At 41.4% G+C, this 124,386-nt stretch overlaps 1 protein-coding gene and 1 long non-coding RNA gene across 2 annotated transcripts; both read right to left on the bottom strand.

Moving 5' to 3' along the window:
- Positions 1-43,573: 43,573 nt before the first annotated feature.
- LOC121490099 lies at positions 43,574-48,611 on the bottom strand. Its single transcript, XR_005987500.1, has 3 exons — positions 47,996-48,611; positions 46,603-46,743; positions 43,574-43,904 (listed from the first exon to the last, which is right to left on the bottom strand). It is a non-coding gene; the product is annotated as an uncharacterized LOC121490099 (long non-coding RNA).
- Positions 48,612-64,300: 15,689 nt separating this feature from the next.
- Positions 64,301-98,131, bottom strand: BPGM (bisphosphoglycerate mutase). Its single transcript, XM_041752665.1, has 4 exons — positions 97,928-98,131; positions 97,428-97,781; positions 84,503-85,165; positions 64,301-66,347 (listed from the first exon to the last, which is right to left on the bottom strand). The coding sequence occupies exons 3-4, from the start codon at positions 85,101-85,103 to the stop codon at positions 66,166-66,168; spliced, it is 783 nt and encodes a 260-aa protein (XP_041608599.1). The 5' UTR covers positions 85,104-85,165; positions 97,428-97,781; positions 97,928-98,131; the 3' UTR covers positions 64,301-66,165.
- Between the last annotated feature and the right edge of the window lie 26,255 nt (positions 98,132-124,386).

The following is a 124,386-nucleotide window of genomic DNA, read 5'->3' as shown; positions in this document are numbered from 1 at the left end:
TAGTTAAATTTCAGAAGCAGGTGTAAGTGCCTATTGAGGTCAGGACACATGGTAAGATTTGGGGTGAAGTAGGAATTAATCCAACCCACACTAAAACAGATAAAAATACTTGTCCTATAGTTGAGGATCCATCTGATAGTTTTATATACCATATAGAACTTACCTAATTTTTTAAAAAGTACACTGAACTGTTCAACAGAGAAAAATCAAAAACATTACTAAAGCCAGTAGAAAATATATTTAATTAGAGGCTGGATTATAGATGACCTTAAATGCAAGGACAGAGAATTTAAACTTTATTCCACAGGGAACAGGGAGGCTATGAACAGTCACTAAGCCAGAAAATCACATGGTCAAAGTCGTATGTTAGAAAGATGTATCTGAGAGATGGTATCCTAGACAACTCAGAGGAAAATGCAAGAAAGGGCTAAAACAGGAGTCTTTGCATAAGTCATAGGGGCTGTAGCAGGGGGAAAAAATAAAGCATAAATGAAAGGACTTCTAATTCTGATAATATGGCATGCTAACATAACTTGAAAACTGTCCCTTCAAATATGCTGGATATTCGCAACAAAAAAAAATGTTAAGATTTTACTTATTTATTCAAGTAAATGGCAGGATAAAATGCAACAAAAAAAATGTTAAGATTTTACTTATTTATTCGAGAGAGAGAGAATGGGGACACACACACACACACACACACACACACACACACACAAACGAGTGAGGGGAGGGGCAGTGGGAAAGGGAGAGGGAAAGAATCTCAAGCAGTCTCTGCACTGAGTGTGAAGCCCGATGTGGAGCTCAATCTCATGACGCTGAGATCATGACCTCAGCCAAAACCAAGAATCAGACACTTCATCGACTGTACCACCCAGGTGCCCCAACAAAAAAATATTTTAAAAGCAAATTCAAGATCATAGGAAAGAAAGGAAAATCACAGAAGGACAAAGACTGAAACCAAGTAAGTCAACATGTAAAGTGATGTTCCATTTGCCCTCAGAATTGGAGTGAGTCACACATCTTCGTAACCCTTAGGACTTGGATTTTAATGACCACAGGAGATCAGGCCTTGATCCTTCACAAAATGGGGGTAGGGATGAGACTATTATACGAAGCCAAGACCCTTGTAGGCCCGAACCCATTGGGGAAAATACTGACCCCTCCCTGCCACCATCCCTCTAAATTCCCCAACCAGCACAGTAAGAGGACACAGAAATTCATTTGTCTCTCTTTGTGGAAAAAAGTCTTTCCTGAGAATATGAAACCCTGGACCCGGTCTACACATGAATTTGGTTTTTAAAATTTCCCTATTGGAATGGCCCAGAAACTTTCAAGCCAAGAAATTAATGTAAAAACTGGTCCCTGGCTAGTAATATTTTGGGAGTGCCTGGCAGAAGCAATTGCAAAAACACTCTAGAGAGACATTCCATGGTCCAGAATACAGTTAGTTTCACAAAAATAAGCAAGCCCCACACGAGATGAGCTCACAATAAAAGAAATGGCACAATACTGAAGGGACAAATCCATCATGGGCAAGAATCAGTAGGAATTCACCACTATCACTCCCACCACCAAGAGAATGGAGCTACTACAACAATCTAAAAGAATATTTAAAAAGGCATGTTTAGAATAAAAACACTTCAAAAAGAAAGAAAACCACAGGGTGCCATGACAAAAAAAAAAAGTTTTTTTTTTGAAGATGAAATAGCAATTTTAGAAATAGTTACTGAAATTGAAAACTCAGTGGGCAGACTAAACAGTAGATTAGACATGTCTGAAGAAAAATTTGTGAACGAGGATCCCAGAGAAATAACAAGATAGAAAATTTGGAAGGGAGATTAAGATAGAAAAGCTAGCATGAGAAGGTTCAATTAAGTCTAAAAGGATTTCTAGACATGAAGGAGAAAGAATGGGGCTGAGGCAATACTGGAAAAAGTAATGGTGAGAATTTTCTAATTTGATGAAAAAATAAATCCTCACAATGAAGCAACATATATATATATATATATATAAAATATACTTATATACAAATGCATTTATATATTTTAAAACATATATTATTTAAAATATATATTATAACATATTTATATTATTTATAATATAGTTTATTTATATTATATATTTGTTATTTATAACATACTTATATGTATATAAGTTATATTATATATAATTTATAATTATTTGTAATTACAATTTATCTATAATCTTTCAATGTTACATATTTATTTATATTTTGTATATATTTTATACATTTATAATATATACTTAAAATATATTTATGCTTTATTAGGATATATTTATAAACAAAAGATATTTATTTATAGTGTAATTATTATAGTTATTGTAATTTGATGAAAAAATCCTCAAGATGTGGTGTGTGTATATATATATGTATAAAGATATACAACATAGTTATATATATATAAATATATATAAATATTTATATTTATATATTTATAAAAGTGTATAAATATTATGTATGTATAAATGAATCCTGGGTAACATATATAAAAATTTGCCAAGGGCCATCTTTTTTGGTGGTGATGTAGTGTACCATCGAACACCACCAGTGGTAGTTCTCTAAGGAGTTAAGGCCATCTTGACACAGTCGTCATTAGCTGAATCAGTCGCCACAGGCTAGACAATGTATCGTTTAGCTTTGTTCTCTAAGGGATGGTGAGTGGCACTCACTTGGTCCCTGTTTGAGATAGAAATTGCTCTTTGAAGAGTGATGAATGAAACGCAAGGGAGGGATCCTGTTTCTTAGTGGCTCCACCCTGCAAGGATCCGTCTGGGAGTAGACAGGACGTGGAGTAGCATGAGGGCAGTGGCAGGAGCCGGGGTGTGCACCCAGGGGTGTGCATTCATCTATAGCTCTACCTCCACATGTACATGCATATCTGTACAAAGAGCTCTAAGTACATAAATGCTCTATCTTCTTTGGCTGGGTCACATTCTAAACCAGAATTTGAGACTCCCTTCATAGGTTGTCACTGATCTTCTGCCCTCCATTAAGAGATTTGGGGACCTCATCTATCTGCTCCAGATATAATCCAGTTATTATTCTCTCCATTTAAGGGAGATATTTGGTTTGGGCTTTTGATGTTGGTGGAGATGGTTATTTTTTATTTTTTTAACCTGAATTTCTTTTTAAAAAATTTTTTTTATTGGAGTTTGATTTGCCAACATATAGCATAACACCCAGTGTTCATCCCGCCAAGTGCCCCCCTCAGTGCCCATCACCCAGTCACCCCCAACTCCCCGCCCACCTCCCTTTCCACTACCCCTTGTTCATTTCCCTTGTTAGGTGTCTCCCATGTTTTATCACCCTCACTGATATTTTCACTCATTTTCTCTCCTTTCTCCTTTATTCCTTTTCACTGATTTTTATATTGCCCAAATCAATGAGACCATATAATGTTTGTCCTTTGGTGGAGATGGTACTTAGAGCAGAAAGTGTCCTCTGCCTTCACTCCTTTTCTTCCACGAGGCACAGAGAGGACAAAAACTTACATTACATTTCCCGTGGAAAGCACTATATCCAGGAGGCCAAAAGCCCCTCAAAAAGGACTGTTTTAAAAAAAAAATATGACACTGTATCTGGTCATTCCTCTCCTTCCTAGGTTTTGAGGTATGAGTAGCTTTTCTAGATTTCTAGTCAGTGTCTTTGTGGATTTTTTTCCTTTTAGTAGCATTCTCACCAGCTTCCCCTAGGGCACTCATCAGTGTCCCCGAGATATTTCTCCTAGGTTACTCTCCAGGACTCTATCAGACCCCTTATAACATGGACCTCAGCTGTGATCTCAGAAGCCACCAGGGCACTGAGCTTTTTCAGAAGACTACAGTGAGCTTCCAGGTCTGCAGGCAGCACTCTCCCAGCTAGAGGTTCACTCTCCCCCAGGTACCACACACTGCCAGACTAGGGAAGCAGCACAATGTCCACAAATGCTGCCTTGTCTCAACTGACATCCCTTTTTATTCAGTGGTTTCCTCTGAGGGGCTTGTTATATATCTCTACTTCCCGTAACTATCTCAGATAGCCACAATATTTTACAAAAAATTTCAAATTCAACTTTCAAGTCCCTTATGGTTATAGGATAACGTGTTAAACTAAGTCCCAGGAGCAATCATAGAGACCCCATAGTACTTAGAATAAGTGTATATATTTATTTCCCCTAAGAGCACAAAGCTCCTCCTACACACACACACACACACACACACACACACACAGAGAGAGAAATACCATTCCTTTAGGAGTGTTTGACAGTTATCCAAATAAGTGTCCTGCATGATACACACACACACTCACCAGATAATATTCATATATGGTATTACTATCCAAGTTCAAGTTCTAAGGTTTATGTCAATATTTCACTCACCTAAACTCAGTTATTCAAATATCCTGAATGGAGTTTATTATATATTTTTCTAGCAAGACCCCTCCAAATGAACTAATGTGTATAAATTTTGAATTACGTGCTATGAGGAGGTGATACATCAATACTAAGGCACTTCAAAGAGAAACACTTGTGCTGCATCTACTAGACACCAAATATCTTAATGAAAATTGAAAACAGTGACTCTCAAACACTAATTTTCTATGTGTCCAGATGGCTGGCATCATCTGAAGTGTCTGGGTGGTACAAAATGATTCACTCTTGAAGAACAAAATGAGTAAGTTTTCTCATGAATTTTTAAAAAGAAATTAAAATCTAGCAGCTTTGATATGGCTTTTAGAAATAATTATTTATAGGAAACAATGTTTCATTTGGTCATTACCCCTGGATATACAAAGGAACTAGAAGTGTGTTCATTTTCTGTATGTGCCTCTCCTCAGGCTTTGCAGGCCCAAGAATTATTTGTTTTCCTGTGTATTAACCAGCTTCCCCTCTATAAGTCTCTGGTAATGTCACTGTTGCAGATCAGCAGCCTCTTAAATTTTAATACTTGTTAATATAAATAACTGCATAATATGTTCTAAATCCATGGTATAACACTGTATCCGATTTATTATATAATAATGTATGGATTCAATGATATATAATAATTACATAGCTTGTATGTCATAATTATGGTATATAATTTAATTACCTGACATATTAAGCATCCAGTATGTCACCTACAACATGTATACAAAATATAGTCATTGATGTCAAGAAATTCACAGTTTTATCAGAGAGCATTTTGACTCCCTGCATGGCATAGAAGAGTCCTTGGAAGGGAGCCAGTTGCCCGGATGGACCTTACAAAGCTGACAAGTATGTGTGTGTGCTGCTGTCCCGCCCACTGCAGGAGCCTGGGATCCTCTAACCCTACCCCTGACTGCAGAGGAGTCTGTCAAATTCTTGTGTTTCATGTCTTAGGAAGCCTATTGTTGGAGCACAACAAGGCACCTTTCTTCAGAACCAGTTTTTTCAATAATAAAGTATTGTTTTGATCTTATCTGCCACTTGTCCCTCTCAAGTGGGGAGAAGGGTGTAATTTATTGGGGCCTCGCCAATCCCAGCAGGGATAAGACAGGTACCAGGTAATTATAATACAAAGCACACTGTGATCAGTGCGGTGTGAGTTCCAAAGTAGAGATCCTTAGCAAAGGAGAACTCATGTCCCTCAAGAGAATTACAAAGTAGCAGAATCACAGTGGAGACCTTTTGGGGGGCATCCTACTTCAGAGCTTGTTATAATTTTTTATACACAGTATATAATCCAATCAATGAATTAGTTATCAACTAAATCATCAATAAATAAGGACATTAAATCATTTTTGAGTTAGAGTTTTTGTCTCTTGCTGTTGGGTGTTGGGTGTAAAACTACCGCATGTGATTGTATACTGGTGGATAAAGTAAAAAAAAAAAAAAAAAAAAACTGGTTGAAGGGTAAAAAACTCATGGGAAATAAAAGTGGAGAGGTAGTTTGAAGTTAGAGGTAGAGGATCCTATATGTATTATGTGCATTTGAGTCTTTATGCTTTAGGCCTTAGGCAACCCCTGAGTGGTTGAGCAGAGAAATAACCAGCTTAGCTGTGTGCTTCAGGGATCTCTATGGTAGTGGTGTGTGGGGGCATAAGGTTCAGCTCAGGAGGGGAAGACAGGAAGCAGGAGGAAGTCAGATTTTGAACTAGAGGGTATTAGCAGGAATAAAAAGGAAAGGATGAACACAAAAGATCTGTGTTTCTAACAAAATTAATAGAACCTGACTACTCATCAGATGTGGGACAAAAGAAAGGGGGAGAATTAAAGATTCTATCAAGGTTTTGAGCTGGTGCAATGAGAAAGATCTTAACAGAAATGGGAGGAATAAATGTTCAGGAAAGAAAATAACGATTGAGATTTGAGTGTTAAAAGCAACACATAGGTAGAACACACGTGTAGAGCTTCCAGCGAGGAGGTGGCCAGGATGAAGACGCGGTTTCAGAAATGAGTCACAATCAAGGAAGAATTAAAGCCATGACTGAACGGGTTCACCAAGAGGCCTTCCAGAAGTGAGGGTGGAGGGGGATGGGGTAACTGGGTGACGGGCACTAAGGAGGGCCCTTGATGGGATGAACACTGGGTATTAGGCAATATGCTGGCAAATTGAATTTAGACAAAATATTTTTTAAAAAATGAAAATAACAGTTAAAAAAAAGAAAGAAGTGAGAATGAAGTAGAGGGCCAAGGGCAGGTTCTGAGGGGAAACCTACATTTCAAGCTGGAAAAGAAGATGAGACACAGGGATAAAAGGAGACATGAGAAATTATTCTCTGGGAAGCCTAAGGAGGTGAGACTTTCACAGGCATGGGGAGGTGAGTAGGGTGCGCCATAGGGTCAATCACATAAAACCATTAGGCAAAAACACTGCATTTGGTGTCCAGCTAGTGACCTTTAAAGAAATCATTATGGAGTGGCAGGCCACTGCCCAGGTGGCCATGGCCAAAGCAGACGTGTGACCTCGGCGTGCAGCGACATCAGCTCGCAGTCTGAGTGCCCAGCCACCGGGTCAGGGGACGAGTGCACAGGTCCAAGTTTGCCGAGCTGGCGGGCAGCAGCGTGGGGCTGAGGGCACGCGTGGGGCCGGCCGGGATGGGGAGGGGTCTCGGGAACGCCAATGCCCCCCGTGCCCCTGGCCTCGGGGTTGAGGTAGCCGCCTGTGGGAAACCGCTGGGAGGCAGCGTGCGCGGCTCAGCACCGTGGCTTCGGCATTGCGGGTCTGAATCCGCTTCCCAGGCCAGCTTATCTGTGCCCGCCTGGAATGCTCAGGTCTGCAGCCCCCAAAGCCTCGTCCCCTGGCCTGTTCGGAGGAGGAGAAGGAGGAGGCTTCTAAGAAAGCCTCTAAGGAAACCTCCCAGGTAGGGGGAAGTTTTGAAAGACTGTTGGATCCACTTCTGGATGCTCTCTTCTGTTCCATTGACCTATGTGTCTGTTTTTGTGCCAGTACCACACTGTCTTGATGAGCACAGCTTTGTAGTACAACCTGAAATCTGGCATTGTGCTGCCCCCATCTGAAGAAAGTCCATGGTATTTTGATAGGGATTGCATTAAACATGTAAATTGCCCTGGGTAGCATTGACATTTTCACAATATTAATTCTTCCAATCCATGAGCATGGAATATTTTTCCATCTCTTTGTGTCCTCCTCAATTTCTTTCAGAAGTGTTCTATAGTTTTTAGGGTATAGATCATTTACCTCTTTGGTTAGGTTTATGGTCAACTAATATTCGATAAAGGAGGAAAGACTATCCATTGGAAGAAAGACAGTCTCTTCAATAAATGGTGCTGGGCAAATTGGACATCCACATGCAGAAGAATGAAACTAGACCACTCTCTTGCACCAGACACAAAGATAAACTCAAAATGGATGGAAGATCTAAATCTGAGACAAGAGTCCATCAAAATCCTAGAGGAGAACACAGGCAACACCCTTTTTGAACGCTGCCACAGAAACTTCTTGCAAGATCCATCCACAAAGGCAAAAGAAACAAAAGCAAAAATGAACTATTGGGACTTCATCAAGATAAGAACTTTTGCACAGCAAGGGATACAGTCAACAAAACTAAAAGACAACCTACAGAATGGGAGAAGATATTTGCAAAGGACGTATCAGATAAAGGGCTAGTGTCCAAGATCTATAAAGAACTTCTTAAACTCAACACCAAAGAAACAAACAATCCAATCATGAAATGGGCAAAAGACATGAAGAGAAATCTCACAGAGGAAGACATGGACATGGCCAACAAGCACATGAGAAAATGCTCTGCATCACTTGCCATCAGGGAAATACAAATCAAAACCACAATGAGATCCCACCTCACACCAGTGAGAATGGGGAAAATTAACAAGGCAGGAAACCACAAATGTTGGAGAGGATGCGGAGAAAAGGGAACCCTCTTACACTGCTGGTGGGAATGTGAACTGGTGCAGCCACTCTGGAAAACTGTGTGGAGGTTCCTCAAAGAGTTAAAAATAGACCTGCCCTACGACCCAGCAATTGCACTGCTGGGGATTTACCCCAAAGATTCAGATGCAGTGAAACACTGGGAGGCCTGCACCCGATGTTTATAGCAGCAATGTCCACAATAGCCGAACTGTGGAAGGAGCCTCGGTGTCCATCGAAAGATGATGGATAAAGAAGATGTGGTCTATGTATACAATGGAATATTAGCCATTTGAAATGACAAATACTCACCATTTGCTTCGACGTGGATGGAACTGGAGGGTATTATGCTGAGTGAAATAAGTCAATCGGAGAAGGACAAACATTATATGGTCTCATTCATTTGGGGAATATAAATAATAGTGAAAGGGAATAAAAGGGAAAAGAGAAAAAATAAGTGGGAAATAGCAGAAAGGGAGACAGAACATGGAAGACTCCTAACTCTGGGAAACGAACTAGGGGTGGTGGAAGGGGAGGTGGGCGGGGGGTGGGGGTGATTGGGTGACAGGCACTGAAGGGGGGCACTTGACGGGATGAGCACTGGGTGTTATGCTATATGTTGGCAAATTGAACACCAATAAAAAATAAATTTATTATTAAAAAAATAAAAGTTCATATGATTCTGAAAAAAAAAAAGAAAAACAAAGACTGTTAGAGGAGACAGTAATATTTACTGAGAAAACTGAGAAATCAAGTATAGAAGGAAGCACTATTTCAAGCCAAAAAAATAAAATTCTGTTGCTTAAAAAAGAAAAAAAGTAATGCTTAGGGTCCCCGGGGTGGCTCAGTTGGTTAAGTGTCTGCCTTTGGCTCAGGTATGATCCAGGAACCTCTGGATGGAGCCCGCATCCAGCTCTCTGCTCAGCCGGGAGTCTGTTCCTCCCTGTGCTCCTCACCCTGTTCATGCTCTCTCTCTCCTCTTTCTCTCAAATAAATAAATAAAAATAAAAATAAAATTTTAATGTAATGCTTAAAAGGGGATAATGTCCAGCGGCACTGGGCTAGCTCAGTTGGTAGAGCTTGCAACTCTTGGTCTCCAGGTTGTGAGTTCAAGCCCTACCTTGGGTGTAGAGACTCCTTAAAAAAATAGTCTTTAAAAGGTGTCTGGGGATAGCCCGGGGCTCAGCAGTTTAGCCTTAGGCCTGGGACCTAATCCTGGAGGCCCGGGATCAAGTCCCACGTCAGGCTCCCTGCATGGAGCCCGCTTCTCCCTCTGCCTGTGTCTCTGCCTCTGTCTCTCTCTCTGTGTCTCTCATGAATAAATAAATAAAAATCTTTTTAAAAAGTTTTAAAGGGTGTCTGTGTGTGTAAGGGGGAGGGGATATGCATTTGACATGTTAAAGAGCTTATTCCTGAACCAAAACACTTACCACCACTGTAAAATGTTTTCAGGGCTTCAGTCTCCTATCTAGCATTGAGTATTTTCTCTACTAAGAAAACCACTTAGGTAGGGAGCAAGCTGTAGCCCTTGAGTAATCACAAAGGAGATATCGAAGAATCCAGCTTCCTCACCTAAAGCTGAAGCTTCACGCAGTGGATGATTCAGGTACCGAGGATGTAGAAACTAAAATGCTGACTCTGTGATCATTGTTACTTGCTGTGAATTGACATGAAAATCTATACCCACTCTCTCTACCTAGCCATTACCCAGCTATATAATCTCACTCTGGGTACCTGAAACATGAGATCACTGCCAAAGATAAACCAGTGATCCATGCCACCACTCTGGCACAGCTGCTACGCAAATGGTAGGTGTTTGTTTTAAGGACACTCTCCTTCCCATCCTGTTCAATTCCTGTATCTTTTTATTTTTTTTTTCAATTCGGGGGGCGGGGGGAAGGCTGATGTAGTATTCTTCACTTTAAACATATTCGATTCTTCTTAAAAGAACTTATCCCCTTTTAGCTGTCTTTGCTCAATGGATGAAATTAGATAAATGTTGATATTTCTATGATTCATGTAATAACTTCTCCCTACCCATTTCAAACCCTACAATTTTGTAAGTTAAAAAAAATGGCAGTAAAAGTTTTAAGAGTTGCTGGCAATAAATAAAATAATGAAAAGAGTCCCGAAATTTTAGGCTTTTGGTTTATTCAAATCCATTTAATTAGGGGGGAAAAAACTATTAAGAATGTAGCTTTTCACTTTAATTGTGGAAACACTATAATAGTATCCCAAGCTGTAATTAAACTGACCTTAGATTTCACAGTAATAAGCTAGGAAAGGTGAATTTGTGTGTGAATGGAAAAGGCCCAGGTCCCCTTCATCTGTGGCAGGTCATTTGTGGGTTTAGAATTAGCTCTCTTGTACCCTTACCCTTAGACAGAATCCACATATTAACCTTCCTACTAGTCTCGGTCCTAAAGAGACCGTATTTTCACTCTCCAATGCCTTTTAAGAGTGTTGAGTGTAAAGTATGTTATCACCAGGACACAATGCTACTGCCCCAAAGTCAAAGAAGTCACTTCTAATCAATCACCACTGGCAAATATAAAAAAGCAATCTTTCTTTTTTCTAAGAGTCTTGCCCAACAGCGTCACCATTGCTGCATGGTTTGTAGGGTCTCCCTTCCCTACTAAAGAGGAAGAGACACATACCAGAGAAGGGGCATGCAAGTTCCAACGCATGTGCCAGGAAGTACATTCTGGAGAGTCCATTTTTCATCTGCCCAACTGTGTAGCAGCTGCATGGCACAGTCTTCCACGTGTGCCAAGCATGATGTAGGATTGATTCTCTGTCCACAATCACTTCCGCCAGTCCTAAAGAGCTGCCGGGTCCCTATCACATATCTCTCCTGAGCACTCTGTGGTAATCGGGACATGATGACATTTACTGAACTTTCTTATTCTAGGACATTCTCCAGTAGTTCAAGGAGCTTGAAAGATACGTCTCTTCCTTTCCCTTACTCCATCCTTGTCTTTACTTCCCACACTTACTGTAAAATGTTAATAAAATAAATTTAAATCACGTAAATCCCATCAACAGAGAGAGAGAGAATGAGAGAGAGAGAGAGAGAGAGAGAGAGAGAGAAAGGCTTTCCTTTGGGTCTCTGCACTCTAAATCCAGAAATCTCACCACCCCCCCACCCTCACTCCCTCCCCTCCCACCCCCACACAAATGCCAGCCTGTCTGACATACAAAATCTGATGACTCATGAAAGCCAAAAGTCTATTTTAATCCTAAAATTACCGTCTCCATTGCTATTTTGTAACTTGTGTTATTCCTAATTATGGTATTAACCAGTCAATGTTTTAATTTTTTTCTAATGCTAGAAGATGAATAAGGCCAAAAACTTATAAATAGACCAACCCACATTACTAGTTTCTGCGTTTCTTCAAAACACAGGATGCCAGATAGGAGACATCTTTTGAGATATAATCTGTTATCAGTCTAAGTGCCCTAAGTCTGAGTTTTTTAAGAGGCTTAAATCACGGCGCAATGCTTGCATTACTACTCGTAAAGCCTGTTTCTGCTGATAGTACCTGACTGACTCTCTTCTGATGATGAAAAAATTGGGAAGTTAGAGTCATGGCATGATGCATTTGACAGAAGCATTTCTGTCTTTCTCCACCATTGTCTGCTCTGTTGGGAAGGATTACTTGATGCTCTTTTGTTTTACTTCTCCTTATGGATCTTCTAATGTTTCTGGTGTTTGAGTTATATTTAGAATCAGACACTGTGGGTGCTGGAGAAAGAGAGAGAGAGACAAAGAGGGAGAACAGAAAGAGAATCAGGATGAGATTTAAATCCTGGTTTGGATTCTGGCCTTTTCTGGGAAAGGGTGGTCCCCCAGAACTAAAACTCACCCTTTACTTCAGGGCTAGTAAATTCCCCAGCAGAAACAGCCCCTGGTAACCTCCTGGCTTCATGTCAGTGACTATTCAGGCTTAGGTGGAGCTTTGTGAATCCCTCTCTCCAGCAAGAAGGCTCTGGGGCTTACAATCTACAGAGCCCGCCTTCCAGAGGCTCCCATCCACCTGTTGGATCCTTCACCCAGACATCTAGATGTAGCAATGGCACCAATAGCTTTCATTTCCTCTCATCTGGAGCTTGCCTCACTGTGGTACATATTGCTGACTTTGCTTCCCATAGGCAGCAAATAATTTTCCATATCTCCTTAAGGGTCACTCACATATCCCTTAATACTGTCCCCTCTTCCTCCACTTTATCCTTGGCTCTCAAGGTGGCAGACAGAGGCTGCCAGGTTTATTAGGTATGAAGGTAATTGGTAAGTCCCTCAGAGCCCTAAAGTCAGAACCAGTCTGCACACAAGGATTAAGGTCCACCAGCCAAGAAGAAGGAGGCCCTTGGCCAAGGGGTGATTTATGCTGCACCAGCCTTCCAAATCCTTCCTACGTGTCCCTTTAGAAGAGTTCCTACCTGGACTCAGGACTGCCCTCCATGGGCTGTGTGCCATGCACTGGACCTGGGCTCCTTCCTCCCTTGCGTCAGCATTTACCTGCCGTGTCCTGTTTCTGTCGCTCCTCCCTAGGTGAGAGGCAGCAAAGGACACAGGCTAAACAGGTGGGCATTGGAGACCAATTCTGAGGGTTTGAATCCCAGCTATGCCACTTAGCAACTGTGCAACCTTGGGCAAGTTATTTGACTTCTCTGTCCCTCACTTTACTCATCTGTAGAAAAGGAATAATAATAATAATACCCTATGACAGGGCTTTTATGAGGAATGATGAGTTAAACTGTGCATGAAGCACTCTGTAGTACCAAAGAAGTCTGAGTTACTACTTGAAAAACTCACTCCTCAAAGGTGTTAAAAGTGATAATTGTTTTATGCCTTCTCACTTACACGGTTTTTGTATTTTAATGAGAGCTTTGTGGAAAAGGTCCAAGGAATTAATTTCAAAGAATAAAACAATAGAGACAATGCAGAGATCTTCCATTACTCTTAAATCATACTAATGCAGCTGTCCAAAACACTGGCCTTTCCAGCCAGATATTCTCTAATCTAATACTTCCTTTCAATCAAGGAGAATGAGGGTGCCTGCTTAAAAATCATCACAGATCAAAGACTTAATTAATCCAGGAAGCAAGCTGGTCAGGACTCAAACAGGGTCAAAGTCATTCCCTACACTAGGAGTACATATAACTACCTTTCAATCCCTTTTTAGATTTTATTTTTCCTCATCCTGGACACAAAAATTGGTAGCCAATAGGATGTCCATAAAGGAAAAAAGTGTTAGTAAAGAAAATCACCAGAAATAGGAAGTTAATAACACAGACGATTTATTCCCAAATGACCTCATAATTCTCAAATATGTCTGACTACAAGGTATTTCTTAGGAATAAAAGGAAAGAAGAGCTTAGCTGCGTGCCAAAACTAGGTCCTGAAGAGTACAAGATGGGTCACTAATGCTAAGATCTCCCCTTCGCCCTGCCCTCATGACTCCCTAACTTTGGTAGATCTGAAGTCATGGAATGGACCCTTGTCAATTACTATCATCATCATCATCATCATCATCATCATCATCATCATGCTGTTCACATTCTGCACTTCCTAGTTTGGAGATTTCTTTCCCTATACATCTTAATGCAAAGCAAAACTTGCTTCCCATCACAAAGCTGAAGCCACTCTCCCAACATCTCTTGCACTCAGAGCTCAGACCTTGACCAAGACTGTCAGTTGGACGCATGCGACACAGCCGTTAGCTAGTGGTACAAAGAGGCAGAGGTGAGGAGTATCCTTGCTGGGAGTTGGCAGCAGCAGTGTCAACAAAGCTGACTTCCTAGGGGCAGCAGAGGCTGAGAAGCAGCAGTTCCACCTGGGACAGGACTTCAGAGCACAGGCTGTGGCCTCCAACATTATCCTCGCGAGATGGGCTCTGGAGCAAGATGTTGGCTGTGGTCCTGACTGCTGCCAGGCCTCATTTGTTCCTGCTCGATTTCTAAGACAGGTTCTGTAGTCTGTGAAATACACAATATCCTTTTATTAAATGCTTTTTTCTGCTTAAATCGACCACATCTGTTTCAGTTGTTTGCAACTATAAAACCCTGACTAATACAACTGGTGAGGCAAGATTTTTACTATGATGGCTGGGACTGCCAGCTGTCTGCCAATGCTCTCCATTTCATCTTTTGGTAATAGAACTTGGAAGTTAGCTGTATCCTCAGCAGCACTAGGCCCTGATTTAAAAAGAAAGAGTGGATGCTAGTTGTTTCATTTGTGTCTCTTCTGGGTCAGTTGAATTGATGGATTTTTCTTCTCATTATGTGTTGGGTTTTTTTTTTTTTTCCAACTTTTTTGCATGCCTGGTCATTTTTTGATTGGATGTTAAACATTGTGAAGTTATCTTGTTGGGTGCTGAATAATTTTGTATTCCTATAAATGTTCTTGAGTTTTGTTCTGGGATATGGTTAAGCCACTTGGTATATTAATCTCCTGATGCCACTGTAACAAATTATCTCAAATTTAGTTGCTTAAACCGTAGGAATTTATTCCTTCACAGTTGTGGGGGCCAAAAGTCTGAAGCCAAAGTGTCAGCAAGTTATCTCCAGGGGGTCTAGAACAGAATCCTTTTCTTGCCTTTTCAGCTTCTGATGGCGGTGGCGCCTGACATTCCATGGCTGGATCAGTCCAATTGTAGACTCTGTCTTCTTTCCATTGCTCTCTCCACTTTGTGAATCTAATCTCTCTTTGCCTCCTCCTTCTTCTTTTTTTAATTTTTATTTTTGTTTTCTTTTTTTAAAGATTTTATTTATTTATTCATGAGAGACACACACAGAGAGAGAGAGAGAGAGGCAGAGACACAGGCAGAGGGAGAAGCAGGCTCCATGTAGGGAGCCTGATGTGGGACTCGATCCCGGGGATCCAGGATTGTGCCCTGAGCCAAAGGCAGGCGCTAAACCACTGAGCCATCCCGGGATCCCCGTCTTCTTTTTTTTTTTTAGATATTTATTTATTTAAGAGAGAGAGAGAGAAAAAGAGAGAAAGCAAGCACACAAGTAGGGAAAGGGGCAGGGGGAGAGAATCCTCAAGCAGACTCCTCACTAAACGTTGAGCCAGATGCAGGACTTGATCTAATGACCCTGAGATCGTGACCTGAGCCAAAACCAAGAGTTGGGTGCTTAACCAACTGAGCCACCCAGGCACCCTCTTTGCCACCTTCTTACAAGGACACTGAGATGATATTTAGGGCCCACTTGGAGAATCCAGGTTGATCTCTTTATCTCAAGATTCTTAATGTTACCACATCTGTAAAGATCTTTTTTAGAAATCAGGTAACATTGATAGGCCCCAGGGATCAGGACTTGGTATCCTTGGGCCATCATTCACCCCTTTACACTTAGAAACAATGTGATCCTTTTAGGTCTTATTTTAAGCTGTGGTGGCACCTGAGCAGTGTTTAATCGAGGGCTCATTTTGCCTCACTTCTGATGCAAAAGCCCATGAGGAGTCTACCTATATCCCATGAATTTTTTTTTATTTACTTATGATAGTCACACACACACACACACACACACACACACAGAGGCAGGACACAGGTAGAGGGAGAAGCAGGCTCCATGCACCGGGAGCTTGATGTGGGATTCGATCCCGGGTCTCCAGGATCGCGCCCTGGGCCAAAGGCAGGCGCCAAACCGCTGCGCCACCCAGGGATCCTGATATACCCCATGAATTATAAGGTTTTCTGCTCTGGCTAATGAGTAGAGGAGCTGTTCCTGACTGTGAGCTCTAGAGAATTATCCTTCTAAAACGCTTAGGTGATTCTTTCCCGGCACTTGGCTGGTTTCTCACACATGTGAAGTAATCAGGGTTCAGATGAGACCTGGGCAGGGGTGGGGTGGGGTGGGGTGGGGAGGGGTGGACCCAACCCAGATCTCCAGAGTTGTCCCCATGAGGCATCCTCCTCTCCCATACTCTACCTTCTGCATCCTAACTTCTGGGGACTCCCAGCCCAATCCTCAACTCTGGATCCTCCCCATCCAGCGCCACTGTAGGGCTCACCTCACTTGTTTCCTGTCTCTCAGGGATCCCTGTACTTTGTCACCTGATGTTCACTATCTTGAAAACCATCACTTAGAACGTTTTGGTTTTTTGTTGTTTTCTGATGAGAGATTATAAATCTAGTCTGTTACTCCATCTTGGCTGGAAATCAAAGCATGTTTTTTAAAACTAAAAACTATAACCGAAGGTGCCTTCCCTTCCACTTTCTCCCCTCTGGCTGGCTAGGATGTGGATGTGATTCTGTGAGGTGGAGGGGCCATCGTGGGCTAAGAGGTAAGAGCCAAGGTCAATAGAGAAACAAGGTAGAAGGGACCTGAGTACCAGCCCCTCACTGTCCATACAATGCTTGCAAGGAGAGAGACGCATTTCTCCCTTGTTCAAGCCATCATAGTTTCAGATGTCTTTGAGCCTGTAGTTCAGTACCTATTCAATAGAAGTGATTTATGAAATGTCATAGTGTCCTCTAGTTTTGCCCTTTCTGGTAGAATGATTTGAAAATTGATACAGTTTTCTTTTTTAAAGCTTTTATTTATTTATTCATGAAAGACACAGAGAGCAAGGCAGAGACATAGGCAGAGGGAGAAGCAGGCTCCCTGTGGGGGCTCAACCACTGAGCCACCCAGGTGGCCCTGGTACAGATTTTCACTGAATGATGCCAGTAGACCACAAGAGCAGTATGTAGTCACATCCACAATCTCCCATGGGAATAAATGTGTGTGGTGCGCGTGTGCACGCATGTGTGTTGCATAAATCAACAAGCACTGTAATTTATTTTTACTTCTAACAAAATTTTTGAGCACAATAAATAACACTTACTTAGTGGCATTTTACGACTTCTAACTCCTAGTTCGGGGGCCTTGAAGCTCTGACCCGTGGGCTAAATGCAGCCGGTCGGTCGCCTGGTTTTGTACAGCTCACAGCTAGGAGTGATTTTTACCTTTTTACATAGTAGAAAAACATCAAGAGTATTTTTTTGACAAGTGAAAATGATACAAAATTCAAATGTGAGTGTCCATCTGTACAGGTTTATTAGAACACAGCTACTTTCCCTCATATGTGGATTGTCTGTGGCTGCTTCCACGCCTTAGTGGCCGAGATGAACGGCTGTGACAGAGGTCATGTGGCACCCAAAGTCCAATGCATTTACTGTTACCCTTGCAGAGAACGTAGACCAATCCCAAAACTCAAGCTCTAGCACTTCATAGGCATTGTGCCGTGACATAAAGAGGATCTTCACTTACAGCCCCCAGGAAAGATAAAAGGGAGACTGAACCCAGAGCCATAGACACCAAGCTCACTCACGGTTCTGGAGCTTGTGAACAGGAGTGTTCACACACTACAGTCACAGCTGGTGGGCACGGCTATCCTCCAGGGATTCCAAACCACCATGGAGCACACAGCCCAACCAGGGTTTTGTACTCACTTAGCCCACCAGGTTTAGAACTAGAATATTCTTGAGGTTCCCCCTCAAATCTTCAAAATTGACCAACAACACTACCGCACTATAATGATGAATGTGCCCCTCCCTTTTCACATAGAGAATTATCTTCCTTCTGTCTCATGCTTTATTCCACTGGCCAAAACTTTTGGAGAGCTGTTAACTAGGGAGAGTACTGTTCACTTTAGTACCTGTTCCAGTGGGATCCTAAGTTTTAAAAAAAAACAAAACAAAAAACCCTCAATGATACAATCTCTCAGGCTCTGTTCATGACGAAGGGAGGGGTAACATTTGTCAAGCACCAACTTTTAGCAATAGGAGTACCACGGAATTAAGGGACTGATGTTAATGCCATATTTGGTCTAGAAACTGAGGAATAGCTGAATCCTGCCCTAAATCATCCACTTTTGAAAGCCTTCCTGAGAGAGATAAGTGTACAAATCATGGAACCAGACAAAGTAATGCTGTTCCCAGCAGAGTTTCAATCCCACAGGCAACGTGGAATCCAGGGAGCTAGGGTAAACCGGTGGAAGCCTCCATTTGTTCCATAGAAGAGAACCCTGAGGAGGTCTATCTCCATCAATATCTGCAGTGAGGTCCGAAAAGTGTTGGATTAAGGAAAGGCTCCACCCAGTGGAAAGAAATGAGGCCTTTGCTTTGAGGCCTACAAAGGGAGCTAACCTGGGCTTTCCACACAGGCGCCTGGGCCAGGCTGAGGAATGAGAAAGGGGTCTTCCCAGTTCTGAGGAGCAAGCCCTATGCCACCTAACTCCATCATCCCCAGAAGTGGAAGAGAAAAGGGAGGGAGTTGAAGGTACCCACCTCTGAGACTCCCTAGGCAAAGGGAGTTGATTGACTGTGGTCTTGCAAAGAGATCTGGAAGCAGAAGCCTGTCCCCCGGTTGGGCACAGCACCTTTATCTCAGCATACTGATGTCTCCAACAGGTGCAATGGCCATTCAATGGCTTAAATGTCCTTGAAGCACCAACCACAGAAGATGAGAGGGAAGTGGACAGGAGGCAAGTTGAGGTCCCCCTTAGGCCAGGGCCAACTACCTGCCAGAGGCATCAAAGATTATTCCATTCCTTTCAGGTGGTCTGACTGCGTCCATTTAACAAGCCAAGAAACCAAGGGTCAAAGAGGCTTTGAGGATTTGAGTGTGTTATGGTGGAAAAAACATGGGCTTTGCAGTCAAACAAATCTAGGGTGATTCAGCCAGCCAATGACTATGTATGATTTAGCCAAGCTGCTCCAAAGTGTTAAATGTAAAAATACAGTGGAATCATACTGCGCATGTGAGACTAGCATTAAGTCTGGCATATGGTAGGTGGGTGGTAACTTTAATTATTTTCTTTTCTCCTCCAGCAAAAGGAGGTGGAGTTGGGAGCCTGGTCTTCCTGACCAGAATCCAGGTGCTCTCCCCTCCCTGACAGCTTCTTCTCAGCTTCCCCTGAACATAAAACCCAGGTTCCCACTGTAGAGGCTTTTCAGAGTTAAGCTGGTTGATCTTCATATTTTAGGAACAGAGGATGGTTCCCAAACAAACCCTTTTTAGGTCTCTCACCCACAGCCTCAGGGAGGGCTGGAACTAGAAGGCTGGCCAGTCTTGCCCTTTCCCAGTGATTTTTCAGGCTTGCAAGGGAAACCCTTGAAGGGAATCCCTCTGGGCAGCAAAGTCCATCCCTTTTATGGACAGATTCTCCTGCCCTGCATAGCAAACCTGGAGCACATTTTTTTGGCACGTAAAAGGCTACAGATCTTTTTTGTCCAAAAGGCAAACATGCTTCTGTGATTCATAACAGCGGCTCAGTTTAAAGGTTTTCAAATCCCATTGAATGCCTCCTTGATTTAGATGTTTCTCAGGCTTAATAAATAGTAAGATACTAAAGCCAAAAGGATCCCCCTATTTACAAAATGATTTTGTGTAACTGGCTACCTCTACACTAGGGTTTCTCGACTCTGGCACTATGACATTTTGATTAGGGCAATTCTTTGCATTGTGGAATGTTCAGCAGCCTCCTTGGCCTCTACCTGATACATGCCAGTAGCAATGCCCCACACCACTCCCAAGTTGTGACAAATAAAAATATCTCCAGACATTATCAGATATCTCCTGGGAGGCAAAATCACCCCCACTGGAGAACTACTGCTCTAAACAGATCCGGTATGAGATTTAAAATGAACTAGAGTCTGCAATTTTTATTTATTTTTAAATTTTTTTTTTAGAGAGAGAGAGAGAGAGAGAGCAGTTGCCCACAAGAAGGGGGGAGGGGCAGAGGGAGAAGGAGAGAGAGAATCTTAAGCAGGCTCCACACCCAGCACAGAGCCTAATGCAGGGCTCAATCTGAGGACCCTGAGATCATGACCTGAGCTCATATCAAGAGTTGGACACTTAATGGACTGAGCCACCCATGTGCCTTTGAAGAATATTTTTGATCATGCAAGTAAAATTTTACAGTAGTGGGGCCACGTGTTTAGTATGATTTATGGAAAGCAGCCTCAGGACCTTGTGATGGGGATTCCATTTGGCACTAAGTATGTGAATCTATACTGGAGATCCACCATGGGGGTTTTTCTTTTGACTTTTTAACAGCAGCTTTTTACTCTGATTATTTCCATTTTTCTCTGAAAAATGGAGTACAGCTGAACAATTTTGGTTAATGTAGTGCTGTTTTACCACTTTTTATTCCATCTCCACCCTCTTTTTCTTTTTCTTTTCCTGGGCATGGAACTCTCTCTCCCTCTCCCTTCCCAACCCCCCTCACACTCTCTCTCTCTCTGTCTCACTCTCTCAAATAAACGAATAAATAATACTCTTCAAACAACTGATCCAAAATCCATAAAAATATAATAGTTGCCATTTATTGATCATTTATAATTGTTCCTATAGCAATGCTATAAGATGAGACTCATTAACCCCATTAGGGATGGAGACATGGTCAAGAAAGGTTGAGTAACTTACCCAAGCCCACACAGCTAGTCACTGGGATTGGCTCAAGACCTCACCTTCCCTTTGCCATACACACACACACACACACACACACACACACACACACACACAATCACACAGTCATGCACTGCCATCTGGTTGTATTCAATGCACAGTTTTTGCTACAGTAGCTCAGTAAACCCAGAAATTCTAAGTTTTTATCCACAGAAGCTGAAACAAATCATGCTTTGTGCTCAATTCATAGAATTACAGAATTCCAGGGCTGGCAGGGACATCAGGGTCATAAAGTCCCCCCTCTCTCTCTCTCTATTTTTTTTTTTTTTTTGCAGATGCCCTATACCAGGCTCAGTGAGTCGAAAGGAACAAAATCACAGCGTTAGTTGTTACAGTTAACTAGAATATTAAATTAACTCAGAACCCTCATTCTTGAAAATACCCTGTTCCTGTGGGTTTTGTTGTGCCCCTGAGGGCACATTCTTCTCTCTCAGAGGGCTGCTTTGCCACTTTCACACCAATCATGGGGCCTCCAGAGCCTCTCCAGGGCACCATTTTGCCCCCCTCCAGTGGTGGGTGGGGGCACACGGTGAGCAGCTCCCTGGTGTTGAGGGGCAGGTCCCCTGTTGAGAAGACCCAGGAGGTCTATTTGGCAGACCCCAGCTTTGCTAGGAAGCTCTGCGGCAAAAACGAAAGGAACCAGCACTTCCCAACTCTTTGCTCGATACTATTACTTTTATAATCTATGGCTCCCTTTAAATACCGTGTAGCATAACAGGCTTATAATTCAAAACACATTTGGACAAAATGTAAAATCCATACTGTACAAGCCCATGAATGTAAGAAGCAATGTTCCCTTCAGGCCTCCTATTGAAAGCAGACAACACTTCTTCAAACAACCTGACATTTTTTGTCTGCTTGTTTTCACGCTCTGCAATATCCACTCACTGTTGCTCTCCTATCGATCAACTGCTAAGTTTCACATGGGTCCTCTTGCTGGTATGTGAGTGCACATTAAGAACTTGTTTTGTTTTGTTTTGTTTTGTTTTGTTTTGTTTTTCAGGACAGACATTCCCTGCTGTGCTTTTCCTGGATTTGGACTATTTTTATTATTTACTTTATGTTGCCATGGAAATGGGGAGATCACAGATGTTAAGAGTTGGAATCTAGGGCCACAGGAGACATTTATCATTGTACTTTGTATGAAGTGGGCTCTTGTTCCTTGTTTCTTCAGAGCCTAGTGTTTATTTTATAAAAGAGTTACTAATGAGGACTCAAACCTAATGAAAAATATGAAACTCTGCTTCACCTCTAGGGCACACATTTTCCACAACGGTAAATTATCCTATGAGAGAGCAAGGTGCGGCTCATGAAAACACAGAGATTAGCAGCTGTCAATTTATTCCCATGTAGGAGACAGAATGATGCATCAGAACAAGGGAGCCATTCATCATTCTCTCCCATCCCCCTGAAGAAGAGAAACTTTCCCAAATTATTTCAACCATGCCCTGCGAGGAAACAAAGAACCAGGGGGCTCACCAGCATGTCGCCATCATCACTGATAAATGTTTGCAGAGTGTCAGTGAGCAAAGTGTAGGTCTGAACAAAACAAAGTATGGATGCAATGCTTACAAGGCTACATGCTAACACCATGTTTTTAGTTACTACCCAAAGTGGGGGTAAAAAGAAGCAGCAACCTTTATTATTTTCAAGGTTCTTTGTGGCTCAAAGCACAACTGAATTGAAACAGATCAATAGAAGGGCACAACAACTCACTGCAGGTACCTTTGAGGATCGACTCTAAACATTTTGACTTTTGAACAAGTGTCTTATAGAGTCCACTCCCCTAAGGGCCAGCCAAGGCAAATGGTGGTTGCTGTTCTTTTGTCCAAATCAGATTGGGGTCCTCCATGGTTTCCTTCTGCACACAAGTAAGGCTGTTGGTGTCCAAACAAAACAAAGCAGACAGACACCCAATAGTGACAAAAGATTGCCCCCATCACAGTGATCCGGTGCCTTGAGAAATCTCTCCTATCTGCTCTCTCCAGTGACCAACAACTTGATCTCCTTCTCTGTCTCTGGTGAATGCCCCATTAGCTTGCTTACTTGACTGTTGGCTCCTTCCAGGCCCTACTCTCAGTGCTAGGTTTGAGATTCTCCACTGATCAACACCAATTCCTCTGAGTCAGACCCATAATGTAAGTCAGACCCTTACAATGTAAGATTTGTACATTCCTAACCCCAACCCTTGTTTTAGGGACCTCACTCCACCATTTGCACTAAAAGGTATCTGAACATAATTTTCATCCTTTCTGTCTCTCTTCTTTCTACTTTCTTTCATGCTCACTTTTTCTTCTCCTCTCCCTTTCCTTCTAGTTTAAAGCTCATATTTTTCTCTTTCAACAATCATTTTTCCTTTCCCAGTGGCCTTTATACTTTATTTTGAAAATTAACATTTCTATAGCTAAAATGTTTCAAGAGGCAATAGTGGCAGCAAGAATATTGGACTCATTTCAAGCTCAGTTCCAACATTTACTAGTTGTAAGAGGAAATATTTAATGTTCCTACATGTCAATTTCCTCATTTGAAAAATGAAGATAATAGTCTATACTGTATGGAGCTGTTGTGAGGCTAGCACAAGGGAAAGCCTCTGGTAGGTTCTCGCTAAAAAGTGATTCATTTGTTCAGCTTAACTCAAAGATCCAGTTGACAAGTGTTATTGATCTAGGTAATGGTGATGGCATCTTCATAATGTAAAAAATCTAGATATAGGTGTCAATAACTATGAAAGGTCTGAGGTTTTACCCTAGCAAGTTAGCATGGTGGAGTTGCACGAATGCTGGGTGAAGACACAAGTCTCCTGGATCAGAGACAAGGGACTTCGTTATTCACAGAAATACCAGTAGTCAACATGTTTTGGCATTTTTCTTGTATCAGTTTCCTAAATCACAGTCCCCATAGAGTGACATGGAGAGGGCCAGAGGACACCTACACACAGTCAGGCTACAGGAGGGGAACTCTGAGCTTAGGGAACCCAAACTTTTTACAGTGGTCAGTAAAGTGTGCCTTCTGTTGGCTCCAGGAGAAAACACCATCTCTGTCTTCCAAGGCCATATGAACATCCTTGAATAGATAATCTAGAAGAAAGTCAGTGCCTTTTCTTGCAGGACATCCGGAAATGTAGGAGACCTGGAGACCTGGAGAATTGTCTCCCAACAAGACCATATTGTTTGTGAAGCATTAGCATAATCCTAGCAGCAAATGGACAGTATATTTGAAGTTCAGATGCAAGTTCAAGTCTGTGAGGTCCATCTGCATTGTAACCAAATCTATACTAAAGGATGGAAGATTAGTCTTTTAATTCCAACAACCTTTTGAACAGTAATTCACTACAATGTAAGATTTGTACATTCCTAAGTACAGAACAGGTGTTACAGACTATATTTGGCCACTTATCTTAGCTCCTATCTGAGGTATATTGTTATATGAAATTTTCCTTCCTTGAGATGCGTTATATTAAATTTTCCTTCCTATCCCATAATATATAAATACATAATTTATAGCAGTATAGTAGAGTGGTTAGGAACCCAGGCTTAGGAGACAGCCTACTCAGTTCAAAATCTCAACATAACCATACAGAATTATCTTGGGCAAGTTATTTAACTTCTCCGTGCTTTATTTCTGCTTCAGCAAAATGGAGATTATAATAGTGTTTACTTCATAAGATTGAGGAGTGGGTAAAATGTTATGATCCATGTAAAGTGCTTAGAACAATGTCAGGCTTAAGATAAATGTCAGCTATTTTTAATAGTGAATATTCACACCAATCGTTTGGATGGAGTGTTCTTCCCTAAGTGGAAGACTTTTTAAAAATGTATTCAGGCTGAGAACCTAGGATTTTACAATAAAGCCACAGGCACTTTATAAGCAAAACTACTCTCCCACTTTTCTGCTTCTTACCACTAGCCAACTTTAGTATGGTTCTGTGTCAATAAGAAGAAAGACAGATTGGCATCAGATAAAAGGCCCACCTTCTCTGAGAATTCATACACTTAGTATTGAGGTTTTTTTGTATTCCAAGAAAAATGCTCTTGTATTGACTTTGTTCATGTGCTGAAGGAGAGATGAGGAGAATCACACTTCCAGATTGTCATCTAAAAATAAGCAGAGTTTTTATTATTTTCTCTTTGTTTTAGCTGTAGCCCAAACATGCCATTTAATGACAATATTGGTAAAATTCCAAATAGAAATCTATTTATATTTTCTTAGCCTTTTTTTTCTTTTTAATTCTTAAATTCTCCAAAGGCAATCAGCACAAGAAATCCTGAGGCTCCAAGAAAATGTTTTTCAACCCACTGAACACAAACTAGCCCTGGTCTGTATGTACCCTCTATCACTTGGAGCTGGAAGCGCGTTTGCCATCAGGGCATCAAACCACTCGCTTTGAGGACCTTGAGGACCGGGAAACTGAGCCAGCGGTGGCAGGAGAATGCCCCAGGCAGTGAGTGACAGAGTTAGAAGCTGCGTTCCAGGGCTGGCTGATGCTCCATATCATACCTTCCTTCTGCTCCACCAATTTCTCTCCCTTCCTCTTTCTTCATTCTCACGGCCCAAACAGGTAAATGTAGTTGGTACCGCATGAAATGTATTGAATGAGATGAACTGAGTGGAAATTAAATGTGTTTCATCTTAGTGGCTGGTGCTTTATTTGCTCTTGCGAGCAAGGTAACAATGTCACTTTATTTTTTTTTTAATTTGTTTTTATTGGAGTTCAATTTGCCAACATTTAGCATAACACCCAGTGCTCATCCCGTCAAGTGTCCCCCTCAGTGCCCATCACCCAGTCACCCCAACCCCCCCACCTCCCTTTCCACTACCCCTTGTTCGTTTCCCAGAGTGAGGTGCCTCATGCTTTGTCACCCTGACTGATATTTTCACTCATTTTCTTTCCTTTCCCTTTATTCCCTGTCACTATTTTTTATATTCCCCAAATGAATGAGACCATATAATGTCTGTCCTCCGATTGACTTACTTCACTCAGCGTAGTACCCTCCAGTTCCATCCACATCGAAGCAAATGGTGGGTATTTGTCATTTCTAAAGGCTGAGGAATATTCCATTGTATACAGAGACCACAGCTTCTTTATCCATTCATCTTTCAATGGACACCGAGGCTCCTTCCAGTTTGGCTATTGTGGACATTGATCTTCTGACAATGTCACTTTAATTTCTCAGTTGGGCTCTTCCAGCTTCTTAAAAATGCAGTGATCCTTACAGCGATGACACTATTCTGTTTGACACTGTAACGATGGGTACGTGACATTATACATTTGTCAAAACCCACAGAACTTGCGCAACACAAAGTGTAAGCCCTGACATAAACTCTGGTCTGTCATTGCTAGTAGTATATCAGTATTGATGGTTCATCGGTTCTAACAAGTGCATCACACTAATGCAACATGTTAATCCAAGGGGAAGTTGTTGCCAGGTAGAGGAAAGAGTACGAGGGAACTTTTGTACATTCTGCTCAGTTTTTCTGTAAACCTAAAACTGCTTTAGAAAATGAAATTTAGGGGCACCTGGGTGGCTCAGTGGTTGAGCGTCTGCCTTTGGCTCAGACAGCAATCCCAGGGTCCCAGGGTCAAGTCCTGCTTTGGGCTCCCTGCATGGAGCCTGCTTCTCCCTCTGCCCATGTCGCTGCCTCTCTCTCTGTGTGTCTCATGAGTAAATAAATAAAATCTTCAAGAAAAAATAAAAATAAATAAAATGTATCATACATATATATATTTTAAAACTATAGTAGTCCAACCTTGTTATATTTTAGAGATAGTATGGTAACAGAGTTTTTTAACCAACAATGATAATCACAAATAAACACTGGTGATTTTTTTTTTATCTCATTTTGGATGGATCTTTGGTGTAAAAAAGTAAATTCCAGAATTTATTATTCATTGTGTTCCCATCAAAAAGGAAAGTTTACAATGTAAATAAATATATTTATTAATAAAATTGACAATTTACATGGAACTATTCAATGTAGTATTTTTAAAGATTTTATTTATTTTACTTTAGAGAGAGAGAGATGGCATCTGCATGAGGAGAGGCAGAGGAGAGGGAGAGAATCTCAAGCAGATGCCGTGCTGAGCATGGAAACCCTTGTGGTGCCCAGACTCATGACCCTGAGACCATGACCCAAGCCAAAATGAAGAATTGGGTGCTCAACCAACTGAGCCACCCAGGCACGCTGATCTTCAATGCGCTTTTGAAAGAATTTGTCATCTTACCAATGGCTGGTGCAGACCCACTCAGTGTACAGTGAACGTGTGAATTAACTCTGGTAATGGTTTTGAAATGAACGATTCCTTCTGACTTTTCTCCCCTGCCATTGTTTTCTACTGTCCATACAACTAGCTTATATTTTTGCTATATATATTTTACAACTAGCTTATATTTTTGATGGTGTGTTAAAAACTGATCTAAACACCTAAAAATTTCTTCTTCTGTTGTGCACATGTCAAAAGTTTTAAAAAGTAATAAATCTTTTTCGTATTTGTGTAAACATCTAACACAAAGACAAACAAAGCAGATTCTCATTCATTAAATCTATAAAGATTTTATAAAATCTCTGCCTCTGAATTAATTCATCAAGTACATTGGGTGATAATTCTTGCATTCCACAGTATGCTCTTGTCAGACAATGATAGTGGTTGAACTTTTTTCTTTTTCTTTTCTTTCTTTCTTTCTTTTCTTTTCTTTCTTTTGTTTTTTTTATGTGGTTGAATTTTTATAGTAGCCAGTTGCGTTGTTAGTAACAGAACATTTAACAGTGTTTTCCCTGGTGGAACATTCCATTCTCTCTCATAGAGCACATCTACTTTGAATGATGTTGCATGTGAATTTTCATTGTCAGATTTAATTTTAGTTCATATTCAGTTTTCTAGGAACAGTAATCTCAAGACTGTAAGAGGTAAGATGTCAATAGTCTTATTTTTATTCTTACTATATTCTGTTTCAAGATACCATTGTAACTTGGCAGGAGTCATAGAACTATTTTGCAAATTTTTACTGCATGAAGTACATCCAGTAACTTTTAGAACCATAAAAGGTGAACCCCAGTAACAAATAATTATTACCATTCTTCTTGTCTGCTAGACGTTATGAGAGAGTTTTCCACACATGGCCTTTGTTTTCTGGACAGGTGCTTCATCTGGTCAGCCTTGTCTTTATTATCTTGATTCTTTTCTTGTTATAAGCATAATCATCTCATCCCATGAAGGGAGGATATAAATATAAATATAAGTTATCTCTCATATACATGTGTATAACATTTATTAATGTGAAGGTCAGGAGCACAGAAAACCTAATTCACTAAAACCACCATAATATGATACTATCGTAATGCAATGTGTTACATGTCCACTTGTTATTGCACAACTGATTTCCACCCCATGAGGAGAGCATGTGCTGCACATATGCCCCCAAGCTTTGCCCAGCATTTAATGGAGCATGATCACCACCATGTAAACGGAGGGTACACGCTTGCAATAATTTACCCTAGGAGACACGCACAGGTCTGAATTCAGGAACAGATCAGGGCAGAGCTACAAGCTCTGTTCAAAGGCATATCTATAAGATATTAAAATATACACACAGAGACATCAAGAGAAATGCTATTTCCAGGTCTAAAGTAAACCGAGCTCAGCCAGCAGTTCAAGTCATCATAGTGGTGGTCTCTAATATGTTAAAATCTGGTGCATGTCAAATTAGAGTATGTGTTTATTATCACAGTTTCTTTTTTAAATAGTGGAAGTATATATATTTGAAAATGAAGCTAGAGTTCTATACTTACAGAATCCTTGCAGCAAGGCCTAGCCTTGCTCCATCGATAATATATGACAATGCAGGGATGAACCTGAGCCAAACAATCAGAAAACTGAAGCCCCCTCCCCTCACTAGGCAAACATGAAACCACAGCTGGTACCAGCATGTGGAGGTGCAGCAAAGAGATGGTCTGAGAAAGGAGCAGCTACAATGGAGTGAGATCTCCGCAGAATCTTCACCGAGTGAGAAGTGGACCGAGACCTGGAAGAGGAGTGACCCCAAAGAACTGGAAAGAACTTGCCAGAAGAGGGAAAATCCATCGAGAGATGAAGGGAGACATTGAATATCCATCTCCGTGGTTGTGCAGATCCATGTAACTGTGCAGCTGGAAATTCCTCCAAACCAGCTCTCTCCAGTTCAAGACACTTCTCTCCACTTATATGGAGTCATCTGAAATCTCTCCATTTCCACCTCATGAGCTTGGGTGTGTGTTTTCTCAACTAGTGTGCTGGGGACCACCATTCCATAGGGAACAATAATTTCCACCTGGGATTATAACTAAGCTAAACTAGATTCAATGAGTGTCTTTACTGCAGGATATTAGGCCTTTACTCTTTTTTTAAAGATTGATTGATTGATTGATTGATTGATTTGACAGAGAAAGAGAGAGCACAAGATGGAGGAGCAGCAAAGGGAGAGGGAGAAGCAGGCTCCCCACCAAGCAGGGAGCCCAGGGTGGGGCTTGATCTCAGGACCCTGGGATCAGGACCTGAGCCAAAGGCAGACCCTTAACAGACTGAGCCACCCAGGCACCCAATGGATAGCAAGCCTTTACTATGCTAATATCTCTCGGAAATTTCCAAGGGAGGATAAAATATGTCATGTTTCCCACACTCATTCAAATAAAAGAAAAATTCTTCATAGAGTACCTGCAAAGATCTCCAGAAGCTCTTGCTCCACAAAACACAGAGAAATACCTCATGCCTGGAGGCCTCTGCTCTGTCACACGTAGAGTGTATCATTCACCATCCTCTCCACGTCCCAGGGGAACTGGATGTTGGGAGCCAATCCCATCGTCAGCCAAAAGGAACTTGTCTACTGTTGTTGTTTTCCAGGGGAGAATGACTGGGACCTAGGTCAGGTAAGTCTGGATTGGAGAGGAAGTGGACAGTTTGGTGTAGGTTCCAGGCAGGCATTAAGTAGAACCACCAAAAGCACCGTGGTTGCACCAAAACAGATTCCAGACTCAGTACTCTAAAGAGAAGACAATGCTGGCTGGATCCCCAAGCGATAGAGGTGATAGAGGTGTCTGACGTAGCAAAAGATAACTGGAAGAAATGGCGTGAGATTTGTGCTTGTTGACTGATTTTAAAGCCTGTGGAAAAGGAACGCTTCGGACTTTGGGTCAAGGATTAAAGAGAGAGAAGGACAACAAGAGCAGCCTGGAGCCTTCCTTAGGGCTTCCCTTTTTCTTTTTTCCTCTTTTTCCCATTCCTGCCTACTCTCCTTTCTTCTTTCTTTCCTTCTTCCTTCTCTCCCTTTCTCCTTCCTGCCTCTCTTGCTTCTTCTTTTTTATATATATATATATTTTTTTTATAACTGTATTTATTTATTTTTTATTTATTTATGATAGTCACACAGAGAGAGAGAGAGAGGCAGAGACACAGGCAGAGGGAGAAGCAGGCTCCATGCACTGGGAGCCCAACGTGGGATTTGATCCTGGGTCTCCAGGATCGTGCCCTGGGCCAAAGGCAGGAGCCAAACCACTGCGCCACCCAGGGATCCCTTGCTTCTTCTTTTTAATTTGCTAATACACCAGGGACTGTGTGAATGCTACAAAGATAAATAGCACATGGCTCCTGCTCTGAATATATCTGATAATCTCCCCTCTCTCTCCTCCACTGACCTTACCTGAACATTCTCCTCCATTTTACCTTTTTTTGTTTCCTGTACTTTACATAATAGCCTGTATTAGTTAGGGCTCCCCAGAGAATCAATAGGGTATACGCACATACGCACGCATGCACGTACATACATACATACATACACGTATGCGTATATATACATATATGTGTGTGTGTGCATGTGCGTATGTATTATCAATAAACCAAGAAGATATATATATATATTTTTTCCTTTTGAGAGAGATTTTTAGGAATTGGGTCATGTGATTAGAGGCTGGTAAGTCCAAAATCTGCAGGGTAAGCTGACACACTAAGACCCAGGAATGCAGTTCTAGACAAGGCCCTCAGGGATCAGAGGCTGGTACTGCCTATTCTTCTGAACCGAATGGGAAAGCACAGGGAGCATGATGGTGGGCATAGCAGAGGATGCCAGCTAGCGTCCCCATGGCATGTCCTCACCGGACACACATTCGTCTAGCACAACAGAGGCAGAGAAGTGCTGACCTAGTGAAGGGCTCCCTGAATCCTGTGGCTAGACTGTACCCAACCCCACTGCAATGGGCCACTCTCCAACCACTTACAATCATCCAGTACATCATCAATGTTAAATGTTCATGGTAAATGATCAACTAAATTAAAAAGCCAGTTCCTAGCAGTTTGTAAATATGAGTTCCTTAAGAGTGTGTATTCCATATATGATACATACGTAACATATAAATGTAGGTGAGTGTGTGCATGTAGATACATAGAAGAAAGACTAAAAAGATAAGCTCATGATGAAGTCTGATAACTGGTGATTTTTATTCTATTCCTTATGCTTTCTTGCATTTTCTAAATTTTCTACAAATAGACACATTTTGTAAAAATGTACAAAATATTAAACTTTTGTGATTGAAAAACAGGGCAACTTTGAAGATATTTAGATATTTAACTATTTCTGGGCCATTTAATCCTACATGAATCTGTTTCAAAAATCAAACCCTACAAATACTGGGCTCAGACAGACCCATATTGAGATTATTGGTTACAGATGAAACGTCAGCCTCTAAAGAGATAAGGTGCCTTGGCCAGGAGGGAGCTTCAGCCTCTCCCAAGAGGAACCTAATCCAACTAAGGTGTTTGGCCTAATGACAAGAATTTTCATTGCAAAAATATTTTCCATTCTTTAATCAGAGCCTAATCCAACAGGAACTTCAGATGCCCGTCATGGTACTTTCCATGTAAATCTCTATCTCCCTCCTCATTTCAGTCTCAAGAGCATTCCTGTGCTTTGCAAATGGCCATGGAGAAGCTAGGAATCACAAAAGTCTTTGTCACATTGTTGCCTGTTTTGTTAATCCTTCAAATTACAATAATGTGACTAGGTTTTTAACTAACATTCCAGGACTAATGCATCAAATAAGAACTGTCTACTCTGTGAAGACAAAAACTTATCCCAATGAACTTCCATGCATCCAAACATTTTCAGAAAGCTTTGTGTGAAATTACTTTCAGAGGTTAGGGATATCCCTTTGCATTATATCACGTATCATGCTATTTGTATATTCTCCCATTCATCCTCAAAATATCCCCAATACTTTATCTTTCTTCCATGGCATGAAGAAACCAAGGCCCTGAGCTTTAAGGTAACTTGCCAAGAACATATAGGTGGGAAATAACAAAGCAGAACTTCTGGCTTCAGGTAAAAGTGTTCCTTCCAACTTATATCTACTTCATGATTACATTCCCAATCCATCTCTTGCAACTACTCCTAAAAATCATTCTTTTTTGCTGGTCACTTGGTTTAAAGAATTGCCAAGTCCACATTGGATAGGGAGACAATTTGTGACCCTTTAATTCCCAAAGATCATTGATTGGTCTCTATGTTGGGTCATGGAAAATGATGTGCACACTTCAACTAAGTCACTTGTTTTCACTCCCCAAGCACAATAAAAATGATAGCTCTCACATTTTATGGGTTTTCCATGTTAAAGAAAAAATACTGGGTGCTCGACACACACGTTAGCTCATTCAGTACTCACGACGACTCTCTGAGTGGGTGTTATCAGCCCAGATTCACAGATAAGAAATCTGATGTCTGGCAAAGCAATCCTCAATAATTAAAAGCATGATATTACTTTCATAAATTCTTGAACGTGTCCCCATGGCACTGGTCATGCACTGCAGTGTGATAAGACTCATTTCTAGAATGGATGCCTGGGGCTCATGTCAAGTGAAATGCATTAGGGAGGAGGTTCTAAGGGTCCTTAGTGTTAAATGGCATTAGCACCTCCACCTGCTTATTAGCAAAGAGAACTCTTCGCTGGGTAGTTACCGTGCATTTGGGGTACATCCCAAGGCCTCTGGGTCCCTGGCAACATTCAAAGTGTCCCCAGACAGTATTTACTGAGGTGATGGAGGAAAATTTACCCATTGTTTACAAAAATGCTGCTGAATAAATTTGCAGAAAAAGTCAGCAAAGGGTCCTTTGAAGTCTGTGATGCTCTGTCAAAAAGGTCTCTGCAGAAACATTGCTCTGGTAGGTCATGGGTTGTAAATATTTAAAAGTCCAGGCACACAGAATGCCAAATTTGTCTGTTGGCTCTGCAAATAAAACTACCTATTATTTTTCCATTAAGTTCTACACACTTCCTAATTTATACATGGCCCAAATCAAGCCGTTCCTGCCTTATACAGTGGTTTGCCTGGCCCCTGGGGTGACCTTGAATGAGTGAGCTGCAAAGAAAACAGATGTTTTTATCTGCCCTTTGTTCTTTTTTTTTTTTTTTTAAGATTTTATTTATTCATTCATGAGAGACACAGAAAGGGGCAGAGACACAGGCAGAGGGAGAAAGCAGGCTCCCTACCTAGAGCCTGACTCGGGGCTCGATCCCACGACGCCGGGATCCCGGGTCAGCTGAAGGCCGACGCTCAGCCACTGAGTCATCCAGGCGTCCCTGCAGTTTGTTCTTGGTCCTTGACCTCAGAGAAACTGCTTTGGAGAGAGGTTAGAAGTCTGCTGGGGAGGCAGGGGAGCAGGAGGTAAAGGGGCAGCTGCTTCTGGGACAAGCTGGTCCAAGGCATCTTAACCTTGGCCTGTGAAGAATCAGGGCTTCTCTTCTTGGGAAGACTTTCTCCTCACCCGGTGACACCGAGGCCATGTGTGTACCAGGGTTACCACATTCCGGGCCATGAGGCCAAAGGGAATCCACCTTTCCTGAAGCCTGGAGAGCTGTTTGGCTCTTTCTCACCCACACTCTTCCTCACGCTTCCTTGCCAGCTCCCTGAGCATGGTGACCTAAAACAGGAAGTGACACTGGCAACCAACTACTTCCCTGCTTTGAATGACTTCTGTCTTTCAGGAAAAATAATAGTTGATCCTCCTCATTTGTAGGCAAGGGAGTAGACCGCTCCCCACATCAGCGGTTCTAGAACCTGAACTAAAATTGGCCTGAGGTGTTGTTAAGATTCCTGGGCCCCATTTCCAGAGATTCCAGTTCATGGGTTCCAGTTCCCCTGCAGATGGCTTCCAGACTGGTGATCACTCAGTCCACCCCCGCTGGCACTTGCCAGATCTTCCACTTCGCCGATGCCCTCTCTTCCCAGTCTGGGGCAGAACATCCAGTCTTCTATTTTTTTTTTTAATAATTTTTTTCAAAGATTTTATTTATTTATTCATGAGAGACACAGAGAGAGAGAGGCAGAGACACAGGAGGAGGGAGAAGCAGGCTCCATGCAGGGAGCCTGACGTGGGACTCGATCCTCAGACCCCAGGATCACGCCCTGGGCCGAAGGCAGGTGCTCAACCACTGAGCCACCCGGGCGTCCCATCCAGTCTTCTTCAAACCCTTGGCCAGTCACTGCCTCATGGCCCATTCACTATAATCTCGGCCTCCTGGCCAAAGTCCTGACCATACCGTCTTCCTCTGTGACAATAGCTCAGAGTCCTTGTGTTCTTCCTTTGCGGCAGGGACACCCCAAGAGCAAGGCAAAGAGAAGGAAGAGAAGCGTATTTTCAGCTGAGCGAGAAGGATCTTTGAACTTTCTCCCACCACTGCCCACCTCCAACCCCTCTTCTAATTGGTACACTCACCATTTCTTGAGTTTTTAAATACATAAAAGCACAAGCCAAGCATATCAGGGCTAAGCGGCACCTTCCAGAGAACCTGTTGCTCTGTCCTGTCTTTCCAGGTAAGGAAACAAAAGGACAAAGAGCAGAAGGGTCTTGGCCAAGGTCAGAGAGCCAGCAGCGGTAATGGTGGGACTTGAACCCAGGCAGTCTGGCTCCAGCACTTGGGCTTGTAACCAGGTTGTTTGACAGTACAGAGATTTACTAAGAAAGCGGTGCTAGGAGTGGAAGGCAGGCTGGCAGGACTACGTTGGGGAGACACACGCAGAGTCTGGGGGCAAAGCTATCCTCATGCTGCTCCTATAATTTTGTTCTTCTGCCGGTTTGTGGAAAGAAAGAATGGCCATGCTACACGTTATCTGGATACTTTGGAAATACCACTTACATGGGCGAGGGGATTCAAACCCAAATTGTTGGATGACTTGGCTTCTATCAGTTGATTCTTTTCTAGAATGCTCCAGAAGAGGCAGATGGGGAACCCCCTCCGCCCCAGCACCCTGGTTCTGCTTCCAGTTGTGTCTCCTCCTGGCCACATTGGGCCGAGAGCTTCCCTTTGCTGGATACTGTTCCTTCCTCTGCAAACTGGGGAGAGGACTGTTCGAGACGTTTCTGGGGCTGCTTCCCAGTGCTAAGATCAGGAGTGTGTCCCACTGAGGGACTGGCATGGGCATTTGTGAGATCTCCGAGCACCTGAAGTTGATGGCCAATGTCTTTGTCACTTGCATTTCTCCTGACTGGTTTTGTGTTGATTCATACTTTCACCTTTAGGAATGGGGAGACCATGTACAGCCCTCGTAAGTCTTCTCGGATTCTGGAACAGTGTTCTGTCAATGACAGAAATACTGGCATTTAGGAAATATTGCTGAGTGGCTGTGCCTAGGGCCAGAGTCAGCAGGGGCCCCCCAGTGCATGATAAAGCTGCCCCTGTGCAGAGCTCCTCCCTCTCTCCTTCTACCCAGGAGGCCACCCTAGGATTTAGGGGGACTCAAGGATTCAACAGCAAGTCTGAGAGGCCCTGTGACCTCATGGTGACGAGACAAGAAGACAGTATCTCCCGACTCCTGTGAGCCAGCTCCTCCTGACTCACACGGATATCCGGCTGCAAGCAAAGTATTGATCATTTTGCTCCTCACTTGGGTTGTCTGGGGTGCCTCTGGGTTTCCTTGATAAAACAGAAAGTGTTCGATTTCTTGCAGGTATCCCCTGTCCCTACTGGTGACAATGCCTTCATCACCAATAACTAGTCAATTCCAGCTCATCTGCAATGTCCATATTTTCCATCATCTCTTCTGTTCCGGTTCCATAAAGCTGCTAAAGGGTCTCCACGATGATGTTCGGTGATGACTATGGGAGAGGAGATGCACGTGGACTGCCACATAGGAGAAATCACTAGTGAGACTTCTCATCTTCCTGGGCCTAACATCTGTCCTTGTGCAAGTGAAACACCCATCCTCTTGGAATGTTCTGGGAGCTATGCCACCTGAAGCACAGGGTTGTTCTAAGCCAGTCTCAGAACTCTAGACCTCTGATGTCTAATTCAGTGGTGAGAATGTGGGCTAAATGCTTGGACACCTGGATGGGCCAATGAGCTTGGCTTAATTCATGGCCCAGACCCCACCACTGGCTGCAACATGATGCATTTCAGCATAATTATTCAAAAGGAAAAGCGAAAAGAGAGCTTGCACCTTAAATTTTCTCAAGCTGTTTACTACCCCAATACAATCTGAAATGTTAATATTGATCCTGTAATGAGGTGGGTAAGGAAGGAGTTAGGAAGATCGGCGTCAAATGCTGAGTCTGTCTAGAACCTTTAAAGGCATTTGCTCTAAAGGAAAGAATGGTTCCTACTTTGTGCTTTCATTACACTCATGTCCAGGTAAAATTCTGCTTTGACATTATATTTAAAAAATGGATAAAATTTGAGTGTTCCAATTGGAAAGGGAGGCAGAGTTGGAAGTAGAATGCATTGTAAATATGCCAGCTTTCTGCATAATCCAGCTGTTTGCCTATCTCCTGTGTGGCCATTCTTTGTTGACTTGTTACGACATGCTTTCACAAAGAGTTGTCTTCGTCTGTTCAGGCTACTACAAAAAGTGGCAGAGACTCGGAGGCTAGAAAAAAGAAATTTTATTTCTCACAGTTCTGGAGGCTGGAAAGTCCAAGGTCAAGTTGCCAGCAAATTCAGGCTCTGGTGAGAGCCCACTTCCTGCTCATAGATGGCTGTGTCTTTGCTGTGTCCTCACATGACAGAAGGGGTGAGAAGCTCTCTGGGGTCTCTTTTATTAGGGCATGAAGCCCATTCATGAGGGTTCCACCTTCATGACCTAATCACCTTCCAAAGTCCTACCTCCTATTACCATCACATTGGAGATTAGGATTGAATTTATGAACTTTGTGCGGGTGCCAACACTCAGTCTGAACAAGATCCATTTAGTTCAACAAACTAGTTATGTTCCTCTTTTAGCTAGGACAGTTTTCTTTCTCACAAAAGTAACCACTCGATGGTATCTATCCTACCAGAAGAGAGATAGATCGGAGTTCAGTGCAGTTGTCTGACCTCAGAGCTCTTGTCTCCAGAAAGCATCCATTCCTTTTCATTATTCCTTTACCTCTTTTCATGCCCCAAATCCCATAACACACATAAAACTCCAAAAAATTCAGCCAGACCCATGTGTATGGGTGTCATGGTGTTTTCCTCTTCTGAGAGGCGGAGCACAAAAATCTCTCTCATCCCCTTCTCCAATCACACCGTGCAATGATGACTGGTGGTGAGTAGCTTGCATGTTCCACCAAAACAAGTGAATGAAAAATGGAAATTGGTTCATTTCTTGCTGTAGAGATTCCAGAAATTTCCATTATGTTGGTGATTAAGTTTCCAAAATGGATAAACAGTGTCCAAAAATCTAAATGGCAACATTAGGTAGAGGAGCAAGCACTTGTCAGGATAATGTTTTTCCCTTAATTTTACCCGTTAGGTGTGTGACCTTATGACACAAATAGCCTCTCTGAGCCAGGATCCTCATCTGTGGACTCCTGTCCTCCCAGCATTCCAATCCTGTACCTTCCTCTCCCTCTTTATTGATGAAGCTTACCTTTTTGAATAGGGCATCTTTATTCTTCTGCTTTTCTAATATTTCAAGAGAGTAAAAATTATTTTCTGAAAGTTTTTTTCATAATTTGCTATATACATTATTTTTCTTTTAAGATTTTATTTATTTGTTTGAGAGAAAGACAGAGACAGAGCATGAGCAGTGGGGAAGAGGCTGAGCGAAAGGGAGAAGCAGACTCCCCGCTAAGCAGAGAGCCCAATCATGACCCCAGGATGATGATCTGAGCCGAAAGCACTTAACTGAGCCACCAAGATGTCCCACCATATGCATTATTTTACTTAAACGGCAATTTCCGTATCTAGGACTGAAAACATTCATTGTTGTAGCCGACCATTCCTTTGGTCTTATTTCTATTTCATGTTAATGTGAAGGAGGCAACTTAGGTTCATGGTGAAAGAGCCACTTGGAAAAAGGGAGGAAGGAAAATTTTGTTTGGCTCACTTTTTTTTTTTTTTCATTTTTGCCAGATGTGGGCAGGCCTCATCCAATCAGTTGAAGGTCTTGAGAAAAGCCTGAAGTCCCTGGAAAAGAAAGGAATTCTGCTTCCAGAATGCCTTCAGATTCAAGGTGCTAACATCAGTCCTCGGAACTTCCAGCCTGCCAGCCTGTCCTGCAAATGTTGGACTTGTCCACCACCACCTGCCCCAATTGTGCAAACTCATATCTTAAAACAGATCTATTTCTATTTCTAACTCTGTGTATGTGTATACGTACACACACACATACACACACACACACACACACACACACACACACACACACCATTGATTCTGTTCTCTGGAGAACCCTGACTGATACAGTACGTGTTTACTAAGAGTTTCTTGGACTATAACTCAATAGCAAAGAAATGAATATGGCAAGCTGGCTAGGACAGGGAAAAAGGCTGACAGTATGTGGGTCGGTAGACAGAAATTGATGACCAAGGGGAAAAAAACTATATGCCGCTATTTTAAAATAATTATTTCTATATTTATTTTGCACCTGGGTACCATATGTGCACAGAAATATTTTAATGCAACTGGATACCCTTAAATTTTAGAGATTCCTGTGTAAATATCAAAATGGGATTAAGGTATCGAAAAAGGGATTGAGGCCAACATACAGCACACATAACAAAGTTTATTTACATTTTATAGGGGATTTTCTGAAATCTTTAGGATCTTTTGGGACTGGATTAAGTCCCTGGGATTCCTAAACCCTTAGGAGTCCTCAGACTATTTTCAATACTCTTAAAAATCACATTGAAGTCCTACCCCTGCCTGCTAAGCCTGTGTAGGCTCATTAAAAGGTCAAATTTTGTTTTCTTCAGGGCAGAATTTTATTAGCCCTGCATGATGACATTGGTTACCCTTTGCTGCTCAGTATCTCAAGTTTGGTAATCACACATATCTTTGATCCATTTTTTAAAGAGGAAAAATAGCCCAGCTCATTAATAAATATCTGATTTTGATGGCAAAATCTTTTGATACAAAGGGAGCGCAAGAGGAGGAGAAAAGGAAGAAGGTAATGAAGGCATTTCTGATAATGGAAATGTAGGGATCCTTGGATTGGATGATTGTGGAGCTCCTTTGAAGCCCAAGCACTTAGTGAAGTGAGTCCAGTAGCTCATTAACCACTAAGCTTATGATGGCCCAATGATAAGTGCCTTGGGATTGCTTCTGTGCCTGGCTTCAAGTTCACACACAGGTGGCACCGGTGACTGGCTCACAGAAGCCAGCGCAGCCAGCCAGAGTCCAGGTGGGTGCCATTGTGCTGGAATTGCAATTGCTCATTAAGTCTTGACTGTGGGAGGCTGGAAGCATGAAATCTCAGCCGACACTGCCTAATTTTGAGTCCCAGCCCTGTTTGTCACTAGGTCTATGACCTCTTTGTGTCTCATTTCCTCATTTAGAAGATAGTCGTGGTGAGATGTTCTAGAGTTGTTATAGGGATCAAATAGTTTAGCATGGAAAGCACTAGACCAGTGCCAGGAACAGAAAAGCCTTCAATGAATGTGGATTCTTATTATGTCAGGCACTGTCCCAAGCATTTTGCATACAACTTCACCTAGAAAAATCCCTTAAGTTAGATGCTATTATTATTATTATCTCAGTTGTATGTGTAAGAAAGCTGTTGCTAACAAAATTTAAGGAATTTGTCTGAAGTCACTCAGTTCATCAGTGACAGAGATAAGACTCAAACAGAACCTTGATTTGGCCAACTACACTTTGTCTGCCCCCGGAGACTGTGCCAGCTGGGGGACACCAAGTTACTTCACTCACCATGTGCCTTTGGGCAAATCACCCAGGCTTCCCAAGCTTCCATTTTTTTCTCACCCAGTTTCAATAAATATTATGGTTGTGTATGATGTTGTCACTGGGGAAAGCAGGATAAAAGTACTCTCTGAACTAGTTTTGCAACTCCTTTGAAGCCTCTAAAGTGATTTCAAAGCAGAAAGTTTAAATACTACTATAAGGATTTGCTACATGATGTCTTGTCACCTGTATCTTGCACATAAGTGATGCTCAATAAATGTTTTTTTCATGTGATTTGATTTTTAGAAAATGAAATGTAGTAAGTAGATTATTCTGTGTAACATGAAAACAAACATCTCTCTATAAAGTCTCTCAATCTAGGGATGCCTAGGTGGCTCGGTGGTTGAGTGTCTGCCTTTGGCTCAGGGCGTGATCCCAGGGAGCCTGCTTCTCCCTCTGCCTATGTCTGCCTGTCTCTCTGTGTCTTTCATGTATAAATAAATAAAATCTTTTTAAAAAAGTCTCTCCATCTGAATAGCAAGAACAAAGAATCAGAGATGATGGAAATATTTTATTCTTAAAAGTAATGTTTTTCATAGTATTAAAGTTTTCTATTAAAAATACCTTATCACTTCGATGAACTAAAAAAGAAAAATCATATAATCACATCAATTGATGCAGAAGAAAACTGCCAAAATACATTTGGCACTAGAAAATATATTTGACAAAACGCAACCCCAATCCATGATAAAAACTCTGAATAAACTAGAAACAAAGAGGATTTTTTTCAACTTGATGAATACCATCTACAAAAATCCTACAGCTAACATCACACCTAATAGTGAAAAACTTAAAGCTCTCCCACTAAGATCAGGTACAAGGCAAGGATGATTACTGATTTTAAAGTTTATATGGTGATGTAAAAGACCCAGAAGAGCCAACATAATATTGAAGAAAAACCAAGTTGGAGGATTGATACTACTTAATGTCAAGACTTACTATAAAGCTACAGCAGTCAATACCAAAGGGTGGTAATGGGAAAAGAATAGACAAATAGATCTGTGGAATAGTATAGAAAGACCAGAAATAGGCCCCCATAAATATAGTCAACTGATCTTTGATGAAGGAGCAAAGGCAATACAGGGAGCAAAGACAGTTTCTTTGGCAAATTGTCCTGGAACCACCAAACAGCCACATGCAAAAAAATGACTCTAAGACACTGACATTACAGCCTTCATAAAAATTCCTTACACTTAAAATGGATCATAGAACTAAAGGTAAAATTCAAGACTATAAAACTCCTAGAAGATAAAAGAGGAGAAAACCTAGATGACCTTGGGAATGGTAATGCCTTTTTAGACACAACAACAAAGTCATAGCCCATAAAAGAAATCATTGATAAGCCAGACTTCATTAAAATTAAAAAAAAAAAAAACTTCTGCTCTGTGAAAGACCCTGTCAAGAGCATTAGAAAACAAGCCACAGACAGAGAGAAAATATTTGCAAAAGACACATCTGATAAAGGACTATTATCCAAAATATTATCCAAAGTAGACAAAGGACTCTTTTAAAAATCAAGTATAAGAAAACAAACAACCCAATTTAAAAGTGAGCCAGAGACCTAAAGAGTCACCTCACCAAAGGAGACATACAGATGGCAAATAAGCATATGGATGGAAAGATGCTTATAACATCAGGGAAATGCAAATGAGATGCCACTATACATCTATTTGACCAAAATCCAGAACAACAGACACCACCAGATGCTGGTGAGGATGTGGAGCTACAGAAACTCTCATTCTTCGCTGCTGGGAATGCAAAATATGGTACAGCCACTCTGGAAGACAGCTTGGCATTCAGTGTCTTGTAAAATTAATTACACTCTCACCACGTGCTCCAGTAACCACTCTTCTCCATATTGAACTAAAGGAGTTGAAAACACGCCCCCACAAAAACCTGCACATGGATGTTTATACCAGCTTCATTCATAACCTCCAAGACTTGGAAGCAACCAAGATGTCCTTCAGTGGGTGAATGGGCAAATAAACTGTGGTGCATCCAGCCTGTGGAATATTATTCAGCAATAAAAAAAAAAGAGAGAGAGAGAAAGGAGCTATCAAGCCATGAGAAGACATGGAGGGAACTTACATGCATATGACTGAGTGAAAGAAGCCAACTTCAATTCCAACCATATGACATTCTGGAAAGAACAAAATTATGGAGATAGTAAAAGGATCAGTGGTTGCCAGGGCTTGGGGGGGGTACGGAATGAGGGATGTTTACACAGAGCACAGATTTTGTGGGCAGTGGAAATACTCCATGCGATATTATACTGATGGATATATGTCATTACACATTGTTCAAATCCATAGAATGCACCACACCAAGAATAAAGCCTAACACTCTGGGTCTTAGACTTTAGGTGATAACGACGTGTCAGGGTAGGTCCATTCTTGGTAACAAATATATCTCTTTGGTGAATGATGTAAATAATGGGGGGCATGCGTGGGGACAGGGTGTATAAGAGAAATCTCTGCCCCACCTCTCAGTTTTGTTATGAACCTAAAACTGCCCTAAAAAAATAGCCTTTTTTTAAAAAAAAATTTTTATTTATTTATTCATGAGAGACAGAGAGAGAGAGAGAGAGAGAGAGAGAGGCAGAGACACACAGGCAGAGGGAGAAGCAGGCTCCATGCAGGGAGCCCGATGAGGGATGCGGGACTCGATCCTGCGACCTCAGGGTCACAACCTGGGCGGAAGGCAGGCGCTAAACTGCTGAGTCACCTGGGGATTCCCCCCAAAATAGCCTTTTTAAAAAACAACCTAGAGGGCTATATGCCAGGGATGTGTAAGGGCCCCTCCTGGGGTGGAACCACCGTCTGTGATGTCACAAGCCAGCAGAGGCAGCGGTCCTGTGTGGGCCTGGCCTGGTGCCGTGGGGCTGCAGTCACGGCTCCTTGTCCCATTTCGGGGTCGATAGTGCCTCCCTGTTAAACACTAGCTTGTCCAGCCCCCATCCTTGCTGCGAACACTGCTGCCCTTCAGAAGCAGCTGGAAATCCTCTCTGCCAGGTGTCTGTTGTCTGATCGTGCCTAACTAATGCAGAGGTGAACAAGGAACTAAAGGGCTCTCTGTATCTTGGGGAGCAGTGAAGCCCTGGGGCCAGGCAGGTGGGGTCCAAGCAGAAGTCCCAGAAATAGTGGCAGAGGGATTCTTTACAAAGTCTAGTGTTTTCCTTTTGATTTAACACTCTCTTAAAAACAAACAAACAAACAAACAAAAAACCACTTGCTTAGCTTCCACAGGTTTAGTTTTGGATGGAGAGACGTCCTTTCCTCTGTTATACAGTAATCAAACAGCAGCTTACTGCTCTGTGCCTTGGTTTACCCATCTGTGTAAACGACCTCTGCTTTGCAGGAAGCATGTCATCAATACTGGGGGGAGGGAGACTTTGGGAGGGAAACAACCGGAGTGAAGGGCTTTTCTTTTTTTTTTAATTTTCTTTTTATTGGAGTTCAATTTGCCAACATTTAGCATAACACCCAGTGCTCATCGCGCCAAAGTGTCCCCTTCAGTGCCCATCACCCAGGCACCCCAACCCCCTGCCCACCTCCCCTCCACTACCCCTTGTTCATTTCCCAGAGTTAGGTGTCTCTCATGCTTTGTCACCCTCACTGATATTTTCACTCATTTTTTTTCTTTTTTCTTTTTTTTTAAATTTTTTTGAAGGGCTTTTCTTCCCTCAGTTTACTCCACAGGCAGAATGTAAACAGCAGCCCGATTGGAAGCCTCGGCTGTCAGAAGAAAACCAGCAGGGCCTGGGCCCAGCCTGCACAGGAACAACTGACCAGTTCTCGTGGGGTCACGGGGAACTGCTCCTCGAGGCCAGGCCTCCTGGGCTATCCCAGACATCAGATGGAAATGATTTGGGCACATCCGGTATGGCCTGAATCTGATCCTTTGGGTAAGACCTGCAAAAGAAAAGAAGGAGAGGAGAGAAGTCAAACGTATTCCCCCAAAAACGATGCACACTGCGAGCTTGATCCTGAATGCTCACCCCTTGGAGCTGTACGCCTCATTCGGGGTTTGTAAGATACAACATGCTTTTTCCCCTAATCCTTTCCAAAAATGCGTTCCATAAATTGTTAGCATCCCTGCCAACGGCCCCAGTAAACTCACATACCAGCTTTAAAGTCAACCCCTTTTAAACCAATGCATCAGTCCTTTGAGTTAAGAGCGTATTATTTCCAGATTCCTGTAGCTGCCGAGCTCCTTTTTAAAGCTGCGAACGAGCATGTTTCTTTGTTGCTGTTAATTTGCAGAGAGAAGCAGATACAGGGGCAGCAATGTATGTACACAGTAGCTGTGCCATCCTCCAAAGCCCCAGCACACTCTGAGATGTCCCGACTGCCCCCCACCCCTGCCAGCCCCTGGAGGCATCAGCTTGCTGCTAAGGGCTCAAAACTCTTCTTGTTCAGAATAGTCAAGAAGTTACCATATATGTTATTGTATCACTCCTATTACTGTATGTTTTATGAGGGAGAGGTGGTGAAGGAGGCTTTTTAACCAACCCATGGGCTCCAGAGCCAAACTGCCTAGGTTTTGCAGCTGTGTGACCTTGAGCAACTTACTTAACAGCTCTGTTCCTCAGTTTCCTGACCTGTAACATCAGAATGATAATAGCATGTACTCCCTATGTTAATATGTAAAGCAACGAAGCCAGACTTGCCCAGAACGAGTTGCACACAAGTGTTAGTTACTATTGCATAATTTTTCTAGGTAGGACTTTCAGCCACTGGGGACTGCTCTAATGACTTTCAACCATCAACGTGGGAAGTGTCTAGAAGGATCTGGAAGGGCAAGCTAAAATACATGCAGAGAATGCAGGGAAACATGCCTCGGTCACAAAGGCCAATGAAGGGGGAACAGCCAGGGACTGTATGGTTCAGGGAGGTCCTCACAGACTATGGGGGCCCACCCCTCGTTTTAAAAGCCTCTCATTGAGAGGTTGAGGGCAGGACAGGTGGCAGCCCCGCTCTTAGGTCTCCCAGGCTCCCCTCCCAGACCAAGTTCTTCCCACTGCCTGGTGCTGCTCTCAGAGGGGAGAGCCCTCATTCCTAGCACTGATCTGCACCGCACCCAGGGTCTGGGTTCATGCAACCACCCTTCTCCCTGCTTTGAGTTTTCCCTGCCCTGAGCCCGTTACCATCTCTTTGTCAGAGCAAGTTTTCTCAAATACCATCTTCTCTCCCCCACCCACTCCAGGGCGTAAGGATCTGCCGGGATTCCTCTATGCGATGTGGCTTTGGACATGCCTTTCATTTTCATGGAGACGTAAGGAACTGGTTCCATCGCTTCTTATTTTTTTGTGTCATTTCTAATTTCCTCCAGCTTCATAATTTTCAGGACAAGAGCACCGACCTCCGTTTTCTCTGTGTCTGCCGGGAGTGGGGTGCAGATGGATGATAACTTTGTCAGGTAAGACAAGGAGTATGTCATTCTAACCATGTAAGTCACCTATGACACATGGGACATTTATCATCAGGCTCCAGCAGGATGGCAGAGATGAAAAAGGACAAGAGATAGCCTGGGCGAGTAAGGAGGAGCCGAACTGGAAGGCAGATTACATACTCATTAATTGAAGATGCAATGGGTAGAGCTGCGTTGGGTTTTTTGTTTGTTTGCTTTTTGGGGTTTTTGGTAGAGCTGTTTTTATTTATTTATTTTTTGTTTGTTTTTGTATAGCTGTTTTAATAAGAGAATTGTTAATAAGAAATTCCTAGACCCTCCATATAGTCAGGCAGCCTGTGCTGCTAAGAGAGATGTGATCTACCTCTTGAGGGAATCTCAAGGCCCTCTGACTCCCAGGCACAGCCCCTGGGCAGAACAAGGCTCATGGGATCCCATGGGATCTCAGTCTAGAGCGGGATTGCCAGATTCTCCAAGCCGGTCTGTGACACTCCTCCAGCAGAAGCTACTCTTTCACAAGCTCCTGGAAACAGGAGCCACCATCTCAGGCAGTGTGGTTCAAACTATTGGGGATTCTGTTGAGGTGGCTCACAGGCGGGGTTTGGGGGGGCAGGAAGTAGGGAGCCAGGTGGGCAGGGTTCTAGGAGCCCTCCTCTACTTCCACTGCAGCCGCTCTCTGCTTTCAAAGAAAGCCTCGTGATTTGGAAAGAAGGAAACCCCGATCCAGGGCACGAACTGGGAAAACGAAGATGAAGAAACGAGATGAAGTAACTGGTAACAGGTCATTTAGTTAGTTGGTGGCAAGGGCCTGGGGTAGAAGGCAAATCTTGGGCTTCCAGGCCAGGCCCTTTGCATCTCACTGTGCTGTGCCACCGACTGTCTCGTGTACGCATATATCTCATTGCTACGGAAGGCTCAAATAATGCTTTTCAGAGAACATGAAGAAGAAAGTGTCCAAATCTCCCTAAAGCACACAAAAGATTATCTATTGTCAACAGCCCCATGAGACAAGGATATCTTCACTCCCAGCTTGAAAGGCCTCTCTCCTCCACCCCATCTGAAGATAAACAAGGCCAGCCCTTCGTACAATCAGCTGGTCAGTAACTTAACAAAGTCTCTGTCTTTCTTCAACATAAACCCCTCCTCTTCTGTAGGGCCCCTTCTAGCAAAACCGGGAAATCTGCTGCCAATAATTTTCACCTGTTGCTCCGTGTTCTACCTTTCCACTGCCGATGAGCGTCTTCGGTAGGCTCTGTTCCTTAGTGGTATTCACTTTTAGAATGTCATCTTTTATGATTTCATAAAGACTTCTTTGTCCCGTGTTAGAGGAATTTCAGGCATCTGGGGTCGGAAAAAAAAGGGAAGACCCCCTTTTCTTAGTGGTTGGGAAGATTTTGTGATCATATTAGGTATTCATTCAAGGTACACTGAAGGTGGCCTGAGGCCAAATTATATTCTGATTTCCCAAAGGAAGAAATCCCTCCCTGGCAGTCTGGTTCCATGAGTAGAACTTAAAGCATCCTTGGCTGATTTCTCAACCACAGGCTATCTCAAAAGCATGCATTTTGCCAGAAATCTGTCCGGTAGCGAGAGATACATAGGTAGTTTCAGTGTCCTCTCACCCTGCCCCCCATTTCACCAAAAATCTTAACTTTCCCCTGCCTCTGCCAACTCCCCTGTGGTCTCAAGTGTTCCAGGAAATGAGGAGTCATTCTTTATTTCTTGCTCCATAAGGGGAGGGCACCATGTGACTCCCTGTGGAAGGGGCAGCAGGGTGGGGAGGCTGAGGGGCTTGGCCAGAGCTGCAGAGACCCAAGCTCAGGACTCCTGGGGGGGGGGCGGGGAGGGGAGCTGGCTCTGCCCCTGGCCCCTCAGCATCACCAGCCGCCAGCCAGGAGACTGACTCCACTTGGCCCAGTGCCCCTCACCCCTGGCCCTCCCCACACATCCGCCTTCTCCAGCTAGCTCTTCCCTCCCTCCGCCCCAGGGCTCCTGCTTGCATTCCTTCTATCTCCTGGCATTTTTTTTTTTCATGTCGTTTTACTTTGTATTTAATAATAGCTCCATGTTTTCTGTTTTATCTGAAATCAAGAATCATGCCTGTATCATGCGTTCACTTTGGGGATAAAACTTACGGCAAGACTTGCCGTTGGACTAATTGCTTTTCATTAGCTTCATGCTTCTTAATGATTACAAGTTGTTTGCCTGTACAAGAAACAGTTCCATTCTGTTCTCCAAATTTACTAGCCTTCAACTGCAACCAGAAACTGGAAGTCTTGGATTGCTTGTGCTTGGGGAATGAGGTTCCTGGCTTTTTTGCATCAGGGTCTGGCCATACTGAGGGTTGGGGAGAGGGCCGGTAATCCTAGCTCTTTAGACTTCAAAGCCCAGATTATGGTCCATGGTCCAAATAAAAAGCGAATTTAGCTTTTCTAAGCCATCGGCTGTTCTATGTCCCAGTTCTCAAATCCATAAAGTGGAGTGAGAAAGACAGGGGCGAGATATGTATGTTTAATAACAAGCTTACTTTAAAAACCTATATTTCAGATAATGAATTGGGGTTTCAAAGGCAAGATGGAAAGAGTATACTCACCAAAAGGGAGCAGCAGAATGAATCCCAATGGAAAATTTGCGCCTCTCTGTGGTTGGAGTCATTTGGTCAAGAAGTGATGACATTACACATTTCTGAAAAGGGTGTGTGTTTTGGACTTACTGAGGTCCAGGTCTCAGCATGATATTCGGGCAAGGCCAGCATTTAACTGCTATGCAGAATAAAGAGAAGGAAGTGGTCGCGACCAGCATTCTTTCCCACCACAGCAGCGCCTCCCCAGTCTGACGTTGCCCATTAGTCTCTTCATCTCATGGACTTGGAATCAAGCTCTTTCAGCAAGTCTGTGCACCCATCATGCCCTGCGAGATAAGCTGTCCTTCAACTGTCTGTGGGAAGGGGTGGCAGCTGGAGGCATAGGGGATCAGCAACAACCTGTCCCGCGCAGAGGGCCGGGTGTGTGCAGCAGCAAGCAGCCCTTGGAGCCAAGAAGTAGGAGTTTTTCACCGTGGAGTGTCTTCCTGCAGAGAAGCACGGCTGCCCTTGGCCACACCCCAGCTATCCATCTTTAGTCCATTCATTGTCAGAATGAGTCTGGAACTCACATGTAGGAAGAGAGGGGAGTGGATCCAGAAGAACCAAGCAGCCCAGACCAATCTGTGACTTTTTGCCCTGTGAACACAGTGGTTCACTTATTCAGTCATCCAACAAGCAATTGTTATTATTTTGAAAGATTTTATTTGTTTATTTGAGACAGAGCAAGCGAGCGAGAGAGAGCACAAGTGGAGGAGGGGATGTGGGGGTGGGGAGGGCAGAAGCAGACTCCTCACTGGGCAGGGAGCCTGGTGTGGGGCTCAATCCCAGGACCCTGGGATTATGACCTGAGCTGAAGGCAGAAGCTTAACGGACTGAACCACCCAGGTGCCCCAACAAGCAATTATTGAGTACCAACTGAATTAGGATGGAAGCTAGGCTGGATGACAAAAAGGCATACTCACGCTCACACTTAAGGGAGTTGATTTCTGTCTTCCCTGTTACATAAGATCATTTGGTGACTCAAATTCCTTCCTTATTGTTAAACTGTTTTCCCCTAGGGCAGTGCTATTCAAAGTACTGCCAGGTTTGGGCAGCATCAAGCATTGTCTGAAAGCTTGTTAGAAATTTCAAATCTTAGCTCCCACGTCAGAGCCATGGAACCTATACCTCTGGTGGTGAGGCCCAGGATTCTATATTTTACCAAGCTCTCCAGACCATGTGATTTTTTTCAGAAAAAAAAAAATTATTGTGGTAAAATACATATAAAGTTAGTATTTTTAATCATTTTAAATTGCACAGTTCAGTAGAATTAAGTACATTCACGTGGTGCTGTGTCGTCACCCACCAACTACCTCCAAAACTGAAACTCTGTACCCATTAAATGTTAACTCCCCATTTCCCCCAGCTCCTGGCAAACACTATTCTATTGTCTGTGTCTACGATTTTGACTATTCTAAATTCTCATATAAGTGGAATCATATAGTATTTGTCTTTTTGTGACTAGCTTATTTCACTTGGCATAAGATCTTCAAAGTTCATCCATATTGTAACATATGTCAGGATTTCCTTCCTTCTTAGGGCTGGATAACACTGCACTGTATGTGCATACCACATTTTGTTTATCCATCCATCTGTCAATTGACATTTGGGTTGTTTCCATGTTTTAGCTATTTTGAATAATCCTGCTAAGAACATGGGTGTACAAATATCTTTTCAGGACCCTACTTTCAATTATTTTGGCCATATGCTCAGAAGTAAGAATTGCAGAATCATATTGTGATCCTATTTTTAATTGTTTAAAAACCACCATACTGTCTTCTCTAGAACAGGGTTCCCAACCCATTCATGATGATGGGTACTTGGCAAAAGTCTTTCAGGTAGTCTTGGCTGATCCTAGGAAACATTCAAAGTCAGGCTTCCCCATCGCCAAGGGAGAAGAAAAATGTGGGTAAGGAAACTGTTTATTCTAGGAGCTGAATGGTAATTTAAACTCTCTTCTGTGGCCAAGCACTCTGCTAGACATGTAGATATATTATCCTATTCCATTCTCACAAAACTCTACAGGGTAGGAATCACAGCTGAGCTGAACCCAATGGCTTCTCTTTTGTGGTCCAGGGCTGTTTTTCACTAGTCACAGACGTGTCCATAAAGATTATCTCTGATACCTCCAGCCCAACATACTCAAAATTCATTAGGTTTCCCTACACCAGCCCCTTTCTTTCTTCTTTAGACTATAAGCTAGTACCTGTTTCATTGAATTCTGATCACTAGCAAATCCTATAATTGGTGCGTTTTGAACCACGTCTCTTTTCTAGTCAGAGAAACAAGGTTAAGGTTATTCTGGTCATTCCTGCTTAAATCTTACCTGAGTCTATTTGGGTCTTCCCACTTTCTCAGACCCCTCTAGCTAGCCAGCCTCCTGCCAGACTCGTTCACCTCCCTACCCTCCCATCCTTCTGCTGCAATCCTCAGAGCCCGGCTTCAGTGCTGTGTCCCTCATGAAAGCTTTTGTGAACCCTGCTAATGAACATCGACAGTATTTTATTATTCCTACTTCATAACGTTATGCACATTCCTCCTCGAACCATAGCTAATGACAAACTTGAGTTAAGCTCCTTAACAGAACCAAGAGCTTGCCTTCCTATTGGTACTGCCCAAGATTCCATCCTAAGATCTTTGCCTGTAACATGCTCAGTCCTTTTACCTACATTGGCTTCTGTAAGAATTTATCAGCAAGTGGGAGACCTTAGCAGATCCACAGAGATTAAGAAATATTGATTTAAAAAAAAATGATTTCCTCAAAGTATGCTCTTCACAGGAGGTATTTGCCTGCTTATTCCTGTGATCACCTGAAAACTCCAGCCCAGTCTGCCTACTTGAGAGTTGTTGCTAACTGATGGAACAGATTTTGACAGAGGGATCCCCTCTTGAACTTTAAGAGTTTAGATGATAATCAGCGGACATAAGAATATGTTAACAGAACCATTGGCTAAGCAGAAGCCATGTTGTACTATTGCTTTGCTTCAAACAAAACAATATGGTCGGTGTGTATATTTTGAGTAGGGGGTCAAGGAAACCTCCATTCTAAATCCATCTTTTTAATTTACTGGCAGTCTTACATTTGGCAAATCAGTAAGCTTCTGTGGGCTCAATTTCCTCTCCGTTGGAACATGTGGACAATGTACCTGCTTCTCCCACCTTAGAGAATTGTGAGCAGAGTAGAGTGAGATAAGGTATGTGAAAGAATTTAGTAAACTAATATCAGGTAACTTGCTGCTGATAGCCCAAACGTAATGACTTCTAATAACCGCCATTTATTTAGCTAGTGATTTTGTGGGTTGGCCAGACTGTGTGGTCTGTGCCAGCTTAGTTGGCCATCACTGAGCTTACTCATGCGTCCATGGTGAACTGGCAAGTTGCCTAATAGATGGAAGATCTGAGTTGGCCTCAAAATACATGTCTGGTGGTTGTCAAGCTGTAGGTTCAGGTAGCAGGAGTGGAGTGACTGTGCCTGTATATCCCATCATCCCGGGGGTAAGCTTGGGTTTCTTCACGTGGTGGCTTCAGGGTTCCAAAAGAAGACCAGCTCCAGAGTGCACAGGTTTCTCAAGTCTCTGCTAGGGTCACTTCTCTGCCATCCCATTGGCTGAGCCCAGAATCAGGTGGGAGATCATTCTAAGTTTGATGGTAAAGGAGCGTGGAAGGATGGATACAGGAGAAAAGAAGACTTTATGGCCATTTTTGCAATCCTCAGACCATTGCCTATTGAGATAACAGTAGCAGATGTGCTAACATTCAGTGTCCCACGTCATCACTGGGAGCTACAGCATCTGTGCCCAGTGGCAGGGGCATCGGAGTCCTTGCTGGAGCCATCTCATTCTGTGCTTTGGGTGTCATTCTCAGCTGAGTGACCTTACAAACAGAGGCAGAGACATAGGCAGAGAGAGAAGCAGGCTCCCCACAGGGAGCCCGATGTGGGACTCGATCCCAAGACCCCAGAATCACAACCTGAGCCAAAGGCAGACGCTCAACCAGTGAGCCACCCAGGCGTCCAGACACATAGTTTTCTAAGGTTGCAGCACTGTGGCTTTACATACCCCACACTGAAGAAGACGTGATCTCTGTTTTCCTTTTCGGCAAATAAAATGTTTGGTTCACCTATTCCTATGTATGTATTCATATAATCCAGAGAGGCTTTAATACACAAGCTCTGGACTCCCCAAATATCAACACAGATGGTTTAAGGAAAGAAGGAAAGCAAACTCTATTTCTCTCACTGAAAAAAGCAAACATTTCAATTTTGCGTGAATAACCTAAGCTCTCTAGCTCCACTCAGTGTTCTGTTTATGTGGCACCATATTAGTGTATAAGAGAATGTAAATGGAATTTACTCACTATAGCTTCCTTGGACAATCTTATTCTTTGGCCAATTTAAAATGGACATCTCAAATTAAAAATTGCTTTCAAGGAGAAAAAATGAGTGGGAAGTATCAGAAAGGGAGACAGAACATGAGAGACTCCTAACTCTGGGAAACGAACTAGGGGTTGGGGAAGGGCCGCTGGGCGGGGGTGAGGGCAGCTGGGTGGACTGGCACTGAGGGGGGCACTTGATGGGATGAGCACTGGGTGTTATTCTTTATGTTGGCAAATTGAACACCAATAAAAAATAAATTTACCAAAAAAATTGCTTTCAAACTAAGCAGTATGGAATAGTGGCTAAGAGCATGGGCTGTGGAGTTAGAGAGGCCTGGATTTGAATCCTGCTGCAGCTATATACTAGCTTTGTGACTTTGGGCAGGTTACTCAGCTTTTCTGAGGCTCCTCTGTAAGATGAAAATGCGTCCTCATAGCATTGCTGTGAGGATTTAACATGATCTAAGACCTGGCTTTCTTTGCATTAGAGAGTCATCTTTGGGAGTAATTCATGATAAGTGTATGATAAAATTTAAAAGCAAGATTTCAAATACAGTATTTTTGCATGACTTTAAGAGTCATAAAAATAGTCATCATTTTCATTTCATTGTGATGCTTCTCATGACATCATTTCCAGAAGTAGTGCATTTAGAAGTGTAGAAGTCTTGGGACACCTGGATGACTGTTGGTTGAGCGTCCCACTCTTGATTTCAGCTCAGGTCGTGATCTCAGAGTCATGGGATTGAGTCCTGCAGTGGGCTCCCTGCTTAGTGGGGAATCTGCTTGAGATTCTCTCCATCTCCCTCTACCCCTCCCCCACCTTCATGCTTCTCTATCTAAAATAAATCAATCTTTTAAAAAAATAGAAGTGAAGTCTTTCTCTTAATCTTTTTTTTTTAAAGATTTTATTTATTTATTCATGAGAATACACAGAGAGGAGAGAGAGAGAGAGAGAGAGAGAGAGGCAGAGGGAGAAGCAGGCTCCATGCAGGGAGCCTGATGTGGGACTCGATCCTGGGTCTCCAGGATCACACCCTGAGCTGTAGGCGGCGCTAAACTGCTGAGCCACCGGGGCTGCCCTCTTAATCTCTTTTTATATCGTGATAAAAACATATGACATTGAACTTACCAAAGTAGCCATATTTAAGTGTACAGCTTAGTTAAGTATATTCACACTGTTGTGCAGTAGGATCCCTGGAACTTTTCAGCTTGCAAAACTGAAACTCTATGACTGTTAAATACTAGTTCCCTCCCCACCTAGCCTTTGGCAATCACCTTTCTAACTTCTGCGTGTATGATTTTGACTACTTTGGATACTTGATTTGAGTGGAATCATACAGTATTTGTCCTTTTATAACTGGCTTCTTTTTACTTAGCAGAATGTCCTCAAGGTTCATTCATATTCTAGCGTGTAACAGAATGTCCTTCTTTTTAAGTCTGCATAATATTCCATTGTATGTTTATATCACTTTTCTTCATGCATTCGTCAGTGAACATTTGGGTTGCTTCCATCTCTTGATTGTTGTGAATAATGTGGCAATTGACAGGTGTATAAATATCTCATCAATATCCTGGTTTGAATTCTCTGGGATATATACCTAGAAGTGGGATTTCTGGATCATATGGTAATGCTGTTTTCAATTTGTTGAGGAACTTCTATACTTTTTCCCCCAATGGCTGCATCATTTTACATCCCCACCAACAGTGCCAAAGAGTTCTCTGCATCCTTGCCAATACTTGTTATTTTTTGTTCTTTTGATAGTGGCCCTTCCAATGGATATGAGGTGATCTCCCAATGTAGTTCTTATTTGCATTTCTCTTTTTTGTTTAAGAGAGGGGGAAAGAGGGACGACTGGGGGGCTCAGTGGTTGAGCATCTGCCTTTGGCTCAGGTCATGATCCTGAGGAGCCTGCTTCTCCCTCTGTCTCTCTCTCTGTATCTCTCATGAATAAAGAAATAAAATATTAAAAAAAAAAAAAGAGGGGAGAAGGAGAGTGTGGAGCAGCAGGGTGAGAGGGAGAGAGAGAATATTAAGCAGGCTCCATACCTAGTAGGGAGCCGGATATGGAGCCAAAATCAAGAGTCAGATGCTTAACTGACTGAGCCACCCAGGCATCCCTGATTTGCACTTTTCTTATAATTAGTGATATAGAGCATCTTTTCATATGTGTGTTGGCCATTTGTGTATTCTCTTTGGAAACTGTCTATTCAAGTTCTTTGCCCATTTTTATATTGAGTTTTCTGTTGTTGAGTTGTAGAAGTTCCTTACATATTCTGGATATAACCTCTTATATAAATGGTTTGCAAATATTTTCTCCCACTCTATAGGTTGCCTTTTCACTCTGTTGAGTGTTTCCTTTGATGCACAGTTTTTACACTTGATATAGTTCCATTTAGTATTTTTGCTTTCATTCCCTGTGCCTTTAGTGTCATACCAAAGAAATCATTGCTAAATCCAATGTCCTAAACCTTTCTCCCTACATTTTCTCTTAGGAGTTTTATATTTTAGGTCTTATGGATAGGTTTTCAAACCACTTTGGTTTAATTTTTAATTTTTATTTAAGGTCCAACTTAATTCTTTTGCATGTGGATATCCAGTTTTCCCAATATCATTTAAGAGACTGTCCTTTCCCCACTGTGTAGTTTTGACATCTTTATCAAAAATCATTTGACTATATTATGCAAAGCTTTATTTCTGGGCTCTCAATTCTGTTTCATTGGTCTCTAGACCTGTTTTTATAGCAGTCCTACAAAGTCTTGTTCCTCTGTAGTATGTTTTGAAATCAGGCAGTGTGAGACTTCCAACTATGTTCTTTTTCAAGATTACTTTGGCTATTGTGAGGCCCTTGAGATTTGTTTTTAGGATACTTTATTCTATTCCTGCAAAGAATGCCATTGGGATTTTGATAGGGATTGCACTGAATCTGTAGATAACTTTGGATAATATGGATATTTTAACTACATTAAGTCTTCTAATCCATGAACATACAATGTCTTTCCATACATTTATATCTTTAATTTCTTTGAGCAGTGTTTTATAAGTATTCTGTACAAGATTTTCATCTCCTTGGTTAAGTTTATCCCTAAGTACTTTATTCTTTTCGATGTTATAGTAAATGAGTTTGTTGTCTTAATTTTCTTTCCAGAAGGGTCATGGTTAGTGTATAGAAACAGTTGATTTTTGTGTAATTTTGTATCCTGTAACTGTTAAAATAATTTCTTAGTTTCAAGTTTTTTTGTGGAATCTTTATACTTTTCTCATATAAAATTTTGTCACCCGTGAAACAGATATAATTCTACTTTTTTTTTATTTCCAATTTGGGTGGTATTTATTTATTTATTTATTTGCATCAGAGTAATGCTGGTCTCATAGAATGAGTTTGAAAATGTTCCCTCATTTTCAATTCTTTGGAAAAGTTTTAGAAGTATTGGTATTAATTATTCTTTAAATATTTGATAGAGGGATGCCTGGCGGGGCTCAGTGGTTAAGCGTCTGCCTTTGGCTCAGGGCATGATCCTGGGATCTGGGATTGAGACCCACATCAGCCTCCTCCCAGAGACCCTGCTTCTCCCTCTGCCTGTGTCTCTGCCTCTCTCTCTCTCTGTCTCTCATTAATAAATAAATAAATAAGATCTTTATAATTAAATAAATATTTGGTAGAATTTTACAGTGAAGCCTCTGGTCCTGGACTTTTCTTTGTTGGGAGGCTTTTGAGTACTGCTTCAAATTTTTTATTAGTTATAAGTCTATTCCAATTTCTAAAATTTATTACAAGTCAGTGTTTGTAGGTTGTATGCTTCCAGGAATTTATCAATTTCTTCTAGGTTATCCAATTTATTGGCATATAATTGTTCATGGTAGTCTGTTTAATCCTTTTTATTTCTATGACATCAGTTGTAATGTCCCTTCTTTCATTTCTAATTTTATTATTTGAGTCTCATTTCTTTTTCTCTGAGTCTAGCTAAGGATTTGTCAATTTTGTTGATAATTTCAAAAAACCAATTCTTGGTTTTGTTAAATTATTTTAATTAAAAAAAATTTTTTAAAGGATTTTACTTATTTATTCATGAGAGACACACAGAGAGAGAGGCAGAGACACAGGCAGAGGGAGAAGCAGGCTCCATGCAGGGAGCCCGACATGGGACTCGATCCCAGGTCTCCAGGATCAGGCCCTGGGTTGAGCTAAACCGCTGAGCCACCGGGGCTGCCCTGTTAATTTTTCTATTGCTTCTATTTTCTATTCCATTTATCTGTCCTCTAATCTTTATTATTTCCTTCTTTCTGCTAGCTTTTGCGTTAGTTTGCTCTTCCTTTTTGTAGTCCTTGAGATGTAAAATTAGGTTGTTGATTTGAGATCTTTCTTCTTTTTTAATATAAGCACTTGTCACTATAAACTTTCTTCTTAGTACTGGTTTTATTGTATTCCATGTGTTTCAGCATGCTGTTTTAATTTTATCTCCAGATTTCTTCTAAATTCCCTTGTGATTTCTTCTTTGACTCATTGATTGTTTAAAGTGAATTTATTTTCATATTCTATGTGATTTTTCTGTTTTCTTTCTGCTATTGATTCCTAGTTCCATAGTTTATGGCTTAACATGTGGTCTGTCTTGGTGGATGTTCTATGTGCACTTGAATGTGTATTCTGCTGTTTTGGGGTGCAGTATTTTGTATATGTCTCTTAGGTCTAGTTGGTCCCATTGTTTGGTTCAAGTCCTCTGTTTCCTTACTGATCTTCTCTCTGGTTGTTCTATCATAATGGAAGGGGAGATATTAGAGTCTCCTACTATTATTGTATTGCTGTCCATTTCTCCCTTCAGTTCTCTCAATGAGTCATACATTTGGGAGCCTTAATCTCTCTTTAAAGATGATAGGATTTACAATTCTCATAAGGATCATATTTCACAACAGTGGAATGTAAAATGTTGCCTTGGAGAGACTATGCTCAAATGGCTGGAGCTCTTTGTGGCCAGAAGGGCTTGGGACACTAGACCACTCTTCTGCTTGGAAGACCTTCCCTATACTTCCATCCCTCTCACCATGGCCCAATGTAGCTTCTGTCTGCTTCTCTAATCCCATTCTATGATGTTTATGTAATGATGGCTCATTACTGTGCCAAGCCTACCCTGACCTTAGCTTTTCTCTACTTCTTTAATACCCCTTTCTGCCTTAGCACACACACATGCATATGCACATGAGCACACATTGACATACATGTTGTGTTATTCAGGGTTTAGTATACACTAAATCTTTCCAGAGATTTCCAGAACCATTCTTAATGCTTGCTGGCTTTCAATCATATAAAATGTCTTTACATATATTAAAATACTTTTTGTTTTGAAGGTATATTTGTCAAGTTATATAAAACATACAAAACATTTTATCTGTTTGTTAGCTTGATTGGTATTTTAAAATATTTAGACAAGTAGCATGCAGGCTGCCATTGTGCTCTTGTACCGAAACTCACATACATTTAAGATGGGCCTATAGGGAAGTTATATAAACAGAATTATTTATTACAGCAGGATTGTGAAAACATCTAATTTTATTCCTTGTTGGGACATTTAAGTTCTATCCAAATGATGGAACAATATTTATCCATATATTTAGATTGTTTGAAGCCCATGAACCATGGAAAAATACTTACGATTTTAAAAATATAATGTAAAGTAAGAATAAATCTATATGAAAAATGCATGTAGAAAGAAATAAATGAAATAGTTCTCAGGATGGTAGGATTAAGGAATCTTCTCTATTTATTTTCAAAATATTTATACTGCTACATTTAACTCTATAATTTGAGTAAAAAGCAAGAATACAAATCACTAGCCTGTTTCCACACCATTATTATGCTCTGAGCTTTCTGTCCACCAGCAGCAGGGTTTCCACGTCTGCTTGTGTGGACTGACATAGTGGGAAGACAGCCACAGAGCACTGTACAGATTAAGATCATATATCTGCTAGACAAGAAATACTTTAAAGAATCTATAAAAATGAATAGTCCAGGACTCAAGGAGGATATATTTTTGAAATGTGGGGGGAGTAAGTGTGCATGACCCTGTCTGGCACTCAGCTTCATGAGGCTGAAGACTTTGGATTCATTCAGTTCTCCTGCCAGCAAAGAGAAGGGACAAGGGGACAAGTGAGGTCTGGCATAGGTAAGTCAGGGACTCTAAGGCACCCTAAGAGTCCTGAGGGATGAGCAGATACTAGGCAGGCAATGAGCATATGATGGAGAGACAATGAAGGCAAAGGCAGATCCTTACAAATGTGTTGGTGCCCCTGAAACTGTGCATCAAGTTCTGTGTGGCAGAGCTTCTGAAAAGTCACCCAAGAAATTTTTGAAGAGGATTGGAGAATAAAAGTAGAAGGAGGGAAATCAATTTTTGAAATATCTAAAGAGAGAAAAGCTGAGATGTGACCCAGGACCTCAGCACGGAGGCTATAGATATGAATTTGAAAGGAACCAGGAGAGAGAATCAACAGGACTCTGTAATTGATCAGAAGGAAAGTCAAGGGCAACAGGCAGGATGCTGGCTGAGTATCTGAGTGCATGGTAGGACCACTGTTACCAGACACCAGCAGGACTCCAGAAACCAGTAAGGATTTGGTATTAGTTTATATTTTAGATTGAAAATCTAAGTTTATATTTATTTATGTCTGCCTCTTTCCCAGGTTACAGTCCCACGGGGATCCATGTTGTCTATATTTACATTTTATGTTTACACCAGCTGAGCTCAACAGTTACATAATCAAAGAAAGAAAGGCCACTTTGGCCATGACCTCTTGTAAATTGTCAGAACTAGGTTTGCAGTCTAATCCAGAGGCATTTATGAATAAATACTGACCCCCAGTGTCTGGGTGAAGAAATAAAGATTACGTAAGGATTAAAAAACAAAGATCATGAAGTACCAAGACTCCTAGGAGAGTACCTGGAATCCAGGTACAAATCACATTCCCTACAATCCAGTTGAGAATCCTAGTGCGCTTCAGAAATTAAAATGCTCACTAGTTAACCCATGGCTAGTAACTGCCTGGAGAACTCCAAGGGATATTCTACAGGACAAGTATCAGAATGGATTAAGTAACCTCGATTCAAGTGGCCAATGGGCACATTAACTTTGTGATGGACTTTGTCCTCTCTGCTCCAGGGTCCAGCTTAAATTACTCCAAAGAGTCTGATCACTAACAGGGTAGGTTTTATGTGGTTCATTTCACTAATAAAAACTCCACCTCTCATTCCCAACCTAGGTCAACATTACATAAAATGAAGTTTCCTCTCAAGTGGATGCAAGGCAGTATTGTTGGTGGACATTCCCTTTTCAGTAGCTGTGCATCTAGAGTGAATTCATGAAAAATTCTTGAGTGAACTCTGCAGCAAGCTAACTCCTTCAGCTGCAGTTGCTTTGAGAAAGTGAGAAAGTGACCACCTGACATCTTGGCCAACGGTTGCTACAATTACTGTCATTGGGCATCTATATTCTGCAGACTGGAAACTAGGCACTGGTTCTTTGACATATGTTTATGTCATATGGTGGGATATGCTGAAATTTTTAAACACTTGGCTTTGCAGAGAAATCCATGAACAGGTTAAGCAATAAAACTGGCTTGATGGGTAGAGCTTCCTTCATGAAAACAGCTTCCTTTCTTCCCTTTCGTGAATCTTGTGTTGTTGTTGGTCTTTTGTCTTTTGTTGTTGGTTTTTTTTTTTTAAGATTTTATTTATCTGAAGGACAGAGAGAGGCAGAGAGCACGAGTGGGGAGACAGGAGAGGGAAAAGCAACCTCCCCGCAGAGCAGGGAGCATGACTCAGGGCTTGATCCCAGGATTCCAGGATCATGATCTGAGCTGAAGACTGACATTTAACCTGACTGAGCCACCCAAGCACTCCATGAACCTTGCTTTTTAAGTGAGACTAGACTGAAGGCTTATGTGGCCAATAACAAGATGAATAAAAGGCAAATCTTTAGTGCCAACACAATCCATTTGCCTTTTGTTTGGGGCAATGAGAACCAGTCACTGCAGGCCTTTGACCCTCATCAGTCTTAGTAGAAGGACGCTTGGAATAGCAGTAGAAACCAAGGCTGCTTCAGAGTCACATGGACTCAGGCAGGGACTGGGACACTGAGATGAATGACACAAGGAACACCTGCAAGCTGGCTGCTGCACAGTTAACATTCAAGGAAACAGGCCCAGACGTTACATACGGCTCAGGAGCCAAATGGTGACAGTAAGAAGGAATGCCACCCCAAGGCAGTAAAGGAGATTAAAATAGAAGGTTTTGCATCAAGAGAAAGAAATTCCATTTACTATTTGTTCAGCTACAAAGTAATGGCAACCATAATTCTGCTCCTGATTTGCTCTATCACCAGAAAAGCTAATTGTCGGTGTAATGCCTAACTGCAGTGCCAAACATAATTGAAATGAAATGAGTGTACAACTTGTTTCTTGACAATACAGGCTTGAAAAGTTCTTCTCTTACCTAACAAGGACTGAGATTTCAAGAAGAGCAAAACAGCACAGAAATCAAGCACCTTTATCCAGTCACTACATGTAGGCTGTTTTAATTGCTTCTTTGTCAATTTTTTTCCTCCTGTCACTTTATTGTTCCTGGTTTCATTTTGAAAAATTTCAAAACCTACAGAAAAGCTGGAAGAATAGTACGATAGTACAAAATTATACATGCTTTCCTCGGTTTATCAATTATAACATTTACTACATTTGTTTCCTGTCTCTCTCTAAATATATAGGGACCTTGTGTTGGCCAGACCGTTCAGAAGTGAATTACAGACATGACACATCACCTTATAATCTCCAGGCCCCAAATGTCCTTTTTAACTTTTAATTAAAATAGCCAATTAAAGTTCAAATATCGAGGCCCTCATCCCAAATGTGATGGTGTCTGGAGGTATTTGGGACATACTCAGATTTACATGAGGTCTTGAGGGTAGACCCACCCCCAATCCCTCCTCTCTCCACCACATGAGAGCAAGAAGACGTCTGTCAAGAAAACATCTGAGGAGGACCCTCATCAGGCACCAAATCTGCTAGTTCCTTGATCTCGGACGTCCCAGTCTCTGGCACTGTGACCAATGTTTGTTGTTTAAGCCACCTTGTCTGTTACAGCAGCTTGAGCAGACTAAGACAAATGTTTCATTATCCGTGATCATTATCACTCTTGTCTTTAATCTCAAATTGTCCCAAGTTTGGCACTTGAAGGCAATTTTTGTGTCCCATCAGTCTCTGGGCATTTTCTTCTTTATATTTTCTGTCCCAAACCTGGAATTAACCATTTTCCCAAACATCCCTGGTTCAGTGGAATAGTAATTAGAAAGCAAGCTCAGGACAGTAGGTGTCCTCATTATTACTAGGGTTTTGCATCTAGGTCCTTTCAGAGGATGGGGAGTTGAGGGTGAGAAAAGGTGGTGTTAGGGAGAGAAAACACACACACACACACACACACACACACACACACCCCTTCATATAAATATCTCCAGTTCAAAACCAATAAAAGAGCATTCTTTTTTATCTGTTTCTGTGTTCTATCTCCCTTCTCCCATAGTGAGTAACCTGATTCACAAGAACATCAGCAAATGTGCTCATTTCTTAAATCTATGCAATTGGCTTCAGAATTATTTAAAGTAGTCTCAGGAACATTTTCATCTTTAAAACAGTTGAATTTAACACCAGAGTCACCAAATCATCCCACATTATTCAGCAGAAACCACACATAACAGACTAACAGGTCCCTAGACAGCAACCAGAGGTAATACAGACAATATATACTAGCCAAGATTCAAACTGGACAACTTAGCAAAGGCTGCCATGCGGTTTCTCTAAAGCACCAAAAAAAAAAAAGACAAAGTTCAGAAGAGACTATTGATGGCTTCCATTTAAACTGTGCAGACTATTTAAGCTGTTTTCCTTTCAGAATCTATACTGCTTAATCTTTGGCATTTATTTCAGAAAAATCCAGTGGGGGCCGGTGTAGAGAGAGGGGAAATATACCTAACAGTGGTCACAGGTGACAGAGGTGGCAGTTGGGTGATAGACAGGCATGAGTGTTCTTTGTGCTATTTACACTCTCTGCTTTTGTGGATGTTTAAAGATTTTTATATTTTTAATTTATTTTTAAGGTTTTATTTATTTATTCATTAGAGACACAGAGAGAGGCAAAGACACAGGCAGAGGGAGAAGCAGACTCCCTGCGGGGAGCCCGATGTGGAACTTGATCCCAGGACCCTGCAACCACTATCTGAGCAAAAGGCAGATGCTAACCACTGAGCAACCCAGGTGTCCATAATGATTTTTATAATAAAAAGTTTTTTTAATGTATTCCTGTCAAATCAGAGTAAATGTAAGCTTAAATGGCCAGCTCCGACTTAAATAAAAAGCAAGTAAGAAGTATGTGGCTCTACTGTCTATACGTAGGAAGAGATAGTGACACCCTAGCTTACCTTTAGAAAATTGTCAAGGGAACTTACAATTTTTTGGCAACATAAGGTCCCAGTGTCTTAAAGGTTAGACTATATAGCTGGATTATCCTCCAACAAATAAAACATTACCAATTGTGGAAAAAGAGTGACTTTCATTTCTGCCTATTATTTGGCCAACTAACTTTGTCGTAGGAGGAAGATTGAATGATTAAAATAAGCTTATATTTTGGATGTTTCATTTTTCCCCTTGGAATCAGTGTTTTAAATTCCCTTCATAGTCCAATGTGGAAAACTCTCAGGCCACAGCCAGATCTATTGTGAGGCAAGGCATGATTCAATACTACAAACAGCCAAAAACTTGGAAAATCCAATTATGCAAAACCCAAAAGCAGGAAACATAATCAGGAACTGCAACATTGAGGCAATCTTGGTATGTTTCTGAGGGAAGAAGAACATAGGAAAGGCTTTCCAGGTAATGGGAAAGCTGAACTTTGAATAGACTATTGCTTGCAAGAGCAAGAAAATGAATTAAAAATGACACCAGGGAGGATGCAACCTCTGTCTAGAAAAACTGTTTCCCCTAGCCCATTTTGTCAGAAGCAGTGAGGGGCCAGGAAAACGAAGAACTCTAACTACATGAAGGAAGGTGTGGGGAAGTACTTGACCTCTCTCTTCTCTTTTCTTGGGTGGCGACATGACCAGTTGGATTTCTGCATTTGGCCACTGGACTGGCCAAGTGCTGCCCACTGGGGATTGGTTTTAATAGGCTCACACAACACAACCAAAAAAAAAATGAATAAATAAATTTGCCCCTGAAAAGCTACAGAGCATGGGGAGGCTTCCCAGATTGGAAGACAAATAACCACCACCATTACTGTGGAAATAAGCAGATCTCATTCAGAAATCTTTCTTACACATCTTATCAAAGAAAAATACATGACATAACATATCCTTGTCCAAGGATGCTTTCTTGTCCATGTTCAAATTAGTATTAGATGATGAGAAAACCTTCATTCTCTGAAGCAGAATGTCTGTTCTTTTGGAAAAGTAAATTCTCGGTGTCCTGGGATACAGTATTCATCTGAGATATTTAAAAATTAAAACTCTAGGAGCATCTTGCTATGGCCCTCATCTTAGCACACTGGTTCCACACTGGGACAATCATGTCAGCCTGGGCAGAGGAGACATGTCTAGTTGGCTCCAGTTAGTAGCCTTCAAGATTCCTACATCAAAAATTCTGGCTATCTTGTAAGCCATGTGAAGAAAACAGGTACATTAGGTGGTCTAAAGTTGAAGTGTTGGAATTGTTAAAAATAATCTTATATGTCTTTAAAAAAAACTGAGGCACCTGGCTGGCTCAGTCAGTAGAGTATGTGCCTCTTGATCTTGGGGTTCTGAGTTTGAGCCCCATGCTGGATGTAGAGGTTCCTTAAAAATAGAATCTTAAAAAAATAATTTTACATGAGGTTTTCATAAGCATCTCATTTATTTCAGCCAAGATCTCAAAAACAATAAACCAAATTATATCAGAAAGTATCAGCAAAAATTTAACCCTATCTTAGGAAATCTGCAAGATTCCAAAATGACTGGTTGTGAGTGTAGCTTTGTGTGTAGAAGCACATCATTCTGCGGGGAGTACTTTGGGAGTGAACATCTTGATGTAGGACAAGGGAAGACTCCAATCTAAGCTCTTGAGTTGCATTAAGATATGGTCACCAATTGGGTTAGAAAAATCAGAGTTCAATTCCAGAGATGAAACTGTTAAAGAACAGTCTGAGGTATAGCCTAGCCATAGGCTTGGAATTATAGGAAGATCTGATCTCTGAATTCTAAAGAATATTACTTGGTTAAGCAATTGGACTAAAATGAAGGGTTATGGTAGACACCATGTGTTGGTCAAATGTAAAGCATCCACATTCCATGTCCTTATGCATCACAAATGTGGCCAGCTGTGAGCACTCCAGCTTCAGCTCTTCTTCCCAGCCATCTCCATTGGCCAGTGTGCAAAAAGAGTCCAAAGTAAGGACCAAAAGGAGACCAAGCAGTAGCAAGGGTTTCAGAATTAGTTTTCTTCTATTGCCATTTACTATAAAATGGATATAAATAGATTAATCCACCAATGGAAAACCATGAAAAACTGATGAATTTTTCCCCCATGACTTTATCACTGAAATACATGTCACTTGCCTTGAAATAAGGTAAGAGTTTAAATAAATGATGACTTACATGACCATGAGATTTAAAAATATAATCTAGAAAACAGTGTTATTGAGATTGATAAGTAATCATGTTGTCCATGGCCTACCCATGCTGCTCTATGTTATATACACTTGCTCTTGGCTGATGAACAATACATGTTTATGACAAGCCCCAATGTACCATATTTTCCCTGCTCATGTGAATAAAATTACATGCACTATATCTTACCTTTCCCCAAACCTTGATGTTCAATTTGTAGAGAATATCCATGTAACTCTTTGAGTGTTACAGGAAGATTTTGAACCAAAGACTAGTTCTTAGGCCTTTACCTAATGTTTATCACTTTGGGGATATTTGTTTTCGGTCACAGACCTTTATTTTTAAACCAATTTTAAGTACCTAAAGCTTGAAGTTTAATACAACAGAACAAAAGGAGAATATAAACAGCTAGAGTTGTCTCCATGTTGCTAATTCTAGCAGCCAAAGGGGAATCCTACCGAACGTCAAAGAAAGGATGTCTCTGGACTAGAGACAAGGCAAAGGGCCTATTGTTTGTTGTTGGCTTCCGTGGAGAAACCAACCTATGATTTATCCCATTTAATGGGCCTCTGGTTTTAACTAGCAAAGCATCCCTTTTCCTAGAGGAGAAGGCTAATTAGTAATAAATACTTAAGTAGAGTTTATTATCCAACATACCTTAACTTACTATCATTGCAGAAAGTCTCAGTAATATAAAAGTGAACTACTTATTGGAATAAGTAGTGCCTGTCAATAGTGAGTCAATAATGATTTATTGAATGATGAATACCTTAAACTTCACTTCTACTTGTTACTCTCCTGTCTTAGAAACTTAGGACATTGATTAAGCCCCACTGGTTACTAATTAGTCCCCATGAATAACTAATTCAAACAGGACTAGCAGGAGACTTCATTCATAAGACTTAAAGTACTCAGGCATCCTAAAGCCTTTATCTGGGCAACATAAGTTACCTAGTTACCTATAGAAACTCTACCCCATAGCCCCATTTTGGAAAAATCAGGGGAAAATAAAGAGAGAGAAGAGAGATCAGCACCCATAAAACACTGCATGCCACTTCTTTTGCTGCTATTCCTAGCTAGCAAATGGAAAGCCTTCATTTTTCCACTCGTTTTTTCACTTTTCCTTGATCATCTATTTTCTTAATGGCAGCTTGGATGGCCTCTTGGTCGCCCAGGAACTGGTGAGGCCCAACAGCATGCAGGTTCTCATCCAGTTCCAGGAGAATGGGGACTCCAGTGGGAAGAGTGATGTTGATAATGTCTTCATCGGAGATACCTGTAGATCAGGAGAGGAATGGACAAGTCATTAAAGGTGATGCAAGAGGAAGTTCTGTTCAGTTTTGTTTTGTTTTAAGGTTTTTATTTAATTTATTTTAGAAAGAGTGAACAGAATGGGGGATATTGGGAGAGGATCTCAGGCAGACTGTACTGAGCGCAGAGCCTGATATGGGGCTTGATCCCTGAACCCTGAGATCATGAACCAAGTTGAAATGGAGAGTTGGATGCTTAGGTGACTGAGCCACCCAGGCGCCCCGCTGCACATTTATTGAGTCCCATATTTGCTACATGTCTGAAACCATGCCAGATACTGGGAGGGATTCTAGCTATAGTTCCTGGAAGGAAAAAAACTTCCCAGAAATTTAAAAATAAAAAATCTCTGTCTCTTAGACAGAGATTCCCATCACATCAAATTTTAGAACAGTAGATACCCTTCAGGGCAACCTGTTGTTCCTTCAGTTTCCCATCTAAATCCTGTACATGAACCTTCATAGTAGCATTAGTCATAGCAGCCAAAAAGTGGAAATGTCCCTCAAATGATGAAGGGATAAATTAACTGTGGTAGCTGTGGTATAGCCACAGAGTAAAATATTATTTGGCAATAAAAAAGAATTGTGTGCTGATACATGCTACACATTGATGAACTTTGAAAATATTATGCTAATATAAGCCAGTCACTATGGACTGTATGTTGTATGATTCCATTTATATAGGAAAATCTAGAGTGAGACAAATAGACTAGTGTTGCCTAGGACAAGACCAAATGGGGAAAATGAGAAGTGATAGCTAGGTATAGGGTTACTTTTGAAAACAATGAAAAGAGAGGAGGGGCAAGATGGTGGAGGAGTAGGGTCCCCAAATCACCTGTCCCCACCAAATTACCTAGATAACCTTCATCATCATGAAAATCTACGAATTCGGCCTGAGATTTAAAGAGAGAACAGCTGAAACGCTACAGTGAGAAGAGTTCGTGCTTCTATCAAGGTAGGAAGACGGGGAAAAAGAAATAAAGAAACAAAAGGCCTCCGAGGGGGAGGGGCCCCACGAGGAGCTGGGCTGAGGCCGGGGGTAGTGTCAGGAGAGCCCCGTCCCGGAGGAGCAGGAGCTGCACCAACCTTTTCAGGCGGAAAGGCGCCCGCAGGGAGTTGAAGCAGGACCCAGGAGAGCGGGGATGCCCTCGGGCTCCCTGGGACACTAACAGGCACCTGCGCCCCCGGGAGATGCGCCGAGCTCCCTAAGGGCTGCAGCGCGCACCGCGGGACCCGGAGCAGCTCGGAGGGGCTCGGGCGGCGGCTCCGCGGAGGGGGCTGCGGGGCGGGAGCGAATCCAACAGCGCAGGCCCCGGAGCACAGGGCGCCGGGACACAGCCCAGGATCCGGCCTCCCCCGGGACAGGCAGAGGCCGGGAGGGCCCAGGACAGCCAGGACGCTCCGGCCCTGAGCTGAGCAGATCAGCGGCCCCGCCCGGGAGCCTCCAGGCCCTGCAGATGGAGAGCCCCGGAGTTACTGCGGGGGCTGACTCCAGGGCTGCAGAGCTGGCCCCGCCACTGGGGTTGTTCCTCCTGGGGCCTCACGGGGTCAACAACCCCCACTGAGCCCTGCACCAGGCAGGGGGCAGAGCAGCTCCCCCAAGTGCTAACACCTGAGAATCAGCACAGCAGGCCCCTCCCCCAGAAGACCAAGGAGACGGACCAGTTCCAGGGGAAGTCAAGGGACTTAAAGTATACAGAATCGGAAGATATGCCCCCGTGTTTTTTGATTGTTTGGTTGGTTGGTTGGTTTGGGGATTTTTTTGTTTTTTTTGTTTTTTGTTTGTTTGTTTGTTTGTTTTTGCTTTTTGATTTGTTTCCTTCCCCCACCCTTTTTTTCCTTTATTTCTCTTTTTCTTCTCTTTTTTTAAATTTTTTTCTTCCTTTTTTCTTTTTTTCTTTTTCTCTTTTCTTTCCTTCTTTCTCTCTCTTTTTCTCCTTTTCCCAATACAACTTGTTTTGGCCACTCTGCACTGAGCGAAATGACTAGAAGGAAAACCTCACCTCAAAAGAAAGAATCAGAAACAGTCCTCTCTCCCACAGAGTTACAAAATCTGGATTACAATTCAGTGTCAGAAAGCCAATTCAGAAGCACTATTATACAGCTACTGGTGGCTCTAGAAAAAAGCATAAAGGACTCAAGAGACTTCATGACTGCAGAATGTAGATCCAATCAGGCAGAAATTAAAAATCAATTGAATGAGATGCAAACCAAACTAGAAGTCCTAACAATGAGGGTTAACAAGGTGGAAGAACGAGTGAGTGACAGAGAAGACAAGTTGATAGCAAAGAGGGAAACTGAGGAAAAGAGAGACAAACGATTAAAACCCCATGAGGATAAATTAAGGGAAATAAACGACAGCCTGAGGAAGAAAAACCTATGTTTAATTGGGGTTCCCGAGGGCACCGAAAGGGCCAGAGGGCCAGAATATGTATTTGAACAAATCCTAGCTGAAAACTTTCCTAATCTGGGAAGGGAAACAGGCATTCAGATCCAGGAAATAGAGAGACCCCCCCTCTAAAATCAATAAAAACCGTTCAACACCTCGACATCTAATAGTTAAGCTTGCAAATTCCAAAGATAAAGAGAAGATCCTTAAAGCAGCAAGAGACAAGAAATCCCTGACTTTTATGGGGAGGAGTATTAGGGTAACAGCAGACCTCTCCACAGAGACCTGGCAGGCCAGAAAGGGCTGGCAGGATATATTCAGGGTCCTAAATGAGAAGAACATGCAATCAAGAATACTTTATCCAGCAAGCTCTCATTCAAAATGGAAGGAGAGATAGAGAGCTTTCAAGACAGGCAGGAACTAAAAGAATATGTGACCTCCAAACCAGCTCTGCAAGAAATTTTAAGGGGGAACTCTTAAAATTCCCCTTTAAGAAGAAGTTCAGTGGAACAATCCACAAAAACAAGGACTGAATAGATATCAGGATGACACTAAACTCATATCTGTCAATAGTAACTCTGAATGTGAATGGGCTTAATGACCCCATCAGAAGGCGCAGGGTTTCAGACTGGATAAAAAAGCAGGACCCATCTATTTGCTGTCTACAAGAGACTCATTTTAGACAGAAGGACACCTACAACCTGAAAATAAAAGGTTGGAGAACCATTTACCATTCAAATGGTCCTCAAAAGAAAGCAGGGGTTGCCATCCTCATATCAGATAAACTAAAATTTACCCCGAAGACTGTAGTGAGAGATGAAGAGGGACACTATATCATACTTAAAGGATCTATCCAACAAGAGGACTTAACAATCCTCAATATATATGCCCCGAATGTGGGAGCTGCCCAATATTTAAATCAATTAATAACCAAAGTGAAGAAATACTTAGATAATAATACACTTATACTTGGTGACTTCAATGTAGGCTCTTTCTATACTCGATAGGTCTTCTAAGCACAACATCTCCAAAGTAACGAGAGCTTTAAATGATACACTGGACCAGATGGATTTCACAAATATCTACAGAACTTTACATCCAAACTCAACTGAATACACATTCTTCTCAAGTGCACATGGAACTTTCTGCAGAATAGATCACATACTAGGTCACAAATCGGGTCTGAACCGATAGCAAAAGATTGGGATGGTCCCCTGAATATTCTCAGACCATAATGCCTTGAAATTAGAACTACATCACAACAAGAAGTTTGGAAGGACCTCAAACACGTGGAGGTTAAGGACCAGCCTGCTAAAAGATGAAAGGGTCAACCAGGAAATTAAGGAAGAATTAAAAAGATTCATGGAAACTAATAAGAATGAAGATACAACCATTCAAAATCTTTGGGATGCAGCAAAAGCAGTCCTAAGGGGGGAATACATCGCAATACAAGCATCCATTCAAAAACTGGAAAGAACTCAAATACAAAAGCTAACCTTACACATAAAGGAGCTAGAGAAAAAACAGCAGATAGATCCTACACCCAGCAGAAGAAGAGAGTTAATTAAGATTCGAGCAGAACTCAACAAAATCGAGACCAGAAGAACTGTGGAACAGATCAACAAAACCAGGAGTTGGTTCTTGGAAAGAATTAATAAGATAGATAAACCATTAGACAGCCTTATTTTTTTTAATTTTTATTTATTTATGATAGTCACACACAGAGAGAGAGAGAGAGAGAGAGAGAGAGAGGCAGAGACACAGACAGAGGGAGAAGCAGGCTCCATGCATCGGAGCCCAACGTGGGATTCGATCCCGGGTCTCCAGGATCGCGCCCTGGGCCAAAGGTAGGCGCCAAACCGCTGCACCACCCAGGGATCCCCATTAGCCAGCCTTATTAAAAAGAAGAGAGAGGGGATCCCTGGGTGGCGCAGTGGTTTGGCGCCTGCCTTTGGCCCAGGGCGCGATCCTGGAGACCCGGGATCAAATCCCACGTCGGGCTCCCGGTGCATGGAGCCTGCTTCTCCCTATGTCTGTGTCTCTGCCTCTCTCTCTCTCTCTCTCTGTGACTATCATAAATAAATAAATAAAAATAAAATAAAATAAAAAGAAGAGAGAGAAGACTCAATAAAATCATGAATGAGAGAGATCACTACCAACACCAAGGAAATACAAATGATTTTAAAAACATATTATGAACAGCTATACGCCAATAAATTAGGCAATCTAGAAGAAATGGACGTATTCCTGGAAAGCCACAAACTACCAAAACTGGAACAGGAAGAAATAGAAAACCTGAACAGGCCAATAACCAGGGAGGAAATTTTAGCAGTCATCAAAAACCTCCCAAGACACAAAAGTCCAGGGCCATTTGGCTTCCCTGGGGAATTCTATCAAACGTTTAAAGAAGAAACCATACCTATTCTACTAAAGCTGTTTGGAAAGATAGAAACAGATGGAGTACTTCCAAATTCGTTCTATGAGGCCAGCATCACCTTAATTCCAAAACCAGACAAAGACCCCACCAAAAAGGAGAATTACAGACCAATATCCCTGATGAACATGGATGCAAAAATTCTCAACAAGATACTAGCCAATCGGATCCAATAGTACATTAAGAAAATTATTCATCATGACCAAGTAGGAATTATCCCCAGGACACAAGGCTGGTTCAACACTCGTAAAACAATCAATGTGATTCATCATATCAGCAAGAGAAAAACCAAGAACCATATGATCCTCTCATTAGATGCAGAGAAAGCATTTGACAAAATACGGCATCCATTCCCGATCAAAACTCTTCAGAGTGTAGGGATAGAGGGAACATTCCTCGACATCTTAAAAGCCATCTACGAAAAGCCCACAGCAAATATCATTCTCAATAGGGAAGCACTGGAAGCCTTTCCCCTAAGATCAGGGACAAGACAGGGATGTCCACTCTCACCACTGCTATTCAACATAGTATTGGAAATCCTAGCCTCAGCAATCAGACAACAATAAGACATTAAAGGCATTCAAATTGGCAAAGAAGAAGTCAAACTCTCCCTCTTCGCCGATGACATGATACTCTACATAGAAAACCCAAAAGCCTCCACCCCAAGATTGTTAGAACTCATACAGCAATTTGGCAGCATGGCAGGATACAAAATCAATGCCCAGAAATCAATGGCATTTCTATACATTAAAAATGAGACTGAAGAAAGAGAAATTAAGGAGTCAAACCCATTTACGATTGCACCCAAAAGCATAAGATACCTAGGAATAAACCTAACCAAAGAGGTAAAGGATCTATACCCTAAAAACTATAGAACACTTCTGAAAGACATTGAGGAAGACACAAAGAGATGGAAAAATATTCCATGCTCATGGATTGGCAGAATTAATATTGTGAAAATGTCAATGTTACCCAGGGCGATTTACACGTTTAATGCAATCCCTATCAAAATACCATGGACTTTCTTCAGAGAGTTAGAACAAATTATTTTAAGATTTGTGTGGAATCAGAAAAGACCCTGAATAGCCAGGGGAATTTTAAAAAAGAAAACCATAGCTGGGGGCATCACAATGCCAAATTTCAGGTTGTACTACAAAGCTGTCGCCATCAAGACAGTGTGGTACTGGCACAAAAACAGACACATAGATCAATGGAACAGAATAGAGAACCCAGAAGTAGACCCTGAACTTTATGGTCAACTAATATTCGATAAAGGAGGAAAGACTATCCACTGAAAGAAAGACAGTCTCTGCAATAAATGGTGCTGGGAAAATTGGACATCCACATGCAGAAGAATGAAACTAGACCACTCTCTTGCACCATACACAAAGATAAACTCAAAAATGGATGAAAGATCTAAATGTGAGACAAGATTCCATCAAAATACTAGAGGAGAACACAGGCAACACCCTTTTTGAACTCGGCCACAGTAACTTCTTGCAAGATACATCCACGAAGGCAAAAGAAACAAAAGCAAAAATGAACTATTGGGACTTCATCAAGATAAGAAGCTTTTGCACAGCAAAGGATACAGTCAACAAACCTAAAGACAACCTACAGAATGGGAGAAGATATTTGCAAAGGACGTATCAGATAAAGGGCTAGTGTCCAAGATCTATAAAGAACTTATTAAACTCAACACCAAAGAAACAAACAATCCAATCTTGAAATGGGCAAAAGACATGAAGAGAAATCTCACAGAGGAAGACATGGACATGGCCAACATGCACATGAGAAAATGCTGTGCATCACTTGCCATCAGGGAAATACAAATCAAAACCACAATGAGATACCACCTCACACCAGTGAGAATGGGGAAAATTAACAAGGCAGGAAACCACAAATGTTGGAGAGGATGTGGAGAAAAGGGAACCCTCCTGCACTGTTGGTGGGAATGTGAACTGGTATAGCCACTCTGGAAAACTGTGTGGAGGTTCCTCAAAGAGTTAAAAAATAGACCTGCCCTACGACCCAGCAATTGTACTGTTGGGGATTTACCCCAAAGATACAGATGCAATGAAACGCCGGGACACCTGCACCCCGATGTTTCTAGCAGCAATGTCCACAATAGCCAAACTGTGGAAGGAGCCTCGGTGTCCATCGAAAGATGAATGGATAAAGAAGATGTGGTCTATGTATACAATGGAATATTACTCAGCAATTAGAAACGAGAAATACCCACCATTTGCTTCAACGTGGATGGAATTGGAGGGTATTATGCTGAGTGAAGTAAGTCAATCGGAGAAGGATAAACATTGTATGTTCTCATTCATTTGGGGAATATAAAAAATAGTGAAAGGGAATATAAGGGAAGGGAGAAGAAAAGTGTGGGAAATATCAGAAAGGGAGACAGAACATGGAAGACTCCTAACTCTGGGAAACGAACTAGGGGTGATGGAAGGGGAGGAGGGCGGGGGGTGGGGGTGAATGGGTGATGGGCACTGAGGGGGACTTGATGGGATGAGCACTGGGTGTTATTCTGTATGTTTGTAAATTGAACACCAATAAAAAATAAATTTATTATTAAAAAAAAAAAGAAAAAGAAAACAATGAAATTGTTCCAAAATTGTCTGTGGTGATGGATGTACATATACTAAAAGCCACTGAACTGTATTCTTTATATGGGAGAACTGTATACTATGTAAATTATATCTCAGTGAAGCTGTTAAACAACATGAAACAGATCCAGAGAAGTTAATTAAAATTTCTCAAATCACAGGACTGTTAGGGCAATAAAATTGGACCCGGGTTTTTTTATTTCCAAATGCCAGGACTTCAACTCTGGTCATCTGTCTGTGGCTACTTCCACAACTGTATAGGGAGAGAGGAGAATGTCTGCATCCATGCTGTGCCCTTGTGAGGGGCTGGGTACTAACTAAGCAGTAGCATCTAGTGTTCTCCTGTTTTCAGGACTGGTAAAGGATATGAAAGATTTGTCTGATGTCTTTGAAACAGCTAAGACACTGGGATCATGATGGGCCAAGTTTAGGGGTTGTAATCTGTGACTTTAGATAAGAGTTCTAGGTCTTTGGCAAGAGACTAGAGCACACTTGGGACTCTCTTGTTTGACCATGGCCCCAGATCTATCCAGATCCAGACAGGTCCTCTCTTTAGTATCACCACCCTCAAGCTCATGCCTGTGGCTTAGATAATAACTCACTTTTGTGTGGGACCAAATCAAAGAGCCAACTAAACAAAAGCCATGAGAACTATAATATTTCACCAACAAAGGAAGGAGAGCGCAACAAAAATAGAAACACTTCCAATAAATAAATTAAAGTTGACATTCCACTTTAATGACTACTCAAATCATTCACACAGCAGACTAATTACTTACACATATTTAAAATACTTAGACTGGTTAATAATCAGTCAATGAGACTTAAGAGACTGAAATTTTAAAAATAGCAAATTAGGAAAAAACACAGTAAAGCTATTACTCATTACTCAATTTTTGCATAAGCCATTCTTCATCCTGAGAAAGTTAAGCAAGCAGAAGTCCTAAGGCTAGAATAATGCATCTGCACTGAATTAAGCCAAATTGAATCAATACTACATTATGCAATACTGTATTATAAATTCATTAACTGGCACATCATATGAAGGTTAAAATGAGTGGACAAACAGCACATCCCCTGTCTGATAACTGTCTTAGATTTTTTTATACAGCATCCAAGAATGTATTGAAGGGAATCATCAGAGTCCTCACCCAGCAACAACCCCTATCACTCCCCATCCACAGCAACCCCTTCTTGAACCCCCAACCATTGTCTTTAATCCTTTTTTTTTTTAAATAGTCTCCACAGCCAGCATGGAGTCCAACACAGGGCTTGAATTCATGACCCTGAGATCAAGACCTGAGCTGAGGCTGACTGAGCTACCCAGGCGCCCCTGTCTTTAATTTTTTAATCTTCACATAGGAGCATGTAAAAGTTAACTGCAATCAATCTAAATGACTGGAACATTTCAAGTAAGAAATAAGGAAAATTTATGGTAAGTCAAAGGGGTAACTCAATGATAATATGGGGAGAAATTCAAACAACTTCATTTTCTGAATACGAGATTAACTTCAGAAAGTTAAATCTGCACCTGTGAGCCCCACCACCCCAGGTCATTATAGCAGGAAGAGGAACCACAGCCAGTTATTAATATCACTGGTACATATATATGCTACAGCACACACACTTGGCCTTCTATTAGAGGTGGCTGCACAAATGCTTGTCTCTCCCACCAGGATTACAAACTCCTTGAAAACAGGGCCATGTTCTCATCCAGCCCTGCAACCTATGCTCTTAGAATAGTTCCTTAGCCACTGTGAGAATTTAGTAAATGTTTGTTCAACGGTAAAGACCTTAGTATAAGTTGGCTGCCACGATCCAGAAATCATTTAGCTATATGATCTACTATTACAACTGTATGTATTATATGAATCTACTTTTTACATATAAATACAAGCAATAAGGAATAAAATATTAACTAAAAACTAATGCATGAAGCCTATACATGAAAGCACTCTGAAAACTTTGCCAGTGGTACACTATTGGTCAAATTTCAGGAAGAGATCAAAATGGAGACATATGCTCCTCAAAAGTAAAGATTTTGCATCTCCAGTTCTAGAGGCTATATCCTGTATCAAGAACAGTGCCTGAACTGATAGGGCCCTCAGCATGTAGCTGAAATGAATAAATCTGAACCCTTTGATCCAATTAAATCTAGTCTTATACTGTTGAAACCTTTATGAAAGATTATGTTTCCTTTATAACCTTCCAAGAAAAGAGAGTGCAGAAGCCTCTTAGCCTTGAAGAAGAGGTTGTTTACATTTAGTGCTAATAAGCAATCCAATTTGTCTTCCATATATTTTCTTTGATTTCTTCCAAAGGGTTTGCTCAAAATCTTTGAATCTTGGGAAACAGGAGAAAAGATGTCTGGGGAGACAGAGCTGTCTGGGGAGACAGAGCAGTCCAGGGATGAGAGCAAACCCTGAACCTATATAGCACATATTTTTGGAAACTAGGAAAAGAGGGAACCCATTTTGGTCAATTCATTTGACCTTGAGGTGCCACTCATGACCCCCTATACCTTTCCCAAGCAAGGAAGTCACAATTCAAGCCCCACTGATGGGCGATTTGTGATGAGAGGTCTGTATTCTATTGCAAAAATAAGAATTGACACAAGAGACAATTTCATAGAAGATATACCTATTTTTAATTAGAATTCCTTAAGGTTTGGATGCTATTACTATAACTTAAAGATAGGCTGGGAAGCAATTGGGGTATATGATATATAAAGGGGTATATGATGATAGGATCACAGCCTCTAATTTAGAATAAGGCAGAGAGAAGAATCCACTCCACATTGAATTTTATAGTAAAATAGCCTACAACTTTTAAAAATAAAGGTTTTTATAGATCAATTATACTTCTAACAAGAGAAAGGTTAACCATACCACCAGACAAGCATTCACTTTGCAGGAGAGGCCTGAATTTGCAGCTTCTGAAAATATCACACTAAAATGCCAAAGGTGATACACTCCTCAGTGCCACCCCCAACAGCTGGCCCCAGCTGACCTGCCCTCCCTGCTTCTCTAATTTCGCCTCATGGCTTCTTTGCCTTGCCATGTGTGCAGCTGCACACAATTCTTCAGGGATCAAACCTGTTGTTCGTGAGTCTCCTGCATGCCACTCTGATTCCAAACTAGAGACTGCCTAGTCCTGTGCTTGAACCCAGACTAAACAATCCACTTCCGCTGGCAAGATGCAGACTACATCCAAGGCTTCAGTTCAGTGCCTGGCTTTTCCTTCAGTGTGGGCCAGTAGGAAATAAACAGGAAGTGACTATGCCAACCACAGAGAAAGAAACACACGCCTGTCTGGAACGCTGCAGAACAGGATGCTCTAGATACTAAGCCTGTGTTAGGAGCTTTCATATGGTGGTACTCTGTGAGAAGTATGTCTGAGTCTAGCCCTGCTTTTGCCTGGATTTATTAGCACAGCAGTGATAACCATTTGTGCTGCTAAAAATAGATGAAGCCCTCCCTTAGGTAGGAATTTTCTTACTATATATTATCTCCTGGGTCTGTCTGAAGTCTTGTTTCCTCTGAAAGTATTAAGAGCTACTTTCAAGTTAAAAGTAATGGAATCCCCCCCAATCATCTACAGTTGGAAAGCAGAGATATGAAATTAGCAATTGGCAGCGGAGAGGCTGTCCTAATCAGGAAAGAAGCGTATCCTGGGCCCTGACATGTGGTTCTTGGGTTTGCACTCCTTGTACAAGACTGCTGCCTCGCTCTGAATTCAGAACACTTGCCTCACTGCACCGTTCCTACTCCTGCATTGACCTACTCCTAGACCAGCTGGTTGGGAGAAGGAAAAAAAGTCAGAAGACCCCATGATGACTAGGAATTCAGAGGCAAGCGAGCAGAAATCACAGTGGTGCAGAAAAAGCTTTACTGGAAGAGCTCACAACCCCCAAGTACAAAGCTTCATGGTGTGGCAATTTATAGCTAATTTATGAAGACAGGCTTTGGTGATTCCCTACACGGTCCAGGGTTTAAACGCTGAGTAAACACAGCACCAACTGCTCCCAGAAAGCATACCAGTGCCCTCCAGGTTAGTTTTCAAAGGCAAAGGTAGGTGTATATGTAACAACCTTCCTTTAATTCTACTATTTGACAGTCAACTAATATTGGCCTATTATTTTGTGCAGCAAAAGGCATGGTCCCCATTAGGGCAATGGTCGTTTCACTGGATAAAAGCAAGACTTTTTAAATTGAGGTATAATATACGTACAGTAAAGTTCACCCTTTCGAGTATACAGAGTAATTTTATGAACCCCCCAAATTTCCTTGTACCCCTTTGCAGCCTGCCCTTTCTTCACCGATCTGTTTTCTGATTTGATAATATTGCTTTTTCGTGAATGGTAAATAAATGGAGTCATACAATGCACAATTTGTTGCTTTAAAAAATAATAGAAATTAATTTTCTTATGGTTGTAGAGCTATCAAGGTCTGAGGCCTCTCTCCTTGGTTTGTAGATGGCTGTCATCTCCCCGTGCCTTCACATGTCTGTGTCCTGATCTCTTATGAGGACACCAATTATGTTGTACTAGGGCCACCCTAGTGGCCCCATTTTACTTTAATTACCTCTTTAAAAAATCCTATGTCCAAATATGGTCATATTCTGAACTACTGGGGCCTGAGACTTCAAGAGGATTGCACAATATATAGCTTTTTGAATTCAGTGTCTTTCACTTAGCATAAAGCAGTTGAGATTCACCCATGATGTTGGGTGTATCAGTAGTCTGCTCCTTTTTATCTAAAGCAGTTTCTTTAGGTAAAACAGCTTAGTGATCAATGATTGGTCAACTGAAATAAAAACTATGACCTAGATACACTAAAAAGCAGAGTAAAACACAGGATTGAAGAACAGCTTTCCAGCCAGTTCAGAGCCTTGCCCTAGTTCCTATGTTAAACAGGATACATATGTAAAATGCCTAGAACTGCACATAGCACACAGCATGCACTCAAAATAGGGCCACCTTGTATAGCTGTGCTAGGGAACACCATACACGAACCACAATGTTAGGGTAACAGCAATAATAATTGGAGACTCAGTTCCATCAAATTAACTTTTAATGGTTTACCTGTCAAGGATACTCTTGACTCAGCTTCTTAAAACATGGTATTCCAAACAAAAAATAGAACAAGGGAAGGGCTACTTTTCAGAAAAAAAATTAAAACAAAAAAGCCCAGACAGTAATCATGTGTGGAGACTCAGTGAACTGGGTTTGGGTGGAGTTCACGACTCCAGCTAATTATCATGATCATGGCTAAGTCATCTGAAGTCTGTCTGGGTTTCATTTTCCTTCAACAGCACCTGTCTTCTTTTTCACAAATGGAAAAAGTGTCAGTAAGGACTTGACTGCTTATAGGGTAAAGTCGTCATACCACCAAATAGTTGAGAAACAAAATAATGTCATAAGAACCAACACTCTTCATTGTTGAGGTATATACCATATAGGGTAGATGTGTAACACTAGTATACTTTCAAGTAAAAGGATCATAAGGCACTTTGAGATTTTGGGGTAAACCAAAAATATAAGCAGTTATTTAATGGGGTCATCATCCTTCCTACCCCAAGTTATAGTCTTTAAATAATAAAGTATTTTTGTGATATGACAATATGCTGTCATTGGATTCTATCAGCTATCACCCTCCTCCCCAGCAGGAAGTAGCAGGTTTAGGTCTGTCGAATGGTTTAAGGACAATACGGGGAAACCGCCCCAGTTCCTTGAAAGATCCTGTTTATAGGGGAGAGTTTTATATAAACATACCTAGAAATGCCTATGAATCAGATGAATCTACAATCACAAGCATTCTTTGTAATCAATGCAAAGAATTTAGCAACTTTTGTTTTTACAGGAAGTGTGGAATCTTATCAGAGCCATTTCAAGGATTCATTCTTACTATTAGTGAAGGCTAACATCTTTATAAGGTGACCATATGATTTATCATTCAAGTGGGGCACTTTTGAAAATGAAAGGAGAGGCTATTAATAATTGCACTGGGCCAACAGGTATTAACCAGAAAATGACTAATGGTCATATGTATGTACATACATAACTATACAGTAAGAATAAAGTGGCAATGGTAAAAAGTTAAAGATGGTAAATTTTAGGACATGTTTTTAACACAATGAACACATATAAATTGACAAGTAGTCCTTACTATCAGATGAAAATCTGTATGTTCCCCCTAAAGTAATTTTTTGGAGTCTTAAAAAGTCAGCATCCAAATTCAAAGGAATGTTTTCTTTTAGGTTGGGCCTTTATCAAGTACCACAGAAAGCCCTGTAAAATTTGAGCTCCTGAAAGTCAGACATCCAAGTTAAGAGGATTCATGTTGCTATTCCTATTCTGGTGAACATATACATCCAGAATCAATTTTTTAAAATCTAAAATCTCATTAAGAAATGACATGTTAGAAATAACACATGATTTCTTCTGATCTTGGGAAAGTCACTTATACTTAATTCTTAGAGCTATGACAGAATACTTGGATCTTATTTTTCAATATACACTATAAGAGAAATCTCTTAGTGGAGATTGGTGTCTAGGGAACTCCTAAAATAAGACATGATAACTAATTTATCAAGTGATCCTAAAATCTAGTTTAGTCCATTTCACAGACATGAAATAATTTCTTCCATGTTAGGCGTGGAAGCCATTAGAGGAAATCACAGCGACATCAAAGAGCTCCACGAATCTTAACAGCACCACCAGAGGGTACTACAGGCCAAAAAGGAGCAAAGTTGTTCTCTGACCCAGGATGGATGAGCCTTGATTACATACCAGCCTTATGTCTTCTATGGACAGATCCCAATCTTCCCATCCACTCCATTTGTTTCCCTACCTATGGACTTGTGCCTAATGGCATATTATGGATTTTGTCATTTTTTCCCCCTGAATATCGGCCATCCTTCCTGGTCACCAACCCTCCCATTTCCAGTCCCTGTCTCATCTACACCTCCCCGGTCCTTGGCTTGCAGACATCTGCCAACTCCATATCCTTTCTATTTTCACATACTTCCAACTCGAATCTCCTCATACCATTTACCTCTTCCAGCATGAACACTGCTGTTTTAAATTAATTATCTCCAAATAAAAACATATTGTCTAAGGCCTATATTATAGGGATAGGGATAGGAATTGCAATTTAAGGTTGCTTCAATTTCATTAAGCCGTGAAAGGTGATTCTGTTCTATCATTCAACTTAAAAAAAAAAAAAAAAAAAAAGACCTTCAGAAGAAAGTTTAAATAAAGCGTGAGGACTAATGTCTGCTCATTTTTCATCAATCCCTATAAATCCATTTCTGCCCTAGTGGTCAAAGTTGTATTTTGTTTTATCTTTTCCTTATTCTGTACTCCACATCCATGCATACCTACTTTGATAGCATTTCCATATATTTGCCCTGAAATATTTTTTTCTAGGCCAAAGTCAAATCCTTTCTTCCTTCAATCCCATTGACTAAACTACTTGAGCAGCTTTAAATTTAAATTTAGAAATTCACATACCATACCATTTACCCACATAAACTGTACAGTTTGATGGTTTTTAGTATATTCAGATTTGTACAACCATTATTACAATCAATTGTAGCACATTTTCACAACCCTGACATGAAAACCTGTACCCAACCACAGTCACTCTTCATTCCGCACCCCCTTTACCTCCACCCCGGGCCTAGGAAACAAATAATCTGTTCTCTGTCTCTAAAGATTTGGTCAGGCTGATATTTCATTTAAGTAGAATTGTAAAATATATGCTCCTTTGTGACTGGTTTCTTTCGGGTAACAATAATTTCCAAGTTCATCCATGGTGTAGCACATAAGACAATTCCATTCTTCTTCATTGCTGAATAATTTTATATTGAATGGATATATCAAGTTTAATTTACCCAGTCACAAGGTGATGGGCATTTGGGATGCTCCCATGTTTTGGCTCTTATGAATAACATTGCTATGAAGGTTTGTGTATAGGTTTTCGCATGGACATATGTTTTCATTTCTCTTAAGTACTGTTATGGGTTGAACTGTATCCCTCCAAAAAGATATGTCGAAGTCCTATCCTGAGAATGTGCCTTCTCTGGAAACAGGGCTTTTATATAGAGGTAATCAAGATGAGGCCTTTGGCTCTACTCAAATATTATTTATGTTCTAAAAAGGGGGGGGGGGAATTAGGAGAAGGAAGAGAGAGACAGAGGAAAAACACCAAGTCAAGTCTGAGGGCCACACTGATGCATCTACCAACCAGGGAACACCAAAGGTTTCCAACAAACACAAGAAACTAGAAGAGGCAACAAAGGATTCTCACCTTGAGCTTTTGAAGAGAATAGGACCCTACCAACACTTTAATTTAGGACTTCCAGCCCCCCAGAACTGTGATAAAATTAGTATATATTGTTTTAAGCCATACAGTGATTGGTACTTTGTCACAGTAACACTATGAAATAAATACAGGTAAATATTGGTGGGTCATATGGTAATTGCGTGTTTAATCTATTGAGAAGCTGCCAGATTGTTTTCCATACCAGCTATACAAATGATTGTTTTTCAGTAAATTATTAGTGGTTTTAAAACCTCCTTCAAATGCAGAAAGTAAGATTTCTATGGGTAACGTTGCCCTCCACAGGTAGTTCTCCCTCTACCCCACCATGGTGATAGTCTTCTTCACCACCATTTGTAAACCTTCCTATTCCCTTCAAAAAAAGGAACAGAAACAAATAGTGAACTCATCGATGTACTCAGAGAAGGCGGTATCAAAGATGAGTTGTGGCTGGGGATGCAGAATAATCTTAAAGATCTAAACCTGAAGATAGCTGAAGAATAAATGGTATTAAACAGCAAGAAATTGTTACTGAAGAGAAGATTTCCTAGCTCAGACAAGGAAGAAAAGAGGATCCTGAAGGAGATGATGACATTTTTTTTTTTTTTAGGGAAGGGAGCTTGGCCACAAAGAGATCTAAGTCTCGTCTCTGGAAAAAAGCAACTGGCATCATGGGACAGAATATATCTCTTGGCAGAAACTTCAAAATTCTTAATTTCAGTTCATTATTGTCCTAAGAGAAGGCTCAACTCTTCTGCAAACAATGAAATACTATAGTCCAATAATGAATTTATCATTTAAGCAAATACCTAACTTTTCTGAAAGGAGAAGAACAGAGGGACGCCTAGGGGGCTCAGCGGTTGAGCATCTGCCTTTGGCTCAGGTGGCGACCCCGGAGTCCTGGATTGAGTCCCTCATTGTGCTCCCCTTGGGGAGCCCGCTTCTCCCTCTGCCTGTGTCTCGGCCTCTCTCTCTCTGTGTCTCAGTAATAAATAAATAAAATTTAAAAAAAGAAGAATAGAACCCTTTATATAGTTGAGTAAATAAGATATATACACAAACATACACAAACAGATTGAGTGCTATGTCTAGCCAATAATGTTTTTAATAGCCAATAAAGTCTGTAGAGTTTAGATCTCTGCACGAATAATGGATACAGGTATACAGTAATGATTTGGCTCCTGGCCATGTTATAAAAATCAAGGGTAAAAACACATGCTAGAAAGCTTACAATAAAATCTCACAAAGATCACTTTGTCTTGTTACTAATAACCTGTTTTCACTTATTTCATATACAATGTCAACTTTCCCATTTTTCACAGCCTCTTAGAGAAAAATAAAGCAGAATAGGAAGGGAATGTTGGAGAAATGTGTTCTAATATCATCGGCTAACTATGATAGTGCTAACACACAGGAAAATAGTCGACAGAGCAGATCACTCAGAAAGCACAACTACCTGGGATTACTTAGTGAAGGGAGAAAGGGAAGGAGAGACCCCCTAGAGGTACCACAGAGCCATCACTGATGCCCAAACTGGTCAGCCTGAGTCCTCAAGAGTTCACTTAGCTCACATTACTTAAGAGGGGGATAACAGTATTGTACATTTCAGAATATGCTTAGAATACAAAATCAAGTAGTTAAAATAAATTTGAGGCAACCAATTATCTCCAGTAAGCCAACTTTTCATTTTCTGTCCCCCTAACTTTCTCCCAATCAACGACTAAGCCTGGTCTGGAAAGAGAGGACTAGAACAAAGGAATTGTTCAAGAAAGCCCGGTCTGGAACACAAGAATAACCATTTAAAGTTGGAAGAACATGGGCAAAACCCAAAGTCCAGATAATTTTTTATTTATATGGAAAGACTCAAATAAATTGACTTTGCATACCATTTCTATAGAAGTTTATACCCTTCCTAGTCTCCCTTTATTACAACAAAAACCACATAATCCTTTAGATCAAGGGTTCTCAAGGTGGACAACCCCAAAGAGCAATATAGGCATTACCAGAAAACACCACAGAAATGCAAATTCTCCAGCCACATCCCAGGCCTGTGAATTCAGAAATTCCAAGGGTGGGGTCAGCAATCTATAATAAACCATATCCCCCCACACCCCGGGAATTCTGACATTTGCTAAAGTTTTCGAATCACTGCTTTATATAATATGAATGTAAAAGGCACAGGGTTTTTGATTTATAGAACAAAGTGATTCTTAAAAGACCGAAGCAGCAAAAGGGAATAGGAAAGAAAGTCTATCATGTAAATTATGCATTGTTAGCTCAGAAACCATGTTCTTTCTAGATTAGGCCCAAGTATAACACTTAGTAACCTCTAGAGTAAGTAGCAGCATAAAGATGGTACCTTCCAGATGCTTCAGGAGAGCCCTACTGCTATTTCCATGAGCAGATATCAGAATGGTTTTGCCACTTAATACTTCGGGAGCAATCCTTTCATTCCAAAAGGGAAGGAGTCTCTCCAGAACATCCTTTAGGCTTTCAGATCGTGGCAGCTGATCCACAGGTATATCACACACCTTATACCTCCGGTCGTTATAGATTTCATGGTAATAAGGGTGAGATTCCTCAATGGGTGGTGGGGTCACATTGTAGCTTCTTCTCCAGAGCCTCACTTGTTCTTCACCGTGATTCAAAGCCATTTGCTCCCTGTTGAGACCGATCAAAGCTCCATAGTGACGTTCATTTAGACGCCAAGAGCTTTCCACTGGAACCCACTCCTGCCCCAGCTCTTCCAGGATCAGCCAGGCTGTGTGGATGGACCGATTGAGGATGGATGTGAATACAAGATCAAACTCGAAGTTTAGTGCTTTGAGTTGCTTTCCACAGTTCCGAGCTTCCTCCATTCCTTCACTGTTAAGTTTCTGATCCACCCAGCTACAAAAACGATTCTCTTTGTTCCAGGCACCCTCTCCATGTCTTAACATAATCAGTTTGTACTTGGCCATACTGATGGCTGAGCTTCCCTAGCACTTTTCAAATGGACCAATATTCAATGACAACAATACATCTAGAAAGAGAAGAAACAGAAAGTATGTTATATTCTTCCTTCAACGGACTACCTGGGAATGGAAGCACAAGTTTACAACAGTCAGTGTCTAAATGAAACTGGAGTCATTCCTTTGAACAGATTTGACATCAGGACGTCAGACGGCTTACACACTATGGCACATACAGGCATATTCAACAAATAATTAATTACAGGGAACCCAGTCAACTTTAATTTTCTGATGGCTAGACAGTATGTTAATTGCATGATGCAAAATAACAGAACAAATCATTCCTATGGCATGCTGCATTTCCGCCAGATAAAAAGGCAATCCATGCCCATAGAGGCCAGGGTTTAATAGAATGAGTTATAGATGTCTAAAAAGATTAGTAGAGCTGGGAACTCCCAGCTCCTAGCAGTTGACTCCAGGTTGAAGACATCCTCCTCACTTTGTTTTCCCTCTGGTGAAAAAAGAAATATTTACCAGTCTCACTTCATTATAGAAGTTATGGAACCATCATATTTATCCAGCATGTCAGTCACTAACCAGTGGCAACTAGCTCTTCAATGCGCTGGGCTGCACAAAGTATAAGAAAACCCAATGTTCAACATTCCAACACCACCAAAAGTGACTGAAAGCAACACGAACACCCAATACGGTACTCCCCAAAATAATCTCGCCTGCCTCAAGACAGAGCTTTCAGCAGGCATAAATCCATATGCAAAACAAGCTATCAACTGCTAGCAGCTAAGAGATGCAGGTCTTAGGAGTGAGAGGAAGCACGCTGATAAGGAGGCCTGCTCTCCTCCTCCCCAATCCTTAAACCAGCCACATCTCAGCACGAGACGAATCTGGGAAAGTGGGACAGACAATCTTAGGGTGTTTCTGAATTCCCAAAGGTAAGAGGCTGGCGCAAAGGTCTGCTGGGCTCACTCTGCACCCTGTAGAACCTGCGGCTCTGGTTGCCTTAGCCTGTCTTCACTCTCCTTGCAGCGGACACATGTAACGCTGACAAATGGGGCTCACTTCACTTGCCCAGTGCTCTCCATTTCCACCCCAGGGTTTTCCACACTGGGGAGTAAAAATGCTATGAACACTAGGGCCTGCTCTACCGCCATTCTTGATGGGTCCTATTAACTGGAGATTTTTCTGTCCCACTTAACCTATGATTCACCCAGTTACATAACAGTCAGTGACAAAGGTAACTGAAATCTGGGTAGCTGGTTTCTTCTTTAGTAATCCCTAGAGGTTCTGAAGGGGAAAAAGCACTTCAAATAAGGCTACATCTTAGTTCAGGAGAAGGCTAACTGAGGAACACCCGAGGGAGGAAGTGGATGGAGAGGTAAGCTGCAAGTACTTGAAAGACGAGGGTAGTTGGGTTTAGGGCCTCCCTTTCTTGTCAAGCATTAGCTCTGGAGCTTTCCTGCGTGAGAAGTGGGAAGCATCTGGAAGAGACCGGGCTCAGGCGAAAGCACTTCACAGAGCTGAGAAATTCTGGAGGGAGAGAGAGGCCTCTCCCCACCCTCAGCCCAGAGGGGCCTCAGGGTGGCAAAAGAACAGAGAATGGGATGAAAGACATCTGGGCAGTGTTTTTCTGTGTGATTCCTGGTGCCCACAGGCAGAATAATCATGAAGCTCGAGCTTCAAGTTCCTTCACTTGAACACACTCCTTCTAAGGCACTGAGAGAAATCAAATAAGGAATGCACGTGTGTGTGTGTGTGTGCACGCACATATGTGTGCACGTGTGTGTCTGTTTAATTTGCAAAAGAAAGACATTTTTGTATTGTTTTTTTTAAAAGAGCCCCAATTCACCAAATAGTAGAAGCTTCAGATCAATCAAAAACTAGATCCACCCCCTTGTAACATTTATTGTTTTGTTGCTGAAAAGAGAAGCCACCTCAACCCTTACTTTGTCTTGCCAAGCAAGAAGCCTCCTTATGCTTAATGAAGCCATTTTCCCTTCAAATGAAAAAGAGTATGACGGACAAATTCTGTAGGCAGAAGTACTCCTAGCTCTGGGAAACGAACAAGGGGCAGTGGAAGGGGAGGTGGGTGCGGGGATGGGGTGACTGGGTGACAGGCGATGAAGGGGGGCACTTGGCAGGGTGAGCACGGGGTGTTATGCTATATGTTGGCAAATCAAACTCCAATAAAAAATATACAAAAAAAAAAAAAAGAGCACTCCTCCATGGTCTTTGAGTATGAACTCTATAGAGAGCAAAATATAGAAATAACATCACGAACACCCAAGCACTTACTACCAAGCTTTGTATTATTTTAATCTGCTATATTTGCTTACTTTGTTTAAGAAATAAAACAGTTTCTCTGTTTTCAGCCACCACCACCCCCTCTCCAAAAACATATACTGGATCAGAGAAACAGTACTATAGCCACAGAGACTACACAGATACACACTCTTCCCTCACTCTGGCGTACAGGGTTGAATATAGGATAAGGTACCCGACCAGTGCATCTTGGGTAAACAAAGTTACTTCCTTCTCTCCTCCTTGCTGCTATCAACTGACTTCCTATTTAATTAACTGCTGACTATTTACACAGGAGATATTGAGGTTTAGAGTTTTCAATCTTTAAGATTTTAATCATCAAGGGACCTGGTATACCAAGTGTTTACCAACAAACACTCAAGGCAGTACAGTCTCATTTAAGGTTTAAGGCAGGGGCTGCAAACTCACATGTCCCAGTGGATCAGAAAGAGGTGAAGAGCAGTGATGCTGGGTCACAGGGGTGATGGGAACCGTGGACAACTGTAGGGAACACATGTGCTTCTCTGATGGATGCAACTCCCATGTAAATGGACAGAGCTTTTGTATAACCTGGTCTCATTCAAGTAAGGGTCCCATTCTCAGACCCTTTCTGGAGGACAAACAGAAGATGGGACCTCTCAAAGCAAACATGGGGGAGAATGCAAGCCTTCGAGTCAGACCACAGAGGACCTATGAACTTGGTTTTGTCTTTAGGGGAAATAAAATTTCTTCTTTAAAAATAAAAAAATTAAAAAACCCTAAAAATGGTCATTTCAGCTCCTCAAAGTTCATATAAAACTAAAAGGGGTAGTGACTACTGAGCTCCCCTGTTTCTCTGTGAGGCTCTGAGGAACTGGGGTTTCCGGATCTTCCAATTTTTAAAAGCACCAGAAATGTACATTTTTTATGTGAAATCTGGTATTAATACTGGTAACTAATTTAAATACATTTTTTAAATGTGAGCTAAACGAAATATGTCTGGAGGCTAGATTGAGTCTGCTAACCTAGAAATTGTGACTTACAAAGAAATCTCCAGGCTACAGATGAGGGAAGACACCAGCAGACCCCAGGTGATGGTCAGACCCTCTAACCTCCACATGTGCTGGGCTCCTTGTCCCTGAACCTCCTTCATGAAACCCTTGGCCAGTAGACTGCAGAGCCCTGTAATCAAACTTCCATTCAACTTTGGACCGTTCCCGGAATACTTCCGCAAGCTCGGAGCTTTAACCAAGCTGAAAATAAACTGAAAGCAAAACTACCTCTTCCAGGTAACTGCTTCTTCCTTTCATCAGGGGTCCGTGCCTCTGATCCTGGGACACAGGCAGTGTTGGGCAGGCTCCTGCTACCTCCCAGTCCTAACCAAATGCCTTCCACCTCCACCATCTTCTGGGAACAGTAGAAGCCTGGATTCTGAGAATCTGGCTATATTCATATGTAGCTCTTGTGCCCTCACTTATTAGTGGCAAACAGCCTGAAAAGTGAGCACCCTATTTAAAATCCTCAATCACTTCCTGTTGGTCTTAGGATAGAGTTAAAAATCCTTAACATGACCTGTAAGGCTTTGGTTTTCCTTTTTTCCCTTGAGCATGCCATGTTCTTTCTTGCTTCAGGACCTCTGCATACACTGTACCCTACCCAGAACCCTGATACAGCATCCCCTTCCCTCCACTGCCACTTTAGTCCCACCCAGCTTTAGGTAACTGCTAGCCATCCTTTAGATCAGCTGTATCCAACCAAAATATATGGGAAGCCACACATGTTATTTTAGATTTTTTAAAAGCCATATTAAAAAGGGGGAAATAAATAAATAAAATTAATTTTAATAATATATTTTATTAAACTTTATAGATTCAAAATATTATTTTAACATATGACCCATATAGAATACTTCATAGGGTATTTCACATTCTTTTTTTCATTTAGCCTTTGAAACTTGATGTATATTTTAGACTTAAAGCACATCTTGGGACACCTCGGTGGCTCAACAGTTGAGCGTCTGCCTTCAGCTCAGAGCATGATCTGAAGTCCCAGGATTGAGTCCTACATCGAGCTCCCCGCAGGGAACCTGCTTTTCCCTCTGCCTGTGTCTCTCCCTCTTTCTCTCTCTGTGTCTCTCATGAATAAATAAATTAAATCTTTAAAAAAAAAAAAAGTATATCTTGATTTGAACCAGCCTCATTTTAAAGGCTCAGGTGACCAGCGGCTACCATATTGATTGGAACACTTACAGCTTTAGTTTAAAGGTTATTTCCTCTAGGCCAATGGTTCTCAAACTTGAACATACATCAGAATCACCAAGAGAAGTAGTTACAACAGGTTGCTGGGCCTCACTTTCAAGGCCTAACTTGAGTAACCTCTGGGGCAGGCCTGTGGATCTGAGAATCTGTATTTCTCTCAAATTCCCAGGTGATGCCATGATACTGCTGGTTTGAGGTCTATGCTTTGAGAACCTTGGCTCTAGGCCGACCTCTCTGCCCTTCTTCTCACCCACTGGGAAGTGGTCAGTCCTGCTTGGTATATACTCTTAAAGCATCTTGCTCTACAACATCGGGTACAGTTGTGATGGATCACTTGTGATGGATTACCTGTTCAGCATCCATGTGCCCTGTTAGACTGTAAGCTGCATCACCGCAGGCCTTACTCACCCCTGTATCTCAAGAACCCAGCAAGACATTTGACACACACTGGGCACTTAGTAGGAAGGTGTTGACTGAACCAAAGTCAGTTCAACAGAAGTGATTACATTGTGCTAATGAGCCTAAGATTTGACAGTTTGGATGGTAACTGCCAAAGTAAAAACACTCAGTTGGCAGGCCTGAGGGGTTAGGAAGCCTTAATTCAAGAATTGTGTCATATTTAATGGCAAAGCCAGAGCCAATACAATCACCCGTCACACTTCTATATCCTTCACAGTTTAGTATATTCAATGAATGGCTATAATCTCCACAGAGAAAAGAGAGACTCCAACTGACATTACACTATATGTTAACTAACTAGAATTTAAATAAAAACTTGAAACAAACAAACAAAAAAAAACCCCAAAGAGCAAACAAACAAAACACATAGAGCCACTCAGGGGCAAACTGGAACTGCAATCCACATCTGCCTTCAATACCTGTGTTCTTTCTCCTCACCATGGAGACTTTAGAGTCTGGGTTTGAGTATCTAGGCTCACTTGGCTTCACTTCACAGGAGCATCTCCAGTTACAACTTGTCCTTCCAAACCCAAGCAGTCATTTCATAAAATACATACAAACAAGGTGAGTATAAATGAGGGATCAGCTTATGACTGCTCTAGAGAAAAACCTCAAGGCACAAAGACAAGTGGGCAATTTACAAAGAGATACCACACTACAAATATACACTCCCCACCCTCAAATTAAAAACTTTTTTTTTAAGTGAAGCTTTTGTGTGTGTGCTGTTTCTTGTGTTGTTTTCGGTAAAGCTCACCACCCTGGAGTTGGTTCTCAAGGCTCCTCATTTACCCCTTGGCAAGGGCTACCAGCACTTGAATTAAGCACTAATTTTAGTCATTGATTTACTTCATACCAAAAAGGGCCATACAGGTCACTGAATTAGTATACCCCAGGGTTTCTTCCTTTAAAAAAAAAATTATTTGTTTGTTTGTTTGTTTGTTTGTTTGTTTGTTTAGTTGAAAGAGACAGAAAAAGAGCAGGTGTGCATAACCCTGAGTTCATAACCTGAGCAGAAACCATTTAACCCACTGAGAAACCTAGGAACCCCAGGGTTTCTTCTTTCTTAAAGTCTGGTATTGCTCAAAGAAAAAATGTACTAAATGAACATATCTTTTTATATGACTTTGTGGCTCATCTTCTCATCCCTTCCTCTTTGCTGTTTCCATCTCCTCTGGCCATTATTTTTTTAGTCCTCTAACACCTAAAGTGGGCCTTGATCACTCTATTGAAATGGTCTCCCAAAAGACTATCAATTAGTTATTTCTTACTAAGTGAAGACCATCTTTTCTCAGGATTCACACCTCTTTGATCACTCTGAAACTGACTATTTCAATCTACGGGGAACAATTATTCTAAGATTTCAGTGCTGCAGTGCTCTCAACTCTTTTGTTGTTACATCCTGGTCTTGGGTCTCCGTATTTTCCTACCCACCACTAAGAGAACTATGATGATGAAGACAGCATATGATGTCATAGCAGCTAATATTCATGGAGGGCTCACCATGTGTTTGGGATTATTTGAATCCTCAACCACCATCTTGGGATCCCTGGGTGGCGCAGCGGTTTGGCGCCTGCCTTTGGCCCAGGGCGCGATCCTGGAGACCCGGGATCGAATCCCACATCGGGCTCCTGGTGCATGGAGCCTGCTTCTCCCTCTGCCTGTGTCTCTGCCTCTCTCTCTCTCTCTGTGACTATAATACATAAATAAAAATTTTAAAAAAAAATTAAAAAAAAACCACCATCTTATGGAGAAGGTTCAATGATTACTCTCATTTTACAGATGCAGAAATGTAGAAGGTAAGGTCGACTTGCCCAAGGTCGACACACATTGTAAATAGCAGGGCTGGAATTCAGTCTCAAGCAGGCTGGACCCCAAAGCCTATCCTTAGGCCTTGAACCACTCTGCTATACCACCATATTGACACCTAAGCCTCTGTCTTCAGTCCTTGGAAACATTTGGCACAACTTTATAAATGATTTATAAATTGACAGCCTCAAATATTCATTACTCTCCCCAGTCTGGTCAATGAATTCATTCTTTAAACATGTGTTTAAACTCCATTTAAACTCCACTTAAGCATGACATAACACAGGACTGTGAGGAGCATTGAATATAATATCGATTATGTCTTCAAAGAACTGATGGTAGAAAGGGATGTGTGTGTGTACCACTAAGGCAGAAAGTAATCCACACCATGAGAAAGCACTTCATCCATAAGGGAGATGAAAAAGGAGAGACTATTTCTGAGAAAGGTTTCATGGACATGGCACTATTTAAGCTGATTCGGAAAGGTGTTCAAGACTTAGATTTATAGAAAAAGGAAAAGGAATTCTAGCCTAAGGGAATAGTGAGTAGAGGCAAAAGAACAGGTATATAGAGAGAATGGTGACCCATTCAAACTGGCTGGAGTTACAGTATTTCTCGGTTTGCCTAGAGCCCTCTTGCTTTAGGCCTAGTTCCCCAACATAATTATTATACGGCCCCTTTCACACTTGAGTATCCCATTTGGAAAATTATATGATCCCTATCCTAAGTACAGGGTATATCAAGGGAGTAGCGAGAGGGAGCCTAGAAAGATAAGATTGAAGAATGGCTCCAGAAAGGCCTTGTGCAGAAGAAGATACGTTCTTCTGTAAGTATTGGGACGTCACTAAAGGTTTAATAATGTATATTTTAGGAGGATCATGCAACACCTACAAACACAGAATGAGATGGGGAAAATCACTGATATGAATACCTGAGAGGCTTTTGCAATGGTTCTGGTAACATGTAATGAAGACCTGGAACCAGGATAATGACTGCTGAGAGGAGATGAAGGAGGTGGATATGAAAGACACTACAGCTTAGCAGAGGTGTTGGCAACTTTTTCTGTAAAAGGCCAGATAGTAAAGTTTAGGCTCTGTGGGCTTTATTTTCTCTGTTGCAAATGCTCCATTCTGCCATTGTAGCTGAAAGCATCCACAGACAGCACATAAATGAATAAATGAAGCTTTTTTCCAGTAAAACTTTATGTATGGACACTGAAATTAGAATTTCATATCATTCTCATGCACGTGAAACAATGTCATTCTTTGATTTATTCCAACAGGTAAAAAAAAAAAAAAAATGGTAAGAACTATTCATAGCTTGTGGGTCATATAAAAACAGGTAGTAGACCAGAAGGCCTTAGTTTGCCAATCCCTGGCCTAGCTAATCTCCTCACATTTTGAACCTTTAAGTATCCTGTCGTGGGATAATCTCAGAATTATTAAATCACCTGATTTTATTCTTGGCCAGAACTACAAGTACCTTGAGTAATGGAATCCCATTCATAATTGTTTTTATTCCTCACAGAAGACAATACTGCACACATTCAAATCAGAGTTTACTTTTGCTTAATTGCTTTAATAATGGATTCACAGTAAAATTATAGAAGAAAGTATTTATGCTGTTAACCAACTTCAAAAAGATGTCATTTTGACATGCTTTATTTCTCTCAGACATCTTCATAAATTGTCACAGTGCTTCACACTTCAGGTGAGTGTACACTTGCTTGGGCATACAAACTGAGCAACTGGCTTAGCAGAAAAGAGACGTGATTCAAAGGAAACACACTATGAAAGTGACATTTTCAAAGATTTTTTGCTATATGTAGTATAGAAATACCATCCAAATTGCCTACAAATAAAAGATATTCTTTCCATAAGTGCCTCAATAAATCTGAAGTTATATGTTTTTAGAATTAGCACCCTTTCGGCAAGGCAGGGCTAGAGAAAGTAGGTAGGAGGAGACTGGTGTAAATACACAGCCCTGCATTTACTGAGGTTGCTTCTACAAATATTTCCAGTATCTCTAGGTAGTTTCAACAAACGCAGCATGATGATCTCGCCACTGCCTCCTACTCCTGCCCCTCATTAAACCATATAATTTTACTTTCCTTCCTCATCCTCCACCATAACTGAGGCTCATCCTGTCTTCCAAACTAATGCTCCTGAGACATTGCTACCTCCCTTCCTCAGGTGTTTGAAAAGTAATAATATCTAATATGCTAGTATGAAAACTCATGAACAAGTGAGGAAAATTATAGGATAAAGACCAGTCTAAAAACTTAGCTTCCAAAAACTGAGTAAGAAGTGTGATCAATGATATAATGTTGAAGTAACATAAAATAAGGGATACAGAGCCAGAGCTGCTTTGATCAAAAGCTTACCCTTAAATATTAGATATTCAAATGCTACCCTCAATGACCCAGATGTTTTCCCCAGTCCAAATCCTCATTGCATAGCTTTGAGCAACTCTTAATCTAACTCCATAGGAATCTAATTCTATAAAAGATAGGCTGGCTGTATTTGAGGATAGAAAAAAAGGTTACTCGTATTTCTGATAAATTAAAAAAAGGAACAGTTCCTAAGGGAAATGAAATCCAGAGCTCAGTTCCTTAAAGTCTTAACAAAATACTCTTTCCCCAAAATCAAGCTCAATATTAAAAGTTCAAACATGACTGTACCTAAAAGTACCCTGTGTTTCACCATCTATTTAACTTTTCCTAAAGCTTTACAGTAACTTTCCCATTTGTGCTCTAAGAACAGCTCTTTACCAGAAGCAAATGCTCTGACTTCCAGGTATTTTCCAGGCACTATAGTCCTGTCATTCTTTAACTTTACATCTACCAGCAGCCCTTACTGATCACTTGTTACCCCCGTAGCAAACCATAGCAGGTAGACCCTATTCACAGGGAGATCTATCTACATGTGTAATGAGATGAGTGTTCGCCTGGGGGACGTTGCTTGTTCCAGCCTGCATGGCATCACTGATGACAACCACTCATGACACCTCCTTCCTAACTTTGGTTACTTATTCCCCCAGGATAATAGCTTTTGTCAACACAAACTATTTCCACCAAACCCCAGGAGTTTGAAGTCAAGAAACTCAGACATTAGTCCCAGCTCTGCAAGTTATTGATAGTGTGATACTGATCAGGTGATTCAAACTTTCTGGACCTTGGGCTTCAAACTATCCATAAAGACCAGGATAATTGCTGTTCTCAAGGAACTATTAGGGAGACTAAATGAGATTATGGTGAAGCACTCTGCCAAAGAGTGAGAGGTAGCCCTGGGTGAAGGGAGCAGACTAATGAAAAGTTGCACAGGCCTCGGGGCCCTGAAAGTGATCTTACCTTGCTGGGGTATATGCAAAGTAAAAGCTGGGAATAAAGAAAAATGAAGATGAGGGTAAAGAGAAAAGGTTAAATTAGGTAGTGGGAGGAGAAATACAATCAAATGCAGTATGTGTTGGGGGTATGGGGAGTCGATGGTAAGATACAGCTCTAGAAGCATACCAAATGTTACGCAGTATACTACAATCCAAATGCTTTACTCAAGGGGCTAACATTTACTCTACATTTTATAGAATGTTTGCTTTTTCAGTATTTGTGGCCAAATTTCCTTGAAAACTTTATTATTAAGTAATACTTTGAGTCTTATTTCTCCATGTAAACATTCTCTCACACCAGATTTCATTCCGAGGATGTTCAAGAGACCATTGGTTCAAATATTTGTGTGTTCTCTCTTCTCTGAGCACCAGACCCACAAAGATGAAGGCACGGCTGAATGTAGATGTATCAGTCATTACTTAAAGTGAAATATGTCACTTAATCTCAACCAACTGTAGAAGGCAAAAGAGGAAGAGAGACTGGAAGATCTGCTCAAACACTAACCTCTGAGTTACCTCTGAGTGATGGAATAAAGCATGACATTTTCTGCCACATTATACCCTGTACAATGGTCATTCTGTACAAAGACCAAATTTTCTACAATGATCCACTGGGTTTGGCTTAAAGAGGAGCACAAAAGAACAAGTACTACCCTTTGTAGATGGGAACTTTTATTTGCTAACAGATTGGCCCAGAATTTACTGCTATGAGATTTTTTGCTTATTGTACTTGGGGTGGAAAATGTCTAATCATCTTTATTTTTAAAACGGATTTTTAACACATGCATGGGCCTCAGAAATAATCTACTGCAACATCCGCTTTTTTTAAAGATGCAAAAAATAAGCCAGAGGATTGAAATGATTTGTTGAAGATTACACAAATAGGAACAGCCTCAAGACTAAAACCTAGGTGTCCTGACTTCCAACTCAGAGCTCGGGACACTATGCCATTTTCTTGAATTACATTTCTCTAAAGTCCACTTCTGTGGGGATTAAAGAAGGCGGTGGTGATGAGCACCAGGTGATATATGCAAGTGTTGAGTCACTATATTGTATACAGGAAAGGGATATAACACTGCAGGTTAACTTACTAGCATTAAATATAAAAACTTAAAAGAAAGCCCACGCAGCATATGAGGTGCATCTATGTGGGAGGTGCTACAGGAAAACAAAGATGGATAAAACCTAGTTGCTGGCCTCGGGGGAGAGAGTTTTAAAACAAAGTACAAGCTGACGTGTGCTCTGCTTTCATGACAGAAAACCCTAGTACCTTAGGATTAAAGACACCAATTGATTTTTTTCCTCCAAAAAAACCTGTATTCGGTCCATGAACATTCTGGTACCACTGACAAGCTGTAAACCCTCCATGATTTGGCAGGGAGGCGGTGGGGGAAGAGGATCATAGTGAGTTAGCCGACAACCAATTATCCTTTAACTTTACTTTTTCAAAGTAACTGTGAACTTTACTTCCATTATGCCTCTCGTTGGCCCTCTCTAGTAATGTAGCCCCCTCATCCCTTTGAAACGGAGGAGCAATAGACTTTTTTTTTTTAATTTTAATTTCTAGTGGGTCTAAGAACCTGTGATTTAGGTCGATTTGAGAGCTACATGAAACCAGTGCAGAAAGTCATCTCTTTCTCCTTCCCTGAATTCGAGGGTTTTTTTTTTTCCTATCTACTTAGACTTTTAGGGGTAGGTCTGCCATCGCCCTAAACACAGTGGGGGTGGCCCTGAAAGCATCGGGAGCTGGTTTCCAGGACCCCCACTACTGAAGGGGCTCTGCTACACTGTGCCTCAAACGTCCAGGAGAGATGGGCTCATCACTCCCTCCAACTCCTGTGTATTCTTGCCGTCAAGACACCCCGACCGAGGCGAAGTCCTCCCTGCAGCTGACAGATCTGGGAGTCCCGGGAAGGCTCATCGTGAGAGAGGGACCTGAGAGGGGCCTGGAGGGTGGACGTGAGGGTAGGGGCTCGAGGGGCGGGCGGGCGGGCGAGCGAGCACCGGGTTCCCTCCAAAGAGGGAATCGGGGGAGTAAAGAACTGGCCTCCCCGCAATCCAAGTGAAAACACCCCGTCATTTAAAACCGGAAGGGTTTGCAACAGCAAAATCCTAAAACAAGACCACTCACCTGCAAGGAGGCCAGCACCAGCAGCAGCAGCAGCCCCACCAGCACCAGCAACAGCCGCCGCTCCTCGGAGCCGCGGAGCAACCAGCTCCACCTACAACTCATCACTGCCGCGGGCATCAACGCTCTTTTCTAGCTCTCGAGTCAGAAGGGGGTAGGTCCCAGCGCTCTTCCTATTGGAGGGTCGAGCTGTCACTCACGTGAGGCCCCACCCCACTCCCCAGGAACCGGTCGGGGGCTTTTCCGTTTCCCAAATCCCCGGGGTAGCAAGCGAGGCTCTGATTGGCTCTCTGAGAAGACGAGCACACGCCACAACCAGTAAGGAGCTGATTTCGACGCCGGTGGGCGGGCTTAGGCCTGGGGAAGTAGAAAAAATAATAAATACATAAGTAAACAAATAAATAAAGCCGGGAGCGTCACCCGGGCAATGGAGGAACCAGAGGCGCGGGGAACGTTGTTGCTGATGAAGCGCGAGGAAAGCGTTTGGGTCGCAGAGGAAATACCTGCCAGCGTAGAGACGTGTCCGCGGAACCCAGGAAGTGATGAGGTGATGATGCTTCTTTTACTCTGCGGAAAGTTCAGCCTGGGACTGAGGGTGCGAGTCCCCGCAGACGGAAGCTCCTGCTTTCCTCCTGGTTGTCAGGTCTCAAATCGTGATGAAAGCAAAAGCCTTAAAAAAAATAAATAAATAAATAAGGGGATCCCTGGGTGGCGCAGCGGTTTGGCGCCTGCCTTTGGCCCAGGGCGCGATCCTGGAGACCCGGGATCGAATCCCACATCGGGCTCCCTGCTTCTCCCTCTGCCTGTGTCTCTGCCTCTCTCTCTCTCCCTGTGTGACTATCATAAATTAAAAAATAAAAAAAAATTTAAAAAGCCTTTAGAGGGTACCCGGCCAGGGGGCAATGGTGGAGCATCTTCCTTTGGTCCAGGGCGTGACCCCGGAGACCTGGGATGGAGGCCCGCATAGGGCTCCCTGCACAGAGCCTGCTTCTCCCTCTGCCTGCGTCTCTGCCTCCCTCTCTCTCTCTGTGTGTGTCTCAATAATAAATAAAATCTTGAAAAAATACAACAGAAGCCTTTAAAGTGCCCGCGTTGTTGGCAGTAACCCATCCCCCCACCCTTCTCTTAGTACTTGTAGAAGGACACCCCCCCCCCCCCCCACTTAGGCAATCCCCTGACACTATTTTGGTTGGGGAAGAAAAGTGATCAGCTGAACGCAGGAAAAGCTTAGAGAACCATTCAAGAGGGAGGAGGGAGTGGAATGAGGAGTAGAATCATCGACGTGGGGGCCGCAGTTCCTCAACAAGAGAAACCATGAAAATACTCAAAGCCTGTCACAAGGCCCTTGAAGCACCGAAGTGGGCTTCAGCTGCCCCACGACGCTTGGAAGCAAGGGTCCAAACTCTTTGGTGGGCGAGAGAGATAAGAAATGGTCTGTTCGTCCAACCACATGGGAAACTGCCCTTCTTGATTTCTAGAAGCCGTCCTACCTAGCGTTTAGTGTCCTCTTTGGGTTTGTTTTTTGGTTTTGGTTTTTTTCCTGTTCTCTCCTCTAACAAGTTGGGTAGGTTTGTGACCGCCAGGCATAAACACAGATTGAACATGATTTTTGAAAAAATATAATCTTTGCAGGTTTTAAACTGTGTTGAATTCATTAGCATTGCGGTGTTTGTAGTGAATCTTGCATCCCATTTGTCTGTCTTTCAGTGTGGCAGTGGGTCCCGGGATATCGAAGAACACACCTTCAGCCTCTGGGAGAACACACATCCAAGGCCTGACGAGCCCCAGCAGGTGATGGGTCCCACCTAGTGAGAGTTGGAACTTTTAACTTGCACAAGATGGACCAGATTTGAGTCAGAGAAGCTAGAGGAGGCTGCTTCCAGTCTTGACTCCCAGGGATGCAGCTTCCAAATCCTGTACTCTTACTCACTTGTCTTTCCTCTTCTGCATATCAGATGGGGACATTGTGAGGGGGAAGTTTTTCTACTGTGGTGTAACATCAAAGGTCCCTCCTTGAGGATGAAGACAACCATTCATTCACATGTGTCAGAGCCTTAGAGCATTTGACATTTAGGGATACTTAACATAGGACTTAAGGGCACCTGTTCATTGGATTTGGTTTTACTGTTGCAGTTACCCATGGAATGCAAGCTTGTCACATAGAACATTAATATCAAACATCACCTGCCTTTTATTTTATTTTAAGATTTATTTATTTATTCATGAGAGACACAGAGAGAGAGAGGCAGAGACACAGGCAGAGGGAGAAGCAGGCTCCCTGCAGGGAGCCCCGACGTGCGACTCGAACCCAGGACTCTGGGGTCACACCCTGGGCTGAAGGCAGATGCTCAACTGCTGAGCCACCCGGGCGTCCCTATCACCTGCCTTTTAGAATCTCATTGTACAGGTGAGCAATCTGAAGTTTAAGAGATTTATTTGCAATTACCCTAGTTGGTTAGGAACAGACCTGTGACAAGGATCCAAGGTTGCCAATTCATGATTCTGAGAAAATGTTTCCTCTTCCACTGCCTCCCTCTACACAAACCCCCCCCCCCCGAAAAAAAGCAATTTTTTTTTAATCAAGATTACTAATGTTAAAATTAACTTCCATTAAAGCCAGTCAGGAGAAATTTAATTCCGATATAGCAAGCAGTATAGATATGAAAATAACTCAGTGGCTCAGTTCACTGCTTTACTGCCGGCAACTTTTGGCAGAGTCCCACTTTCATCTGAACAAGAAACGAAAATGCAGTAAATTATTATAGCCATATTGAGCCCCTAGCCATCGAGGTAGGGTTGAACTGGTTCAACAAGCACCAAAAATCATCCACTGACCTAGGCCATTCTGCCTTTTTCTTTCCTGGCAGGGTATTGGTTCCCTCCCCCACCCACCCCCTCCCACCCACAAACTCCAGAATTCTATGGTCCTGCATCCAATGTACCAAACTGTCTCGTTGTCTTAACAGTGTCAGGTCACATAATAATCTGGTTGTTTGCTGCCAGTATCTAGTGTCCCACCACACCCTGCCTTCTTCAGAGTCAGATTAAAATCTGCCATGCATCATCCAGGATAGTAGGCTTCTGTTTGGCTCCCACCATTGCCCTACTAAGGACAGGTCTAAGCACTGCTCTCAGGGATCAGTCATGTAGACCCACAGAAGGGACTTTAAAGCCATCTGTCCCTTCATTTCTTTAGAGAAAATGTATCTCGCTGAGTAAAGGGAGGAATAACAGGCAATTTTGAAATAGTTTTGCAACCTGTGAGGTGCCTGACGTCAGCCATTTTCCAGCCCTGGGACCTTCACCGCAGCCTCTGTCTTTAGCCATGATGGATTAAGCCCCAAGTGACTGACGTGAAAATTCAATGCAATAATACACTGTCTACCTGGCACACAAAAAGAGTTCAATAAATGGTAGTTATTCTTAACAATCGCAGTCATGATAAATGTAAAGTGTGGGGATCCCTGGGTGGCTCAGGGGTTTAGCGTCTGCCTTCTGCCCAGGGCCTGATCCTGGGGTCCCAGGATCAAGTCCCACGTTGGGCTCCCTTCATGGAGCCTGCTTCTTCCTCTGCCTGTGTCTCTGGCTCTCTCTCTCTCTGTCTCTCATGAGTGAATAAATAAAATCTTAAAAAAAATAATAGTAAAATGTTCTAACTACTTAGAAGTACTCTTCTTCTAAGAACTCAAGAGAGTTTGGGCCTTGTGCTTCCCCCCTACCCCCCTTTCCTGCTCTCAAGCAGAGACCTGGGCTCCTGCAGAGGATACAGGAAGTGACTGTCTGAAGGCAAATGTGGAGAAGGTGTGGAGCCACTGGCTGGGCCAGGAGTCACCGGTATTGGGAAGTCTGAACAATGTGCGACTTCCCTATTCTAAGTCTCGACATTGAGCATCTTTGGGCAGAGATGGAGCTAGGTTGATCCCCCCTCCCGCCCCCCCACATTCAATTCAGGGTGGGTGGAGACCCAAAAATCTTTGAAGTGTGGGACAAGGGAGAAAGGGAGGAAACCTGTAGAAAATCCAGAGGCACCTTGCCCCTATACAAATTCTTTACCTCACTGCTGAGGAAAAGGCCACGTTTCTTTAAATGCTTGTTTTTCTGTGGTGAAGAATAGAGTAGTCACAATTTCTGCCCAGTGGAGTTGTTGTTTAAATACTGTATCATATTTACGTATTATAACCCTATATTGAAAAATATTACATTTATCATATAAGGTTTAGAAAAGAAAAAATAGGGGATGCCTGGGTCACTCAGTCAGTTATGCATCTGCCTTCAGCTCAGGTCAGGATCCCAAGGATCAAGGCCTGTGTTGGACCTCCTGCTCAGCAGGGAGTCTGCTTCTCCCTCTCCCTCTGCCCCTCTCCCCCTGCTTGTACTCTCTCGTTCTCTCTCTCTCAAGTTAATAAATAAAATATTAAAAGAAAAGAAAAGTGTTAGGGATTTAGATGGGCCTCTTCTTTCCCCAAATGACAGGGTGCTCTAGTAATGTTTTTTGAACCAAAGGGACTGCCTGCTAGCCAAGGTTCCTTTTTGACAAGGCTGATAAAGGTGGCCAGGAATTTTTTTGTGTCAGGTATTGCAGAGCCTGAGGGCTGAAGCCCTGTAAGCCTGAAAGCTCTGGAAGGGTTGCCCTTTTACCCTTGCTGTCCTCAGGGTTTCCTGTTCTTTAATCTGAAGAAAAGGAGTTTAAGTAACAGAAAATTGGGGGAGGAGGTGGAAGTCAGAACCTCCATGAATAGAACCTCACCACACTCCTGTCATTTGTGTGTCCATTCTATAGATGAGGAAAGTAAGGCTCAGAGGGAGAATTTGTCCAAGCTTGCGCAGCTAGTTAGAGAAGTAGAGGTTGATTCCTATGCTTTGTTCTGAAATGTAGACTCTTCCCACCATGCTTCCCACTGTTCCTAAAAGCTGATGGATATAACTTCATTCTTTTTTTTTTTTCTGTGAGGAATTTATTGTCAGTTTTCTAGGATTTCTAGTCCCTCCCCCCCCCCCCAAAAAAAAATACAAGCAAAAAATCCCCTTCTGACTGGCCGAGAATTCCTTCTGTCAGTAGATTTTCCTAGTTGTCTCATTCTCTGCCAAAAGAATATATCGTCAGGGTTTTTTCTAGATTTTATTTATTTTAGAGAGAGGAAGAAAGCGAGAGTGAGCGCAAGCAGGGGGGGTGGGTTGGGCCGAGGGAGAGGGACACGCTAACTCTGTACTGAGCCTGATATGCATAGGGCTCAATCCCAGGAGCCTGAGATCATGACCTGAGGAGAAACGAAGAGTTGGATGCTTAACCAACTGAACCACCCAAGGGTCCCGTCTTCGGTTTTTGATGAACTGTCAGATGACTTAGGTTTTTTCCTACATATTGCTTATTTTCTTACAGGAGTGACCTTACTATATACATTGGAAGGTCAGAGTCATAGAAGGAAGGTCTTAAAACCCCACGACAATTTAACAACATTACACATAGTTCCCTTAGCTTTTGGGATTTATGAAGTATGACTGTGCATGTGGTTGTGTATGTATGTCTGTGTGTATATATATATATTTGTGTATGTATATGTACGACATGAAATGTGACTCAAAGTATGATATATATGACATGAAGTATATATATAGCAATAAGTCTGTTTTTCTGGTTTGACTCATAAACTGTCTCTGGAGGAAATTCTAAAAAAAAGGTTTTCCAGAATTGTTTAGAGCCATGAAGCATTCTTGAAATGGGTGTATAGCATCCCGATATGACACTTTGAAGCCAGTAACACTTATTTGGAAGTGTAATTTCTAGAACATTTTGTTAAACTCTTTTTTTTTAAATTTTATTTATTTATCCATGAGAAACAGAGAGAGAGAGAGAGAGAGAAAGAAGCAGAGAGGCAGAGGGAGAAGCAGGCTCCATGCAGGAAGCCCGACACAGGACTCGATCCCGGGACTCACGCCCTGGGTCGAAGGCAGCGCTAAATCCCTGAGCCACCTGGACTGCCCTTAAAGTCTCTTTACACAATCGAATCAAAATCAGTTTCAATCAAGGGTACATGTTCTAAAATACTTTTTTCCATTTCCCCTTTCCTCCATACACACTATCAACACCCTAACCCAAGCTACCATCACCTCTGGCCTGGAATTTCTCAGTAGACTTCTAACCAAATTTTCCTGGATCCACTGCTCTCTTTTAGGCAGCCAAGGTGATATTGATAGAATATCTTTGTAGTCATATGACAACTAACCTCCCAGCCCCTCCAGCTTAAAACACTGAAATGGTAAATAAATCTTTTTTAAAAAGAGGGGGGCGCCTGGGTGGCTCAGTCCATTAAGCTTCTGGCTCTTCATTTTGGTTCAGGTCATGATATTGGCATCATGGGATTGAGCTCTGTACTCAGTGTGGAGTCTGATTGAATTTCTCTCTCTCCCTCTCCCTTCTAAAATAAATAAGTAAATCTTTAAAATAAATAAAAAACACTGCAGTGGTTTCCCATTGCTCCTAATATTGGCCTTCCTTCTTCCTCTGTATAGCCACCAGGCCTTTGTGTATGCACTTTGCCTCCCTAGAACCCTGTTTCCTCCCAAGTTAAAGCACAGAACAATAATCCAAGTTTCCCAACTCCCAGGCTGACTGTCTATAATGCAGGTATATTACTGGGGACTAATAATTATCCAGCAGGAAGAAAATATGATTTGGAGGTTCAAAATAAGGGTAAGAGTGTGGGCTTTGGAGCCAGTCAGCCTGAGTTCCAATCCTGGCTCTGTTCTGTACTAACCGTGTAAACTTGGGCAACTTGTTTAGCATCCTTGCTTTATTTCTTCTGTTGTATCATGAGCAGTAAAGGTACCTACCTTACACAGTTGTATTATCTAAATAAATTAACACATGGAAAGGAGCTCAATAAATGTTCACTTTAGGAAGTCTCCACGATAGATTAAGGACCCTCTCTCTAAAATAAATATTCTTAGGTAAAGAATAAAATCAACCTTGTTGATATTCTCTTGTTTTCTTGGAGAAAAACAGACACAGCAAACAACTGGCAGGCCCTCCTAGGGCAGGGAAAGGCTGGTCCCAGCAGATAAGCCTTCAGGGACCGTACTACATAGGGGAAGGCATACGATTACTAATTGAAAACAAGTCCCAGGCCTTAGATGCTAGTGCGTTGAGATAACATGAAGCCTAGGGGTTTTTAAAAATACAGAGTGAGGGGAAATACTAAAGAAATCTAGAATGGTATTTTTTAAAAAATCACAACAGCAAACAAAAGACAATCTATTTACAAAGGAAATGACCATAAGCTTCTACACCAAGCCTTGTTACGGAAAATATCTTCTCCTTGTGTAATAGTCATGTTTGAAGCCACCTGAAGTCCCAGAATTTCCTAACAGAATGCTTTCTGGTGTCACTTCTCTCGCTACTTCTAAATGCTGTTTGTGTCCAGAGAGAAGATATTTTTACCTGTAGGTCTGTGGCTCCAACATGAGTGACACTAAGCTTTTCACATATCCTATCTAAATCTTCACAGAATCTTTACTAATTAAATTTAGAAAATAGCTTGACTGGCTCCATTTATCATAGAATTTTCAAACACAGAATAATGAGAATAAGCAATCTGTTACCAGTCTTGTGACCATGGGCCAGAACCAACAATTGATTTATAAGGTGAGTAATGGCAAAGGCACCAATGCTGATGATTCTTGCCTTGCTGAATGACGTGCTGAAACTCAGATTATTGTGATCCAGGATTACTCAGTGACAGTTGAAGCAGAAGACTGCAGTGCCAAGTGACCTACATTTCTTCACCTTTGGAGCTCTAAGCAAGTATGTAAAGGCCAGACATCTATATCTTGCTAAAACTTCCCTCATGTTGAAAAGTTCGGTTTGTTTTTAGGTTTTTGGTTTTTTTTAGAGAGAGAGAAAGTGCTCGTGAGAGAGTGGGACAGGGTGGGTGGAGGAAAAGGGCAGAGAGGAAGAGAAAGAGAGAATCCTAAGCAAGCTCCACGCCCAGCATAGAGCTCTATTGGACTGTCCCACAACCCTGAGATCATGACCTGAGCCAAAATCAGGAGTCAGATGTTCAACCAACTGAGCCACCCAGGCACCCCTCTGAAAAGTATTTTTAAGGCAAATAGGAAAGAACCTGTGTTCTCAGCTCGAAGCCCAATTATATTAGACAAAATATTAATAAAGACCAACTTTTAACAGAAAATTATGGAAAAAGTTATATTTTTATCTCCAAAAAGGTTAAATTTAATATATATATAATATATTATATTAGACATATAATATATAAATATATAATATATATTCCTCTTTGCTTAAACTCATATATTGCCTTATGCTTTGTACCATCTCTACCCTTTCTAAAAATGGAGGAGAAAGAAAAGCAAAAATGAAAAAATAGTAAAATCTTCAGAAATGCATGGCATCTGGTCTCAACCAGCCGATCAAACCCAAAACCAACCAATTATTCATTAAATGTCTGCTAACATTGAAGAAATTGTGGTAGGAATTTTGAATAAATTGAGTTAGCAATAGTTTTAGTGCCTACCATGAACTGTGCTAGGAGCAAGAAATATAAGTGAAACATTTCCCTTGTCCTTAAGGCCTGTGCATGGCACAATAGGAAAGAGACCCAACTCATGAATTGCTGAGTACAGCCCAACAAAATGAATGCCAGTGCAATTATTGAGGTGTTTTGGTGGAAGGCTAGGAGATACTTAAATGTGTGCACGGGAAGTTCCGGGGGTGCAAAGAAATTGGCGGTTGTCCCGAGTTCCCTGCAGTCTATAATTGCTCCTCAGTCATTCCTTATCTTTCACAACCTTGGTATTTTTTAAGAATACAGATAATTTTGTCAGATGTCTCTGAGTTTGAGTTTGCCCAATGTTTTCTCACAATTGACCTAAGGAGGTAGATGCATGTTAGGTGAGAATACCCCAAATACCATGTTCTTACTGTGTCCTATCACAGGGTTCATGATGTTCACATATCTTATTATTGGTGGAATTAAGCTTGATCACTTGGTATAAGGTGGTTTCTACGAAGTTTATCCACTTAAAATTACTGAATTTCCCTTTGTAATTAATAAATATCTTGGGGAAGATATTTTTAAATGATGCAAACTTTATTTCTCCACAAACTTTGACTTACTAATTTTGTCATCTATTGAGGGAGCTTGTCTGTAAGCCTTATTATTGTGGCATTACTATATTGTGGTAATTTTATATTTTTCTCTTTCTTTTTGCATTTATTCACTCAAATTCAAATTCAAATAAAGAAGAGCTGTCTAGTCCCCCCCACTTACTTATTTAATTAATTATTTTTATCAGTATGGACTCATGGATATTTATTATATTTATGGAGTAGTATATAACATTATGACTGTTTATTTTGCTGCTCAAATTGTTCCAGCTCTGGCCCTTAAGAGCTAGTTCAGTTTATCCCCTGCTTGTGTTTTGTTTTGGAGCATGTTCTTACTTTTTGATGCCACAAGATTCTCCAGGTTAATCTCACATATTAGCTGTCCTGGCTCTGGACTCAACTATTTCTCTGAGGAACTCTGGTTCCTTATGTTAGAGTGGTGTTTGGAAACCAGGATCAGAGCACAAGATGTGAAATTGGCTAAAATTTCTGACAATTTCAAGTTGATGAAAATTCAGAGTAACTTGAATTCACATGCTTATGGGAATTGGTACAATCAGCTTGGCAAACAATCTGGCATTAGCTAGTAAAGCTGTAGGTATTGCATTCCATGAACTGGTAACTCCACTGGAAAAACTTGCCCATGTGCAACAGGAGTCTGCACAGCTTTGTTCAGAATGGCACAAAACTGAAATAACCCAAATGCCCATCAGTAGGAAAAAAGGTAAATAAAGTGTGGTATATTCACAAAATGAAATACTCTAAAGCAATGGAAATGAACTTACAGCTACATACATGAACATGCATGAATCTCAGACACACTGTATTGCATAAAAATGAATACATGCAGCATGATTCCATTTACTTAAACTCCATCAAAGTGCAAAATGAAACATTTGTAGGGATGCACAAGTGATAAGATGATAAAACTAGGAAGAAAGGGGAATGATAACTAGGAAATCCAGGATAGTAGTTACAGGTAGGGGATGGGATGCAGTGGGCTTGGTAATACCATCTTTCTTAGGCTGCCAGATGGGTTAGTGGACTCTCATTTTACTTAGGCAGGCATATCTATGTATGAAATATTGCATAATGGAGGGAGGTGGATCTGGAGGTAGAAAAAAGAAAAGAAAAGAAGGGATAGAAGAAGAAAGACAGTGAAGGGTGGAGGGAAGGAAAGAAAAACAAGCATTCCTGTACATAGTGTCTTCAGATATAGTCGGTGGTAATTCAGATCCTGACACCAAATATCTGCTTGGCTTTGGATGAATCACTACACTTCCAAGCCTCAGTTTTCACACCAGTTAAATGGGAAAAATGTACTTTGCCCTGTGTACTTCCCAATGTTATTGTGAGGACAGAATGAAATGTTTGTGCCTGTAAAACAGTACTTCAAAGAAGTAGCACTGTGTTCTAAAATATAAAAAAAAATAACAATACCTCAAATTATCTTGCTTCCTAATGCCAGGAACCCAGTGTATTTCAATATTTATGTATTAGTTCATATTCAAGGGCTGTTTAGTTTATGTCCTGCTGACTTCTTGCTCAACTAACATAAGGAGGAAAGCAGATATTACACTTAAAGCCTTTCGAGAAGGCTGGTTTGCTCTGACAAAATTCATAGAAGAGCAGTATAACCAGAACAATTCTGAGGTCTCAGGCTGCAGGACTTGAGAGGGGTCCTGCACTTGGGAAAGGCAATGTTGATGTGCTGTGCGGTGCTCAGAGGAGATAGCATGTGTGAGGGGGCTGGCAACAGGGCCTTTCTGAAAGAACACAGTGGTCATCAATTTCAGGTAAGGGCTCATATATGCCCTTAAATGTGCTGTTTCATCTTTCTGACCATTTCATCCTCATAACAACTCTATGAGATATGTCATGTTATCCCCATTTTACAGATAAGAATATAGGGCCTTGAGAATTGAAGTAAATGACCCAAGGTCACCAAGTGAGTGACAGGAACAGATGTCTTCTCGGGGCTATGCCCCACCATGGTCCACACTCAATATCTACCCCATATGTCTGTTGACTGACTGGAATCTCAGAGGTCTTAACATCTCACGTGTGTAAATGATTGGCTGATACGACCCTTCATCGTCCACCAACCTCACAGATAAATCTAGATATTGTGTATATGTGTGTGTATATATAAATATATATTTCAAATTTCAGCTTTGCTGGTAGTACATTACTGGGAACCTCTTGCAATACTAAATGGCTTGAATTATTTGTGTGAGAAAGGATCTTCCTACTATAGTAGAAAAATTCCAAAATGAAAAGAAAAAAAAAAAAGACATGAAAGATCACCAAATATGTCTAATTTAAGGATTCGGTCCCTATACTGTGATTTTCTCTTTGTCCCTGTTCTTTGCTTACAATAATCATCACTGCATTTTGACTGCACTTCAAGTAGGCTGCTTCTTCAGCCTCTGACTTCTCTGATTACTGGCTCTTGATCTTTTGCTTTTTTTAAAAAAATTATTTATTCATGAGATAGAGAGGCAAAGACATAGACAGAGGGAAAAGCAGGCTTCTCACAGTGAGCCTGATGCAGGACTTGATCCCCAAACCCGGGATCATGCCCTGAGCCGAAGGCAGACGGCCTACCGCTGAGCTACCCAAGCATCCCTTGACCTCTTGCTTTTTAAAACTTTTGTTCTATTAATAAACTTCATTAATGGATCACTTTTTAGATATTCCAGTATTCAGTACAATTGTACCCTTTAATTTCTGAAATAAAACCTATTTTGGCAGAGTGTATTTTTATAGATACGCTGTTAGAATTGTTACTTTATGATTTTTTTTTTTTTTTGAGAGGCTGGTTTTCAGTTTTGAATGATTCTTGGCACTGTTTTGGTCCTGGGTTATTCTAACCTTATAAGATAAATTAGGAAAATTCCTTTTTTCCTGATACTTTGGGAAAATGGAAATGTCATAGATAATACCTGCACTCTGAATGTTTCCTGGAGTTCTTTTGGTAAATCATACTAACTCGGGGACTTTCCAGAAGGTAGACATTTTTACATGCTTTTTACTCTCTCAACTCCACATCCCACCCCTGGCACTACTCGGTTTATGTACATTTTTCTCTTCTTTAGCCACTTTTGGTAATTTGTATTTTTTATATAGTCATCTATTTCATCTAGACTCTCCAGTTTATTGTAAAATTTTATTTAGTGTTCTCACAAATTTCAAATATCTTTTTTTTTTTTTACTATACTAATAGTCCTTTTCTTATTCAAGTTGCCATCATTTCTCTTTGACTGCAGTGCTTCCTGACTAGTCTCCCATATCCACTTTAACCACCCTCTATGTGTGTCTTTTATCATTTCCCGCTATACCTATCAATGGGCCAAAAGAGCTATAAGACCTTAAATGACAAGTGACATTCACCAGAGAAGGCTATTTAAGTAGTGAAACATGTATAGTGTCTTCTTAGTCGGTCTGTTCCTAATCTCAGCTGTGAGCTATGGGACAGTCATGTGCCATTCTTAGGTATGCAGGGTTGTCACCGTATGTACTGTCTCTATCTCTCCTCCATACCTGTATGTTTACACACACCTATCCTTCACAGTTCCCTGCTCTACCCAGCCTAGCTACATTTATCCTATACACTCTGTCTACATAGCTCACCTCTGTTACTGGGGAAGGTAATTCCTGTGTATGTTATCCTGGATTCCCAGCATTATAGGAACAGCTGCAGCACCTGATGACCAAATGGGGATCTATTAATGCTACAGGTTCAACTATGTAGCCACCTTACACTAAACAAATCACTAAAGAAATTCCAATTCGGTTCTGCTCAGCCTCACCCTGAAGGGAGGTAGAAAAGTATACCAAGTTAATGTGCATTAGTCTTTACCCCTTTCAAATCTACCCCAAAATCCACTAAGCATATACATCTGGAATTTCAAATCTCACCCTGCCCCCCTTCACACATGAACTTTTCTTCCTTTCCCTCCTAACCTCATTCATCATACATTTTCTGTTTATAGCTCTGGGACACCTTGACTCTGACACACAAATCAGCTTTTTCCCGAGCTCTAACTAAAACTGTGTTTCTCATTTACTCTTGGGCAGTATCCATCCTTATCTACTGAAGTTAGGAGTTGAATTATCACCAAAATAAAAGAAAAAGAAAGACGAAAGAAGAGATTTTTGTTATTACAGCACAAATTATTTTTTTAATCCACAACAGAGGATTTATATTCATCAAAAATATGTGCTTCTTTCAGCAAACAAGGCTATGTATTAAGTCATCAGTTCTGTAAAAGGCGAGGAAGAAAACAACTAGTTCAAAGAGAGCATTTTTCCCTCCTTTTTGGTATGCAATGTCACATACTGAACAATTTGTATCAAATCAATTCAATGGTAGAATGTGGTGTAATACATGAGCATGACTAGTAGTCAGGAGTCTTTGGGTCTACTCCCACGATTTATTATAGTAGCTGTGTGACCTTGGGATAAATTGCTTAAAACTATAATCTGAGTCATTTGTCTGTAAATTTAAGATGTTATTTAACTATGTGACCTTTAAAATTATGGACTTTCTGTGAAGTGGAGAGTGAAACTTCCCTTAAGCCAGAGTCTTTAAAGGGGGGCTAGAGTGCTCCCAGATCAATCTCCTCCCAGCCCTAGATCTATGAAGAAACAAATTCAAATCCCCAGTTGAAGCCTTCAGATTTGTTAAAATTAAATACATTCAAATATAATAAGAAATTAACATGAGTGCTAATGAATGAAAGTCAGGGGAAAACAAGAACAACACATTGAGGTTCTTGGGAATTTATAGATATTGAAATTATCAAATAGTATAAAATAATTATGGGTCAAGTGTTTTAAGAAATTAAAGATTCTACAAAAAAAGAAATTAAAGATGGAATAATAACTGGAAAAGGGTCAAAATACAAATCTAATAAAAATACCAGGCACATTTGAAAAAAAAACATTTATAAATAACATATAATTATTAAAACTAATAGCTTAGTGGATAAGTTAAACAGCGGAATATATGCAGCTGAAGAGAGAGTTAAATCTGAAAGAAATACTCAGGCTATACCACATAGAGACAAGGCAGTAAATACAGAAGAGACGTTAAGCTATATGGAGGGCATAATGAATAATATATATAATTTGAGTTCCAGAAGGGGGAGATCGAAAAAAGGCAATATTTGAACATAGAAAGGCTAAGATCTTCCCCAGACTGACAAAAGGACATGAATCCACAGATAGAGGAAACAAGAGTCCAAATAGATAAATAAAAGGAAAGTCACACCCAGATGTATGATCGTAAAACCGAAGAATAGCAAAGACAAAGAGCAGATCTTAAAAATAGGCAGAGGGGGAAAAAAAGTAAATAATTTACAAAGGAGGGCAAGTAGGTATCAGTTTCTCAGTAGCAACAATGGAAACCAGAACACAGTGGAATATCTTCAGCGTTCTGAAGAGAAAATGATGGTCAAGTTAGATTCATGGATTTAACAAAACCATTTTTCAAGGACAAAGGCAGTAAAGACACTTTCAGATAAAGATAGATTGCATTTGCAACCAAGAAACCTTATGTAAAGGTATTTTTAAAGAACATTCTTTTTGATGTCTGGGTGACACAGTTAAGTATCTGACTCTTGGTTTTGGCTGAGATCATGATCTCAGGGTCTCGAGATCAGCTCCACGCTCAGCATGGAGTCTGCTTAAGGCTCTCTTTCCATATCCTTCTGCCCGTCCCCCCTGCTCTCTCTCGAATAATAAATCTTTAAAAAAAAAAAAAAAAGAATGTACCTTAAAAAGAAAAATGGTTCTAGAAACAAGTTCAGGATAATACCCTTGGAAGAAAACATAGGGGTAAGTTTCCATGATCTTGGATTTCAGGATGGTTTCTTAGATACAGCACAAAGAGCACAAGCAACAAACAAACAAACAAAAATACTGGACTTTAAAATTGAAGATTTTTGTGCTTCAAAGGACATGATCAAAAATTGAAAGAACCAAAAAAAAGGGGGGGGGGAGAACCTACAGAATGGAAGCTATTATTTGTAAATCATATAAATCTTGTGTCTAGTATTCAGAATTTAGAAATTATACAACTCAACAATGAAAAGACAACCCAGTTAAAAAATGGAGACAAAGAATTGAATAGACATTTCCCAAAGAAGATACACAAATGGCCAACAAACACGTGAAAAGATGTTCAACATCATTAGTCATTAGAGAAATGCAGATCAAAACTGCAGTGAGATGCCCACTTCGTGCTTAGTGGGATGGCTATAATTTTTTTTAATGGAAAATAACAAGTGTTGGGAAGAAGGTAGAGAAATTAGAACCCTTGCACATTGCTTGTGGGAATTTTAAATGGTGCAGCTGCTATGGAAAAAAATTTGGTGGTTCCTTCAAAAGTTAAACATAACATTATCATATGAAACAGCAAATTCACTTCTAATTATATCCTCCCCTAAATTGAAAACAGGTATTCAAACAAATACTTGTACACAAATGTTCATAGTGGTACTATTCACAATAACCACATTATGCTGAGTGAAAGAAGCCAGGCACAGAAGGTCACATATTGTATGATTCCATTCGAAATATCCAGAATAGGCAGATCCAAAGAGACAGAAGATTACTGGTTGCCATTGGCTGGGGAGAGGAAGGAATGCAAAGTGACTGCTTAATTGGCATGGAGTTTCCTTTTGGGATAATAAAAATGTTCTGGAACCAGATAAAAGTGATTGTTGCACAACATCATATATGTACTGTCACCGAATTATATGCATTTAAATGGCTAACATTGTGAATTTTAAGTTATGAATTTTGCCACAATACAAAAAAGTTCAAGGGTGCCTGTGTGGCTCAGCCATTTAAGCATCCAGCTCTGGATTTCAGATCAGGTCATGATCTCAGAGTTGTGGGATCAAGCCCTGCATCAGGCTCCACATGGGGCATGGAGCATACTTAAGATTCTCTCTTCCTCTCCCGCTGCCCCTGCCCCCTATGCTGCCCACATTCATACACACTCTCTCTCTCCCCCTTCCCTAAGAAAGAAAAAAAATTTTTTTCACAGATGCATAGAAATTAAAAAACATGTAGGTAAATCCAGACATTGTACAATATAAGTGATAATGATAATAATGTTTCATTTGTGTGGTTCTAAAAATGAGCACTAAAGTAGTAGACAAGAAACATGTGAGTTGAGAAAAAAGTAATCAGAGCATTAAAGTCTTTACAAGACCCTGTGAGAGTCATTCACTTTCAAGTGCTTTTGACCGTGATTGACAGTAATGAATGTTTTATAGTCACCCAGTGTACACACATATGTATCTGACTGAAACAAAAATTTCACAAAATAGTCCTTCCCTAACTATATATGTTGTACACTATTTTCTAATCTAGTTAATTTCATTTTTAAAAATGCTAATTGTGGGATCCCTGGGTGGCGCAGCGGTTTGGCGCCTGCCTTTGGCCCAGGGCGCGATCCTGGGGACTCGGGATCGAATCCCACGTCGGGCTCCCGGTGCATGGAGCCTGCTTCTCCCTCTGCCTGTGTCTCTGCCTCTCTCTCTCTCTCTCACTGTGTGCCTATCATAAAATAAAAAAAATAAAAAATAAAAAAATAAAAAAAAATAAATAAAAATAAAGTTAGCTAGGGACATCTCTATAAAAAAATTAAAAAAAAATAAAAAAAAATAAAAATGCTAATTGTGTCCCATTAAGTTGACTCCATCAACCGCTAATGGATTGTAACATGCTACTTTAAAACACAACAAAACAAACTGGTATCAAGAGTATGATGGCACCCAAGTAAAGATGTGGGCGAGAAAAAAAAATAGAGAAAAAAGTCTTGAGTTGTTCATTATCTACTCTGATACTGGGTTGGGAAGCATATGCAAGTGGTGAATTGGCAGTATTTTCCCCAATCTTTTGAAGATGTCATCATGTTCCAATATGGTAATCTCCATGGGGCAAAAGTATATTTCTACTAATTCACTGGAAACATTTTGAACAATTCTGAATTTGTATAACATTCTGTAAATTGTCAAGGTAAAGTTCTCTGGAGTATTCAATATCGATGCAGCTAATAGAATTTTTTTTAAGATTTTATTTATTCATTCATGAGAGACAGAGAGAGCGAGAGAGAGAGAGGCAGAGACACAGGCAATCTGTGATTCACTCTAACAAGTCTATACAAAACCTTGAGTGCTCTCTCTCTCTCTCTCTCTCTCTCTCTCAATCTCTCTCTCTCTACCCCTCTCTCTCTCTCTCTCTCTCTCTCACACACACACACACACACACACACACACACACACACACACACACACACACACAACTGTATTGCATTAAGATGAAGGAAATTTGGGGCAGCCTGGGTGGCTCAGCGGTTTAGCGCCACCTTCAGCCCAGGACCTGATCCTGGAGACCTGGGAAAGAGTCCCAGGTCTGGCTCCCTGCATGGAGCCTGCTTCTCCCTCTGCCTGTGTCTCTGCCTCTCTCTCTCTGTCTCTCATGAATAAATAAATAAAATCTTAAAAAAAAATGAAGGAAATTTAACATCGACCCTTATGAAACATTCACAACATTGGCATTAATCTATTTTAAAGTAGGAAGTGACTTTCATCACTGATGATTTATTGGGCATACTATATATTTTCAGACATGATTTTTTATTTATAAGACATTGATGACTTTTTTAAAATTAGGTTTTGATTTGGTGTGGTGTATTTTAGTTACTGCAACTTCAGAAGCTTTACCAGGTTAAGAAAGGGGATTATGCTGGTCTGAGCCTGTACCAGTAAATATGTCCATATTCCATGGTAGCTAAATGGCTCCTGTTTAAATTCTTGTTCCAACTGCTGCAAAGTACCTTAAGGAACAATGTTTGGTAAGGTATGTTTACACAAGAGATACAAATGTCTGTTTTTCCACCATAGCTTTTTGTTCATGTTAGCTTATCATTGAAACCGTCCGTGCTCTCAAGTGAGATGTGACTAGGAGATTTGGTATCTTTAGTCCACCATTGTCTGGAAGATTTGTACTAGATGAAAGAGTAGAAAAGACACTCTCCACTTCAGCCATTCTGCACTATTTTCAGGTGCCTAAAAGCCTTTTGATGATCTTGCTTACTGGGTTTTTAACATTGTATGCGTGCCTGTGTGTGTGTAGAAAATTTCAAACACAAACAGAATAGTGTAATGAGCCCCACTTACTCATCACTCAACTTCAACTATGAATATCCTACCATTCTTGTTTTATTTATACCACCCACTCCCCAGCCCCTCCATTTGATTATTATTATTTTTTAGAGTTTTTATGGTAAAATTTACATACACTGAAATGCACAATTAATTCAACAGTTTTGACAACTAGATACACCTGTGCACCTGTGCCCTTACCAGAGTTCCATCTCTTGAAAGAGTCTTCCTTCATCCCCAGGTAACTCCTCAAGTCCCCCAAAAGCATCCAGTACTTTTTCTCACCTTAGGTGGGTTTTGCTTATTCTAGAACTTCATATAAGTGGAAACATACAGTATTTCTAAACCCTTTTGTGTCTGGCTTCTTTTCTCAGCATTAAGTTTGTGAGATTCAGTCATTTCATTGCAGGGATCAGTACACTAATGCATCCTTTTTATTACTGAGTGGTAAAATAATATCACAACTTGTTTGCCCATCCTCATGTTGATGGACATTTGGGTTGTTTTCAGTTTGGGGCTATTTTGAGTAAAACTGCTATGAGCATTCTTTATATCCTTTTGTGAGGGATATATTCCTACTTATCTTGGACAGTGACCTAGATCTACAGCTGCTGGACTATAAGGTAGGTATATGTTTAACTTTATAAGAGGCTACCCCACCCTGTACCACACTTTTACACTCCCATCAGCAGTATATATGAGTTCTAACGGCTCTGCCTCCTCATCAACACTTGGGATTTGTCAGTCTTAAATTTTAGCTACTCAGGCAGCCGGGTGGCTCAGTGGTTTAGCACTGCCTTCAGCCCAGGGTCGAGTCCCACGTCGGGCTCCCTGCATGGAGCCTGATTCTCCCTCTACCTGTGTCTCTGCCTCTCTCTCTCTCTCTCACTCATGAATAAACAAAATCTAAAAAAAAATTTTTTTAGCTACTCTAGTGGATGTAAAGTAGTATCTCAATTTAGTGTTAATTTGCATTTCTATAATGACTAAAGATATTGAGCGTGTTTTCATGAGCTTATCCCTTTGGTCTAATGTATTTTTCACACGTGGTTCCCTTGTCCAGAACACTTACTATCTACCACCCTTTTCTAGTTTGCTACTTACACCTTATCTAGTCCTCACCTTATTGAAAGGAATCCTTCCTCCCAAGAAGTTAGGAGTTGAGGAAATCAGCCTGAAAGCTCTATGAGAAACAGTTTTCCAGAATCAGCATCAGCCACTGTCTTTTCGCAGTGCCCTTGAACCTTAAGGCAGGGAAAACTCTTTTCCTTTACCCTCCTCCAATTCCCAATTTTGGAAATACAAACATCCCAAGTCGTAGTTGCTCATTCATTTTGATGTTACTGGGTACAGGAGCTTGTAGGGCTGGGACTCCTGTGGAGACAGGGGCATACCATAAAATCTAAAAGGGAGTACCACGTAGAAATCTTCTTGAAGAACAGTAAGCACCTCAGCTTCAGTATTTCCCTTTGAAGGGATAATCCTGTGGCTTTCAAGCCTGTAGAGAAATAGGGTGATTACAGTTTACAGCATGAGAAAGAAATACTTCTGGACACCTGGGTGGCTCCGTGGTTGAGCTTCTGCCTTTGGCCCAGGTGGTGGTCCTGGGATCGAGTCCCACAGCGGGCTCTCTGAAGGGAGCCTGCTTCTCCCTCTGCCTATGTTTCTGTGTCTCTCATGAATAAATAAATAAAATATAAACATATAAACATAATAAAACAATAAAATGTAAACAACCTAATAATATATAAAGTATATAATTTCTTTGGAATATAGACTCTTAAGTTACCATTGTCTAGAAAAGCATCGCATTCTCTTGCTGTGTTCTGTAAAGCTTCTTCCTTGACCTGCTCCCAATGTCTGCTGAGAAGATAAGCAAAAAATGTTCTCAGGCTTCCTTTAGTCTGACCTCCAGGGATTGCCTGGGGGTCAAGGAGGATCCTGTGTGGCAAGAGAGTAGGACTGCTATCCGAAGGGTTACAGTTTATGCTTCTCCTATCTTTCCACCCTCGGTTGCTGGCCTTTTGGTTTCCTCCCATTAAAAAGAAGCTTTAGTAGTGTGTTTATAAACAGTTATGCCTCTGAGTAGGTGCTTTTGGCACACCATTTATATCCCCTGGTCACTCAGCATCCCTATGCATGCTGAGAAGCTTTCTGCTGCCAATACCTGCATCCCTTAGCTCTCCCCACAGGAGCATTCTTGGTGCCCGGCGGGCTGGAAGTGCCAGGGAGCTGACATCCCGGGAACAGCCTCAAACTCTTGACAGGTGGGAGCTAGTGGCTAAGCCCTCCATCTTTCTTATCCTTTGGGTGAGACAACTCTCGGGTCTGCTCTACACCACTTCCCAGAGTAGCACAGTGGAAATGAGCCCAAGTTCCCCACAGCTATAACATACTCATAAATTCATCTACTGGCTTCCTTCCCTTCCCTGGCTCACTATCCCCTCCCCCACCAACATTTCCTGAGATCGTCTTCCAAATAAACTCCTAGCCTTGGTCCTAGTCTCAGGGCCTGTTCTGGAGAAACCCAATGTAGGCTAGCTTAATAATACCAAGCAAACTCACTAATAAAATATTGGTATAAACATATTGTTAGTAAAGCTTCTAATACTTTAAATGGTTCAGATCCAGCATTCCTAAAGACCTAGAATTCATTTCATTAAATTTACCTAGCATTATCTCCAAAATGTTATTGTTTGAGAATTCTTCTGAGGTAAAGATCTAGTTTAAGGAGTAATCTCAAAACCAGCATGTGTATCTCACATATTTGAGTTTAGATGAAGAGTCAGCAACTTGATTTTTCAAAGCCAATTGGTATAATGTATACTATTGTTTCCCAGCATATTAAAATACTTCTGTGTATAATAAAAGATATCCTCAACATGTTGATATTTTGATTTTACTCACTTTAGCCCATTTTTTAAACAAAAATGGAAAGGAAGTGTAATTTTGCTGAAGAAAGATCTCTGATGCTGGTGTATAGGTGTGCATGTATATGGACCCAGGAGTCCTCAGCATCCCTTGCCCCCCACATACCCACCTAAAATATTTTGGCAAGCTTGGGTTTATGGATGTGTCATGAGTTAAGTTTAGTAAATAACTCCACATAACATTTTTATAGGTCAAGAAAACACAAGAGTAGCACAAAATTGAAACTGTGTCAGAGTTTCATGGCACAAGGTATTAGATATCTTCTGGCACCAAATATGCTTTGCTTCATTATCCATTAAAATATTTCATCTTAAATCCCAATTCCAAATCCATAAATTCAGGCCTAAGCCTAGTGCCATATCCCCTCCTCAAAATAATTATCTTCCAGATGCTTTAATACTAATTTCACTGATGCCTTCTAGTGCCATATGCTTATCTCATGATGTCTTTAGAGAAATTATTGATATCAGCATAACACAATGCAATGAAACCTACTGGTCCGATCACAGATTATTTAATTCTCCATCTTTTTGCTAATAAATTAAGAATGAAAGACTGTACAGTTTTCCTAACCAATATCCTTATAAACATAACCCCCTTCTTGCCCTCCCTCTACACCATATTTTCTTCCTGAGGAAACCGGGTCTAGATTTAACAAACATCTGCAGGGATACTGTGTTTCATTGTGCTTCATAGATACTTCATTTTTTACAAATAGAAGGTTTGCGGCAACCCCTCAAACAAGTTTATCAGCACCATTTTCCCAATGTTTGTTCATTTTGGGGTCTCTGGCCCACATTTTTATAATCCTTTGCAATATTTCAAACTTTTTCATTATTATATTTGAATTGCTGCAGTCTCATGGTAAAACTAACAGAGGAGTTGCTTCTCGTGGGTGAGCAAAGAAAGTGGTTTCTTGAGATGGAATTTGCTTCTGATGAAGATGCTGTGAAGACTGTTGAAATGACAACCAGATTTAGAATATTACATAAACTTTGATAAAGCAGTGGCAGAATTACAGAGGCTTGACTCCAATTTTGAAAGAAAAGTTCTGTGGTGGGTAAAATCATATCGAACAGCATCCCATGCTACAGAGAAATCATTTGTAAAAGGAAGAGGTCGTTGATATGGTAGAAATTATTTTGAGAAATTACCACAGCCTCCCCAACCTCCAGCAAGCACCATTCTGATCATTGAGCAGCCATCAACACTGAGAGGTAAGACCCTCCACCATCAAAAAGATAACTCACTGAAAACTCAGATGATCGGTAGCACTTTTTATCAATAAAGTGTTTTTAATTAAAGTATGTACATTGTTTTTTTAGACAATGCTATTACATACACTTAATAGATTAGGGGTAAACATAACTTATATGCACTAGGAAACCAAAAAATTCATTTAACTCACAGTATTGCAATATTCCCTTTATTGTGATGGTCTGGAACTGAATCCACAATATCTCTGAGATATGCCTGTATTCTGATTATTCTTTGATTCTCCCCAGATCAGTTCTGTTTCCCTCTGCTGTGTTCTTTGCCCTGGGAAGCTGACCTCAATGGACTATGTCACTGCCTGCAAGTAGGAGTCACCAGCAGGAGGTCAGAATGTGGGAGGAGAGAGATGCCAGGGCATTTATTCCCTCCCACCCACTCTACTTCACTGTGTTTTTCTCTATGGCCTTATCACCAAACTACAGCTACCATCTGAGAGTCCCTCTGACTTTAGCTCTTAACTGGGCTCTGATAACAGGGTGGTCTCCCCCTGCTGTTCAGGCTGAGCATTGCAACCGCTCCCCACTGATGGTAGTCTCTGATTCCTCCCTCCTGGGCTCCTCTAACCCTACACATATCTCTGTAAATAGTTCCTTTATTAAACAGCCTCTACATAGGGTGCCTGGGTGGCTCAGTCATTTAAGCGTCTGCCTTCCGCTGGGGTCATGACCCCAGGGTCTTGAGATGGAGCCCCACTTCGGGCTCCCTGCTCAATGGGGAGTTGGCTTCTACCTCTTCCTCCCTTTGCCCTTCCAACACCTGCTCATGCTCACGTGCTTTCTCTCCCTCTTTCTCTTGTGTGTGTGCAGCTGTCTCCCTCTCTCAAATAAACCTTAAAAAAAAAATTTTACAAACAAAGCTGAGTGTACTCTCTGTTACTTGCTGAGTCCCTGACTGATATAGCCTACAACCTTCAAGTTTTGGGCAGTCCATGACACAGTGATAGATTTAGGAATTACAGATTCCTCTGAGCCTGGAATCAAGTAAGTACCTGTGCACATAGAGACATCACATTTCCCTGGAGCACTCACAATACTCAGCAGGAAACACCATGTCAGAAATGAGAAAAAAGAAAAATATTAGCATTTGTCTGAAGGATACCATGCCATTTGATCTAGAATCCCACATGAAAGTATTATATCTGTATCTCTAAGTGTCAAGAATGGTATTTTCTGGGAACTGAAACAACTTTAGAAAACCTGGCTGTGAAATTATTGATATATACATCAGTCAAATATTGCAACAAGAACTGTTTGTTAAAGTTTGTTAAAACTTTCCCCAAACCCAGTACCTTAAAATAACAATCACTCAATATCATATAGCTGCAGGTCAGCTGAGTGGCTGCTCTGTGTGTCTTCCCCCTCTTTGGACAATCACTCAATCTCACATAGCTGCAGGTCAGCTGGGAAGCTGCTCTGTGTCTTCCCCCTCCTTGGACAATCTTCGCCTTCCTTGGACAATCATTCAATCTCACGTAGCTGCAGGTCAGCTGGGCAACTGCTCTGTGTGTCTTCCCCCTCCTTAGACCAGTGCCTAGTCAAGACATGCTCTTCTCATGGTGATGACACAAGTACAGGAGGGTGAGCCCAACCACTCAAGCACATTTCAAGCCCCTGTTTGAGTCCCATCTGCCAAAGAAAGCCACATGGCCAAAGTGAAGTAAAGGAGTGGGAGAAGGATATTTCTTTCATGGAGATAAAAGAGGAAAAGAGTAAACATTGTTCACAGTAACTTACCACAGTGGATAAGCTACAGAAGGGTCATTGAAGGGCAGGCCACAGTTTGTTCAATTAAAAGGAGGACATTTTTTTTTTCAGTTTTCCTCTCCCTCAACACAGATGAACTAGAGTGACTTAAAACTGCCAGACTAGGGGTCCCTGGGTGGCTCAGTCAGTTAAGCATCTGCCTTTGGCTCAGGTCATGATCCTGGGTCCTGGGATGGAGGCCCACACTGGGCTCTCCTCTCAGCAGAAAGTCTGCTTCTCCCTCTGCCTCTTTCCCTCCCCCTGCTTGTATATTCTTTCTCTTAAATACATACATACATACATACATACATACATACATACATACCAGGCTAAGTTTCTGTGTCCAGGAACAGTTTCTTGATACAGAGATGATATTGCCCCCAGTAATAGAGGTATTCTGGTGTTTTAGATGTTACACAAATGCTATAAAGATTCCATTATCTGTTCATGACTAAACTGGGATTGCCAGAATCAGACCAGATCTAGCCTTGTCCATTTATTTTGCCCTGCAAAGTTCAGATCCCCAAAGAATTACTCTCATGCTGAATCCTGACCACGGAATCAGCCTCTGAGTAATTCCACAGTCTAGATATCCAAAAACTAAGATCCAGACCACTTATTCCAAGTGGTACTCAAAACCAATAATCCTTTATCTGCATAGGGTTTCCTCAATTAATAACTGATTTGTACTTTAAGGTTTATTCAATTTGGAAGGGGTTAAAGGTCAAGAGTTCAATAGTTTTCACGAGTTTGGTACACATGGGTTCTTTCTTGCCCAAGAAGGGGAAGAAATGTTTCTCTTGTGTAACAAAAGCCCTTAATTATCTTGGTCATCTTTGGGAAAGAAAGAATTGTTTAAAATGGTGAATAGCAAAGACAATAGCTAGAAGATCAACCAGAAATCTCCATTATGCTCCAAGCAGTGTGTAAACCCAACAAGTGTCCATAAATGGTGGATTGATTTTAAAAAGGAAAAAAAAAAAAAACATTAGCTTGGGATTCTAGGTCTCAAGTGGCAGTAGAAGAATTGAGAGCAGGAGACACCAGTATGGCCTGTCATCATGACAACCTCTCCCCTTCCAACCCTGATGGTGGTACCAGGACTGAATTTAAGAATAAATTGGTTTGACTAGATGAAGAAGAAGGAAAATGTCCTGGGAGATAGACAAAGAGTGTGAGTAAAGTTTTGGAGTTATGAATGAACGTGCATGTGTAGGGCTAGCGAGAAGACCACCTTGATCCAAATGCGGAAGTGATCACAAATTAGGTGAGATAGAGACGGTAGTCCCAGCATCTTCTTAGGCCTAGGGAGTTAAATGGTATGTGACAGATGTTAGAAGCTTGTCAGAATGGCTTGGTGGGAAGATTTTTAAGTACAAACCTCTTCAGTTGTCACAACAGGCTGGTTTTCATTATGACTCTTGGCCAGCTTTTGACTTGGAGATAGTAATGATCAAGGCAGATGAAAGTGGAGATGACTCATGTATATTTTGACTCCTTTACAAATTTGATTTAGCCTGAATCATAGAAGGAGTCTGTAGCCTTTTCCCATGGTTTTTGTTGGCAGCAGCTGTGCATTCCCATGGGAACATACATACTTACCTACTCAAACCTTCCTCTTACTCTCTCAGTTCTGTTCACTTGGATGTTTCATCTTTTCTATGGAGCATTTTCACATATAAGCTTAGAGCACTGTCTATTTTTCTTCTACAACTGAGGATTCATCCTGGATTTTTCAAATACATAAAACTCCAGATATAACTCCAAACAAAAGATGATGAAAGGAGATATTTGGATAATCCATGGTATGATAACATTACATTGAATACCATCTGCTGTAAATACTTCAGCCTTCTGCAGTGTCCAGATGAAGGAAATGTGTCAGGCTGTGCTTCTTCAGTGGGTAACTCTGGAAAGTTTTTGATAAACTTTCATCCAAAATAGGAAGAACCGACCTCCTATAGGTTGAAGAAAGTTGCTGTCTGTAACATTGCTGGGGTAACGTTGCCCTTTTTATCTGGAGGAATCATAATGGATCATAATGGGGAAGCAGCAAACACTCACCCCCAAAATTCTGCACTGAACTGTTTACTTATATAGGAGATCCTAGTTTCTATGTTGCTTTATTCCTTTGCCAAATGCTAATGGCCTGAAATCCAAAATAGATGAAGCTAATTAATAGCAGTTACATATTTTCAAGAAGCTTTGAATTTGGTTATTGCAGATTTTCTAAGACATTGCTTTCTTTAGTTTATACAAAAAGCATTTACTGAGCAAGCTTCTAGACTAAGTGCTGGTGATTCAGACATGAGTAACGCTTCCTCCAGAGTGTTTCAGGTAAGATAGATATGCACAAAATAAGCTGTAATAAAATGTAATAAGTCCTTTAACAGAGATGTACAAGTTTTATGAGAGCATAGAAGGAAATATAATTGATTCTGTGGCAGCAGGGAGCCCTTCCCAGAGTAGAAGGCACTTGGGCAAGTCCTGAAAGAGAGGCAGGAGCAAGCTCAAGGAGGCTTGCTCCTTGAGTGCAAGCATTCAAGGTAGAGAACACAATATCTAAAAGCACTGATACATCAAAGTGCGGTGCTAGCTCTTATTTCTTTTTTTAATTTTTTATTTATTTATGATAGTCACAGAGAGAGAGAGAGAGAGAGAGGCAGAGACACAGGCGGAGGGAGAAGCAGGCTCCATGCACCGGGAGC

Source organism: Vulpes lagopus, chromosome 4 (genome assembly GCF_018345385.1).
Source record: "Vulpes lagopus strain Blue_001 chromosome 4, ASM1834538v1, whole genome shotgun sequence".
NCBI classification, from domain to species: domain Eukaryota; kingdom Metazoa; phylum Chordata; class Mammalia; order Carnivora; family Canidae; genus Vulpes; species Vulpes lagopus.
Note: the sequence above shows the minus strand (reverse complement) of the source record. Positions and strands in the feature narration are given on the sequence as shown.

Excerpts from the sequence above, each read along its gene's own strand:
- BPGM (XM_041752665.1), bottom strand. The coding sequence starts at position 85,103 with ATGGCCAAGTACAAACTGATTATGTTAAGACATGGAGAGGGTGCCTGG. Across the intron at positions 66,348-84,502 it reads TCTCCTGAAGCATCTGGAAG|GTATCTCCGATGAAGACATT; the intron begins GTACCATCTTTA and ends CCTGATCTACAG.